Raw genomic sequence first — 144,179 nt, forward strand, 5'->3', positions numbered from 1 at the left:
TCCCTCCTGCTGGTAGCCCAAACCTAAACTGAGCATCAAGTTTCATTCTTCTTCTATCAATTACTAATATTTTATAAGATATTTTAGTTACTTGCATACAATAACATAAGCTATTCTAGAATACACAAAGTATATTTCTGTGGAGAGAATAAGAATAAAGCCCATTTTCAAGTAGTAAATATCCCAGATATTCCATATACCCTCCAAATGTAGAAGTTTATAAGATGTATGTGTTTGTTTTGTTATAATGGCAGTAAGAATCACAGGGGCCTCTAATAGTAAACTGGTATTTTGGTAGAAAGTTGTAATTGAGCTGCAATGAAGTACTATTTGCAACACATGATTTGCAACTGGATATCCATATCTTAAATAATAAAATTGGGCCCCTGCCTCACACCATACACAAAATTTAACTCAAATGGGTTATAGGCTTAAATATAACGTTTAAAACCATAAAACTCTTGGAAAAAATATAGCAATAAATATTCATGACCTTGGGATAGACAATAATTTATTAGAGAAGTCCTCAAAATCATGGCAATAAAATTATAAATTGAACTTTATCAAAATTAAAATCTTTTAACTTTCCAACAACATTATCAAGATAATAAAAATTATCTACCGAGTGGTAAAAATATTTGATAATCATATCTGATAAAGGATTTATACCCATAATATATAAACTCCTATATATTCCTAAACTCCATGAGGTAAAGATAATAATTCAATTTCCAAATGGATTGTTGTCAAAGGATTTGAATGACTATTTCTCCAAAAAAGACATACAAATGACCAATAAGTACATCAAAGTATGCTCAAAAGCATATACAATAGAAAAATGCAAATCAAAACCACAATGAAGTAGCATTTCATACTCACTAAAGGGTTATCTTAAGAGAGAAACATACTATGCATGTTGACAAGAATGTGGAAATCTGAAATATTTGCTGGTGTGAGTGTACATTGATGCAACCATTTTGGAAAACAGTTGTATAATTTCTCAAAAATGTTAAGCATAGACTTAGAAATTCCATTCCTGGGTATCTACCCAAGAGAAATAGAAACATATGTCCTCATACAGACTTGCACACAAATATTCATAGCAGCATTATAAATAACAGCCACAAAGTGGAAACATTCCAATATTCATCAAATGATGAATGAATAATCAAAATATGGTATATCCATACAGTGGAATAGTATTCAGCAGTGAAACAAATGAAGTGCTGATAAACGCTGTAACAAGAATTGCCCTCAAAAACATGCTAGGTGGAAGAAGCCAATCACAAAAGATAATATATTATTGCATTAATAAATTTATATAAAAGCTCCAGAATAGACAAATCTCAGAGACAGAGAGTAGATTAGTAGCTATTTAGAGCTTAGGGGAAAGAGGAACAAGGCGTGAATGCTAATGGTATGAGGATTCCTTTGAGGATGATAACAAATGTTTAAAATTTGAGTATTATGGTGGTTGGACAACTCTTACAAAATGCTAGTAAATATTAAATTGTACACTTAAAATAGATGAATTTTTGGTATATATATTTTAACCCAAGAATGTTTCTTAAAAATAAAATATTGTTATCCCTATTTTGATACATTGTAAAATTCGTTTCTCTCCTTCTTTATATATTTGTTCCTGATCCCTTGCTTTTCTTAGTTTATCTTTGTTCCCACCAAATGACTCAGTACAGATAGAAATATCAACTTCTTTTATTAGACTTTTGGCATTTGTACACACAAAAAAAATACCACACAGGGAAATATCATCACAATTAAAAAACATAAAGGGGCTGACCACAGTGGCCCATGCCTGTAATGCTAGCACTTTGGGAGATCAAGGTGGGAAGATCTCTTGAGCTCAGGAGGTTGAGGCTGCAGTGAGCCGTGACTGTGCTCCTGTACCCCAGCCTGGATGACAAAGAAAGGCCCTATTTCAAATAAATAAATAAAAACTATAAGAGATTATACAATGATAACTACATAAAACATAAGGTAATCTCCTTCTTTCTGAAAGATTTTTGTTTGTTCTACTCCTTTGTACTACCCACACCACCACCACCACCAGCATGCATGCATTTATAGATGAACTCCAAGGAAGAATGTCCATCAGTTATTAGACACATTTAAAATGGTTTGTAGGAAACCTTAAAAAATACAGACAAAAATATGAAGCTGTAAGAAGCTAATCAATTTCACTTCCTGGGAGAGCACATGAAATCAAGTTGTACTCCTCTTCTGAGAGAATGCAATTCTCTCAAACTGAAAGACAGAGGTAATGTGTGCAATATGATAATTTAAATTCTACTCCAGCACAGTAAAATTTAAATTTTACTCCAGTTAAAATCCAAATTAATGCCTCCCACCCAAGTCTCCAGTTAACATCTCATTTTTCTGCCTTACAATTCTGCTATAGTTCATCTGATGGAATATATTTACACGTTAAAATAGAAATGAAAGAAACCCCATGGATTCTCTTTAAAAACAAAAAAAAGTTTTGTTTTAACGCATCAGTGTTTTCCATCTTATTTCTTGCTTTCCACTGGAAATTTTTGCCCTGAGAAATTTTGACAAGCAAAGTTGGATGGAGCTTACTAGCTTACATTATTTTTTAATAAAATTAAAACAGACAACTTTGTAGGAATCACAGATTTTGAAAATTATTATGACAAATAGTTATAATTTACTAAATTAACATATTTCACCTACAGGCATATTGAAGAAACAGAATATTTGATAAATTATAATTGCTCTTATTCTCTTTCATGAAGAACAAAATTTATAAAATTTCTAAGATTAATACAAGTTTATAAATTTAGGTTATTTTACTCCAGAAACTCTGTGTGCATATGTGTGTGTTTTAAAGTGTATGAACGTGTATTTTGCTCAAGGTTTACATAGTGAAGACCTTAAAAGGACAGGAATAGGGAGAAATCTTACTTATTACTCATATTTTTGTGGAGATTTGGAAAGGTACCCAAGGTCCATACTGATCTGATTTGCTGGAGAACCTTCATAGTGATATTCTAGAGGGAATAATTAGGACTCCAATAAATGTATGGTACATTCAGGATGGGAGAAAACTGCTTGAAGAAAACTTGTTGATTAGTGGAATTGAAGTTTTACTCAAGAGGGCGGTGGAGGATTGAAAAGGGGGTGCAGATTCCAAGGAGGGAAAAAAAGGAACACAGTCCTCAACATAGATAATTTGGACTAGGAAATGGAGAGAACCTTTGAAAAGACACTTGCAAAGGATTTAACATTCTTCTGAATTTTTCCCTGGCCTTTGCTAATAGCATATATTTACCCTGTAGTTGCAAGAAGGCTTTTCTCACCACATTGTTTTGCTAGCCAGATATCAAACTTCTAGTTTAAAAAGTGTGTGATGTTAAGGAAAATTTAGAAACTATTTAAGTAAGGGGTTAAACTCTTCTCAGACTACTCTGGGCTGTATGGAATTGGCAATATATTTTCAGTAGGAGCCATACTTTATTCATTTGGGAAGCAGGCAACTGTGTGGACTAAATATAATCGAAATAATTGAGACTCTCCCCAACCCCAAATCACCTTCCCTGAACTTTACTTGAAGCAGATCCTCCTGGAAAGGGAGAGATGTACACATTCATTGCTCATATAATGAAACATTAAGTCTTCTTGATGTCAAGTAATTCCCAGCTGATCTGTTTCTAAATGTCAGACAATTTATCTGAAATTTCCCTATTTCCAATGTCACACCCTCTAAATTGTTCTCCCCAGAGATGGAAGAGTATCAAAGTGATATCTCTGAAAATGCATATTTAATAATATAGTGTCCTAGCTTTAAAAATTCTTCATGGTTTATAATGACCACAGAGGAAAATCCAAATTATTTTGTTGAATATCCAAGGCTTTCAAGAGTCTTAACTCTTCCTTTTCTCTCATTATTTCTTTATCTTCTCCTTCAGGAAAAATCTCCTTTGGTCCATCACTCCCCCGTCTTCTTAGGATACTGTAATTACTCATAGCAGCATCTGTATGTTGTTGACTTTATTTGTGTTTCTCCTCTGCTAGCTTATGACCTTCAAGAGAGCAAAAATTATATCTTCTACCTCTATATTCTCAATACATGGCTTGTAAACTAACAGAGTAATTAACAAACAGTATTTTTTAACAAACAATATTTTATTGAATTAATTGACACGTGATCTTTCCTACGCCCCTCTTTTGTTAGTTATAAAACACCTTCCCCTGTAAGACAGCTGTTCAGGTCCAGGTGATTTCCTCTTTCTCCCTTTTTAGTTAGTTGGGGTCATCTGAAGGGACTCTGATCAGTTGGTGGTGAGTGGACGTATTAGGTTCAATTGTAGATAGAAATCATGTTCCTAAAAGCGGAAACCCTTCACTTTCTGTTTCCACTTGCTGCAGGTTAGAAAGCAGATAAGATGCTGGTGACCCAGATTTGACTTTAATGAGGAGTCATCACTCTGGAAAAGGTAAAACAGATAGAAGGAAACTAGATCCTTCGAAAACTTCATGGACTAATTTCCCCTGCTCTTCTTGGATTGCTTACATGCCTCTGGACATAAGGGAGAAATCTTTTTTAGTAAAGGTTAGCCTATTCTCTAACTAGTATGTCTGGGAGTGCATTGGATAAAATGCCTGTGTTGCTTCTTTTGTGTGATTGCACAGGAGTTCATTTGATTTACTGATTTTAATTATTTACAACAACCTCTCTGCATCTTTCTCATCAAGACAACTTCCCCAGGATTGATCTTTAACACATACAAGTATTTAATTTGGGAGGTAAGGAAAAAAATATTTTCTCTCTTTGGAGTTTTTGTCATAGTTCTTACTTTTCTAATATTAAACAAACAAAAAAAATCCTTCAGCTAACATCTTGGTAAGTGACTAGGGACTAAATGGTTCTACAACAATCTTTAGGTACACCATACACACATATTTTCTAAAATCTTTACTCACATGCTTTTTAGCAAAATATCCTCACAACGTCACTACAGTGAAGATCTAGCATAACTATATCTATAGATAAAATTATATAAACTCTATGTAACAGGCTTCTTGAATTAATGAACATTTTCAGTTATCTTCATAGGCATGATGACTAATGCTGAATTTTTAATGATGGTAAGCTACTTTCTAGGAGACTTTGGGGGATCTGCACCACCATTTGAGCTGCAAAAGAACACTTTTACACTGTTGGTGGGACTGTAAACTAGTTCAATCATTGTGGAAGACAGTTTGGTGATTCCTCAAGGCTCTAGAACTAGAAATAGCATTTGACCCAGTCATCCATTACTGGGTATATGCCCAAAGGATTATAAATCATGCTGCTATCAAGATACATGCACACGTATGTTTATTGCAGCACTATTCACAATAGCAAAGACTTGGAACCAACCCAAATGTCTATCAGTGATAGACTGGATTAAGAAAATGTGGCACATATACACCATGGAATACCATGCAGCCATAAAAAAGGATGAGTTCATGTCCTTTGTAGGGACATGGATGCAGCTGGAAGCCATCACTCTCAGCAAACTATTGCAAGAACAGAAAACCAGACACTACATGTTCTCACTCACAGGTGGGAATTGAACAATGAGATCACTTGGACACAGGAAGGGGAACATCACACACCAGGGCCTGTTATGGGGTGGGGGGAGCGGGGAGGGATAGCATTAGGAGATATACCTAATGTAAATGACGAGTTAATGGGTGCAGCACACCAACATGGTACATGTATACACATGTAACAAACCTGCACGTTGTGCAGATGTACCCTAGAACATAAAGTATAATTTTAAAAAAAGTCACTTATACCTGTGTATGCTAGTTAGGGGGTTGTATAACACTCTAAGAAAAAGTACTTACTCTTTTAGAGTCAGTTAAAATCACTGACTCTGGAGTCAGAGAATTTATACTTAAGTTGTGGGCTGCCACGTGCTAATTGTATAGTCTTGGGAAAGTTACTTCTGTGTTTTATAGTATTTCCTCATTTATTAAATAGAATTAATGATAGTAAATATGCCATTGGGTTCTTGTGAGGAATAAATGTTTTAATACAAATAAATCTCTTAAAGCAGTGCGTTAAAAGTAGTCACTATGAAAAAAGGCAATAAGTAAAGAGTACTCAACAAATGTTAGCTAATTATAATCATGTAATTTAATTAACTGTTGCACAAACCGATGAAATTCAATAATGCAAAGAAGTTGTATCTACGAAAATTAAGTTGAATGCTTTAGAATCACCCCAGAATCATAAATGACCCACATCCACACTGATACATACACACTCACACACACACGCACACACCCCAAATCCACGCATACAAAATTAAGCCTGGTCAGGGAAATACAAAAGTTAGGGGAAGAAATTCATGATATTCCATATGGATTCTGCATTCAAATTGTTTTGCAACTAATCTTAAATAGCCCCAAAGGAACACATAATTAATGCTTATTTCTTAATTTATTTTTATTTTGTAGAGACGGGGGCGGGTGGTGTGGGGGTTCTCACTATGTTGCCCAGACTAGTCTCAAACTCCTGGTCTCAAGAAATCCTCCTACTTTGGCCTCCCAAAGTGCTGGGATCACAAGTGTAAGCCACCACACCCAGAAAATTAATGTTTTTTACACAAAAGAATCAGATTTCCAGTCTGCAGAGCCATACTCACAGACAAGGTCTTGGTCCCACTGCAAAGAAGCAATGAATAAATGCACATTAATATATTTTGAGTTATAGTAAAATAGTAGGTACAAGTAATCCCCCCTTATCCATGGTTTCACTCTCTGTGGTTTTAGTTATCCATGGAACTGTACAATGAGATATTTTGAGAGAGAGATCACATATCTAAAATTTTTATTACTGTATGTTGTTATAATAGTTCTATTTTATTATTAGTTGTTATTCTCTTACTGTGCCTAAATTATGAATTAAACTTTATCACAGGTATGTATGTATAGGAGAAAACATCGTATATGCAGAGTTCAGTACTATCTGAGATTTTAGGCATCCACTATGGGTCTTGGAATGTATCTCGCATGGATAATGGGGGACTACTGTATGTATATTTTCTTTAAAAAATTATCTCATTAATCAAAATAATTACCAGTCAAATGACCAACAGTGCTTCTATGTTGCCTTTCTCTTTTAAAATGAATTAACCCTATTCTCTTTACTCAATCAGTTCTCATTACCTTATCCTATGTCATTTCTGTTTTTATTTCCCCTAGGTTTAAAGGGAAGATATTCACTTTCCAAAATTTTGTTTAAAACATAAAATTTTTTTCTTTTCTACATTAGATAAATTATAATTTGAAGAAGATGGTAGCTCCTGAGATTGGGTAATGACAAAATTAAGAAAACAGCAAAAATCGAGTAGATGAATTCTGAATTTATTCAAGTATATAAATTGCCTAACTGACCACTCCAAATCTCTCCTACTTAGATATTAAAATTCTAATCTATTTAAATTCTATTCTTGGGGGAATGACAAAATAATTGAGAAAACTAAAGTCACATTTTAGTTTTCCTGACAATTGTAAGAATTGTCATTCATCATATTTATTATTTTAAATCAAATTTGCCCATTTGTTTAACATAGTAGTACTTGAAAAGGAATTTTCTTCTGTTTATATCAAAAAATTCTATGTTAAAATTAACTATGTAGAACTTGAGATTTAAAAATGAATATTTGAAAATTCAAATTATTATCACATTAGTATGTACACAGAAGTGTAAAATAAACTCTCCCATTTCAAAGACACTCTTTTTCTTGGTCATTATGTTAATTCATTTTTAGCTCCATTCCTGGCACATATTAAGTACTTTTAAAACATTTTTTATATAGATGAATGAATAAATAAATAAATAAATGGAGATGTGGTCACTGCCCTCAAGGAGATTACCATCTAGGAAAAAAGATACGTAAGTCCAAGCAAAAGACTACTGAATAAACAACTTAGGTCATAAATGCGAACTAAATAAAACCAAAATGTGCTAAAATATACACAATCAATGTTGAAATATTTTGTAATAAATAATGATGGGAGACTATGGAACTTTCTTCTGTGGAGTACTATACTGAAGAACAGAAGTTGTCAATAATTTATGACAATTGTGTTCCAATACAAATAAATGGCATGAGGCAGACATTGTACTCCATAGTAAAGTGGAGTGCATATATTCAATATTTTAATAATTTGAATTAAAATACCATGTTGTCATTAAAATATTGAAAATTCTAAATTAATATTAGCACCCGTGAATTTAATTTTTAAAAGAAATTTTGCATCGAATTAGATATCTAAATAATGAAACACACTTACCTAGTATTAGGAGGGTTATAGGAAAGGTTGACTTTAAATTTTTAGCACTTTACATTGCCTATTTTCATTACTGTTATTTGATTATGCAAATTCATAGGCTTTATCAATATAATTTTATTCTTTATTATTATTATTATTATTATACTTTAAGTTCTAGGGTACATGTGCACAACGTGCAGGTTTCTTACATATGTATACTTGTGCCATGTTGGTGTGCTGCACCCATCAACTCGTCAGCACCCATCAGCTCGTCATTTACATCAGGTATAACTCCCAATGCAATCCCTCCCCCCTCCACCCTCCCCATGATAGGCCCCAATGTGTGATGTTCCCCTTCCCAAGTCCAAGTGATCTCATTGTTCAGTTCCCACCTATGAGTGAGAACATGCGGGTGTTTGGTTTTCTGTTCTTGTGATAGTTTGCTAAGAATGATGGTTTCCAGCTACATCCATGTCCCTACAAAGGACACAAACTCATCCTTTTTTATGACTGCATAGTATTCCATGGTGTATATGTGCCACATTTTCTTAATCCAGTCTGTCACTGATGGACATTTGGGTTGATTCCAAGTCTTTGCTATTGTGAATAGTGCCGCAATAAACATACATGTGCATGTGTCTTTATAGCAGCATGATTTATAATCCTTTGGGTATATACCCAGTAATGGGATGGCTGGGTCATATGGTACATCTAGTTCTAGATCTTTGAGGAATCGCCATACTGTTTTCCATAATGGTTGAACTAGTTTACAATCCCACCAACAGTGTAAAAGTGTTCCTATTTCTCCACATCCTCTCCAGCACCTGTTGTTTCCTGACTTTGAATGATCGCCATTCTAACTGGTGTGAGAAGGGATCTCATTGTGGTTTTGATTTGCATTTCTCTGATGGCCAGTGATGATGAGCATTTTTTCATGTGTCTGTTGGCTGTATGAATGTCTTCTTTTGAGAAATGTCTGTTCATATCCTTTGCCCACTTTTGGATGGGGTTGTTTGTTTTTTTCTTGTAAATTTGTTTGAGTTCTTTGTAGGTTCTGGATATTAGCCCTTTGTCAGAGGAGTAGATTGCAAAAATTTTCTCCCATTCTGTAGGTTGCCTGTTCACACTGATGGTAGTTTCTTTTGCTGTACAGAAGTTCTTTAGTTTAATTAGATCCCAATTGTCAGTTTTGGCTTTCGCTGCCCTTGCTTTTGGTGGTTTAGACATGAAGACTTTGCCCATGCTTATGTCCTGAATGGTACTACCTAGATTTTCTTCTAGGATTTTTATGGTATTAGGTCTAACATTTAAGTCTCTATTCCATCTTGAATTAATTTTCGTATAAGGAGTAAGGAAAGGATCCAGTTTCAGCTTTCTACTTACGGCTAGCCAATTTTCCCAGCACCATTTATTAAATAGGGAATCCTTTCCCCATTTCTTGTTTCTCTCAGGTTTATCAAAGATCAGATGGCTGTAGATGTGTGGTATTATTTCTGAGGACTCTGTTCTGTTCCATTGGTCTATATCTCTGTTTTGGTACCAGTACCATGTTGTTTTGGTTACTGTAGCCTTGTAGTATAGTTTGAAGTCAGGTAGCGTGATGCCTCCAGCTTTGTTCTTTTGACTTAAGATTGTCTTGGAGATGCGGGCTCTTTTTTGGTTCCATATGAACTTTAAAGCAGTTTTTTCCAATTCTGTGAAGAAACTCATTGGTAGCTTGATGGGGATGGCATTGAATCTATAAATAACCTTGGGCAGTATGGCCATTTTCATGATATTGATTCTTCCTATCCATGAACATGGTATGTTCTTCCATTTGTTTGTGTCCTCTTTTATTTCACTGAGCAATGGTTTGTAGTTCTCCTTGAAGAGGTCCTTTACATCCCTTGTAAGTTGGGTTCCTAGGTATTTTATTCTCTTTGAAGCAATTGTGAATGGAAGTTCATTTATGGTTTGGCTCTCTGTCTGTTACTGGTGTATAAGAATGCTTGTGATTTTTGCACATTAATTTTGTATCCTGAGACTTTGCTGAAGTTGCTTATCAGCTTAAGGAGATTATGGGCTGAGACAATGGGGTTTTCTAAATATACAATCATGTCATCTGCAAACAGGGACAATTTGACTTCTTCTTTTCCTAACTGAATACCCTTGATTTCTTTCTCTTGCCTGATTGCCCTAGCCAGAACTTCCAACACTATGTTGAATAGGAGTGGTGAGAGAGGGCATCCTGTCTTGTCCCAGTTTTCAAAGGGAATTTTTCCAGTTTTTGCCCATTCAGCATGATATTGGCTATGGTTTTGTCATAAATAGCTCTTATTATTTTGAGGTACTTTCCATCAATACCGAATTTCTTGAGCGTTTTTAGCATGAAGGGCTGTTGAATTTTGTCAAAAGCCTTTTCTGCATCTATTGAGATAATCATGTGGTTCTTGTCTTTGGTTCTGTTTATATGCTGGATTATGGTTATTGATTTGCGAATGTTGAACAAGCCTTGCATCCCAGGGATGAAGCCCACTTGATCATGGTGGATAAGCTTTTTGATGTGCCGCTGGATTCGGTTTGCCAGTATTTTATTAAGGATTTTTGCCTCGATGTTCATCAGGGATATTGGTCTAAAATTCTCTTTTTTTGTTGTGTCTCTGCCAGGCTTTGGTATCAGGATGATGTTGGCCTCATAAAATGAGTTAGGGAGGATTCCCTCTTTTTCTATTGATTGGAATAGTTTCAGAAGGAATGGTACCAGCTCCTCCTTGTACCTCTGGTAGAATTTAGCTGTGAATCCATCTGGTCCTGGACTTTTTTTGGTTGGTAGGCTATTAAATATTGCCTCAATTTCAGAGCCTGCTATTGGTCTATTCAGGGATTCAGCTTCTACCTGGTTTAGTCTTGGAAGAGTGTAAGTGTCCAGGAAATTATCCATTTCTTCTAGATTTTGTAGTTTATTTGCGTAGAGGTGTTTATAGTATTCTCTGATGGTAGTTTGTATTTTTGTGGGGTCGGTGGTGATATCCCCTTTATCATTTTTTATTGCGTCGATTTGATTCTTCTCTCTTTTCTTCTTTATTAGTCTTGCTAGCGGTCTGTCAATTTTGTTGATCTTTTCAAAAAACCAACTCCTGGATTCATTGATTTTTTGGAGGGTTTTTTGTGTCTCTATCTCCTTCAGTTCTGCTCTGATCTTAGTTAATTCTAGCTTTCTGCTAGCTTTCGAATGTGTTTGCTCTTGCTTCTCTAGTTCTTTTAATTGTGATGTTATAGTGTCAATTTTAGATCTTTCCTGCTTTCTCTTGTGGGCATTTAGTGCTATAAATTTCCCTGTACATACTGCTTTAAAGGTGTCCCAGAGATTCTGGTATGTTGTATCTTTGTTCTCATTGGTTTCAAAGAACATCTTTATTTCTGCCTTCATTTCGTTATGTACCCAGTAGTCATTCAGGAGCAGGTTGTTCAGTTTCCATGTAGTTGAGCGATTTTGATTGAGTTTCTTAGTCCTGAGTTCTAGTTTGATTGCTCTGTGGTCTGAGAGACAGGTTGTTATAATTTCTGTTCTTGCACATTTGCTGAGGAGTGCTTTACTTTCAATTATGTGGTCAATTTTGGAATAAGTGCGATGTGGTGCTGAGAAGAATGTATATTCTGTTGATTTGTGGTGGAGAGTTCTATAGATGTCTATTAGGTCTGCTTGCTGCAGAGATGAGTTCAATTCCTGGATATCCTTGTTAACTTTCTGTCTCGTTGATCTGTCTAATGTTGACAGTGGAGTGTTGAAGTCTCCCATTATTATTGTATGGGAGTCTAAGTCTCTTTGTAAGTTTCTAAGAACTTGCTTTATGAATCTGGGTGCTCCTGTATTGGGTGCATAGATATTTAGGATAGTTAGCTCTTCCTGTTGAATTGATCCCTTTACCATTATGTAAGACAAAGCCTTCTTTGTCTCTTTAGATCTTTGATGGTTTAAAGTCTATTTTATCAGAGACTAGTATTGCAACCCCTGCTTTTTTTTGTTCTCCATTTGCTTGGTAAATCTTCCTCCATCCCTTTATTTTGAGCCTATGTATGTCTCTGCATGTGAGATTGGTCTCCTGAATACAGCAGACTGATGGGTCTTGACTGTTTATCCAGTTTGCCAGTCTGTGTCTTTTAATTGGAGCATTTAGTCCATTTACATTTAAGGTTAAGATTGTTATGTGTGAACTTGATCCTGCCATTATGACATTAACTGGTTATTTTGCTCATTAGTTGATGCAGTTTCTTCCTAGCCTCGATGGTCTTTACATTTTGGCATGTTTTTGCAATGGCTGGTACCAGTTGTTCCTTTCCATGTTTAGTGCTTCCTTCAGGGTCTCTTGTAAGGCAGGCCTGGTGGTGACAAAATCTCTAAGCATTTGCTTATCTGTAAAGGATTTTATTTCTCCTTCACTTATGAAACTTAGTTTGGCTGGATATGAAATTCTGGGTTTAAAATTCTTTTCTTTAAGAATGTTGAATATTGGCCCCCACTCTCTTCTGGCTTGTAGAGTTTCTGCCGAGAGATCTGCTGTTAGTCTGATGGGCTTCCCTTTGTGGGTAACCCGACCTTTCTCTCTGGCTGCCCTTAAGATTTTTTCCTTCATTTCAACTTTGGTGAATCTGGCAATTATGTGTCTTGGAGTTGCTCTTCTCGAGGAGTATCTTTGTGGCGTTCTCTGTATTTCCTGGGTTTGAATGTTGGCCTGCCCTACTAGGTTGGGGAAGTTCTCCTGGATGATATCCTGTAGAGTGTTTTCCAACTTGGTTCTATTTTCCCCCTAACTTTCAGGCACTCCAATCAGACATAGATTTGGTCTTTTTACATAATCCCATACTTCTTGCATGCTTTGTTCATTTCTTTTTCCTTTTTTTTCTTTTGGTTTCTCTTCTCGCTTCATTTCATTCATTTGATCCTCAATCTCTGATACTCTTTCTTCCAGTTGATCGAGTCGGTTACTGAAGCTTGTGCATTTGTCACGTATTTCTCATGTCATGGTTTTCATCTCTGTCTGTTCATTTATGGCCTTCTCTGCATTAATTACTCTAGCTATCAATTCTTCCACTTTTTTTTCAATATTTTTAGTTTCTTTGCGCTGGGTACGTAGTTCCTCCTTTAGCTCTGAGAAGTTTGATGGACTGAAGCCTTCTTCTCTCATCTCATCAAAGTCATTCTCCGTCCAGCTTTGATCCATTGCTGGTGATAAGCTGTGCTCCTTTGCCGGGGGAGATGTGCTCTTATTTTTTGAATTTCCAGCTTTTCTGCCCTGCTTTTTCCCCATCTTTGTGGTTTTATCTGCCTCTGGTCTTTGATGATGGTGATGTACTGATGGGGTTTTGGTGTAGGTGTCCCTCCTGTGTGATAGTTTTCCTTCTAACAGTCAGGACCCTCAGCTGTAGGTCTGTTGGAGATTGCTTGAGGTCCACTCCTGACCCTGTTTGCCTGGGTATTAGCAGCAGAGGCTGCAGAAGATAGAATATTTTGAACAGCGAGTGTACCTGTCTGATTCTTGCTTTGGAAACTTCCTCTCAGGGGTGTACTCCACCCTGTGAGGTGTGGGGTGTCAGACTGCCCCTAGTGTGGGCTGTCTCCCAGTTAGGCTATGCAGGGGTCAGGGACCCACTTGAACAGGCAGTCTGTCCCTTCTCAGATCTCAACCGCCTTGTTGGGAGATCCACTGCTCTCTTCAAAGCTGTCAGACAGAGTCATTTGCATCTGCAGAGGTTTCTGCTGCTTTTGTTGTTGTTTAGTTGTGCCCTGTCCCCAGAGGTGGAGTCTACAGAGACAGGCAGGTTTCCTTGAGCTGCTGTGAGCTCCACCCAGTTCGAGCTTCCCAGCGGCTTTGTTTACCTACTTAAGCCTCAGCAATGGCGGGCGCCCCTCCCTCAGCCTCGCTGCTGCCTTGCGGTTAGATCACAGACTGCTGTCCTAGCAATGAAGGAGGCTCCATCGGCGTGGGACCCTCCCGGCCAGGTGTGGGTTACAATCTCCTGGTGTGCCCGTTTGCTTCAAGTGCAGTATTGGGGTGGCTGTTACCCGATTTTCCAGGTGTTGTGTGTCTCAGTTCCCCTGGGTAGGAAAAGGGATTCCCTTCCCCCTTGCACTTCCCAGGTGAGGCGATGCCTCGCCCTGCTTCAGCTCTCGCTGGTCAGGCTGCAGCAGCTGCCCAGCACCGATTGTGTGGCACTCCTTAGTGAGATGAACCCAGTACCTCAGTTGAAAATGCAGAAATCACTGGTGTTCTCTGTTGCTCGCGCTGGGAGTTGGAGACTGGAGGTGTTCTATTGAGCCATCTTGCTCCGCCCCCTATAATTTTATTCTGAATTAGATTTTGCAGTGGCTATTTTGTCTTCAATTAATTTTGGATGATTTTCAGAGAAGAGGCTAGAAAAATGGTTTTAGCTTTTACAGTGTTGATGCACGCATCAACAATGTTCATTTCCCATGTGTTTCAAATGATAAAGGCACCCAAACAGACAATTACTTTCTCCTGCTTCATCAGATAGATCAAAACTTTTTATTATAGTTTATAGTTTTTTGAATCTTGGCAAAAGGCAGTAGACTGTATACTCTGGTTTTCTGTTTAACTGTTATCTAATAGGGAATAATACTGTTTTTAAAAGGTTATAGTTGTAATATGACTTGTAAAATGATAGACATCATAATTATTAGTTTGTAAACAAAAAGTTTCCACTTATGCTATTTATGATAAAGTCAAAACTGGTTCTCAAACATTTAAATTATACATTGCATATTTTTAAAAAGTTTTAATATGTGAGTTATTAATAGAAGGTGATAGTTACAGAGTTAATAACAACGTCATGTCAAAATTTACTTGGAAATTTTGTCTTTGATGGCAATTTAATTAGTCGAGGGATGAGAGTAGTAAGTTGCAAAAGAACTTCTTCTAAATCAATGGTGTGTGGGAGTATGGTTGATAAAATTCATACTTTTTTGACAAACTCAAAATGTCAAAAACAAAGCAAAGCAATTGTGCCAGATATATCTGTAAGAAGAAAAGTAGTTTTTTGAGGATGGTCTTTTAAAAATTAAGGTTTCAAGAGAAGCTGGGATAGTTTTTAAAAAGCTTTCCAACCAAAACTAAAGAAAGATGTTACACATGCACAAATAGAAGCATAATGATAATTGAATATTTTTTTCCTCTACTGTGTCAGGATTTACAAGTCCAACATAGTGAGTGTGAAAGTGGTGGCCAGAAAGATTTTTCTTTATGTTTGTTACTGAGCCTCTGCAGGCTTTATTACCACTACCTGAAACAATCTACTTTCTGGTAATAAAAGGTTTTCTTAAATTTACTTTTTTTTTTTCAAAATAGTAGTAAACAAGAGCAATTCTCAAAGTCTATTGATAATTTTAATACTAAGTAGTTGAATAAGTTCTCAATCAGAGATTCTAAACATATAATATATTCAAATATAAAGGTTATTTTTCTGATTCATACAATAAATGTATGATAAATGTCCCATCTGCTTTGTTAACTGAGTTGTATCAAGACACCCCCAATGAGATTGTTCATCAGCACTGGTTATTTGTCCATAGAAAATACTTTTGGGTCAATTGTAATAATATTTAAGACTGTAATTGTTACTTCTTTTTGGATAATCTTCAAGTAGATACCTTGTCCAAATGAGAATTCTCGTAATTGGCCTTGATTCATCCTCCCTCATTAGCTACATCTAAATATTCCTATTGACTTTACTTCATATTTTTCTGTGCTTAAACTCCATTTTAAAATTTCTGGTGTCTACTTCTACCTAATTCAATCCTTTCTCACAATCTTGCAAAGATTGTTTTTCCAGTAACTTCCTATCGCATCCCTTTTCCAGGTATGTCAGCCCATTCCATGCTTTGTCATCAGGGTAATAAAAAATTAATTTATCAGACTACTGTCCCACTAAAAATTCGGGCAGTTCTATAATAATGCATCAGGCTATGGTTTTAGAGGAAAAAATAATAAACTTAATGGCAATTTTGTAGGTATTTAAATTCCCAAAGCTGGTTTTAACACTAATATGTAAAAAGCTTATTACAATGAGAAAAAGGCTGAACCAACCAGAAGTGAGCTATTTTTTTTTTTTTTCCTGGACTCATCAGGGAACTAAGGTCACAAGGCAAAGTCACCTTGAAATGTGGAAAGACAAGGAAATCCATGGAGTTACAACTGAGGTCTAGTTTTCTGGTTAAAGCAGAAACCACTGAAGCAATACACAGAAAATGATATTTGAATGTAATTTTGATGAATTGCCCACAGCCTGGGTGTGGACTAGCATGACAGAAGCTTCTGGGAACCACAGGCTTAGGAAGTTCCAACATTTTTGTGGGTTTTGTCTCTAGGAACGCCAACGGTGTTTCATTGTAAAGATTTTTATTATTATTATTATGCTTTAAGTTCTAGGGTACATATGCACAATGTGCAGGGTTGTAACAAATATATACATGTGCCATGTTGGTGTGCTGCACCCATTAACTCATCATTTACATTAGGTATATCTCCTAATGCTATCCCTCTCCCCTACCCCCACCCCATAACAGGTCCTGGTGTGTGATGTTCCCCTTCCTGTGTCCAAGTGTTCTCATTGTTCAATTCCCACCAATGAGTGAGAACATGTGGTGTTTGGTTTTATGTCCTTGCGATAGTTTGCAGAGAATGATGGTTTCCAGCTGCATCCATGTCCCTACAAAGACATGAACTCATCATTTTTTATGACTGCATAGTATTCCATGGTGTATATGTGCCACATTTCCTTAATCCAGTCTATCATTGATGGACATTTGGGTTGGTTCCAAGTCTTTGCTATTGTGAATAGTGCCACAATAAACATACGTGTGCATGTGTCTTGATAGCAGCATGATTTATAATCCTTTGAGTGTATACCTAGTAATGGGGTGACTGGGTCAAATGATATTTCTAGTTCCAGATCCTTTAGGAATCGTTACACTGTCTTCCACAATGGTTGAACTAGTTTACAGTCCCACCAACAGTGTAAAAGTGTTCCTATTTCTCCACGTCCTCTCCAGCACCTGTTGTTTCCTGACTTTTTAATGATCGCCATTCTAACTGGTGTGAGATGGTATCTCATTGTGGTTTTGATTTGCATTTCTCTGATGGCCAGTGATGATGATCATTTTTTCATGTGTCTGTTGGTTGCATAAATGTCTTCTTTTGAGAAGTGTCTGTTCATATCCTTTGCCCACTTTTTGATAGAGTTGTTTTTTTCTTGTAAATTTGTTTGAGTTCTTTGTAGATTCTGGATGTTAGCCCTTTGTCAGATGAGTAGATTGCAAAAATTTTCTCCCATTCTGTAGGTTGCCTGTTCACTCTGATGGTAGTTTCTTTTGCTGTGCAGAAGCTCTTTAGTTTTATTAGATTCCATTTGTCAATTTTGGCTTTCGTTGCTGTTGCTTTTGGTGTTTTAGTCACGAAGTTCTTGCCCATGCCTATGTCCTGAATCGTATTGCCTAGGTTTTCTTCGAGGGTTCGTATGGTTTTAGGTCTAACATTTAATTCTTTAATCCATCTTGAATTAATTTTTGTATAAGGTGTAAGGAAGGAATCTAGTTTCAGCTTTCTAGTTATGGCTAGCCAGTTTTCTCAGCACCATTTATTAAATAGGGAATCCTTTCCCCATTTCTTGTTTTTGTCAGGTTTGTCAAAGATCAGATGGTTGTAGATGTGTGGTATTATTTCTGAGGGCTTTGTTCTGTTCCATTGGTCTATATCTCTGTTTTGGTACAAGTACCATGCTGTTTTGGTTACTGTAGCCTTGTAGTATATTTGAAGTCAGGTAGCTGATGCCTCCAGCTTTGTTCTTTTGGCTTAGGATTGTCTTGGCAATGCAGGCTCTTTTTTGGTTCCATATGAACTTTAAAGTAATTTTTTTCCAATTCTGTGAAGAAAGTCATTGGTAGCTTGATGGGGATGGCATTGAATCTGTAAATTACACTGGGCAGTATGGCCATTTTCATGATATTGATTCTTCCTATCTATGAGCATGGTATGTTCTTCCATTTGTTTGTGTCCTCTTTTATTTCACTGAGCAGTGGTTTGTAGTTCTCTTTGAAGAGGTCCTTTACATCCCTTGTAAGTTGGATTCCTAGGTATTTTATTCTCTTTGGAGCAATTGTGAATGGGAATTCATTCATGATTTGGCTCTCTGTTTGTCTGTTATTCGTGTATAAGAATGCTTGTGATTTTTGCACATTGATTTTTGCATCCTGAGACTTTGCTGACGTTGCTTATCAACTGAAGGAGATTTTGGGCTGAGACGATGGGGTTTTCTAAATACACAATCATGTCATCTGCCAGGGCAATCAGGCAGGAGAAAGAAATAAAGGGTATTCAATTAGGAAAAGAGGAAGTCAAGTTGTCCCTCTTTGCAGATCTCTGTAAAGATTTGAGAAAGATCCCCTAGTGGGTCTGTCAAAGGTTGGGGGAAAAGTTACCAAGTAAAATATGCCTACAACATTTCCCATAACAAAGGCCAACTGTCCCTAGGGAAGAAAAAGCAAACCAAAAACCCTATCAGAGCCTTGTTCCACCTGAGGTAAAGATATTTTCCTAATATCGTCCATCTATCACCTTCCCACCTCACCAAAGAGAAGAAGTTAAGAAACATTAGTGAAGGTACAACCCTGGGACACAGGTCCATTAAAAGACTGATTTTAATTATGAGACTATAGAGAGCATTATCTCTCTCGTATCTTACCACTCCATCAACAGGATTCAAGTATAACATTGGATTGCAGCTGGCAGAGTTGCAGGACATGTATTATATCTAAAAAGGGGAGCCCAAAGGCAACCAGTGGTGAAAAGAAAACTAAAGAAATTTAAAGCCTATGACACCTACAACTACAGCGAACATTAAAGGTAGCCCATGTCCTACCCAGATTAAAATAAATCCTCACACCAAAGGCATATTTATGTCAGTTACTGTCACCAGACAAATCATGTTTATTGTTCAACAGAAAAGTTACAAGCCTTGTTTAAAGAAAAATGAAAAAAAAAAAATGAACAAAATCTCCTAAAGAGATGAAGCCAAATCAGAACCAAAATTAGATATGACACCAATATTGGAACTATTAGAGAATTCAAGATAACCATACTTAATATGTTTAAAGTTTCAATAAAAGAGTAAACAACATGCAAAAAATCGTGGGTAATATAAGCAGATAAATAAAATTGTAAGAATGAATAAAAAGAAAATTCTAGAAATAAAAATATATAAAGATAAATGAATAATGCCTTTGAAGAGCTCATCAGTAAACTGGACATAAATGAAGAAATAATCAATGGGCTTGATGATAGCCCCATAGAGAGATTCCATGTTAAAATAAAAAGGGAAATAATAATTGGAAAAAGTGATTCAGAATATTCAATAGTTGTGGGACAATTTATAAATGTATAACATATGTATAATTGCATTACCAAAAGTAGAAGAAAAAGAGATCAGAATAAAGTAAATATTTGAAGTAATAATGGCTAAGTTTTCAAAATTAATGACAGATATCTAGCCACAGATCCTAGAGGCTCAGAGAACACAAAGAAGGATAAATAACAAAAATTTACATCTAAACATGTCATATGCAAACCACGGAAAGCTAACTATAAAGAGAAAATCTTGAAAAACAAAAACAAAAAACACCAGACCTTTTTAGACAAACAAAAACAGGTAATTTATTGCCAATGAGCCAGACCAAAGAAATGTTAAAGAAGTTCTTCAGGGAGAATAACAATGATACAGGTTAGAAACATTGTATGTATAAAGAACGGGGAAAGCATCAGAGAAGAAATAAATGAAGCTAAAACAGAATCTTTTATTTTATTATTTTTAATTGATATAAAAGAGAACTTCATTTACCATAATATTAAAGAAAATATATTTGATGACCATAGCATATAAGTAAGTGAAATAAATGAATGAGAGCAATGTCGCAAATGATAGAAGGAAAGGATTAGGATTAAGAATACTCTATTATAAAGTATTACATGTGAAGCAGCATAGTCTTGTTTGAGGGTGGACTTAGATTGGTTAAGGTACATTATAGCCTCTAGGGAAGTCACTAAAAATGTTTTTTAAAAAAATATAATTAATATTCTAAGAGAAGAGATGAAATAAAATTATATAAAATACTCGTTAAAACCTGAGAAGACAGAAAAAGAAAAAAAAAAAAAAAAAGAAACAAAGAACAAGTGCAATGAATAGCAGTTAAAAACTGGTCGATAATCATGACTTGAAATGCAAATGGTCTAAATACAGAAATTTACAAAAACAGATTGTCAGAGTGGATAAAAACTACCAGCAAATATTCTGTCTATAAGACATTACTTTAAATATAAAGGCTCAGATAGGTTAAAAGTAAAGGGATGGAGAAAGATATATCACACTAACAGTAATCAGAAGAAAGCTGTAGTAGTTATGTATAAATTTCAGACAAAGCAGGCTAGATAACAGAAAATTCATCAGAAAATTAATCAGATAATGAAGGTCATTATATAATTATAATGAGTCTATTCTCTAAGAAGACATAACAGTGCTTAATATGATTGCATCAAAGCTTTCTTAGCTTGATTCCTCATGTGTAAAATAGGAAACACAAAACATCCCTCAGAGAATTTTTAATATTAAAAATATGTAAACTGACCATTCATTTTATATATCTTAGTGTTTTTGGCATGGTGTACTTGACATTCACAATGTGTCATCACTTTTCTTTCTACTCTCAATTACTGCTACTCTTTCCCAAACTTGATTCCTGCAGCCATGCCAAATGCTAATGGTTTCGTGAATTGCCCCACACGTTCATATATGAACTTTTTCACATGTAATTTATTCTGCCATTAGACTCAACCTGTTCATCCTATGAAATCTTTACAATCTTGCAAGACATTGATACAGAATTAATTCCTAGGCTCTCACTGTTTTCATAGAGATTATAGTTAACTTTAATAGAACTTATTGCATTGCCTTGTGTGCCATTCCCTATATCCTTTTTCCCATTGTAATGAAAGTTCCTGATGTAGAGGTACTGTATGGTATTTTACCTTTTTGTCCTTTGCACTTTGCAAAACAACTTGCACAAGACAGTACTTACTAATGAAATAACGCTATATTCTCATGATTTCCTATTGACACAATGAGTTTACATTTGAGGCCTTTAGCATGGATTATTTTTCTTTAAATTGGATCTCTGTTTTCTCTCAAATGCTTATAAAGTCTTACTTACCATTCACGATCTTGTTCACTTTAACACTGGTATGCTTTCTTCTAAATGGTTTATAATTTTAGCATCTATATTTAGGTTTATGAGTCATTTTGCATTAACTTTTATGTTGAATGCATCAAGAAGAGGAGATTTATTTTTTCATCTACTCTTTATTCAGTTGTCCCAATACACCAATTGCTGAAAATGTTTTTTTCTCCATTGAATTACATTGTTGCCTGTCAAATATAATTCAATTGTATCTATGCAGAGCTATTTCTGGACTCTCCTTCATTTCATGCATCTATTTGTTTATCTTATGCCCATATCACAGATGTGGTTGGTGTAGCTTTATAATAAGTCTTGAAGTCCAGTGTTACAAATCCTCAAATTTCTTTATTTTTCAATAACGTTTGACTACTTTTTCTAGGTTTGTTATACTTCCATACAAATTTTAGCATTTGTTTTTCAGTAATGGCAGAAAAGCCTCCTCAGATATTGGTTGAAATTGCATGCCATCCTTGATTAAGTTGGGAATAATTGATATCTTTACAATATTTATTTAGGTCATCTCTTAATTTTTCTCAAGAAAGTCTTCCTATTTGCAGAGTAGAGGTCTCGCTCAACTTTTATTAGATATGGCCCTAAGTGTTATAGTTTTTTTTGTAATAAAATGAATGATACTGATTTTTAAATTTTATTTTGCAACTGTTTTTGCAAATTTGTAGAAATGCAACAGATTTTGTATTGATCCTAAATCTTGAGACCTCACTGAATTCACCTATTACATCTAGAATTTTTAATATAATGATATTTCCTAGATGTAAATAATTTGGTCATCTGCAGAAAAAAATACTTACATTTTTCCTCCCTTGTTACTTTTCCCTCTCTTTCCTCTTTGCTCCTTTGCTCACTCCCTTTCCTCCTTATTTTTACTTTAATGCAATAACTAGGACCTTTGAAAAGTACAATGTTGAATACAAATGGTGAAAAAGTGTACTACCTTTCCTTGTCTCCAATCTTAGTGGTGGTGAATGTCTAATATTTCATTATGTCTAATGAAATGTCTAATATGACATCAGTAAGTGTGATGTCAGCAGAAAGGTATTCACAGATTACTCAAATTTTCAAATTGAGGAAGAGTTTTATTTCTAGATCCTGAGAAGTTTTAATGGGTATTAGATTTTTGTCTAATGCTTTTTTGCATCTGATAAACAATAATGTGATTTATCTTTTTTATTTTTATGAACGTGATACATTATATTCATTGATTTCTGAATGTTAATATAACCTTGAATTCTTGGCATAAACTTCAGTTAACAATGATGTATTTTCTAATTACACATATGCTAGATTGCCTTGTATTTTCCCACTGGTAATTGGCTTTCTGATCAGTTGCTTTTTTTTTTCCCCTCTGTACTTCCTTTAAGGTAACATCTATTGACCTGTCTTTAAATTCACAGATTGTTTCTTTTTCAGTTTAATTCTCATGTTAATCCCATTTTGTATTGCAGATGATAAAATTTCTATATTCTAATAGTTTTATTTTCTCTGTTGAGATTCACCATCTGTTTATCCATACTGTCTATCTGTTTCTGTCAATTCTTGTACTTATTTAGATAGTTGTTTTAAAGTTCATGTTTGCAAGTTCCAATATGTAGTTTATCAGTGAGTTAGATGCTTTTGATTTTTTCCTTCATTGTGAAGTCCAGTTTTTTGCTTATTCACATACCTTATAATTCTTATACTGAATATCAGACATTGTGTGTAGAAGAACTAGGAAGGTCAGAGTACACTGTTGTTTAGTTGTGTTTCCCCAGAGTGTATGAACATTATTTATGCCTGTTGGTTAAAGTGAGAAAGTAATCATTTAAATTGTACAAGTTGTTGAATGACTGAAATCAACTGAGTTAAAAGTTTTAAGATTAAGTTCATTTCGGCCGGGTGCGGTGGCTTACACCTGTAATCCCAGCACTTTGGGAGACCGAAGCAGGTGGATCACCTGAGGTTGGGAGTTCGAGACCAGCCTGACCAACGTGGAGAAACTCTGTCTCTACTAAAAATGCAAATAAAACTAGCTGGGCATGGTGGTGCATGCCTGTAATCCCAGCTACTTGGGAGGCTGAGGCGGGAGAAGCACTTGAACCCAGGAGGAGGAGGTTGCAGTGAGCCGAGATCGCGTCATTGCATGCCAGCCTGGGCAACAGAGCGAGACTCTGTTAAAAAAAAAAGAAAAAAGAAAAAAAAAAACAACGAAGATTAAGCTCATTTCTGGCTAGTCCAGTCCAAGACATCCAGTTTTGTGGCTGTAGCTTGCTGCTGGGAGCTGCCACTGCTGTGGAGCAGTTACTCTGTTTTATCAGAATTTGAATGTGGTGTCTAGAGAGGTATTGCCATCACATTTACAGTTCCTGAAACGATTAGAGTAAGTGTGAGAGTTTTTAAAATATGTAAATTATATGTCTTTCAATCTCAGCATCATTGTCTTTATTACTTCTGTGAAACTGAAGAGGAGTGAGATCAGGAGAAGTGTTACACCAAAAAAAAAAAAAATTTGTATTACTGTCTACTTAACAGTTGTCAATATCTTGTCAGATCCCTTTTGAACTGGGTATAGTTTCTGGATTTTTTGGAAGTTTGTTTAGACCTAGACCTAGACCTAGCTGTTGAAGGAAGCTGATTGCCTATGAATGCTTCAGTGGAAACCCGTTCATCAAGTCTTTCTTGCATCTGCCACTAATAAATAACCCTATAGACTGGTATAGTTTTCAAATATTTTCCAGTTTTTTTTCCTGGTGTTACCATAGAGGTAAAGTTCTTCTTTATCCTTTTACACCAAAACTGGAAGTAGTTCTATGTAATATGTACATTTGGTTTGAGTGTTAATTTCTCAAATATGGCCTCTGAAGAGTCTATAGACCCTTATTATGTAGGAGAGTAAATATTCCTTTAGACCCAGTCATATTTTCAAGGTAGATATGCTCAACATATTTGCATTCCATAATTTATGAAGCTTTTCCACTAAAAAATAGTCCAAATAGTCTATTGTGGAAGAGCAAGCTTGGGTCCACTAACAAATAAAGATGAAGCAGATATAAATTAAAATCGGTTTATTAGCATGGTGTGCAGTTATGTGGACAGCAGGGTAAGAGAAGAAAAACTAGCTGTGAACCAAGGGAGAAAAAAAATAGTTGACACTCATATTTCAGTGGCATAACACTACTGTTCAAAGAACCAAGGAAGACTTCTTAAAGATTGGTGGATATATGGAAGTATGCCAGTGTTTTAGTGAGGAAATATATAACTACATGGGTGAGGGCATCTGCACTGTGGTGTAGAGGTCACCGAGCTAGATTTCAGATAACCTAAAGGTGTACAATATTGCTAGAATGCATTTTCAGAATTTAACATAGAGTGAATATTTTAAAATGTTTTTCAAATTAGAAAAAAGTAGTACATATTTGTAGTAACAGGATAAAATAGCACAAAAATAGCACAAGTTTTATTAAGTCAAAAATATTTACCTCTCATCCTCTGAGCTATTTAGTGTTAACAATTTTGTGGATATCTTTGAACACTTTTCTACCTGCTTATATGTACATAAACAAATATTTTATATATATTTAAACAGAAAAGTTCAACCTATTTCTTTCAACCAAAGTCTGAACATACTGCATACATTTCCTTGCAACATTAAATCATGGAAGTCTGTAAATTCAAAGATAGCTATAAGTTCTGCATGACTTTTATTATGAACTACTATGCTACTTATTTCCTCATTCTGACCGCCCCCCACACTGTCTCTCATTCTATCCACATAAACCTCCACTTCAGTACCCTTGTAACTCATATTAACAAATTGGTGGGTATCCATCTGTACTTTGCCTCATGCAGCTGAACCTTATATGAGCACATATTCTCACAGTATTTTAGATAGATAGATACAAGTGTGCAAAGTTTTTTTAATTTTATTTTATGTTTCTTTATAATGTCCTAATAACAATTACTCAGACCCTAGAACTTTCTTTGAACTGCACAATGGTCATCTCATTCAACAATACCTCATGGAAAACAATTCAGAATAAATTTTATATTATAATTTATATTTTTGATAGTCTCATATTACATAGTGTGACTCTATCATAATTTATTTAGCCATTCTCTTACTTAGTATGTAATCATTTTGTTGTTATCTATTTATAACTACAAATAATTCTGTGATAAAAATTTGGGGGTATATTTGTTTAGGTACTGGCACTTTTATTTCTATAGGATAGAAATCTAAAAGTGGGATTGCTAATAATGTATAAAGTTATTATAGTGGATGTTGTTAGATTTATTTTCCAAAGATCCATAACAATTTATAATTTTTACCCACAATGTGAATTGTCTTAAATCCCAACCAGCAGTAGGTACTATAATCCTTTTTTAACTTTTGTCATTTTGGTACATATAAAATAAGAGTTCACAGCTATTTTGTAGTGTGCTTTGCTGACAACTAGGAAGTTTGAGCATTTCTTAACATATCTGTTATTACGTGATTTTTTTTCCTTCTATAACTTAAGCATTTCAAAACATTTTATTCTTTTTCTGCCATCACTATATTTTTCTTGTCATTTTTTAGGAGTTCTTTGTATAGATAGCTAAGATCTCTTAATTGTAGATAAGATATTGTACATTTTTGCATACCTGAGTTTGTGGCCTATAAAACAACAACAAAAAGAAGCACTACATGTATGAATAGGTAGGACATATGAGTGCGCCTGAGACTGTCTCAGTTTGCTCCTGTCTAACCAGTGTATGTCCTGGATAATGCCCCTTTTTATTCTCAAAAGTTTTCTGGTATAAGCTATGTGGTTACCTTAGATATAAGTAACATTCGAAGGAACTAGAGATGTTCAAGCAAGAGAAAATAAAATTATTGCTTATATATATAATATATGTATGTGTTGACATAATAAACAGACACATACATACATATCTATATATACACACAAGCATATGGACACACACATATATCTATATACCTATTGTTTCTTTTACCATTATAGACCCAATGAATAGAACTAAGCCACTGTGTGGGAAACAAAGAATGATTCCTTACTCTAGGTAGAAAATACATACAATTCTTTCTTTGGGTCACTTTGGGAGATTAGTTCACTGTTTTAGGCCATCAATTTTACATTTATATTTGGTGGGACTAATATGATGGAATAAAGTCCCACAGAAATCCAGGATGACTTTTGAAGTCTACCTTTTATGATTCCACATGACTGGAATAATAGAAGCAACTTTGAAAATAATTAAAAGACATTTGGATATTCTGTAGAGTAAATGATGGGCATTACAGGCCCTGGAGTATATCAGGATTCTAATTCTGGCTAGGCTATTTACTTCCTATGTGGCCTTGGGAACATTACTAGGCTTCTCTAACTCTTGAATTTCTTCTTTTCTAAAATGATAATATAGTGGTTACTCCATATAGTAATTATAAGTTTTTTGTTGTTGTTGTTGTTTGTTTTTTGAGATGGGGTCTCACTCTGTTGCCCAAGCTGGAGTGCAGTGGCACAATCTCGGCTCACTGCAGCCTCTGTCTCCCTGCTTCAAGTGATTCTCATGCCTCAGCCTCCTGAGTAGCTGGGACTACAGGCATGTGCCACCATGCCTGGGTAAGTTTTTTTTGTATTTTTAGTAGAGACAGGGTTTTGCGATGTTGGCCAGGCTGGTCTCGAACTCCTATCCTCAGGTGATCCACCTGCCCCGGCCTCCCAAAGTGCTGGAATTATAGGCATGAGCCACTACCCCTGGCCAGTAATTGTAAGTTTTAAACAAGACTGTGAACATGAAGTATGTAGTATGCATCTTAATATTTTGTATGCAGTATCCATCCATTTGTTGCCAAAACACCAGGGGTTTGGTCTAAGTTTCGCTGCTTTCCACACAGAAAGCCAATTATGAGACAACGAGAATTCTCAGGGAACAAAGGCTTTATTTAATTGGTTGCCGAAGCTGAGGAGATACAAGATCAGTCTGAAATCCATTTCCCTGATCTACTACAACTGGGAGTTTATGTAGTGGGGGAGGAATATAACTATATGTAGGTAAACAGGAATTAGAGAAGGCTAAGGAAGAGGAGTTGGTCAACAGGAAGCAGGTGGTTGGATAGGCAATCATGATGAGTGAAGGATATGGTGTCTCATTGTCCAGATGCTGTGATCTGGTAAGTTTCGCTTCCTTGATACTATGTAGGGGACCTGAGGGTTGGTTTCCTGAGAAAGGAACTCAGATAAGACAAATGTAATTTTTTTAAGTTTTAAGACTGGGAGGGTAAATTTCTGCGTTCATTCCAAAGGAACCATAAACTTCAGTTCTATGGGATTATTGAGCCAGTTTCAAATTTATGAGGACTGCTCTTATTAATACCCTTAGCTGTGATGTATTAAGAGTACTTAGTAATGTTCTGCACTGGACAACAGGACTCTCTGTGGATCACTGTTGACATTTTGAACTTTGATCTCTTACAGCAGCCTGCTTCTTGTGGGGTCACACAGTAAGGTTAGTTAAAAGAAAGTCAAAAGACTATATTACTTAAAGTTTTCTTAGATATGGAAGCAAATAATTAAATGAGACACCAACAAACTCTCTTGTATAAAAACAACTTGGCTTCAATGCTTTCATATCCCATACTTGATTGTGTTTGAGGTCCTTCCTGAATAACATGAGCTTAGAGATACCTGTTGTATCATGTCCTCTTCACTATTTTAGAAAACAACAACAGTAACAACAACAAAAACTCAAGAAACAGGAATGTAAGCTCTACATTTTGTTAAAATAAAGACATCTCTTACTCATAATAATCAGATATAAAAAAAGTGCTGCCACAGGGGCAAGAATGATGCTGAGAAGGTCTTTTAGGGCTACAAATCTTGTATCCAACTGACTGAGCAGTTCTTACACCGAGAAGCAAAACAACAACCTTTTGTTTCAAGAAACACGTATGTGTTTCAGGCAGAAAGCTTTATATGATTTTTTTTTCCCCATGGGTACCAGGGAAGGAAGAGTAAGGGCATTGGAAATGTGGCATGGAAGGAGATCCTATGTTATATGTAGGACTATAGCTCTAAATCTCTTTTTAATGAGAATAAATAAAGCATCCTGGACATTCAGACAATCGTGTGTTAAAACCCAGGGAAAATTCTTGCTAGTTTGTAATATTACTTTAGTTCCTGTCTAATAAGAATGTGAAAAATGCTGATACTGAAAGATTTCTTTGCATTCAAAGACAAGTAATTATCAAAAAAGGACCCAGTGTAAATATACTACACAGAGCAAAGAAGGAAAAGACAAGATTGAAACATGTGCAAAAATAAATGGAAAAAGAAAACTCATGGAAAAATTTGTCGGTGATCCAATAAACTGTGATTAAATATACCAGTGTGAATGAGCACAACTCAGTGAAACCATCATAAATTCATGGCACAGAAACAAAAGCCTAGGGAGATATGGTGCCACCACAGGCATATAAATAGCATGAGAAAGAGGAGCCAGGAAATACTTAGAGGATAAAAATAAAATAATCCTAGAAAGGAAGTTAACATTGACAGTGACACAGTGACATATATGAAAATAAATATTATGGGAATATAATGACAGTCATAAAGGGCAAGATTGAAAAACAAGCAGAAAGGAATGGAAATGAGCAAATTTTAAAGGGTTTGAAATAAACTAGTATGTATGGAAGACAAATGATCCTGTATTAAATATAATTAGTGTCCCTGAAGAAATAAACTTAACAATTATAAGGGAAAATAAACATTTAACAGTGTATTTCAAGGAGAAATTTCACAAATAAAAGACTTGAATTCATAGGTTCAAATGATATATTGCGTCCTAGAGAAAAAACTCTTGCAGAATGATTGACAAGTCTGGTGATAATTTTGTCAAATATTAAGAAAATTATTTTTAGTACCCAGGCAAAGTGAGTGTAACACCAGTAGGGAAATAACAGTGCAAGCTATCCTTTTTAAAATATAAATTGCATGTAGGATGTGGAGTAATGTCCCTAAATTTCTCAGCAAAAATGCCTAAAAATGTTATGCACACCTAAATCACCATTCAACTATGAAAGATATATGTATATAGTTTTTACATGTGCAAGAATTAAAGGAATGGAATATCCATAGACTTTTTGAAGAAAAGTGTTCCTTGGCCAAAGAGGAGAAAATTGAATAAACAATGATGAAAGGACTGGTAGCCAGCCTTGAATTCATGTCCTGAAAGGGAGAGATGGAAACAAATATGTGAATTATTCTTATTGAACAAAATTTAAATGTCTTCTATGATGACAATGTAAAAATAATATAACTAATAAAGAAAGTGAGAGAAGGAGGAATTAGAAGAGGTATGATATATGAGTAGATTTTCTCCATTCTTTATAGCCAGAGATTAAAATATATAACTTACAATTGATTCATCAAATAGCCAAGCTATAAATATGCTTCGAGGTACAAAGTAAATACTGAAACAACTAAGAAAGAATAATACAAAATTGAATAGTGAAAAAGTGAGAAAAGAGGTGGGAAAAAGTGGAAATATGCAATTTTTATTATTGTTCACAATAAAAAGCCAATAAATATGCCAAACCATTCCTGGGCACCCACCCTCATTCTGCCCCTACTTCCTACCTATAATAAAACCCAAACCCAGCTTTGCTCCTGCCAGTCAGACCAGCTTGAACTTGTCTTACTCTCCCAAGAAAGTCCAATTGTATAAGTAAAAAATCTTTTCATACTATTTTGGTATATGCAGCACCATGGGTCCCAATATACTTTGAATATTTTTAAATATTTCTGAATATTGAACATTACTAACTATAACAATTACACAATTATGTTTTATTTTACGTATTAACTACTTCTTCAAGGGTTCATTCTTTTGTTCTTTGAATATTTACATTGCATCCATTGGTTTCCTTATATATTGTAGATTCTTCATTGTCTGTCTTTATTATTGAGAACTTAGAATGAATACTATTGACAGCTGGAGTAAGTGTCATCAGCATAAGTATAATTTCTTCCTACAGTAATGAATTCAGATTATAATAGTAGAAATCTTCATTCTGATTATTGAGAAGGAGAGGGTTGCATGATATTTTCTAATTGTCAGTTTTCTATAGGATGTTGAGGCAGTTTACTTTCTTGGTGCAGGCTGTTCATATACTGTTGTGTCCAGAATTAATCTGGGCGTCTGCCTGATTTTATCTCCAGCCCCAACAACTTGTTTGGCAAACTTCATGTCCATTTGCCACCTTACTGCCCAAGGGCAAAAGCTATTGGCAGCTGTGCTGAAATCTGATACAGCTGGTTTGCAGTTCTTTCACAGCAACCCTACTGACAAAATCAAAATCTGCTTGTGCTTTTGTATCCCGATCACTCTGTTCCTAAAGTGATTATAAGATTTTTGTTTAATAACTCACTATTTAGAAAGTCCTTTTGATCACTGAGTGGATTTAAATTCCTACTTTTTCATGGGTTTCTTTTAATTCTCTTCTATCTACCTTATATTTCCAGAAATCCTTCTGTGTTATACTTGCTAATGACTTATGTCTCAGCTCTTTATTAGGGCTATGGATGTGTTTGTACTTTTATTTTCCTTCTGTCAGTCCAATGAGATTTTTAGGAAAAAGAAGAGATAATTGCCTATCAGATTTCTTGAATTGTAAATTCTGACCTTTGCTCTTGTCTTGTTGTTTTCTCTCTTAAGTTTGCCTAGTCCTTATCTTTTCCTAGGCTCAACTTTTCTTAACGAGGCTCTATTTTTTTCAAGACATATTTCTATTTATTAGATTTTATGCAACGATGCTTTGGACATTTTTTCCTCTTATATACTTTTCATAATCTATAATACAATCTATCTGAGTCATGCCATAACATTTGTGTCCAAGTTTTGAATAACTGTCTTTCTCCCAGTTGACAAGATGCTTATCATTGAAATAAATTTGATCATAATCTTATGATATCTAAATATACTCAGTTGTTTGATAATTGATTTGACTTTCAAATTGAAGCAGTGTAGCAGAACAACAAAGTCATAGAACTGACTGTAGTGGTTTATATAACTATACTTTTTCTTCTAAAAATAATTATCAAATACAAAATTTTATTTACCTAACTCTTACACAATAAACATGTCTATTTTAATTCAACACATTTTTCTCCATTTTCACACATCCAAGATCCAGTCTAGAGGATGAAATATGATCTAGGTTCTTGTTAGAAGAGGAAGCAGAAGTGAAAGTATGAGTCAAGGTCAATCTCATAAGATGCTCCTGAATTAGGGATACCTGAGATGAAACAGGACACAAAGTAAGAGAGTAACTAAAATCAAGAAGCAAAGGGACTGCAGTATCTCAAATATAGACCTCAGAAAGCTCAACACACATATGAATAGACAGCTTGTGGACAGTTGGCAGTAGGTTAGCCCTTTTCATTAGGCATCAAAGACATACTGTTACTTTTATCGGAATAAAGGGACATTATTAAAACAAATAAAAACATATTACCTCTAAATCCCATAGGCTAATTGCATAAAAGCCACCTCAAAAAAATTGCTTAGGTCCCTAGAACTTTGTTGTGTTTTTCTTTTAGGGGACAATAAAAGTGATGGCAATAGTAGTCTTGAATCTCCATAGGCAATGGGAGGAAGAAATTAACAGGACTTGCGACTGTTATGATATGCATTTTTTTCATCTTTGCTCTTTTTACTTCTTCTCACAAATTTGTGCTCTGGAAAATATAAAACGCAAATTTACCATGCCTGTCTCACGTGGGCATGTTTGGATTAGTTTGAATTAGTTTGGATTAATTTGTTGGCCTTGATATTGGTGACTTGGGGATGGGTGATACCTTAGCTGAACAGGTGATTTATCAGCAATCTGATAAGACAATCTGTGCTTTAAATGCTTTCTGGGGGCCTTTGCAGCAACATGGATGCTGCTGGAGGCCATTATCCTAAGTGAATTAATGCAGAAACAGAAAACCAAATACTGCATGCTCTCTCTCGTAAGTGAGACTTAAACGTTGGGTCCACATGGACACAACAACCCACACTGGATACTACAAAAAGGGGTGAAGTAGGAAGGTAGATGTGGCCTAAAAAAACTACCTATTAGATACTAAGGTCACTTCCTGAGTAACTGGATCAATTGTACCCCAAACCTCAGTGTCACGCAATATACTAATGTAAAAAACATGCACATGTACCCCCTGAATCTAAAATCAAACTGGAAATTAAAAAAGAAACCACTCTTTGCTTAGATTTAGCTACTTTTGCAAAGATTTTATATAATATTATATGTGACTGAAAAAGCTTATTCTTGTTTATTTTATTTAATACATATTGTATATTTGAAAAATGTAGACATTATTAAGGAAAAAAATTTTACTTTTATTTAACCAGAAATCACCTTTATTACTATTTTGTGACTCTCCTCTCTTTGTTTTGTTAACTTCGTCTCATTCTGCCTCTGCTTCTTCCTTGTTCTAAGTGTACATTTACATTTATAGCACTGAGATCACACTGAATTGAGATGCCAATTTTAAATACATATAATTTTAATAATGTCATATCTATTCATTATATGAATTACTACAATTTACCTAGATGCTTTTATTGTTGGACTTTCAGAATGTTTCATATTTAATCATGAGTTTTTACATCATTGCTACATGCTATTCTATGTTGAAAGCCTAAGGATCTCACTATGGAGACATGCAAGATTGAACTATTTTAGGGCTCTTGATGCATGCTGTCAAATTTTACTGTAAACCTTGCACATTAATTTCTGCTTTCATCAATAAATTAAGATAGCACACATTTCCCAGAAATTATATCAAGGCAGCATATTTTCATTTTTTTCTCTTTGTAATATGGCTAGGAAAAAAGAACATCCATGATTTATTTTTTCAATTTTTTTGAATATTAGTGAAAATGAGTATTTCCTCATGTAGTCATTTATTTTTATTATATGTTAAATAATATCAAATATTTACACTAAAGTAAAAAGTTTTGGTTATCATTTTATAGAGACTTGATTTGCATATTGTGACATTTGCCTATTACTGCACTACTTTAAAAAGTCTCTTAAGTTTAATACAACTGGTAATCCTGTCACTGTATGTGTGCATATATACCCATATATATTTAATATTTAATATATATGGGTATATATGTATCTATACATCATATATACTATATATGTATATAATGCATGTATATATACATTATATATGCAATGTGCACATTATACAAGTACATATTATATATGTAATATATATGTTATATATGCATATATGTATATAAATATATGCTATATACTTATATATTACATATGTATATACTTATATATGTATATATGTAATATAGCTATATATTACATATGTAATATGTATATAACATATATAATATATACACCCATATGTATATACACATATATACACCTACATATATACATATGTATAATATGTGTGTATATATATAATGTGTGTGTTTCTGTTTCCTTCAGATTATTGTTTGTACTTAAATTTCTAGATTAAATTAATGGATAGAAATGAGAAATTTTTGGTAGTAAAATTTATATACTTTCTTGAAGATTTTTTTGCCTACCTCTAGTTTAGAAAATCTTTCCTCACGGAAAAATTATGTGCATCTACTTTTGTTTAATTTGTACATTTATGTTTTTTCATATTTCAATTTTTAATCCATCTGAACTTAAATGTTTTTAACAATGCTTTTTCCTATGTGAGTAATGAATTGTCCTCAAATCTTTTTATGGATCATTTCTACTGAGTTACGTTTTCACTTTTACCAAATACAGTATCTAGAACTTCGTAGATGCTCTAAACCTTAGAACATCTTTTGAATCTAAACCATTTTATTGATGTCTCTGTCTAGTACTAAGCCCTATGGAGGAAAGTTCTAGAAAATCACAGCCTTCTAGTGTCTTGGCTTCTCATCTACCTGATGACAACCAAGCTGAACACATCACTGTTCCACTGTAAGAATGCAAAACGGCACTGTGATACTTATTCTGAACATGATCTTCCCTTCTTCCACATTCCCTGGCAGCGTTGGTACCAGTAGCCTTGTATCTATTTTTAACTTCTCATTCCAGCCAAATAATCAAATACATTTTCAGGAGTTCTGGTATTTCCCCATCTACCAAATATTTGAACCCCTAACACAGATTTGAACGGATAACCAGTTAGTTGTTCTAAGAACACCACTCATTCTAGCATGGGCTTTCAAAATTACTTCATTTGCAACAATTTTGCTCCTGTAGTTATTCTCTTTTGTCTGCTGTTTTCTTTCTCTCTCTCCCCGATACTTCATTCTCATAATACTAGTAACATAACCAGTTGTTTCATAGTTATAAAAATAAAAAGCAAACAACAAAATAACCTATCCAACTCATATTTTATTGCAGCTATTGCTACATATTGGTACTCCATTTTTCTCATAAAACAACAAACAAAAAATATGAAAGTATGGATTATATTCACTGTTTTTTATAAGTCATCACTTAAAGTCTCTCCTCAGCTAATTCCATCTGGGACTCTGTCCAGCAACTCTCCTGAACTGCTAGTCAAGACATATCAGATTGTCATGGTTCTCTTACTGTCTTACTTGACTTCGGAGCAACGTTAATTATCATTGACAATTCCTCTTTAAGACACTTTATTTTATTTTTTACTTTTGAAACTTTTTAAATGTTTGTGGATATGTAGTATGTGAATGTATTTGGTGTATATGAGATATCTTGATATAGCCATAGCATGTGTAGGAATCAGATTAGGGTAAATGCGGTATCCATCCTCTCAAGCATTCATCATTTCTTCGTGTTATGAAGATTCTAATTGTACTCCTTCAGTTATTCTAAAAATGTACAACAAATTATTACTGACTATAGTCATCCTGTTGTACTATCAAATACTGAAACTTATTCATTGTACCCAACTATATTTTTGTACCCATTAATCTTTCTCATTTCCTCCCCCTTTCCAATGCACCCCTAAGGCTCTGGTAACCATCATTCTACTATCTCCATGAGTTTAGTTGTTTGAATGCTTAGCTCCTACAAATGAGTGAGAACGTGCAAAGTTTGTCCTTTTGTGCATGGCTTATTTCACTTAACAAAATGTTCTCCAGTTCAACCCATGTTGCAAATGACAGGATCTCATTTTTTGTTGTTGTTTTTTTGGCTGAATAGTACTCCATTGTGTATATGTAGATTTAGGGCTACAAGTACAGTTTTGTTACATGGAAATATTGTGTAGTAGTGAAGTCTGAGCCTTTGGTGTAGCCATCACCCGAATAGTGTAGCTTGTATCCACTAAATAATTTCTTATCCCTCACCCACCTCCCACCCTGCCACCCTCCAGTCTTTTATCCCACATTCTATATACCTCTGTACATTTCTTCTTGATTTCCTCCTACTCAGTATCCTCTCTCAATTTCTTCTAATGTCTCCTTTCTATTACTCGATCTCTAAATATGGAAATTCTCCAGGCTCTCTCCTTGGCCTCTTTTCTTCTACTACTCTGGTTATGATTGTTTAGTTATATGGTTTTACGCATGCTCCCAGCTATCCTTCTCTGTATCATGGTTCTGAAATATTTATATCCTGCCATAAATTCCTTGCAGAAGTCTGAACACATTTATTCAATAATTGCCTTCCTTGGTTGTCCCTGGAGCTGATTAATAGTTACCTTAAAGTTTGCATATTCTAAACAATATTCTTGTCTCTTCCTAACCAAGTTCTCTCTCTCTTTTTTTTTTTTTTTTTTTTTTTTGAGGCGGAGCCTTACTCTGTCACCTACGCTGAAGTGCAATGGCTTGATCTTGACTCACTGCAACCTCTGCTTCTTGGGTTCAAGTGATTCTCCTGCCTCAGCCTCCTGAGTAGCTGGGATTATAGGCATGCACCACCATGTCGGGCTAAGTTTTGTATTTTTAGTACAGACGGGATTTCACTGTGTTGGTCAGGCTAGTCTCGAACTCCTGACCTTGTGATCGATCCACTTCAGCCTCCCAAAGTGCTAGGATCACAGGCATGAACCACCACGCCTGACCAAGTTCTCTCATTTCTTAATCTGCACTGTCTCAGTAAGTGACACTACCTTCCACTTAGTTGTACCACCTGATTCCTTTCTTCTTCTTCCAACTTATGAAGAGCCAACCCATTAGAATTCTTGTTGACCTTACTGAACCATTTACTACACACGTTCTCTTTTTAAATGTAAATTAGATCTTTTTATTACCCTGGTACAACATTGCAGCTGATACTGAAAAAACTAACTAGGCAAATCTCAACTGTGGAACATTTTACAAATAAAAACAAATTTCTCTAGGAGTAAAGAAGAAAAAGAATAGGATAGCATGATTCACTGAACTTGCAAAAACTGTTTGCATAGTAATATAACTTAATTTTACTTTGTGTCTGTCTTTTACTTTTCTATTATCTTGCTTTAGACTTATTTGTATTGCTTTTTTCAGGATATTGATATCAATCTTCAGTACCTTGTGACTAAGAATATTTTTTGAAACAATTGCTAATCATATATTAATGTTCTTTCCCTTAGTAGTCAGGAAACAAACTTTTGATATATTACAATGTCTGTTTCCGAATTTATTAGTTGTAAGTAATATACAGTCACATAAACTGGCTTAATAATTTATAAACAAGCTTAATAATTTTCTTATTAGAGAATTATTATAAGAACATGGGAGTAGCTCAGAAAACAGAGTATTTTTGCAACTTTGCATCAAAGGTAGTTAAGCCTAGACATTAGATTGTACCAAAACCAAATAATTTTTCTGGCTTTTTTGCTATGCTAGGTCTAGGTGTAGGTCTCTCTCTCTCTCTCTCCCTCCCTCCTTCCCTCCCTCCCTCCCTCCCACACCTCTTGTTTTTGTTATGAAGATATGTGGATTTGCACCTCTGCTTTATAATGCACAGTTGCTTTATTTTTCCCTCCATCTCTGCAGACTGACTTTTCTTGCCTCCTGATGCAAAAGGCAGAAATCATTGTATAGACAATCTTGACAGCAGTTTCAAGCTATAAGGACCAAACAGACAGAAGCTAGTGTCTTTCAGTTCTGATTTCAATCTGAAGCAGAGGAGAATCTGTTTGGTTCTGCATGAATCAACTGTCCAACTCTTGAGTAATCAACCATGGCAAACAAAGTGGGATAATTGGCCTGTTGCCCACTTAGGAAGAGCAGGATCTGTGAGATAAGAGTTTGGGGCTGGCTAAGAGATAATAGGTAGCTCTAATTTATCCTAAACAAAATGCAACTGAAATAAAAGTACCTTGCATTTATCTAAAAATAAATGGTAACCAAATACACAAATACATTCAACAACATGAGACAAAAAACCAATTCAAATAAAAATAATAACAAAAGTAACAATTCCTAATTTCCAATGAGGAAAATTTAGCAGTATTTATCAAAATGTAAAAATACCATCCTTTGATAAATATTTATTTTGCAGGAAATTATCCTACAGATATATTTTTATTTGGACAAGTACCCATTTTATACATACTAATTAAAATATTGATGGAAGATAATTGGTGGGAAACAACCTAAATGTCATCAGTAAGCATCTCGTTCAATAACTTATAGTACAACCATAAAATTGTTTATTAAACAATCAGGAAAAATGATGAGGTAGAAGTATATGAATTGATGTGAAAATTTCTCTAAAGTATATATTATTAAGAGAAAAATGGGAAGAAAGCTCTATAAATATTATGGCTCCATTTCTTCAGAAAAAAATTCGCTCATATGAAATGAGTTCCTTGAAAGAGCTAGACAGTAGTGACATAATGATAAAATAGCCCCAACCACGTTAATGCTTTCAAAAAAGGTACATCAGATCTTTATTTTCTCTCACCTGGGTGAAAATATTTCGTGGATCTAAGAGCTTCTTCTGTCATTTTCTGATTGTTGTAAGCACAGTAGAAAATAATATTAACACTTCAAACTTAATTTTGATACCAAAACATAAAGCTCATGCCCACAGTGCAGAAGTGGGCATAGCCAGTGTTTATTCATTTTCCCTCCAGGAAGACAACTACAAATAGGTTCTTGATTTTCAACCCAAGTTTCTTTTCCTTCTGAACCCCAGCTTCACAATGTCCATGTTAGTCAAGTTCTTTAAGAACTTTTCTTGAACTCTCTTTACTTGCCCAGGTAAATAAAGGGTAAAGTGATGATGGTGGTATTGTGGCTTTTTTACTCCTATAGTTCTGTGAGCAGGAGTGTCGCAGCTCTGTTACACCAGCCGCCCACAGCTTGGCGAGCAGGAGCATTACAGCTCCTTCACTCTCGCAGCCCAGTGAGTTCCAGGTTCTTGTCCTGCAACCAAGAGGAATAACGTACATGAACATCAGAGAGGGGTAAGGCAGAGTAGGATTTATTGAGTGACAGAGAAGCTCTCAACAACAAGAGGGGACCTGAAAGTGGGTAGGAGTAGCCATCTGTGAGGCTAAGTTCAGGGTTTTTATGGGCTTAGAATGGGGGAGTGTGTGCTGACTGGTTTATGGGTGAGCTTGGAAAAGGCACTATTCAATTGGTTGAAAGGTATTATTGAGAAAGAACCAATTGAGAGAGAGTGGGTAAGTCGGAAATGGAAGTTCTCACTCCAGTCTGTGGATTCTATCTGGAACTGTTGGAAAACTGATAGCTTGGTTTTCAGGCTTTAGACTGTAGTTGGATTGAAGGTTGAGTTTTACCAGGGACTCATCCCTGTCTGCCTAGGAATTTGTCTGTCTCTTGTCACTATCAGTGGGGCAGTATGGAGAGATATTCTAATGCCTCTATTTAAATTAATTCTTTCTATTATACTGCCTTTTGACTTCTCCCTAAAACTCATGATATGACTATTGATTTTTATTAAATCACAAAATATTTCTTAGCCTCTTAGCATGATCAGTATATATGGTCTGCTCTATTTTTCTCAGTCTTCAATGCCTGTCTTACATAATACTTGTAAAAATTATAACAGTAAACATACACCACACAAGCACATACATTTACATCTTATACATAGATGAGATATTTCTGGGAGGATGATAAGGAAATTAGAATTAGTGTTTATCTCAGAAAGGTATGTGAAACTGGAGTATTCTTTATGTATTATTTTGATCTTTAAAAAATTTGCCAAGCACGATGGTACACACCTATAATTTCAATGCTTCAGAAGCCTGAGGTGAATCACTTTACTCTAGGAGTTCACAACCAGCCTGGGCAACATAGCAAGATCCCGTTTCAAGAAAAAAGAAAATAAAGCATTAATATTAACATACCCTTCTCAATTACAAATTAATTTAATTGTGCTAAATTATAGTTCAGTGTCCCAAACACTACAGTTGAATTAGTTTTCATACTCATCAATATAACCAGCTTGTGATTAAAAAATACCTTTAAAGGTACAATATAAATCTATAGATGAATTGCCGAAACATAAGCTATAAGGTCCTTTACACACACACACACACACACACACACACACATAAACATACACATGCATGGAATTCTGTTTGAGTTCTTTTGCTTAACAAAAGCCACAAATAGGGGTCTGATTGTTCTAACTAGCTAGGACCTCCAGTGCTATGACGAATAACAGTGCTGAAAGTGGGCATCCTTGTCATGTTCCAGATCTAAGAGAAGAGGCTTTCCATTTTTCCCCATTCATTGTGATGGGGTCAGTCATATATAGTTAGCTATGGGTCAGTCACAGATAGTCTTTTATTATGCTGAGGTATGTTCCTTCTATACATAGTTTTCTGAGGGTTTTCAATCATGAAGTGATATTAAAGGTGATCAAATGCTGTTTCAGCATCCATTAATATGGTCATATGGTTTTCTCCTTTGTTATGTAGATATGACATATCACATTGATTTATTTAATGCTGAACCATGCTTGCATCCAAGGGATAAATTCCACTTGGTAATAATGAGTGACATTTTTAATGTATTGTCAAATTTGGTTTGCTGGTATTTTGTTGGGAATTTTTACATCAATATTCATCAGAAATATTTGCCTGTAGTTTTCTTTTTTAAATGTGTCTTTATCTTGTTTTGGTATCAGGGTAATACTGGCATCATAAAATGAGTTTGGAAGTATTTCCTCCTGTATTTCTCAGAACAGGCTGAGTAGGATTGTTATTAGTTCTTCCTTAAATGTTTAGTAAAATTTAGCAGTGAAGCCATGTGGTTGGGGCTTTTCTTTGCTGGTAGACTGTTTACTGTGGCTTGGATCTTGTTACTGGTCTGTGCAGGTTTTGGATTTCATCATGGTCCAAACTTGGTAGGTTGTATGTGTCTAGGAACTAATCCATTTATGCTAGAGTTTCCGATATATTGGCAGATGATTGTTCGTAGTACCCACTAATGATCGCTTGAATTTCTGTCATATCAGTTGTAATGTCTCCTTTTTCATTTCTGAGTTTGTTTTTTTGGGTCTTCTCTCTCTTTTTATTTTACCTAATCTGGCTAAAGTTTTGCTCATTTTGTTTCTTTTCAAAAACTCAACCTTTTGTTTCATTGTTGTTTTCTACTGTTTTCTTCATTTCAAATTCATTTATTTCTGCTCTGATCCTTATCATTTCTTTTCTTCTCCTAACTTTGCATTTGTTTTGCTCTTGCTTTTTCTCATTCTTTAAGATACATCATTGGTTTATTTATTTGAAATTTTGCTTCTTTTTTTATGTAGGCCCTGATAGCTATAACTTTCTGTCTCAGTACTTCTTTCCCTGTATCCCACAGATTTTGATATGTTGTGTTTCCATTATCATTTGTTTCAAGAAGTTTTTAAAGTTCATTCTGACTTTCTTCATTGACCCACTGGTCATTCAGGAGCATACTGTTTAATATCCATGTGTTTGCATAGTTTCCAAAATTCCTCTTGTTATTAAATTCTAGTTTTATTTGTTTATGATCAGAGAAGATGTTTGATATTATTTCAATTGTTTTGAATGTTATAAGACTTTTTTTTTGACCTAATATATGTTCTATCCTTGATAATAATTTATGTGTTGAGGTGAAGAATGTGTATTCTACAGCCATTGGATAAAATGTTCTGAATGTATCTCTTAGGTCCATTTGTTCTATAGTGCAGATTAAGTTGGATGTTTCTTTGCTGATTTTCTGTTGGGGAGATGTGTCCAATGCTGCAAGTGGGATGTTGAGGTGTATAACTATTACCGTATTTGAGTCTGTCTCTTGCTTAGCTTTGATAATATTTGCTTTATATATCTAAGTCCTCAAGTTTTAGGTGCCTATACATTTAAAATCAATATATCCTCCTGCTGAATTGACCCCTTTATCATTATATAATGATAATCTTTGTTCTCTTTTGCAATTTTTTCTCTTGAAATCTGTTTTGTCTGTTAAAAATATAGCTACTCTGGCTCTTTTTTTATTGTTTCCATTGGCATGGAATATCTGTTTCCGTGCCTTTATTTTCAGTCAATATGTTTCGTTTTTTTTTTTTTTTTTTTGAGACGGAGTCTCGCTCTGTCGCCCAGGCTGGAGTGCAGTGGCGCGATCTCGGCTCACTGCAAGCTCCGCCTCCTGGGTTTACGCCATTCTCCTGCCTCAGCCTCCTGAGTAGCTGGGACTACAGGCGCCAGCCACCAGGCCCGGCTAATTTTTTGTATTTTTAGTAGAGACGGGGTTTCACCGTGTTAGCCAGGATGGTCTCGATCTCCTGACCTTGTGATCCGCCCGCCTCGGCCTCCCAAAGTGCTGGGATTACAGGCGTGAGCCACCGCGCCCGGCCAGTCAATATGTTTCTTAACAGGTTAAATATGTGTCTTGTAGACAACAGATTATTGTTCTTGTCTTTTCATCCATTCAGCTACTCTATGTCTTTGATGGAAAAGTCTAGCCCATTTACATTCAATGTTATTATTGATTGGTAGGGACTTACTTCCTCCATTTTGTTATTTATTTTCTGGCTGTTTTGTGGTCTTATCTTTCTTTTTTCATTCCTCCGTGTCTTCCTTTTAGAAAAGGTGATTTTCTATGGTGGTATGCTTTAATTTCTTGCTTTTTATTTTTTGTGTATACTTTGTATGTGTTTTGATTTGAGCTTACATGAGACTTATGAATACTATCTTATAGCCCATTATTTTAAACTGTTGACAACTTAACATTGATGGAATAAACAAACAAGCAAGCAAACACACACACAAAAATAAACAATAAAAACTCTACCCTTTAACTTCATTCTTCCATGGTTTCACATTTTGTTGTTTCTTTTTATGTCTTATTGTACTGTCTATGTCTTGAAAAGTTGCTGTAGCTATTATTTTTGATTGGTTCATCATTTAATCTTTTTACTTAAGACAAGAGTAGTTTACAAACTTCCATTGTATGTGCTGGTATCCTGTGATTTTATGTGTGCTTCCTCTTCTCAGTGTGTTCTGTTCCTTCAGATGATTTCTTATTGCTCACTTACATTCTTTAATTTCAGTTGCAATAATTCCCTAGCATTTCTTATAGGACAGGTTTGGTTTTGATGAAATTTCTCAGCTTTTTTTTTCTGGGAAGATCATTATTTCTTTTTCATAATTTAAGGATATTTTTACCAGATATACTACTATAGGTTAAAAGTTTTTTTCTTTCTTCACTTTAAATACGTCATGACACTCTCTCCTGGCCTGTAAAGTTTCCACTGAAAAGTCTGCAGCCAATTGTATGGAGCTCTATTGTATGTTATTTGTTTCTTTTCTCTTGCAGCTTTTAGGATCCTTTCTATGTCTTTGACCTTTGATAATTTGATTATTAAATGGCTTGAGGTAGTCTATTGGGGGAACCCACCCCCAATATTTCAACGTAGGTTCTTTCTATTTTCCCTAAGTTTTGGCCTGCTGAGACATAAAGAGAAAGGGCACAAAGAGAGGAATTTTACAGCTGAGCCTCTGGGGGTGACATCACATATTGGTAGGACCGTGATGCCTGCCTGAGCTGCAACACCGGCAGGTTTTTGTTAAGGACTTCAAAAGGGGAAGGGGTGTAAAAACAGGAAGTAGGTCACAAAGATCACATGCTTCTGAGGCCAATAAAGATCACAAGGCAAAGGGCAAAGCAAAGATCACAAGGCAAAGGGCAAAATCAAAAACTCCTGATAAGGGTCTATGTTCAGCTGTGCACATATTGTCTTGATAAACATCTTAAACAACAGAAAACAGGGTTTGAGAGCAGACAACCAGTCTGACCTCAAATTTTCCAGGGTGGGGTTTCTTTCCCACCCTAATAAGCCTGAGGGTACTGCAGGAGACCAAGGCGTATTTCAGTCCTTATTTCAACTGCATGAGGCAGACACTCCCAGGGTGGCTGTTCATAGACCTCCCCCCAGAAATGCATTCCTTTCCCAGGGTATTAATTATTAATATTCCTTGCTAGGACAAGAATTCAGTGATATCTTCCCTACTTGCACATCCATTTATAGGCTCTCTGCAAGAAGAAAAATATGGCTCTATTCTGCCCGACCCAGCAGGCAGTCAGACCTTATGGTTGTCTTCCTTTGTTCCCTCAAAATCACTGTTATTCTGTTCTTTTTCAAGGTGCACTGATTTCATAGTGTGTTTTTTTTACAATCAGTGTTTACAATAGTGGTCCTGAGGTGACGTACATTCTCAGTTTATCGAGATAACAGGATTAAGAGATTAAAGTAAAGACAGGCATAAGAAATTATAAGAGTATTATTTGGGAACTGATAAATGTCCATGAAATCTTCACAATTTATGTTCCTCTGTTGTGGCTCCAGCTCGTCCCTCCATTCAGGGTCCCTGACTTTCTGCAACAGTAGTCTTCTTTGGGTTTAATCTGCTTGCTACAACCTTGTACTTGAATGTTGATATCTTTCTCTAGGTTTGGGGAGTTCTCAGATATTATCTGTTTGTTAAACTTTCTACACTTATCTCTTTCTCTACCTCCTCTTTAAGGCTAATAACTCTTACATTTGCCATTTTGAGGCTATTTTCTATATTGTATAGTTGTGCCTCATTGTTTTTTATTCATTTTCTTTTGGTCTTCTCTGACTGTGTATTATCATATAGCCTGTCTTCAAGCTGACTTTTCCCTGATCAATTATGCTATTAAGGTACTCTGATGTATCTTAAGCATCTCAGTTGCATTTTCCACCTCTAGAACTTATGCTTGATTCTATTTAATTATTTTAATCTCTTTGTTAAATTTAGCCAGTAGAATTCTGTATTATCTTGAATTTCTTTGAGTTTTCTCAATACAGCTATTTTGAATTCTCATATATCTGTTTCCCCAGGATCGGTTCCTGGTGCTTCATTTAGCTTATTTGCTGAGGTCATATTTTCTTAGATGGGGTTGATGCTTGTAGATGTTTATTGGTGTTAGGGCATTGAAGAGTTAGGAATTTATTGTAGTCTTTACAGTCTGGGCTTCTTTGTGCCTATCCTTGTTGAGAAGGCTTTCCAGGTATTTGAATGGACTTGTGCCCCAAGCTCAACAACACTAGATTTTCAGACTCTTAGAGGTACCGACTTGGTGGGAAGAAATCTATGGGCTATCTGGAATAAACTCTTTCTTTTATCTTACTGTGTCTCAAACAAATGGAGTTTCTCTCTATGCTGAGCCACCTGGGACTAGGACGGTGCCCTATTTTACTGTGACTGGGCTGACATCCAATATGCAAGACAAAGTCCTCTTTACTGTTCACTCTAGTCTCCTTAAGTGGAAGGAAGTGGTTATATAGGGAATTTGTTATATAGGGAATCACTGCCTGGAGTTGGGGGAAGGATGGTGAAAGCACTCTCTTAGCCACACCAGCTGGTATCTCCCTAGGTCACATGCCACCCTAGTCTACTGGCTCTAATTGTACCCTAGCACTAGGAGTTGCAGTTCTTGTGTCTGAGAATGTCTTTCAAGTTTATCTAGGACCCCAGAGCACTTTGGACCATGGCGGCAAGGCCTACTGAGAAACTCAAATTCCGACTGCTGGGTAGCTGATTCTCTTCTGGCTATGGCTGGTCCAACTGCTCCCTCCAAGCACAGGTACTGGCTCAGCCTAGCATGGCTTTATTCTCCTCTATGACAGGGCAGCACCGAGTTCAGTGTAAAGTCCCCCCCAGTCACTACATAATATGGTTCCCTGATATGGTTTGTCTCTGTTATCTTGAATTCCTGTGTGTTGTGTGAGGGACCCACTGGGAGGTAATTGAATCATGGGGTCAAGTCTTTCCTGTGCTGTTTTCATGATAGCGAGTAAGTCTCACGAGATCTGATGGTTGTAAAAAGAGGATTCCCTTGCATAAGCTCTCTCTTTTGTCTGCTGACATCCATGTAAGACATGACTTGCTCTTCCTTGCCTTCTGCCATTATTGTGAGGCTTCCTGAGCCATATGGTACTGTAAGTCCAATTAAACCTCTTTGTTTTTCAAATTACGCAGTCTCAGGTATATCTTCATGAGCAGTGTGAAAACAGGCTAATACACTTGCCCTTCCCAAAGTGCACAGACTCTCTGTGCTGCCCTGCTGCTTCTGGGGAATGGGGAAGCAGTGGTGTCAGTGATTCAAGACAATCTCTCCTACCCTCTTCAATACCTCTTTCAATGATATGAAGTTAAAACCAGGTACTGTGATGCTTACCTGATTTTTGGTTCTTGTGACGGTGTTTTTCTGTGTGCACATAGTTGTTGAAATGGGGTGTCCCAGTGGGGGAAATGAAGGTGTAGGCTTCTATTCTGCCATCTTGTTCCACCCCCTCAGCCTTCCTGTTTCTTGCTCTTTCTCTCCTTTTTTTTATTGGGCTAATTACAAAATCTTGTTTTCATGTGTTACTCATGTACTTTAAAAAATATTCCAGAGTTTTCCTGTCCATAATCATACTGTGAGTCAACCTTGGGCACAGATACCAAAATTGAAAAGTCTTTGAGGTGGAATGCATAGAAATAGATTTTAGGATTCTGAGGAGTTTGCCTAAGGGCTGTCTAGGGGGAGGTGGGTATTGAGGGAGAGGCTAAGAAAATGAGATTCTTGGCCCCCACTCCATTTCAGCCAGAACGCCCAGTTTTTATGTTTATTAAAGTGCCACATGAGATGTTACTTAAAAATAAACCATGGAGGTGGTGCTGCAGTTAGAAACAATGCTTTGAAATTCACTAACCCAAAATAAGGATGGTGTTGGTCTCCACTTTGCTTTTCTCTGACCACTCCTGGGGGCCAGGTTTATTTCTTGGCTTTTCACCTGAAGGTGGAAATCAATGCAGTGAATGCACTCCAAGGAAAGCACCTAAGATGGTGAAGGTACTGAAAACTAGAGAGGTTAGTTAGTAAAGCCAGGCTTGGAGAACTGAATTATTTGAAGGGCTCTCAGGTGAGTAGATTGGTTCTTCATAGCACTGGGGTCAGGACTAAAACCCTGGGTAAATGGAGAGTTCAGCGTTGTCCAAAGATAAAATGGGTTGCCTTGGGAAGTAGTAGGATTTCCATAACTGGAGACGTGTAGGCAGAAACTCTTTGTCTATGATGTTTGTGGCAGATATTTCAACAACAGATGAAGGTTTGACTACAGAACCTCCAAGGATCTCTAAACACAAATATTGTTTAGTTCCTATGATTCAGAATATATATTGGACACTGAAAATATGTAAATGATTGAAAGCTACATTTTTTCCACTCTCAGTGAAAAAGCAAATAAGACAAACAAACAAGAAAACTTTTAAATTTTAAATATTGCTCTGAGGACAAGAGAACATGGTGATGTGATAAAGAGTAACTGGAAGTGGGGACATTTTTAGATAGGAATTCAAGGAAGTACCCTCTGAAGAGATATCTGAGGCCTGAGGATGAGAAGGAGCCATTTATGCAAAAATATTCTGGGCAGAGAGAACAGAACATAGTAATAGCACTAGAAAGCTGTTGCAGAATTTAAAACAGGACAATTCTGTGATCTGATTTAGGATTTACAATGATTTTTTTAAAAAAAGAATAACATGCCAAAACCAAACAATATTTATTCCAGATATGCAAAATGGGTTCAACATTTGAAAGTCCATTAGTGTAATAAACCACATCAAGAGGCTAAAAGGAGGAAATTATATGATCATATCAATTGATGCAGAAAAGGGAATTACAAAATTCAGCAACCATTCTCAATAAAAACTCTAAGCACACTATGAATAGAGGGAGCTTCTTCATCTTTATAAGGAATATCTACAAAAAAATCCTAACAGTGAACATCATACTTACTATTGAGAAACTGAATATTTGGCCATATCTTAATATGAGCCAAGTAAGTCCTATTTTACTACCGCTACTTAATAGCATACTGGAAGTCCTAGCAAGTTCAATAACACTAGAAAGGGAAATAAATACAAGGTATACAGATTTCAAAGAAGGACGAAATCTGTCTTTGCTGGCAAATGACATGATTGTCTATGTAGAAAATTCCAAAGAATGAAACAAAAAAGTGAAACAAACCCCTCCTGAAACAAATCTGTGAGTATAGTGAGGTCACAGGATACATAGTTATTATATGAAAGGCAATTGTTCTACTTTATAGCAATGAACAGTGGTAGTTTGATATATAAAATTTATAATAACGATTCATAATTGCACATAAAAATGAACTAATTAGGTACAAATAAAAGTATGTATAGAATCTATATGTGGAAAACTATAAAATTCTAAAGAAATTGAAGGAAATATAAATAAATGGAGAGATATTTTGTGTTCATGGATTGGAAAACTCAATATTGTAATATAATTTTTTGCAACTTGATTTATAGATGCACACACCCTCAATCAAACTTCTGTAAGCTATTTCATAATACTGAAAAAAGGAATCTAAGTTTATATGGAAAGATAAAAGATCTAAAATAGGTATACTAAAATATGGAAAAGCAATAAAGTTGGAAAACTCAACCCAATTTCAAGACTTGCTATACAGCTAAAATAATCAAGGCTGTATGGGATTGGAAAAATAATAGAGACATAAACAAATGGAACAGAATAAAGAGCCTAGAAATAGATTACAAATATAGTCAATAAATCTTCAACAAGGAAGCAAAGACAATTAAATTTAGAAAGAATAGTTTTTTCAACAAATGATACTAAAACTGTTGGATATCCATATGAAAATGTATCTAAGTACAAATTTAATATATTGTACATAAATGAACTCAAAATGGATCATTGATTAGTGTACAACTCAAAGTTCTAATACTTCTAGAAGAAAACATAGGAGAAAATATAGGTGACAGGGTTTGGCAATGAGTTTTTATTTTTATTTTCATTTAATTAATTAATAGGTTTATTTATTTGTTTTAGAGACAAGGTCTCTCTCTGTCACCCTGGCTGGAGTGCAGTTCTCACAATTATAGCTCATTGTACCTCAAATTCCTGAGTTCAAGTGATCCTCTTGTCTCAGCCTCCCTGGCATTTAGGACTATAGGTGCAACACCATGCCTGGATTGGCAATGAGTTTTCAAATACAAAACCAAAAAGTATGATCCATAAAAGAAAAAATTGAAAAGTACACATTATGAAAATGTTGACCATTGTGACATACCTTGCTAAAATATCTTTATATTGTATATAATGTATTAAGTTATTGTCCAATATCTTTCTTTAGATACACATCTAAAAATTTCCTTCAATTTTCAATCTGGAAAGCGGCAGTGGCACTTGTATACATTTCTGTATTAGCTGAGGCTGCCATGACAAAACCCTAGTCTGGGTGGTTTAAAACAGAAAATAATTTTCTCACAGTCTGGAGGCTGGGAAGTGCATAATCAAGGTACTAGCTTTTTGGGCTCTGGTGAAGGCTCTCTTCTTGGCTCATAGAGGGCTGCCTTCTCTATGTATTCTCACAGGGTAGAGAGCTCTGGTATCTCTTTCTCTCTTATAAGGGCACTAATGCTATCAAATTAGGGCTCCTCCCTGATGGCTTCATTTAAACATAATTACTTCCTGAAAACACTGTCTCCAAATACAGTACAGTCACGTTGAAGGTTAAAGCTTTAACATACGAATTTTGGGGGTCACGAATCAGCCCATAGCAATTTCCATTTGATCTTTTATAATAATACTTATTTGCATTTTTTAGACAACAAGCTTTGAGCTTTGCAAAAAAGCACACTAAAACCACACACTTAGAATTTTTGGCTGTGGCTCAAAGGACATTAGCATTCTGATTCAGCATAGGAGCGCGGGTGTCTTTCGGAACATATTTGTTGTGAGCCATATTTTTTTGTACATCGTGTTACATATTCTTGGGGATAATTCTCCTCCATGAAACCCAAACCAGTTTGTAATAGGAACTTACTAGATTGATAGTCAATGCAGTTTGAACCAACAGAAGGAACAAAGAAAAATTACACTCTAAATTCAGAAAAAAAATTGATAACACATATTTTCACCACAACTATCCTTCTTCCCTGAGAATTTTATATCATGATGTTAAATTTGTTTAGATTCTCACAGTTAAATAAGAGTCATGTGCTTTTTTTTATCAGAACAAAATATTGACTGTTCTAACACAAAAAAATAATATGGGATATTTAGGAAAGTATTTATATGATTTAGGGTCACACAAATTTTTTCTAATGACTTTGGTTAATACTTCCTGTTACTTTAGAAATATATAAGTAATAGACTTCTAGCTAAATGGCCATTTCACCACAAGGACATGGCTATCTAATTTTCAAAATTTAAATAATTAAATAGGCATACATATATCTAAATTAATTCTGGGACCTCTTATATTTCAATCCTACTGCAATATTGAATTCAGAGAAATACTATATACAACCTAGAAGTAAAATATATACTTTTGTCTCCCCAAGTCCATGTAAGGAAAACTTATAGCCTACAGCGTGCATTTATTGGATCCTCTTGCATTCTCTCTGCAAGTGTCCTGCAGCCTTAAACTCTTTCAAATTATCTCACTCTCTAATTCTTACTCTGACCTCTATACCAAACACTCACCTGTATTTAGCTCCCTTGTCTATTCAGTCGGTCTTTTCCAATTCTCATTCTCTCTTAGGTACCTGTTATCCACACTCCTTCAGTTATATGCATTCATCTCTCTCATATCTTTGATGTCATGTGAGCATTGGAGAGGAGCTGGAATCCCTGACAGCAGTGATGCATGAGGACCTGGGGAGGTGGGATGAATGGCTCTCAGTCCCTGCATTTGGATAAGAGAGGCTGCATACTATTGGGAGACTTGGCATAGGTAGTCTTTTTTTTTCACTCCTAGCAGTGTCTGAGTTCATCGGTTTATTTTTTACCCCCCACAGTATTAAATATGCTCTCCACTACTGTATGATTTTTCAGTACTCAGGAAACACTACAACCTGTGTGACAGCTAAGCATTCAGCAAACATTAGCACTTTTTGAATGGTCTATTAAATCACCAGGTAAAATGCACATAAATTTTAATTAAGAATATTTTCACCATAGTAGTCTACATTAAATAAAAATTCCTTGTTCCGTTCCAAGATGACAACTTGTTGAAATCTTCAGGTTCCAACCAACCTCACACCTTAAAAGTATAAATAGTTCTTGAAAATATCTGGGTCACCTGATGACAACAACACGAGCATAAAGAAAATACAAAATAATAAAGAAGCTCTGGGAGACTGCTATATAGAGATTCGGCTGCTTTTTGTTCCCTGATTATTGAAATGAGACTCTTGCATTTGCTGTTGCTTGATCCAGACTGTGTTCAGAAGCCACTCTCCTGTGATTAATGTTATTCATCACATTTTTGAAATCTATGCAAAAAATGCTTCTTATTGTTTTAATACCATATATTTTAAACTGAAATTTATTTTAATCAACCAAGTATGAACAGCACTAAATATTTTTATCCTAGCATTATGTATAATAAATTAAAAAACAAATGGCTTATATGGTATTTATTGACACCTGTATAATTAATTGAAACAGGCTGACAAGTAGGTGGTGTTTCCTTTCCAAAAACCACCTACTACAAAGTCATGAATTGGCAAAATATTACTTAGCAATGTTTAAAATGCCTCAGACACATAATCTTTATGTTCTCCCAGCTGATGTACTGTGAAAGGAAAGTAAATCTCAAGACCCTCAAATCACTAAACCAAAAGGAAAAGTCAACCTGGGAACTGTGTCAGACAAACCTGCTTCCCATTATATTCCTAATTAAGATAGCTTAGCTATAAAGCTAAAAAAGCCACATATTTCTCTCACAATTTGCCCGCAAATAAATTCCTTGTGGGTATCAAGGTTTTTACCCTAAAACACTTCTGTTGAATTTCAGTCTGGCAATGTAAATTGATAGCTTATCCTCACAAGTGCAGGACAAAAGTACAAAACTCAAAGTCATCCCTCTGCTGACCTGAGAGGAATGGATATCTGATCATTTTCACTGCCCTATTGTTTATGTAAAAATGGAGATTCACTGAGCCAGACAAAGGCATCAGTGACATTTCCTCTACCCTGCTCTCACAGGTAAATTGTGTGTTTAGTAAAAGGCTAATCAAAGACTCAAAAGAATGCAACCATTTGTCTCTTACTTACTTATGACCTAGATGACACCTCCCTACCATCCCCCCAACCTCTGAGTTGTCCTGGCTCTCCACACCAAACCAATGTGTATATCTTATGTATATCGATTGATGTATATGTCTCTCTAAAATGTATAACACCACGCTGTACCCCAACCACCTTAGGCACACATCATCAGGACCGCTTGAGGCTGTGTCACAGGCACGTCCTTAACTTTTGCAAAGCAAACTTTCTAAATTGATTGAGAATTATCTCTGATATTTTTCGCTCACAATACTTAATAGCACTTCCAGTTTCTCTGGCATAAGGAGGTAATCTTTGTAAAGAAAATATAGGTATTTTTCTGGATACCCCTTGATTCTTAGGAAAAAATTGAGAAGATTAATAGCAATCAGATAGGTATAGTAGAAGTCAATGAAATGGTAGTAGAAGAATGGAACCAGTCAATTCTAAATTCAATCCTTTTAGACCCTATGATTCTTGGTATTATTGATAGAAATTAATCATCATGTAGAAGACAAAATGACAATACCTTTTGTCATTATTTCAAAGCTTTCACTGAAAATTTATCTGATATAGATAAGTGATAGATTTCAATCTGATAGTCCAAAGCCTAAATTCTATCTCCCAGAATTTTCCATGTCACTAACTTTAGAAGGTTAACTGTCCTTTAACTCTCCCTGAGGATTACAGATTTCTCCTCCTCACTTCTTACATATTTATGTATAAGTAGCTGTGGATTTTATATGGCTTTAAAAATCTTTGCCTCTTTTAGGCTTTTCTTAGGGTCCAATTTCTCTTAAGAGCAACAATATCTCTTCACTATAAAATCATAGTTGTATATTGACTCACACACATATGCATACAAACACACACACACATACACACATGAATTTATTGAGAAAAGAGTATTTTAAAAGGTATTTTAAGATTAGATGCACAAAGTTATGTATCTAAATTATCAGTGCTATACGGGACCTGTAACCATTTTTGTAACCCATTGTTTCTGTAGAAGGAATTCTGCAAAAAAATTTCCTTGTTTTATGTTTTTATAACAATGTCAATCTTTCTAATTCTTATAACTTAAAAACTCTGGATTGTGCTATAATCACATTCAATTTAAAATAATTTAAGCACATTATTTTTATTGAAACATGGTTTCTCAACCTTGGCACTATTCACATTTTAGGCTGGGAGATTCTTGTTATAGGAAGATGTCCTGTGCTTTGTAGGATGTTTTGCAGCATCCCTGGCTTTTACCCTGTAGATCCCAGGAGAATCCCTCAGTGGTAACAACCAAAAATGTTGCCTTACAATTGTCACTGCGGGGCAAAGTCACTCCTAGTTGGAAATCACTGCCTTATTTAAAATAAAGGAGTTAAAAATATTTGATTATTTGTCATAATTAATATGTGACATTATTAATAACAATGTCCACACTGGGTGGCCCACTCTGGATGTGTTCCAATAGAAATCAATACAACTGGTTTCCATTTAATAGATATTTCTCAATTTTAGTGAATTTTATAGAAATAAATGCAAAATCTAAAGCTCAATCAAATAATCTTCACCTTTGGATTAATATTTTGAGGGCATTTAAACCTCTCTATATGTATGCCTTTTTCCCTCTTTGTTTTATATATTAGGACATGATTTCATTATTGTCTCTGTATAGCTTACTGATGACATCTGCTGTTTTGCCCTCAGCACCTCACAGAAATTTCAAGGCAAATTAATGTCCAGATGGTTTTATCAGTACAAAAAACTTTTCTAGATATACAGCCTATTTTAGCATAGTATCTTATGTCCTAGAGGGAAAGTCAAGAGTAATTTAATGCCATTAGACAGAGTAAAACTTAGAAAATATGATCTATTTATTCTTTAAAATTCTCTTCTAGTTTTACATCTTCTTTGACTTCTGTATAATGCATCATCCCTTTGCAATTCTCTTCTCTAGTTAATATTGACTGCTGTGAATATTATATTATTTCTCATTATATTATTGTGAACATTATTCAAGCAAGTTTCTAAGCCAATTTGGTTTTATATAAAGAAGAAAGGTGAATCCATATTTAAGAAGCAGATACATGCAAATATATATTTACTAAATCTAAATTTAAAACTCTAAAATTATTGTTGTGCAAATAAATATTTTTATTAAGAATGTTAAGTTATGATAAAATAAACATAAAATTGCCATCTTAGCCACTTTAAGTATGTAGTTCAGTAGTATTATGTTCACACTGTTGTGCAACCAATCTCCAGAACTTTTTCATTATGCAAAACTGAAAGTCCATACCTATAAAACAACAACTCTCCATTTCCCCCTCCTCTCAGCTCCTAGCCAGGACCATTCTATCTTCTGTCTCTATGATTTTGATTACTCTAAGTACCTCATATATGTGGAAGCATACTGTATTTGTCTTTTTGCGACTGGGTCATCTTATTTAGCATAGTGTCCTCAGTGTTCATCTATGTTGTAGCTTGTGTCAGAATTTCCTCCTTTTTAAAGGCTGAATATCCCGTTTTAATGGTATACCACTTTTTTTTATTCATTCATCTGTGAATGGATATTTGGGATGCTTTCACCTTCGGATTTATTGTAAATAAACTTATGATCATGGTCTACAAATACTTCTTCAGGACCCTGCTTTTGATGCTTTTGGCTGTATACCCAGATGTTAAATTGCTGGATCATACTACATTAATTCATTTTAATATGAATTTTTCACATGTACTATTCTCTAGCCGACTTTCTAAAATAGTGTTACCTGGATGCTTACCACGTAAGCACTTACATATCCACATTATTCTTTAAATTGCTGCATAATACTCTACTTCATCTATTTACTGTGATTTATTTCCCCAATAACTCTTTGAGAGACATTTAGCTGTTTGTAATTTGTAAAATCGACAATGCTGCACTGAATATTCTCATACATGTCTCTTTGCACACATGTGAGAATATACAAATTTCTAAAAGTAGAATAACTGTTGACCCGGTTATTCTGTTTTTTCCTTGTAATAGACATTGACAAAAGATCCCTTAAAGAGGCACACTGATTTTACATTTTCACCCAGAGGATATGAGTGGAAAATTTTAAGACTTGTCTTTCCATTCCATTTTTGAATTTTGAGGAAGGTTTTTAAATTAATTTGCTGGGCAAAATATTATTTTAAATTTGCAAATAATAATTGCATATATTTATGGGGCACATAGTGATGTCTTGATACATATAATGAATAGTAATCTGACCAGGGTAATTTGCATATCCACCAACTCAAGCATTTATCATTTCTTTGGGAATGTTCAATGTTCTGTTTGAAACTATATAATATATTTGATAGCTATTTGAAACTATATAACATATTATTGTTAACTATAGTCATTCTACAATGGTATAGAAGAGTAGAACTTATTCCTCTATTGAGCCAAATTTTGTATCCTTTAACAAATCCCTTCCTATTTCCCGATTTCCCTACATTTTCCAGCTCTACCCAAAGCAGTCTACAGATTCAACACAATCTCTCTAAAAATCGCAATGACATTCTTCACACACACGCAAACATCTAAAAATGTGTTGGAACCACAAAAGACCCCAAAGAGCCAAAACAGTCTTGAACAAAAAAGAACAAAGCTGAAGGCATCAATCATACTACTAGACTTCAAAATATACCACAAAGCTGTAGTAACCAAAACAGTATGATACTGGCATAAAAAGCAGATACATGGACCAATGAAGGAGACTACAGAAGCCAGAAATTAATACACATATCTGCAGCCAACTGATATTTGAGAAGGCACCAAAAATACTAATTGGAGAAAGGAAGTCTCTTCAGCAAATGATGGTGGGAAAACTGGGTATCCATAGCAGAAGAATGAAACTAGACCTCTACCTCCCATGCTATGCAAAAGTCAACTCAAAATGAATCAAAGACCTAAATGTAAGATTTGAAACTATAAAATTACTGTAATAAAACATAGGGGAAACATTTCTGGACATTGGTCTGGGAAAATTTTTATGAATTCCACCTCAAAAGCACAAACAATGAAAGCAAAAATAAACAATTGGGACCCTATCAAACTATAAACCTTATGCACAGCAAAGGAAACAACAGAATGATAGATGACCTACAGAATAGGAGAAAATATTTGCAAACTATCCAATGGGGGTTACTATCCAGAATATATAAGAAACTCAAGCACCTCAACAGCAAAAATCCAAACATTCCCCTGATTAAAAAAATGGTCAAATAATGTGAATAAACATTTCTCAGCAAAAGATACACAAATATCCAACAAATATATGAAAAATTGCACAACATCCTAATCATCAAGGAAATGGAAGTCAAAACCACCATGAGTTAACATCTCACCCCAGTTAGGGTGGCTACTATGAAAAAGAGAAAAAACAGCAAATGCTGGTGAGGATACAGAGTAGGGGAACTCATAGACTTCTGATGAGAATGCAAGCGAGTACAACTATGGAGAACAGGATGGAGGTTCCTCAAAAAGGTGAAAATATTAATAGAACTACTGTATAATTCAGAAATCTCACTTCCGGGTATTTATCCAAAGGAGAATAAATCAGTATATTGAAGAGATACCTGTACCCTCATATTTCTGGCAGCACTATTCACAATAGCCAAGATATGGAATCAACATAGGTGTCCAAAAACAGATAAATGAATAAAGAAAATGTGACTTATATACACCATAAAATCTTATTCAGTCTTATGAAAGAATAAAATTCTGTCATTTGTGGCAACGTAGATGGAACTGGAGGACATTTTGTTAAGTGAATTAAGCCAGGAATGGAAAGTTAAAATACCACATGTTCTCACTCATATATATAAGCTAAAAACAGTTGATCTCACTGAAGGAAAAAGTATAACAAATAAATATTTTTGTTTCAGTAATATTTCAAATATTTTTCTAATTACATGTGTTCATTTTATAAAGATGAATAACTGTAGTATATTTAATAAAATAAAAATTATCCATAAATCAACACAGAAATAACTAACTGCAATCATAATGACTGTTGAGCTCACTGTAAAAATAAAATTTCTATATGCACACATTCATACACACACACACATATATATGTATATATATACACACACACACGCAGAGTACTTTGAGGCCATATGTATAAAAGGTACTCATAAACCAGTGAAAAATATATGTTTTACTTTACCTCTGTAATCTTGGTTTTTCTCTGTGAGAGAGATATTTATTGGAAGTGTGTCATGTTCCTCTTGGAAATGATATAGCAAATCTCTAATTTTACTATAGCATTTTTTGATTATTCTAAAAATAAAATATTCTGGTATGTTTGCGAAGGAGATACAAAACCATACCTAAACATCATATAAAAATGCTTTAAAAAGGGAACAATCATTGTGTTTCTAAACAAATGAGTAGTGAATACTGTTCAGTGTCCACCTACCACCTCAGAATCACTATCCCTTATCCTGTAATTAGATCTGTGAAAACTGGAAAAAGTACACTAAAGATAAGTAAATAAATAAGTTGTGTCAGTTGTATGTTTCACACAGCAATTTATTTGGTTACTTATTATTTTTGCTTGTTTGATTGGCTTGGTAATTAAAAATGAAACATATATGCAGATTTTCTGAATTTTCTGAATAAGTATTTGTAATACTTATGAAAAATCTACCTGGAAAAGCGGTGGCTGCATAAATTGTTAATCATGAGTTCTTTGGACAGAAGCATTTCTTTTTCTGTCATGATCAGAATGACTTATGAGTTTCTGCATAGTGTAGGCTCAAGGAGAAGGTATGTGCCTCATCAGTGTGACTGAGTTATGGCAGGAACCATTTAGAAAGCAATGCTGCTGCAGATGTAGGAACTGCTTTAGTGATGTATGTATATAATCTTTATATCTCCAATGACTTCTCTCCCCTGGCACAAGTTAGTGTTTATACCATTTTTTGATTTTATGCTGACAATTCATGTCTTTTCTTAGTATGCAAACTGATAGATTTTGCTTTTAAAAAGAATAAAGTGCATTCAAAAAACTCTACTTTCAATTTTGCTGTGTGTGGTTTAAGTTACCAAGCATTGTTTGTCTTACTGAATGTTCAGCACTATTGCAGTTATATATTAAAATGATTTAGCTGAGTATGTTGCAGTTAAACTGGCATTTTGTGGAGAGTACTGTACCCCTCTGATGTTTAATTCAGTTTTAACAGTTTAATGGGACAACATTGTTTATGCTATAGAATGATTCACTCAGGACATTAAAGTGCAATGAGAAAATTACTACCTCTAGTAAAATTTATGACAATGTGGTGTCTAGAAATGCTTGATAAACCCCAAAGAGAATTATTTCTTACTTGGTAGATAACTATAGTATATACTTGTAAATTTTTCAAAAGTAAATTCACAAGTAACTAAAATTACAGGATCTTTATGAAATTATATTTGCATATAATGAAACAAACAACAATAGAGGTACTTGTTTGGTTCTAAATTAATCATTGTCATTTATAGATAAAATAACTAGAAATAGTTATTGATAGTTTTTGATAGTAGATTAGAATACTTTTGTATCACTCCTAATTTTTACTTTCTTTTTCTTGTAAGGATATTCAACTATAAAAATAAAACTTATAAAAATAGAAAATCTAAAAAGGAGAAATTAGAATGAAGGTAAAGCATGCTATATTTTTTTAATTTTTAACGTTTAATATTTGTGAGTACATAGAAGGTATATATATTTATAGGTTACATGAGCTATTTTGATACAGGCATGCAATGCATAAAAATGACAACAGAGTAAATGGGATATTTATCACCCCGACCATTTATCTTTTGTGTTACAAACAATTGAATTATACTCTTACATTATTTAAAAATGTACAGTTAAATTATGGTTGATTATAGTCATGGTCTTATTCATCCTTTTTAATGAAATTTTTATGTCCACTAACCATCCCCAACTGTCCCCACACCCCCACAACCCTTTCCAGCTGGTAACCATCCTGCTAATCTTTATCTGTATGAGTTTAGTTGTTTTAATTTTTAGCTCCCACAAATAAGTGAGAACAGGCAAAGTATTTCTTTCTGTTCCTGGGTCATTTTGCTTAATATAAAGATCTCCAGTTCCATCCATGTTGTTGCAATTGACAGGATCTCATTCTTTTTTTATGGATGAATAGTACTCCACCGTGTATATGTACCACATTTTCTTTACCCATTCATCAGTTGCTGAACACTTAGTTTGCTTCCAAATCTTGGTTATTGTGAATAGTGCTGCAATAAACATGGGAGTGCAGATACCTCTTGGATATACTGATTTCCTTTCTTCTGTGTATATATCTAGAACGTGGGATTGCTGGATCAAATGGTAGCTCTACTTTTAGTTTTCTGAGGACCCTCCAAACCACAGCCTCCATACTGGTTATAGTAATTTACATTGCCATGAACAGGGTACAAGGATTCACCTTTCACCACATCTGCAAGCATTTTTACTTCCTGTCTTTTGGATAAAAGCCGTTTTAACTGGGGTGAGATGATTTGTCATTGTATTTTGATTTGCATTTCTCTGCTGAATAAAGATGTTGAGTACCTTTTCAGGTGCTACTTTGCTATTTGTATGTCTTTTTTGAGAAATGTCTACTCAGATTTTTTGCACATTTTTCAATCAGATTATTAGACTTTATCCTATAAAATTGTCCAAGACCCTTATATATACTGGTTATTAATCCCTTGACAGAAGAGTCATTTGCAAATATTTTCTCCCATTCTCTGGGTTGTCTCCACACTTTGTTGATTGCTTTCTTTGCTGTGTAGAACCTTTTAAACTTGATTTGATCCTATTTTTCCATGTTTGCTTTCAATGCCTGTGCTTGTTGGGTAATCCTCAACAAATCTTTGCCACTGCAATGCCCTGGAAAGTTTTCCCAATGTTTTCTTGATGTAGTTTCATAGTTTGAGGTCTTAGATTTAAGTCTTTAATCCATTTTGATTTGAATTTTGTACATGGTGAGATATAAGGGCCTAGTTTCATCTTTCTGCATATGAATATCAAAGTGTTCCCAGCACCATTTACTGAAGAGAATTATCTTTTCCCTAGTGTATGTTCTTGGCACTTTTGTCAAACTGTTGGTTTTTGGACTTATTTCTGGGTTCACTATTTTGTTCCACTGGTGTATGTGTCTATTTTTATATCAGTACTATGTCGTCTTGGTTACTATAGCCCTATGGCTAATTTGAAGTAAATTAATATGATTCATACAGTTCTTTCTGCTGAGGATAGCTTTGGCTATCCTCTATCTTTTGTGCTTCCATATAAATTTTAGGATTTAAAAAATTACTGTGAAGAATGTCATTGAGATTCTTCATAGAGATTGCATTAAATTTGTAGATTGATTTGGGTAAAATGGACATTTTAACAGTATGATTCTTCCAATCGATGAACATGAAATAACTTTAAAATTTTTTGTGTCCTCTTCAATTTCATGTGCGAATATTTTTTAATTTTCCTTTTAGAGATATTTTACTTCTTTGAATACATTAATTCCTAGATTTTAAGTTTTATTTGTAACTATTGTAAATGGGATTATTTCTTGATTTCTTTTTCAGATCATTTGCTGTTGGCATGTAGAAATGCTACTGATGTTTGTATATTGATTTTGTATCCTGCAACTTTACTGTGTTTGTTTGTCAGTTGTAATAGGTTTTGTTGGAGTCTTTATGTTTTTCCAAACATAAGATAATCTCATCTACAAACAACAATTATTTGACTTCCTTTTCAATTTGGATGCCCTTTATTTCTTTCTCTTGTCTGATTGCTTGAGCTAGGACTTCCAGTACTGTGTTCAATAACAGTGATGAAAGTGAGTATCCCTGCCTTGTTCCAGGTCTCAGAGGAAAAGCTTTCCATTTTTCCCCATTCAGTATGATAACTATCTATGGGTTTGTTACATATGTCTTTTCATATGTTGAGGTATGTTCCATGTATACCAAGCTTTTGAGGGTTTTTTTTATCATGAAGACCTGTTGAATTTTATAAAGTTCTTTTACAGCATCAATAGAAATGACTATATAGTTTGTATCCTTTATTCTGTTGATATGATGTATCACACTGATTGATTTGCATATGTTGAACCATCCTTGAATCCCTGTAATAAATTTCAACTGATCATGATGATGATCTTTTTAAATGTGTTGCTGAATTTGCTTTGCTAGTATTTTATTGAGGACTTTTGCATTAATATTCTTTAGACATATTGGCCTGTAGTTTTGTTGTTTTAATGTGTCTTTTTCTGGCTTTGGTGTCAGGCTAAGACTGGCCTTGTAGAAGTATTTTCTCTTACTCTACATTTTTGCAATAGTTAGGGTAGCACTGGTATGAATTCTTCCTTAGATGTTTGGTAGAATTCAACAGTGAAGCCATCAGGACCAGGGCTTTTCTTTGCTTGGATACTTTTTATTATAGTTTTAGTCTTATTACTTGTTAATCTGTTCAGATTTTGGATTTGTTCATGGTTCAATCTTGGCAGGTTGTATGTTTCTAGGAATTTATCCATTACTTCTTGATCTTCCAATTTATTGGCATGTATTTGCCCACAGTAGTATGTGATGATCCTTTGGATTTCAGTGATATCAGTTATAACATCTGCTTTTTCATCTCTGATTTTATTTATTTGGGTCTTCTCCCCTTTTTCCTGTTAGTCTGGCTAAAAGTTTTTCATTTTTTTGATCTTTTCAGCACAAAATCAATGTTATGCTTTAATGATCTTTTGTATTATTTTATTCAATTCAGTTTTATTTATTTATGCTCTGATCTCTATTATCTATTTTCTTCTCCACATTTTAGGCTTGGTCTGTTCTTGTTTTTCTAGTTCTTTTCGATGCATCATTATATTATTCATTTATGTTTTTCTTCTTTTTTGATTTAGGCATTTAAAGCTATAAATTTCCCTCTTAGTACTGCTTTCACTGTATCCCAGAGGTTTTAGTATGTTGTGTTTCCATTATCATTTATTTCAAGAAACTTTTCAACTTTCTTTTTAATTTCTTTATTGACTCACTGATCATTCAGGAGCATAATATTTAATTTTCATGTGTTTTTATAGTTTCTAAAATTTCTTTTATTATTGATTTCTAGTTTTATTCCATTGTGGTCAGAGAAGATTCTTGATATTATTTCAATTGTTTTGAATGTTTTAAGACTCATCTTGTAACCTAGTACACAGTCTAATTTTGAGAATAGTTCATTTGCTTAAGAGAAGAATGTGTACTCTACAATCATTGGATAAAAAAAATATGTATATAGCTATTAGGTTCGTTTGTTCCAAAGCACAGATTAAGTCAGATGTTTGTATTTGATTTTCTGTCTGGAAGATCTGAAAAATCCTGAAGGTGGGATGTTGAAATTTCCAGCTATTACTCCATTGTTGTCTACATCTTTCTTTAGTTTTAGTAATATTTGCTTTATATACCTGGAGACTCTATTATCTGGTGTGTGTATATTTACAATTGTAGTATTCCCTTGATGAATTCATCTCTTTATCATTATATAGTGTCCTTCTTTGTCTCTTCTTGTAGTTTTTATCTTGAAATCTATTTTGTTTGATATAAATATAGCTACTCCCCCTCTTTATTGGTTTCCATTGGTATTGAATATCTCTTTCTCTTTTTATTTTCAATCTGCAGGTATCTTAATAGGTGAAGTGTATTTCTTGCACTTCACAATGCAGTGTTGCACAATGATGCAACAGATGATTGGGCCTTTTTTTTTTTCCATTCATTCAGCTACACTATGTCTTTTGATTGGAGAGTTTAGTCTATTTACCTTCAATGTTGTTATTGATTGGTAGAGACTTACTCCTTCCATTTTGTTATTGGTTTTCTGGTTGTTACGTGGTTGTCTTCTTTCCTCCCTTTCTATCTCCCTTTTAGTGAAGGTGATTTTCTCTAGTGATATGCTTTATTTCTTACTTTTTATTCTTTGTGTGTTCATTGTAGGTTTTTTGATTTGATGTTACCGTAGGGCTTGCAAATACTTTCTCATAAACCATTATTTTAAACTGATAACAACTTAACACTGATTGCACATACAAACAAGCAATCAAAAATAACACTATATAAAAACTCTAACCCTTAACCTCATCACCCCACTTTTAAACTTTTTATTGTTTTTATTTTTATTTTGTTATACTGTCTGTGTCTTGAAAAGTTGTAGTTACTGTTTTTGATTGGCTTATCATTTACTCTTTCTACTTAAAGTAAGAGTAGTTTACACAACACAGTTACACTGTTATAATAGTCTGTGTTTTTCTGTGTACATAATATTCTGTGTTTTTCTGTATACTTACTATTACCAGTGAGTTTTGTACCTTCAGATGATTTCTTATTGTTCATTAACGTCCTTTTCTTTCTGACTAAAGTATGCTCTTTAGCATATCTTGTAGGATAGACTTGATGTTTGATAAGTTCATGTTTTCCTGGATAGTGTTGGTATTTGTAGATGTTCTTCAGTGTCTGGGCACTGAAGAGTTAGGTATTTATTTTAGTCTTCACAGTCTGGGCTTGTTGGACATCCTTGGGAAGGTTTCTCAGGTATTCAAAAGGACTTGAATGTTATAATCTAAGCCATGTCTACACTAGGGAGCACCAGAATCCCAGTAACAGTTTGTTTCTTGCAGACTTGTAGAGTTACCACTTTAGTGGTCTTACATGAGAGCTTAAAAAATTATCCAGATTACCAGGCAGAGACTTGTGTTTTTTTTTTTTTCCTTACTGTCTTCCAAACACGTGGACTCTTTGTCTTTGCTGAGCTGTCTGGAGTTAGGAGGGCATGACAGCAAACACCCTTGTGGCCACCGCCATTAGGACTGTTCTTCGTCAAACCTGAAGCCAGCACAGCATTGGGTCTCTCCCAAGGCCCACTGTAACTACCACCTGGCTACCACCTATGTTCTCTTGAGGCCCTAAAGCTCTACAGTCAGCTTATGGTGAAGCCAGTCAGGCTTGTGTTCTTTTCTTCAAGACAGCAAGTTCTCTCAGACTCTGGACTGGTTTAGAGACTTCATATAGAAGCCATAGGCTGGAGTCAAATTCTTAGAAGTCTGCCTGGGGTTCTATTGTTCTGTGATTGAGTTTGCACTCAAACTATGAGACTCAGTCCTTCCCACTGTTTCCTCTCCTTTCCACAGGCAGAGGATCTCACCCTGTGGCCACCACCACCAAAGGCCCTTGGGGAGTACCAGGTTACCACTGACATTCACTTCAGGCCTAATGGCTCTTCAGTCAGCTTGTGGTGAATGCTGTCAGGCCTGGGACTCACCCTTCAAGGCAGTGAACTCCCCTTTGGCCCAGGCCTGGTCCAGAAATGCTGTCCAAGAACCAAGGCCTAGAATTGAGGAACCCAGGAGTCCACTTGGTACTCTACCCACCTGTTGCTGAGCTGGTTTCTAAGGTACAATACAAAGTCTCTTTTATTTTCACCTCTGCTTTTCTCAAACCAAGGGAGTCTCTCACCATAGCAACCAAAGCTAGGAATGTATTGGGTCTCACTTGGTGTCAGCGTGACTCAGAATCTCACCAAAGGACCATGGCATACTACCTAGGTATTATTGCTGGCTATTTAGTGCCAAAGGGCTCTTTATTCAGCAAGTGATGGATCCTGCCCAGACTGGGTCCTTTCTTTCAAGGCAGCAGATTCCCTTCTAGTCTAAGGTGTGTCTGGAAATGTCATCCCGGAACTAGGGCCTGGAACACAGGACACATGACTTTGATCAGTGCCCTATCCTACTGTGGCTGAGCTGGTATCCAAGATGAAAGACAAAGCCCTCTTTTCTTTCCCCCGTCCTTTCCTCAAGCAGAAGGAAGGTGTCTCTTTTGGAGCTATGATCTGAGCTGTCTGAGGCTTGGGGAGGGGTGGGACAGTCACTCTCTTACCCTGGCTAGTGTCTCCGTAAGTTGCGTGCCCCCCAATTTCACTGGTTCTGAGCACAGCTCGGCACTCAGACTTGCATAGGAGTTGCAGTCCTTGTGGCCTAGACTGCCTTTCAAATATATATAGGGTCACAGAGCGCTTTAGCCCATGGTTGTGAGGCTCGCTGGAACTCGAGTTCCAACTGCTGGGATGGGCTATTTCTCTCTTGATAGGGCCCATTTAAATGCTCCTTCCATGGGTAAACATTGGCTGAATTTACCCAAGTTTTGTCTTCTGCAGTGACAGGGAAGCACTGAGTTCAATGCAAAGTCTCACAATCACTACACTCACCCTCTCCAAAGCACATAGATTTTCTATCCACACCCAGAGACTGCTGCCAGAGAATTAAGGAGGGGTGGCTTTGACAATTTAAGACTGTCTTTCTTAGGCTCTTAAGAGAAGATTGAAAAACAGAGAAAAACAAATTTAAAAATCTAGAAAGTTTATGTGATACATAGAGATATGATGAAAAAAATGACTACTATGTATGAAAGTATACTATATTTGTTAGGACATTTATAAAATCAATAAAACATAAAGAAAGGACTCCATGAACCTCAGGTGAATCTTTAACTACAAAACCAAATAATTTAAAATAAAGTTGTAATGCATGGGCTAATATCAGATTCATATAAGTTCATGGAGCCTCTTGGAACTATTTTTTATTATCATGCCTAGTATTTTTTATAGAATTCTTCACATTGTATATTAAAATTGTAGAGGCCCTGAATGATGTTATGTTCTTCATTCATTTAAAATGATTTGATTTTCTCCTGGAGGATGGAAAGGTTACTTGCAGATTACTCTGATCCAGTTGAGAGTGGGCTTCAGGCTTCCTTAGGGTTAGTCTGTTTCTTGTTTGTTCTTCCTCCCAGGAATAATTTACAACTAGGGCATGGCTATTTCAAGATTTCAGTTGAAATTCCAGGATTTTAAACAAAATCTCTCTGCTTCTTGAGTCATAGATTGACTTTTGTCACCCGACCTCCATGAAACTGTCAAATCTCTGCTTAGACCTTCAGCTTCCTGCATTTTGCTTTTTTTTATTTATTTCTTTTTTTAGTATTAAGTTTATTGCATTAGAAGCTTAGGGTTTGGCAAATACTTAGAGGAGGAGAAATTGAATAATTTCAGGTTCACATCTATGATTCTCTCTTCTTCAGGATTTGGCATTTCTGTTCGAGTTTTTGCCTCCAAAACCCAGTGAAATTCCCACAAGCACCTGGATGTCAGGACACTGGTATTCTCTTCACAGCACAAGAAATTTGCTGATATCCTGGAGGAAATGTGGCCAAACATCAATGTGCTTCTCTTTCCTGTCAGATGTTGGTCCCTCAAATAAACAAATGGATTATTGTTTTTAATCCATGTTTTAGATTTATACTAGTTGGGACTGTTAATCTGATACAAGCTTTTCTGGTGAGAACAAAGAACCAGTGATTTTAACAACTGGAATATATTCCATATCCCTATACTGGCACCAGCATGGGATAGGCTTCTAAAACTGCTCAATCTCTGTGAAGGCTATTCTTCCAAAAACCCTGTTTAATTATAATCTCTGAGTACAATATTTAAGGCAGATATTCTTAGTATGTAGAATAAGGGATTGTCAGATTGTCTAACCTAGAAAATTTCCACAGTGAAAAGGAAGAAGAGTCAGCTAGTATAAGTTTGCTTCTTCTTCTTTTTTTTTTTTTTTTCTTTTTCACCTTTCCTTTCTTCCTGCTTTAAATAGTAAGAGGAGCTTTCTATGTATGGCTAGCTAGTTTTCCCAGCACCATTTATTAAATAGGGAATCCTTTCCCCATTTCTTGTTTTTGTCAGGTTTGTCAAAGATCAGATGGTTGTAGATATGTGGTATTATTTCTGAAGGCTCTGTTCTGTTCAATTGGTCTATATCTCTTTTGGTACCAGTACCATGCTGTTTTGGTTACTGTAGCCTTGTAGTATAGTTTGAAGTCAGGTAGCATGATGCCTCCAGCTTTGTTCTTTTGACTTAGGATTGTCTTGGCAATGCGGGCTCTTTTTTGGTTCCATATGAACTTTAAAGCAGTTTTTTCCAATTCTGTGAAGAAAGTCATTGGTAGCTTGATGGGGATGGCATTGAATCTGTAAATTACCTTGGGCAGTATGGCCATTTTCGTGATATTGATTCTTCCTATCCATGAGCATGGTCTGTTTTTCCATTTGTTTGTGTCCTCTTTGATTTCACTGAGCAGTGGTTTGTAGTTCTCCTTGAAGAGGTCCTTTATATCCCTTGTAAGTTGGATTCCTAGGTATTTTATTTTCTTTGAAGCAATTGTGAATGGGAGTTCACTCATGATTTGGCTCTCTGTTTGTCTGTTATTGCTTGTGATTTTCGCATGTTGATTTTGTATCCTGAGACTTTGCTGAAGTTGCTTATCAGCCTAAGGAGATTTTGGGCTGAGATGATGGGGTTTTTGAAATATACAATCATGTCATCTGCAAACAGGGACAATTTGACTTCCTTTTTTCCTAATTGAATACCCTTTATTTCTTTCTACTGCCTGATTGCCCTAGCCAGAACTTCCAACACTATGTTGAATAGGAGTGGTGAGAGAGGGCATCCCTGTCTTGTGCCAGTTTTCAAAGGGAATGCTTCCAGTTTTTGCCCATTCAGTATGATATTGGCTGTGGGTTTGTCATAAATAGCTCTTATTATTTTGAGATACGTCCCATAAATACCTAATTTATTGAGAGTTTTTAGCATGAAGGACAGTTGAATTTTCAAAGGCCTTTTCTGCATCTTTTGAGATAATCATGTAGAAAGCTGAAACTGGATCCCTTCCTTACACCTTATACAAAAATTAATTCAAGATGTATTAAAGACTTAAATGTTAGACCTAAAACCATACACACCCTAGAAGAAAACCTAGGCAATACCATTCAGGGCATAGGCATGGGCAAGGACTTCATGTCTAAAACACCAAAAGCAATGGCAACCAAAGCCAAAATTGACAAATGGAATCTAATTAAACTAACGAGTTTCTGCACAGCAAAAGAAACTACCATCAGAGTGAACAGGCAACCTACAGAATGGGAAATTATTTTTGCAATCTACTCATCTGACAAAGGGCTTATATCCAGAATCTACAAAGAACTCAAACAAATTTACAAGAAAAAAACAAACAACCCCATCAAAAACTGGGGAAAGGATATGAACAGACACTTCTCAAAAGAAGACATTTATGCAGCCAATAGACACATGAAAAAATGCTCCTCATCACTGGCCATCAGAGAATTGCAAATCAAAACCACAATGGGATACCATCTCACCAGTTAGAATGGCGATCATTAAAAAGTCAGGAAACAGCAGGTGCTGGAGAGGATGTGGAGGAATAGGACCACTTTTACACTATTGGTGGTACTGTAAACTAGTTCAACCGTTGTGGAAGGCAGAGTGGTGATTCCTCAAGGATCTAGAAATAGAAATACCATTTGACCCAGCCATCCCATTACTGGGTATATACCCAAAGGATTATAAATCATGCTGCTTTCAAGACACATGCACTCGTATGTTTATTGTGACACTATTCACAATAGCAAAGACTTGGAACCAACTCAAATGTCCATCAATGACAGACTGGATTAAGAAAATGTGGCACATATACACTATGGAATACTATGCAGCCATGAAAAAGGATGAGTTCATGTCCTTTATAGGGACATGGATGAAGCTGGAAACCATCATTCTCAGCAAACTATCGCAAGGACAAAAAACAAACACCACATGTTCTCACTCATAGGTGGGAATTGGACAATGAAAACACTTGGACACAGGAAGGGGAACATCTCACACCAGGGTCTGTTGTGAGGTGTGGGGAGGGGAGAGGGATAGCACTAGGAGACATACCTAATGTAAATGACAAGTTAATGGGTGCAGAACACCAATATGGCACATATATGCATATGTAACAAACCTGAACATTGTGCACATGTACCCTAGAACTTTAATAAAATAAAGTAAAACAAAATAAATAAATAAATAGTAAGATGAATACCAGAGCTATAGCCTCTCTCTTTACTTTCTTCACATTTTGAGGGTAAACCTAAGATCTTAGTCTTGGACTCTGATAGCCACGATCAGTTGATATAAATGTCAGCATATGCCTACCTTCTGACATTTTGTAGTTTGGGAAAATAAAACCCTGAGTTATTTAAAGTTCTATACAATTAACTCTTTTCCTTATAGAGAACCTTTCCAGTATCATATCTACAGTCTCATTTCCATATGAAGTAGAAAGCACGACACAATAGTCTTTTTTTCTCATAGTACCATCAAATCTGCACTTAATTAAATTGAATGTCAATAAAATATATACTTATTTCATTCGTACACCAAAATTAGGGAAAAGACAAAGTAGACTAGATATAATTTACACTTGTGGGATTGGGAACATGGTCCAGCATTTTTTCAAAACCATGTCTCTACTTGCTTAAATAATAGAGCCATTAGAATAAGAGTGGGCAATAGATCAAGGCCAAGGGTTATTTAGAGTTGTGATTTCTTTGGAATCTGTGTTCTAAATAGAAGGATATATAACTGAAATTTCAAGCAGTGCTAATCCATTTACACTAGGATGCTCTATAACTTCAATTGTTTGCTGAAGTTCCAATGCTATTTATAGGCCCACATAAAACCCAGACCATTTTATAGATATTAAGACTTGTCCAGGCTTATATGTAAATCCCTAGGTTTGTGTGTCCGTCTTTCAGATGAGTATTGTCTTTATTACTTTTCCTCTGGAGTTTAAGTTTGCTAATCACATAATTACTTTTTTCCTCAAGAGCTTTTTACTAAAATGCACAGAAATATTTATATATTTTTATGACAAAGGCATGTAGCAAATAGTATTTTTCTCTATGATTAAGCAATTTTGAAAATTCTATGTCAACACATAATTATTTTATCTAATGTCTATGAAAGCAAACAAACTTCTGAGGATGCAAGAAGGGTAGCAGAAAGACAGAAAAAGGAGAGGAATGGAGTGGATAAAGGAAAAAACCGAAAACAATGAAGAAGAAAGACAAGGAGAAGGGAAGGAATGGTACTATTTTTTTCTGTGTTTAGTTTTTACCAGGTACTGGAATAATGTCACTGTGTTTATAGAAACATTTAATCTCCTCGAGAACTCTATGTAATAGGTCCTAATTATGATAAGCATTTTAACATGAGAAGAATCAAAATTTAGTGAGTTAAAGAGATTTATTCATGATCATACAAGCAGTGTGGAATAGAAGAGGGGCTTAATTCAAGATGCCTATCTTAGGAACCAATGCACTAGTAAAATATAGATCATGTTGTCTCAGGTCTTTTCTTGCTACCTAAGGCCAAGAGGTAGAATAGTACTGTGAGAGATACATAGAAATGATTTCCCTCTTCCACAGTTCTTCAATTCATTCTCTTACTGACTTCCTAGGAATCAATGCACTGTTGCCTGTAAACGTTACTGTCTGAAGTTTTACTGGGATTTTCTACCCAAAAGATATGGAAATTAAGAGAATAATTTCAAGACCCTTCTTATTTGAAATGTGCCTATAAGCCCCAAAATTCAATTCCTCGATGACTAGAGGATGCCTTTCCTCCAACTAATTTGTGAACACTGTGTTTGTGAAATAGGTATATTTCAGATCAGGTATATTTGAATATATATACCTGAAATAGTTATATTTCAGGTCACAAATCCAATGTACAGCATGCTCCTTTAGCAAATCTGATGCTTCTTCAAAATGTCTACTTCGAATGTAAAATGAATTCTTAGAGTTGGAAAGGAAGATAATTAAGTTAGTATCACTCTTGGCCATCTGTGAAACACATCCTTAATTATAACTACCTGCTTCACACCCTGTCCAGTTCTACCACTCACAGCTTCCACTTACGTTAGCAACCTACACAGATATGTGTCCAAAGATCTAACACAGAATTCTGGCGCTCTGTGTTACTCTATTGCCATTCACTGCTACTTTCCCTTCTCCACTGGTAAATGACCATGTGCCTCCAGCCTGTGTGGAGGCTGAGGTTACTGCTGTTCAGCAATGACTCCTACAGTTGCACCCACACAATGAGTTACAACTGCAAGAGCAGATGTAGTAGGGAGAAAAGTGGGAGGTCTCTGTATTTGGTTTCTTCCTGACAACCAAGAAGCTAAATAGATGATTGTTGGATAAATGGTGATTTACAACTTTGACAGCTCTCCGCCAGATTAAGGGAGGAAAATCTATTATACTCTCTAATTCTAGGCCTTAACATTAAGAAACTCAACATATTTCTTTTTGATCAAGAATATTGTGATACATAAGAATGCCATTAGCATATCCATTGCACTTTTTGCCTTTAACACTAACCTATAAAGGAATTTTATATAACCAATATGCTGGCCAGAACTCTTTTGTAATGAACTTTACACAAAATTCAAGAATTTTCAGTCAAAAGTTCTTATGTCCGTCTCCCACCCAGCAGAAGAACTGAACAACATCTGAAAATATACACACACATTGAAGATTATGCTATTAGTTAAGAAATGTTATTCTCTTTTCACACTCAGAAGAGTTGGTTGTGAAAATCTAGTTAGTAGCATAGATTTTATTCTTTACACAAGTATTTGCTGCTTGAGAGTTATGATCACCTCACACACATAGTCCAAAAACTCCTATGACCAAAGGCACACATGACTGATCAAATAATCTACATAATCCCCAATTAGAGGTAAAATCAAGCCTTTACCAATGTCACGAAGTTGTGTTTGAAATGGCACATGCTTTGTTGATGGTAGAGAGGCATCTGATTTTGGTGATGGTTTTCACATAATGCAAGGAAGGCCATATGTCCCTCGAGGTAGCTTGCTTGACATCATGACCTGAATATTCTAGAATTTTCACAATACTTTTTAGAAGGCAGTGGAAGGGCTTAAAAGCCTATAGTAAGATTTTTCTATACACATTTTCCTAAACAGACTTATGAAGAACCAATATATGTTAATCAAGACTTTACCATAATTGTAATTACAGATAAACACAGTAGACTATCTGACGAAAAAAGAAATGCAAGCCTGACTTTACTAGGAATATTACGGTCAAATAAAAGACAGTGCAGTCCCACTAGGGTAGATCAAATTTTAGGACCCAATTCTTTGTCTCTCCTTGTATCTGCATCTTTACCATGTGGCTTTCCAAATCCTGACACTAGATGTACTTCTCCACCTCTTGATTTTGAGCTTGGCCATGTAATTTGTTTTGATAATGAAGTGTTAGCAAAATATGACTGAAGCAGAATAGGGAAATGTGCTTATACATTTGAACTGGACATTTTGTGCTCTGTCCACCATGAGAACCACTGAACCCAGGAAGCCCACTAGTATCAGAAGAATCGAGGCATGCAGAATAGACTAAACCATATATGTAGCTGGGAGTTAAACCTAGTTAAACCTTGCTGGTATCAGAAGACTTACCCTGGCTGACTTGCAGACACATGAATAAGAATAAATGATTATTTCAAGTCATTGAGTTTTGGGGTGTTATGGCATACAACTTTACTGTGGCCATAGCTAACAACTGTAGAAGTTGCTCCCAGGAAATTAGGTGTGCTTCAAGGAAAACTTAAAATATGATTTTGACCAAGGTTTCAAGTGGAAAGAAAACTACAATAATTGGCCAGAAGAACAAAGAGAAAACTACTATAGGATGCTAGAAAAATTGTAACTTACAATATGTAGTAATGAAACATTTAATACAACGATTGCCTGCAACTGGAAAAAAGATGATATATGTCATAAACATGTAGAGGTACTACAAGGAAAAGATGGAATCAGAAAAGAAATAGCCAATTTGCAAACAATATTTAGGAGTAGCAGAGACAGTTCAGAATTGCAGAGTTGCTAAATGAAACTGTTTTTCACCAAATTAAAGATGTAGCCATTAAAATAGAGCCTCAAGGAAAAGGTCTAATTCAGAGGATTGCCATTAAAAGTCATCTCAGGAAAAATATTCAAGGAAGGGTGCTGTCATCAAACCTTTCATTAAAACTTCTAAAATAATTAACATGCCTTGTAGATCATGTCTCTAAAAACTAACTAGCTTGCTCTTCAACAGGGGATAAGTGTTGCTAGAATGATAAAAGTAGTATTTTTATCAAAATATGATATATCTAAAATACATATAGTTGAATCTAGAGAGAGAGGCATTTGGGAAGAATTATGGACATTGATTTTGGTAAATAGAGTAGATCTCAAAATACATAGAAAACTCATAACCTTGTAAAATAAAGTTCCGTTAGCAAAAAGCACTGCCATCTAGACTAGTAGAGATTGAGAGTTCTACTAAAGACTTCTGACTTTTTAATGATTGCCATTCTAACTGGTATGAGATGGTATCTCATTGTGGTTTTGATTTGCATTTCTCTGATGGCCAGTGATGATGAGCATTTATTCATGTGTCTGTTGGCTGTATGAATGTCTTCTTTTGAGAAATGTCTGTTCATATCCTTTGCCCACTTTTTGATGGGGTTGTTTGTTTTTTTCTTGTAAATTTGTTTGAGTTCTTTGTAGGTTCTGGATATTAGCCCTTTGTCAGATGAGTAGATAGAGAGGATGTGGAGAAATAGGAACACTTTTACACTGTTGGTGGGATTGTAAACTAGTTCAACCATTATGGAAAACAGTATGGCGATTCCTCAAGGATCTAGAACTAGAAGTACCATATGACCCAGCCATCCCATTACTGGGTATATACCCAAAGGATTATAAATCATGCTGCTATAAAGACACATGCACACGTATGTTTATTGCAGCACTATTCACAATAGCTAAGACTTGGAATCAATCCGAATGTCCATCAGTGACAGACTGGATTAAGAAAATGTGGCACATATACACCATGGAATACTATGCAGCCATAAAAAAGGATGAGTTTGTGTCCTTTGTAGGGACATGGATGCAGCTGGAAACCATCATTCTCAGCAAACTATCCCAAGAACAGAAAACCAAACACCGCATGTTCTCACTCATAGGTGGGAACTGAACAATGAGATCACTTGGACTCGGGAAGAGGAACATCATACACCGGGGCCTATCATGGGGAGGGGGGAGGGGGGAGGGATTGCATTGGGAGTTATACCTGATGTAAATGACGAGTTGATGGGTGCTGACGAGTTGATGGGTGCAGCACACCAACATGGCACAGGTATACATATGTAACAAACCTGCACGTTGTGCACATGTACCCTAGAATTTAAAATATAATAATAATAAAAAAATTAATTAATTAAATAAAAAAGACTCCTTAGTCTCCAGATTTCTACAAGTAGTTAACTGGTTGCCAGAAAAAGATGTATGTACCAATTCCCTCTTTATCATTGTCCAAGGTGTATGATGAAAAAGAAATGAACTCCCAGAAGGCAGAGGATGAGAACAATGATCTATGGACATACTCCTAAATTTTAAGTCAAGGAATATTTCCTACCCCCAGATAATGCCAAGTGGGATTTTAGAATTACTATGAACTAGAGACCGCTAAATACCTCCTATTCTCCCCTTTTTAAATGAAATAAGTTATTGTTGTTATGTTGTCTCTTTTTCACATTATATGACAGATTATTTGACTTTTGAGTTCATAGGTCTGTAGACCCAGAGACACTGCATCTAGAGTTCAACTAGATCATGAGATCCTGGGCTGTGAGCCTGATATCATTATGTGGTTGAAACTTTTGCAGGTCTTATGATGAGGAAAGGACAAAAAAATTAGATATTTGCAGGAAGACATGATCTTTAGCTTCTAAATATATAGCTAAGAATGAAATCATAGCATAGTGCTTAAGAGTGTACCGAAAAACTGAACCAGGATTTTAATCACTTACTAATTCTTGGTTGTACTTTATATTTAAAATGGTAGTAATAACATGTAACTATTAGTTATATGTTATAATATGTATATAGTGTACTATATGCAAAGCCCCAATACACCAGTGATTCAGTATATTGTGATCCCTATTATTCTCAAATGAATTGCTGGTTTTAATTCATTTTATGCCTACCTTTGGCATATTAAAAGAACTGCATTTTCATTGATGTGATAGTCATGAGATACACATGGTTTTAAAAGCTGATAAAAATTTCCAACTATAATTATTTTCTTAGGTATAATTCTATTATTAACACAAAATTCAAGCTGTTAGAATGTCCTATTTTTAATGACAATAATGATCTACTTGTATAGCTATGCTAGCAATATCTACTAATTCCAACTGTAAATTCTGGATATTAAGCTTTTGTATTACTAACTACAAGAAAAGCATATTATTAATGGTTAGGAGAAGGCATATTTAGTAAAAAGATTACAGGCCCAAATTTCTCTTTGAAATATTTATTGGAAATACCCATTCTTTAAGAATTTCCATTTGTAAAGCAGGTACAGTAGTTAGTTTTGCAATAATCATTTTGGTTTTCTATTTTTAATTTTTAGAAATAACCATTCAACCACTCTTTTGTATAACAAATGCTGTAACAGCACTTATAATGTCCTATTCATCACTCTATTGTAATTATTAAAATGACAGTCCAATTTAGCCAACTTTGGAGCATTTCTTTCAGAGGCATATCACAAATTTTAAAGGGTGCCTGCTCCTTACTTTTACTACACACACACACACACACACACAGCCACGCACAGCCACACAGACATTCAAGGTTGAGGAGAAGAGCAAGTCCATGTCAGAAACCCTGAATATATGTAATATGGAACTGGTGTTATTAACTTTTGTAGGTAAATAAGAAATTTGTGTTACATCTCTTACTAAAAGAAGCAAAAATAGATTTATATAGGCTAATATTACTGAGCAAATATAACAAACACAAGAACCTTGTAATGGACTATCTCTTCCTAAGATCCCTGTTTACAGGTTTGGAAGTGCTCTGGTTTTGGAAGCCTTGTTATCAGCTATTCCTATCCAGACTGTGACAAGAATCCTTGAATTCCTGTCTATTGATAATTGGTGGGCAATTAGACTTGTTCCAAATTCCCTCTTGCAGCTTTATGTGTAAGGAGACTTGCATCAAATGGTAAAGACTAATAATAGTCCAGAAAAATGTTTATTTGGCAGTAACTACAGGAATGCACAAAGGCTAGCCTGTTGGAGAGTAGTCTTATGTTTCATCTTGTCTGTTTTACTCAGAAGATCTCATCTATAATCCTTTCATTGGGAGCAAGAAATAGTAACCATTAGGACAAAGGTAGCCTTTGGCCCAATTGCTATTTCTCAGCCTGTGGTAACTATGGAAGTTATCTCCCATCCTGAATTCCTACTTGATCCTGAGAAGTAAAGAATATTCTGACTTGTGTCATGTAAATAGTAGTGGTGTGTTACTTCAGTTCATTACGAATTACGTCCCACATATCAGCAATCTCCAATCATTTTGGCAGCAGGGACCGGTTTTGTGGAAGACAATTTTTTCACAGATGGCAGAGGGGTTGGTTTCTGGATGAAATTCTTCTACCTTGGACCACCAGGCACTAGATTCTCATAAGGAGTGCAACCTAGATTATTCACATATTAGTTCACAATAGGGTTAGCCCTCCTATGAGAATCGAATGCTACCGCTGATCTGAGAGGAGGCAGGGCTCAGGTGGTAATGCTTGGGCACTGCTTACTTCCTGTTGTGCAACACAGTTCCTAACAGGCTATGGACTGGTACTGGCCTTTGGCCCAGGGTTTGGGGACCCCGCTATATATAACAGATAGGACAAATCACCAACACATACACTTTTTGAATATATCCTAGGCTTGGCGCAGTGGCTCATGCCTGTAATCCCAGCACTTCGGGAGGCTGAGGCAGGTGGATCACCTGAGGTCAGGAGTTCAAGACCAGCCTGCCCAACATTGTGAAACCTGTCTCTACTAAAAATACAAAAATTATCTGGGCATGGTGCCGGGCACCTGTAATCCCAGCTACTCAGAAGACTGTGGCATGAGAATCTCTTGAACTTGGGAAGTGGAGGGTGCAGTGAGCCGAGATTACACCATTGCACTCCAGCCTGGGTGACAAGAGCAAGACTCCGTCAAAAACAGAAAATATATATATATATATTCTATGCAGTTTATAGTGAGTACTTCTGTATTTTTGGCATGTTTTATTTTCTTTCAGATAAGGCCTCTGGTTTCTTATTTGTGTTTTTATTTATGGAAAGGAACTGCTACTATTCATATTTTGATACATAATTATCGTTAATTATCAGTTATTTTCCTTCCCTGTTTCTTAGGCCCATCACTACTCAAAGAATTTCTGTCACCATCAATACAATTGTAGCACATGGTACATATAAATTATTTCACACTCTTCTTTAAACTTGCTTTGTGACAAAGCTTTACTCAAGAGTGGGAAAATAAGATGAAAAACCCTTAGCTCAAAAACTGTCAAATTGTAAGTAATTATTCAACCAGGAAATTCTAGAATGCATGGAGTCTTGTGCTAGTGGATAAATGAGCTTCTTTGGAGCTCTGACTTCACATAAATTGCTCTGTCTCAGCACTCTGTTTTTTTAAGGGAACTAGTTGGTCCGTTTGACCCCCAGAGACAACCTAGTAGGCAGCCAGCATGAGGTTTTAATAACACATGAATTAATTAATAAGACCTCTCTAGTTAGCAGAAGTGTTGGATTTAGAGGCATTTAATAAGATTAGACTTTCAAACATTATTTGGTGCATTAATTCAAATATGCAAATTAGCATAGCCTAGAGACCCAGGAAGGAAAAAAAAGTGAGGGCAGTTAGGAATAAAATTAAATTTTGGAAAGATATTTAAAAAAATACACTTACAACGTGAAATTGAGAAGTGGTATTAGAATTCTTCAGCTAACTAAAACTTCCACTATCAGTATGTGAGATCACTAAGGTAAGTAGATTGGTAAATTTTCAGGCAGGCATATATTTAAAATTGGAAATTACTGTCTTTTTCCAGGCATTAAATTTGAGTCTACCAAAGTCCTCTCTTGTAATTGCTGCCAATAATGCAGCATCTGTATTCTTAAAAGATTAAAAATAGTACTGCTTTCTATGAATTACAATTAAAGATTTTTACTGTATAAGTTGTTTGGTATTTCAGGTTCATCATGCTAATACCTACATATTTATTCCTGCTACCTCCAATAGTTCGCTGATAATCCAGATTCAGACCAGTGGAGAAACCATGGAAGGAAAAAGCAGATTTTTACTCTGAGTAAGCAACACCATTAAAATCAAGTTTGCAAATAGAAATTCAATATAATTGAAAGTCTTTCTGGCCAAGCACTTCAAAAATGTAATCTTTAGTGCATTTATCAGGTAGCATGCATTTTTAAAAACTGTAGTTAGTAAATTAAAGCTAAAATAAAATTTTAAAAGAGCCTGTTTCCACTATGTTGTAAATGGAAGTTATTATAATTCAATATTAGATATGAATCAGTTAATTCTACCTCAGCCAAAGCTCTGATATTTTGGAGAACAGCAGATGTTACCCTTTCTAGTACCCCATTAATATACCTAGTCAGTTTTCCACTACTATCCCTCGGGCAGAGAATAAAGGCATATTTTCCTTTCTGTTCCTTAAGCAAACCCACTTGCTCCCTGAAGCACAAGATTTAATTATCCTTATTGCATTATATTTGCTTGAATAGCTACAGAAATTATTAATGGGCATAACATTTTCTGATCTTTTTCATGAAATTCAGCTATGATATTTATGCTGATTTAATTACCTCTAGTACATTAATTATTCTAGCAGTAAGAAATAAGGACTTAGGATTTATAACAAGTGTAATTTGTTTCTGTTGATCACTATGATGTGTTATAGCTTAGATATAGAATTCATGTATGTATATATGTGTCTGGAAAGAAGGGAGAGGAGACATACTACATTAACTAGCTGACTAGCTGTTTATGGAAATATTTATCAAGAAAACACCCTGGATCTCATAGTGGGTGCTAGATCAAATACTAAATGACTGTATAGCCTTAGGGAAATAATTTAAATTCTGTATCTCAAATTCCATCAATTGCAAAGAGGAAATAATTATAATCTTTATGTTATTTGGGGATTTTTAAGTATTAAATAGATTAATGCGCATAAAGCACCAAAAGCAATATCCAGCACATCATATGTTGCACATAGTGTCATTTGCTCTTATTGTTTTTAGTATTATTATTAAAGATAAGGAGAATAGATAGACTTTGAAAAACATATAATGAATTTGTTTTCAGTCACTTTGAGTGCTAAATAGAAACTCACTTCCACACAGACCTCATATAATTCATATGCTTAAAAACTCCAGAAGCCATGAGCATTAAGAGGAGGAAATCAGAAAACTGATAAAATACAAAATATCACAAATAACATCCAGCAAAAACAATGCTAAGCAGACTCAGAAACGTAATAATGTGAAATATTGAATTTAACAGACACAGAGTTGAAGACAAGTCCCTCTTAAATAAATAAATGGAGGGATTAAAAATATGAGCAAAGACAATAGATGATAAAAGTGGCCAAACATATTCAAAACAGAATAAAACATAAATTCCAGAAATGAAAACTGTATTTATTAAAGTAAAAAAATACTTAAGCATGTTAATTTGCAGATATTTATTCTATCAAAACATGAAGATATTATTTTTTATCAAATATATTTCATAGTTTAAATGAAAGTTAAGCATGCATTAATTTTCAGAGTTGCATACAAATATAGCAGTATAAAACACCACACTATTATCTCACAGGGTCTATGGGTGAAGATTCTAGTTATGGTTTATCTGGGTCCTCTGCAAGGCTGCAATTAAAATGTTGGTCAGGACAGGGTTCTCATCTGGAGGCTTCACGGGGACTGTATTAGTCCGTTTTCATGCTGTTGATAAAGACATACAAGAGACTAGGTAATTTATAAAGAAAAGAGGTTTAATGGACTCACACTTCCACATGGTTGGGGAGGCCTCACAATCATGGTGGAAGGCAAAAGGCACCTCTTACGTGGCGGCAGGCAACAGAGAATGAAAGACAAGCAAAAGAGGAAACCCCTTATAAAGCCATCAGATCTCGTGAGACTTCTTCACTACCATGGAGAAACACAGTATGGGGGAAACTGCCCTCATGATTCAATTATCTCCTACCATGTCTCTCCATAACACGTGGAAATTATGGGAGATGCAATTCAAGATGAGATTTGGGTGGAGACACAACCAAACCATATCAAGGAATAAATTTACTTTCAAGTTCATTAAGGTCATTGTAGAAATTATTTCCTTGCGGTGGTAAGAGTCCCTGGCTTCTTGCTAGCTGGTGTCATAGGCCATCCTCAACTTCTTGCCTTAAAGACCTCCCAACATCATCATTTATTTTATCAAGCCAGTAAGGTGAGAGAGAGATCAGAGTGAGCCTGCAAACAGGATGAAATCTCATATTGTATAATATAATGTAGTCACGAAAGTGACATTTTTACACTTGTGTCATATTCTGTTGGTTAGAGGCAAGTCACAGTCCTCACCCACACTCAAAGGGAGGGAATTATACAAGGACATAAGTACCAGAATGCAGACATTGTGAAGAAAAGGACTATCAGTGCCGCCACGAACATCATAATGAAATATTTGATATAGTAAAAACTGGTCTTCAATTATTAGATTGATGGACTCTGAATAAAACAAGTAGAACAATATGTCTCTAAAGCAAAGGCCTACAAATACCTTTGCTGAAAGTGCTTTGTCAAAATTGCTGATATAACAATAGTTGAGAGAAGGCATTTTTCTCTAGATTAGTTTTCACTTTATCGATTATAAGGTTAGACTTTGGAAAATGACTATCAAAATCATTATATTTTATACTTTCATGTGTCAGTACATATCCATCTCACTGTTTGTTTCATATTGGGCAAACTGACTGATCATTTTTTGTGAATTGGCTTATCAAATTATATATTTTTCAGATATGATTTCCAGTATATTCATTTACATATTTACTTGAAGTCCCTAGTTTCCTTGAGTTAATCAATTATTTCAGTATCTTGCAGACTCAACTTCAAAAGAATGGAAACATTTAAATTTTCCATGTCACATAAATGTGTAGAGATTTTGAAAAGAGTTTAAAAGCATAATCTTTCAGTGAAAATCTATTCTTAAAATTGTATTAATTAAGAGATATAAGAAACAAAGTTTTTCATTTAAAACATTTTGGCTTCCTCTGTCCTAACAGTGAATGCTAGTAATTCACCTCTGCAAAGAAAGTAGCAAAATATAAAATGAGTATTAATATACAAAAGATTTACATTAATTCTAATGATTCAGGTATCATAGACAAATATACTTTTTAAATTGTTTGCAGTGACCTGAGATCCGGCCACTGCACTCCAGCAAGGGGGACAGAGTGAGACTCCGTCTCAAAAAAAAAAAAAAAAAAAAAGTATTGAATAAATCAAACATTCACAATTTCAATTGCTGTGTATAAAAATATTTTTAAAGGTATATGTAGTGGTGGCCTCTAATTTAATCTATTTCAAACATTTCTTATGACAGCCTGTAATTATATCCTTCATATGTTAGAAATTAGAGACAAAGTATGCACTATAAATTTGAAAAGCACTTTTAAAAATGAAAAAGTACAAAAATAGAAAATGGCCTAAATTTCAAAATGTAATAGGTTTATCTCTATGTCTGATTAAATGTGTTCCTTTCAGTACTTGGCATTATCTATAATGATAGTCTTCTCCAGAGGTTAAACACCTTAGCTTTATATGGGCACAGTTGTAAAGATTTAAGATGTAAACTTGGAAAAGGTCTATTTATTGACAGGAAGTATCTGCCCTTTATTTTCTGATACACAAGGGCATCAGAATATTATGATAATTATAGAATAGAGATTGCTGCACAGGTTTGATTTATTGGGCTGCAAAAAATATATCTATTCTCTCAAAAATCAGTGCTGATGCATGTATTGTATAATTTCATGTAGCTGCATCTGCCTGACCCATCTCCTACCTAATCATATGTTGAATGGAAAGGAGGCTGAAGCACTGACAGGGTATCAAGTGGTATCTTCTGGTGACAGAAGAAAATGAATAGGCACACCAGTATTTAATGATATGCCTAGAAGCAATTTTCTGCCACTGAAAAAGTTAAAACTAAGGGGAAAAATGTATTCCTTCTGTCCTGATAGGAAGCTCACTGAAATTAATAAAAGTTTCAGAAACAAAGAAAAAAACTGTTCAATGTTTCCATTCCAGAATTGTTATGCTCTGAGAAGTTTTAGAGGAGTTTTAACATGATTGGAGAAAAACATTCTGTCCAAGTGATTTCCAAAGGTTGATATTTAGGAAAGTGATTTTCAAAGTTCAAAGAAGTCATATTAAGGGATGCTTTAAAGTTTTATTTGAACAAATTTCAAGGCTAAACATTTTGAAAACAATTGACTAAAGGGCAGCTATTTCAAAGACTTGAAACAACTCTCTGATAATAAGGAATTATAACATTTCCCTTCATTATTAATATACAACCCTTGGAAAAATAATGTTGCCTAGTTGTGTCTTTACATTTTTATACTGTGTAGGAATTAATGAGACTCAGGATTTTAAAGTAAAGGAAAATAATAATATGAGGTTGCATAGTAGAGTGAACTGAAAGGAGTATTTGTGTAGGATAAAGGAGATATGGAATTTTATTTACATAAGTGTGAACTGTGTCACTGTCATTCAGAAAAATCAGTTATTCCATTTGTGCACAAGTCTCCTAATCTGTAAAACACATATATGAAAATAAATAATCTATTCTAGGATAAAAATAAAATTGGTTTTGAGTCAATGAATTCCAAAATATTTGTTTCCTGTTGTCAAAGATTTTCGGTAAATTTTTACCAAATCATATACATTCGAAGACTTAGGACATTTAAGTTATATACTTGGTACACTTATTTGATATAACTTCAATGTTTATATTGTAACTCTTAACAGTTTGTGTTAACAGATTAAACATTTTTTATGAGCTTTGTATATATTCTAAAAAATGACTAACTCTGTAGCAGAAAGCAACACTTGTACACAGATTGTGATCTCTAAATGGTATTTCAAAAAGAGAGGGAAAAAAAGGAGTCAGAGCTCAGGGAAAAGGCTGAGTTCAGATCTGGAACAGAAAATGTAAAAGATGATCCTGAAACATATTGTCATATAAGAAATCTAGAAAACTATAAAAATACATGATTGCCAAAAAAAAAAAAAAAAAAAAAAAAAAAAGGAACCTATGTGAACAGGCTCCCATTGCTCAGATATGGGACAATTTGACCAACATAACAAAAAATAGCATATTTTAAAAATTTAATGTTTATCAAATATTTTTAAGTCATAATGATACTTTAAAAGACTCTGGGCTAGTGCAGTGGCTCACTCTTGTAATCCCCACAGTTTGGGAAGGGGAGGTGGGCAGATCAGTTGAGTCCAGGAATTTGAGACTAGCCTGGGCAACATGGCAGAATCCTGGCTCTCCAAAAAAAAAAAAAAATACAAAAATTAGCTGGGTGTGGTGGCACATGCCTATATTCCCCGTTGCTGGGGGCTGAAGTGGTAGGGGGCAGAGGTGGATTGCTTGAGCCCAGGAAGCCAAGGCTGCAGTAAGCCATAATTGTGACAGAGTGAGATCTTGTCACAAACAAACAAACAAACAAAATAAATAAATAACAAAATAAAATAAAAGTAAATTAAAATATGCTAATTATTCAGTGTTGAAGAATACTAGTAAATCAGTTCATTATTTTGAAACCTGATAAACAAAGTGAAAAATAAGCAAGAATAATCAATGAGAGTGAGATTTTTTTTTATGCAAAAGCTCCAGGTAATTGAAGAAGGAGTGGTAGAATTCAAATATAAATAGTCTGCAATACCTAATTAGTTCATTGGATCAAAGTAGTGATCATTAATCATCACCTGTGAAGCACCTGCCTCCTCAAAATCTTACTGGAATTTAATCTAAACTTAATGTTTATTTGTTTATTTTATAGGAAATGTAGAGGGTAGAGGTGTATGTGTAAGTATACCACAGGAATGCAGTGAGCAAAATCCAGATGGAGAAATATTCCATAGGACTAAATACCTGTTTCCCTCAACAAATATGTAGTGAGAAGGAAAATAAAGATATTGAGGAAATATGAGACATGTCAACAGATCATAAAATGTGGACTTTATTTGACTTCTGATTCAAACAAACTAAAATAGAAACATGACATTTATGAGAAACAATTGGAAATTTGACCACTGATAAGGTATTTAAAGATAATAAGAAATCAACTTTTTCTTGTAAAAGTAATAATGTTTTTAAAACTATCATTGAGAGATTTAGTGAAATATTTATGGATGGAATAACATGGTATCTGAGATTTGCTTCATAATGATATGGATTTGGAAAATGGGTGAGTTCACAAGTCTCATGAATTGATAATTGTTGAAACTGTATGATGGGTACATGGAGGTTCATTTTATATGATGTCTACTTTAATGTGTCAAGTTGGTCCTTAGTAACGTTTTAACTATATATATATATACACACACACATGTTTTTACTCAGTAGCCCATTACGCCAAAGTGCAGCCCCTGACATAAATCTATATCTACATATATATGTACATACACACACACACGTATATATACACATATATACTGTATATATAAATATATGTACATACACACACACACACACTTTGTCTGTATTTTTATTGCAACTTGGATCCTAGAAAACAGCTTAATTTTGTCAAGGTTTATTTTATGAAAAATGCCTCTTTAAAATATATAAGAACAAATTAGTAAACTCCTCCTCTAGATATTTTTTTAAATTGTTAGTTCAGATGAACAGAAATGTACTATATTCCCTTAGACTTCTAAATTTATAGGAAGATATTAAAGAGTCCACATGTGACACATTTAAATTCTATACTTAAAATTAGTTTGTTGTCAGTTACAAATTTATACTCCTTTTTATTATTTACATTTTTATTTTAAGCTTTTATCTATATTTATTTACATTACCCACTCTTATTCTTTCATTTTAAAATTAATATATGGAAAAGTATGAAAATATTAGGATCTTGGTATATCACTACCAAAGGCAAACTTGTTTATTAAGTTTTTACACTCACTCAAATTCTGTCTGATACCCTGAACTTCATAGTAATCTAAAGCAATGTTTATAGTTCATGAGATCTAGATCTTATAGTATTTCTGTGATATTTAAGACAACCATTGTTGGTTATAAAATGTCAAGAACCACATTATTGTGTATTTAAGAAAAAATAAATATAAACATAGTCATACTTCGTATGTCTCTATATTCATGGATTATATATAGTCTGGAGTTGCTTTTTGTGCTTCTTTATCTAGTTTCCTAAACTAGAATCTTAGGTTATTAATTTTAGATCTTTCTGCTTTTCAAATATATGCTCAATGCTATGCTTTTCCCTCCCAGGACTGCTTTAGTTGAGTTTTTCAAAATTTAATTAGTTGTACTTTTATTTTTTACTTAGTTAAAATATTTATAAACTTATCTGGGGACTTCTTTGACTCATGGGTTATTTAGAAGTGTGTTGTTTAATATCCAAATTGTTGAGAATTTTTATCTATCTTTCTATTATTGATGTCTAAATTAATTCCACTGTGGCAGAGAATATAATTTCTATTGTTTTAAAATCGTTAAGATATATTATACAGAATGGAATACAGTCTATCTTGGTGAACATTCAATGTAAGCTTGAGAATATTTATTGTGCTGTTGACTAGAGAAATCTATAGATGTAATTTAGATCAAGTTTATCGTTGTTCAGGTCATATATGTTCATCCTTATTTTTTGATTAATTGATCTATAACTACTGACAGAGGACTGTTGATGTCTCTGATTGTAATATTGGATTTTTGGTATTTGGTTACATGAGTAAGTTCTTTAGTGGTGATTTGTGAGATTTTGGTGCACTCATCACCAGTTTACACTGCAGCATATTTGTAGTCTTTTATCCTTCGCCCCCTCCCACTTTTCCCCAAGTCCCCACCTTCCATTGTATCATTATTATCCCTTAGCATCCTCACAGCTTAGTTCCCACATATCAGTGACAACATATAATGTTTGGTTTTCCATTCCTGGGTTATTTAATTTAGAATAATAGTCTCCCATCTCTTCCAGGTCTCTGCAAATGCTGTTAATTCATTCCTTTTTATGACTGAGTAGTATTCCATTGTATATCTAGACCACAGTTGCTTTATCCACTCACTGATTGATAGACATTTGTGTTGGTTCTATGATTTTGCAATTGTGAATTGTGCTGCTATAAATATGAGTTTGCAAGTATATTTTTCATATAATCACTTCTTTACCTCTGGGTAGATACTTAGTGGGATTGCTGGATCAAATGGTAGTTCTACTTTTAGTTCTTTAAGGAATCTCCACACTGTTTTCCATCATGGCTGTACTAGTTTACATTCCCATCAGCAGTGTAGAAGTGTTCCCTGATCACTGCATCCATGCCAACATCTACTGTTTTTTTTTTATATTTTTTTATTATGGCCATTCTTGCAGGAGTAAAGTGGTAGCACGTTATGGTTTTGATTTGCATCTCCCTGATCACTAGTGATGTTGAGCATTTTTTTAATATGTTTGCTGGACATTTGTCTATCTTCTTTTGAGAATTCTCTACTCATGTCCTTAGCCCACTTTTTGATGTATTTTTATTGCAACTTTTGCATTTTATTGCAACTATTTCATTTTTGATGTTATTTGCTTTTTTCTTATTTGTTTGAGTTTATTGTGAATCTGGATATTAGTCCTTTGTCAAATGTATAGGTTGTGAAGATTTTCCACCACTCTGTGGGTCATCTGTTTACTCTGCTGACTGTTCCTTTTGCCATGCAAAATCTGTATAGTTTAATTCAGTCCCAACAATTTTTCTTTGCTTTATTGCATTTGCTTTTGTGTTCTTGGTCATGAAAATCTTGTCTAAGTCAATTTCTAGTAGGGTTTTTCCAATGTTATCTCCTAGAATTTTTATAGTTTTAGGCCTTAGATTTAAGTCTTTAATCCATCTTGAGTTGAGTTTTGTATATGGTAATAGATGAAGATCCAGTTTCAATCTCCTGCATGTGGCTAGCTAATTATCCTAGCACCATTTGTTTAATAGGGTGTCTTTTCTCACTTTTATGTTTTTGTTTGCTTTGTCGAAGATCAGTTCGCTTTAAGTATTGGAGTTTATTTCTGGATTCTCTATTCTGTTCCATTGGTCAATGTGCCTATTTTTATATCAGTACCATGCTGTTAGGGTGACTATGGCCTTACAGTATAGTTTGAAATCAGGTAGTATGAGGCTTCCTGATTTATTCTTTTTGCTTAGTCTTGCTTTGGCTATGCAGGCTCTTTTCCGGTTCCATCTAAATTTTAGAGTTTTAAAAAATTCTGTTTAGAATTATGGTGGTTTTTTGCTGGGGATTGCATTGAATTTTTAGATAGCTTTTGGTAGTATGATCATTTTCACAATATTGATTCTACTCATCCATTTCTTTGTGTCATCTATGATTTCTTTCAGCAGTGTTTTGTAGTTTTCCTTGTAGAGGTCTGTGGACTCATTAATTATGTATATTCCTGTTTTGTTTTTCAGCTATTGGAAAAAGAGGTTGAGTTCTTGATTTCATACTGAGCTTGGTCACTGTTGGTGTACAGAAGAGCTACTAATTGTTTTACATTACTCTTGCATTCCAGAAACTTTGCTGAATTCTTTTATCAGTTCTAGGAACTTTCTGGAGGAATCTATAGGGTTTTCAAGGTAAGCAGTCATATTGTCAGCAAACAGTGACAGTTTGACTTCCTCTTTATGAATTTGGGTGCCCTTTATTTCTTTCTTTTGTCTGTTTGCTCTGGCTAGGACTTCAGTACTCAGCGTAGAGGAGTGGTGAGAGTGGGCATCCTATCTTGTTCCAGTTCTCAGAGGGAATGCTTTCAACTTTTCCCCATTCGGTATTATGTTGGCTGTGGGTTTTTCATAGGTGGTTTTGGTTACATTGAGATATGTCCCTTGTATGCCAATTTTGCTGAGAGTTTTAATCATAAAGGGATGCTGGATTTTGTTGAATGCATTTTCTGCATCTATTGAGATGATCGTGTGATTTTTGTTTTTAATTCTGTTTGTGTGGTGTATCACATCTGCTGACTTGTATATGTTGAATGAGCCCTGCATCCCTGGTATGAAAACCACTTTATCATGGTAGATTATCTGTTTGATATGTTGTTGGATTCAGTTAGGTAGTATTTTGTTAAGGATTTCAGCATCTATGTTCATCAAGGATATCAGCCTATAGTTTTCTTTTTTGGTTATGTCCTTTCCTGGTTTTGGTATTAGAGTGATGCTGGCTTCATAGAATGAATCAAAGAGTGTTCCTTCTTTCTCTATCTTTTGGAACAGTGTCAAAAAGATTGGTACCAGTTTTTCTTTGAATGTCTGGTAGAATTCTGCTGTAAATTCATCTGGTCAGTGGTGACAGTTGTCTCCTGTTTCTTTACTTAATGAGGCTATTTGCATCTTCTCTCTTCTTTTCTTCGTTAATCTTGCTAGTGGTCTATCAATTTTATTTATCTTTTCAAAGAAACAGATTTTGTTCCATTATCTTTTGTATTTTTGTTTCTTTGTTTGTTTCAATTTTATTTAGTTCTGCTCTGATCTTGGTTATTTATTTTCTTCTGCTGGGTTTGTGTTTGTTTTGTTCTTGCTTCTCTAGTTCCTTGAGATATGACCTTAGAATTTCAGTTTGTGCTCTGTCTTGTTGATGTAGACATTTAGGATTATGAACTTTCCTTTTAGCACTGCCTTTGCCATAAACCAGAGGTTTTGATAGGTTGTGTCGGTGTTGTCATTCAGTTTGAAGAATTTTTTAATTTCCCTCTTTATTTCACTTTTGACTCATTGCTCATTCAGGAACAGGTTATTTAATTTTCACGTATTTGCATGGTTTGAAGTTTCCTTTCAGAGTTGATTTCCAGTTTTATTCTGCTGTGATCTGAGAGAGTGCTTTGTATAATTTCAATTTTCTTAAATTTACAGAGGCTTGTTTTGTCTCCTATCATATTGTCTGTCTTGGAGAAAGTTCCATGCTCTGTTGAATAGAATGTGTATTCTGTGGTTATTGGATGAAATGTTCTGTGTATATCTGTTAAGTCCGTTTGTTCCAAGGTATAGTTTAAATCTACAGTTTCTTTGTTGACTTCCTGTCTTGATGACCTGTGTAGTGCTGTCAGTGGAGTACTGAAGTCCCCTACTATTATTGTGTTGCTGTCTATCTCATTTCTTAGGCCTATTAGTAATTGTTTTAAAAATGTGGGAGCTCCATTGGTAGGTGCATTTATATTTAGGATTGTGATATTTTCCTGTTGGACAGGGCTTTTTACCATCTTATAATGACCTTATTTTTCTCTTTTAACCTCTGTTGCTTTAAAGTTTGTTTTCTTTGATATAAGAATAGCAATCTCTGCTCACTTTTTATGTCCATTTGCATGAAACACCTTTTCCTACCCCCTTACTTTTGGTTTCTGTGAGTCCTTATGTGTTAGGTGAGTCTCCTGAAGGCAGCAGATAGTTGGTTGGTGAGTTCTTATTCATTCTGTGGTTCTGTAACATTTAAGTGAAGCATTTAGGCCATTTACATTCAATGTTAGTATTGAGATGTGAGGTGCCTTTGCATTCATCGTGCTATTTGTTGGCAGTGTACTTTGGTTTATATGTTTTTTGTTATTGCTTTTTAACCTATATTTTTGTTTTATAGGTCCTGTGTGATCTATGCTTTGAAGATGTTTTGTTCCGATGTGTTTCTAGGATTTGTTTCAAGATTTAGAGCACTCTGTAGAAGTTCTTGTAACAGTAGTTTGGTAGTGGCAAGTTCTCTCAGCATTTGTTTGTCTGAAAAAGACCGTATCTTATATGATGCTTAGTTTTGCTGGATACAAAAATTATTGGCTGATATTTGTTTTGTTTGAGGAGGCTGAAAATAGGGCTCCAATCCCTTCTAGCTCATAGGGTTTCCGCTGAGAAATCTGCTGTTAATCTCATAGTTTTTCCTTTATAGGTTACCTGGTGCTTCTGTCTCACAGCTCTTAAGATTCTTTCCTTTGTCTTAACTGGATAACCTGATGACAATGTGTCAAGGTGATGATCTTTTTTTGTGATGAATTTCCCAGGTGTTCTTTGTGCTTCTTGTATTTGGCTGTCTACATCTCTAGCAAGGCTGGGGAAGTTTTCCTCCATTATTCTCCCAAATATGTTTTCCAAGCTTTTAGAATTCTCTTCTTCTTCAGGAACAGTGAATATTCTTAGGTTTGGTCATTTAACATAATCCCAGACATCTTGGAGACTTTGGTCATATTTTCTTATTCTTTTTTTTTTTTTTCTTCATCTTTGTTGGATCGGGTTAATTTGAAGACCTTGTCTTTGAGCTCATTTTTTTTCTTTGACTTGTTCAATTCTATTGCTGAGACTTTCCAGAACATTTTGCATTTCTGTGAGTGTGTCCATTATTTCCTGAAGTTTTCATAGTTTCTTATTTACGGTATCTATTTCCTTGATTATTTCTCCTTGCACTTTTTATATCATTTTTTGGACTTCCTTGCATTGGACTTCACCTTTCTCTGGTGTCTCCCTGATTAGTTTAATAACTAACTTCCTGGGTTCTTTTTCAGGTAAATCAAGAATCTCATCTTGGTTTGTATCCATTGTTGGTGAACTAGTGTGATTTTGGGGGAGTGTTGACAAGCCTTGTTTTGTCATATTACCAGGGTTGATTTTCTGGTTCCTTCCCATTTGGGCAGCCTGTGTCAGAGAGAAGGTCTAGGGCCGAAGGCTGTTGTTTAGATTCTTTTGTCACACAGGGTGTTTCCTTGATGTAATACTCTCCCCCTTTTCCTATGGATGTGGCTTCCTGTGAGCTAAACTGCAGTGATGTTGTCTGTCTTCTGGTTTTAGCCACCCAGCAAGTCTACCCAGCTCTGGGCTGATACTGGGGGTTGTCTGCACAGAATCCTGTGATATGAAATATCTATGGTTCTCTCAGTCATGGATACCAGCACCTCTTCTGGTGGATGTGGCAGGGGGGTGCAATGGATTCCTTGAGCGTTCTTCGCCTTAGAGAGACTGAGCTATCTGTTGTCTCTCCTCATAAGGACTCTAATGCTATAATGAGGACCTCATCCTTATGACCTCATTTAAACTTAATTTCATCCTTATATATTCTACCTCTAAATATAGTCACATTGCAGGCTGAGGCTTTAGCATATGAATTTGGGGGGACACAATTCAGTTCATATCAATTATTATCATTCATTTCACTAACCCATATACAATAACTACCCAATACATTTTTTCTAGTATTAATGTATTTTCATTACTTTAAACAAATTTTTTAAAAATTTCTATTAAGAATATGAAAAGTAAAATATTTTATTTTACCTTCATTTGTTTCTTCTCTAATAGTCTTCTTTTCTTTATGTAGATTGACATTTTAGCCTATATTATTTTTCTTCTGCCTGAAGATCTAAATTTCATGCAGAGCAGGTCAGCTGACAATGAATGTCCTGAGTTTTTTGTTAGTTTGAGCAAGTCTTTATTTCTTTTTTTTACTTCTGGAGGGTGATTTCACTTAATATAGAATTCCAGGATAGCAAGGGGTTTTTTTAAATTTGTTTGTGTTTGTTTTTGTTTTGTTTTGTTTTTCATTCCAGTCCTTTTGCCCAAGTTTATTTTCTTGCGGCTTTCTGAGGAGACAACCACCATAATCCTTGCTCCTTGTTTATCTCTTGCTTCCTTCATAATTTTCTCTTTGTTTTTGGTGTTCTGAAGTTTAAATATTATACGCTGACGTGGTTTCTGTTTGTTTTCTTGTGTGTCATGCTAAGTGTTCTCTGAGCTTCCATGATCTATGTTTCAGTTACTGCCATTAATTTTAATAGATGCTTACTGATTATTTCTTAAAATATTTTTTCTACCTCATTCTTTCTTTTATCTCATTCTATTATTCTAATTATTGATGCATTACAACTTTTTAAATTGTCCCACACCTTTTTTATTTCATTCTCTTTGCACTTGAGTTTGGGAAGTTTTTGATTATTTTATTAATTGACTTCATTTTTAGAGCTTATTTAGAGTTACAGCAAAATTTAGAAGAAAGCACAGGGTCCCCATATGTCCCTTGCCCCCACATGAGTACAACCTTCACTTCTATGAACGTTCCATCAGAGTGGAACATTTGTTATGACTGATGAACCTGCATTGACACGTCATTATCATCCAAAGTTCATAGTTTACATTAGGGTTCACTTTTGCTGATTTGGAAGTTTTTATTGACCTGTCTTCAAGCTCATCAATTCCTCATCTGTGTCATCTACTGATGAGCCATCAAAGGCATTCTTCATCTCTGTTACAGTGCTACTTTTTTCATTTATAACATTTACTCTTGATTCCTGTCAAATTTCTCACCTTTCTACTGATACGACCCATCTTTTTATTATATGTTTTCTACTTTTTCGTTACTGCTTTTAGCATATTAATCATTGTTATTTAAAATCATCTATCTGATAATTCACGTATTTGTGTCAGATATGATTCTAGTTCTCATGATTGTCTTTTTTCAGACTTTTTTTTTTTTGGTTTTTTGTTATATATTTTAATTTTTGGTTGTAAGCCAGATAGGCTATGATGAATAATAGCAACTGAAGTAAATGGGCCTTCAGTGTGAGGATTTATGTTAATCTGGCTAGGAGTTGGGTTGTGTTCAATGCTTGTTGTAGCTGTAAGTGCCCAAGGCTTCAACTTCTGGGTGTCCTTGTTTTTTATCTCCCTTTAACTCTGGGACTTCTTTATATACTGCTACTGAGAGAACATGTACATCTTGCAGCTCTTTCAGTTATAATCTACTGAAACAACCTTAAGGTAGTGAGAGAGTAACAGTGAGAGGGGGTGACATTCCAAAATCCAATTAAATTTTAGTCTTCTGGTAGACCCAGGTGCCTGGGCTACAGCCTCTTCACAAGTGTTCCTGTCTTTCACCTTTACTCATATCCCAGATGCAACCAATGTTCCCAGTGTGTTTCTTTGAAATGCTCAACCATGTTGACTATTTTTCCCCCTTAGGTAAGATAATAGGCTAGAGGGCACCATAATTGGTAGGAATCCTTTTCCTGGTTGAGGCAAGATTTTAAAATTGTGCTCTGACAATTACTTCAAGGACAGCAGACCTTAGTTATGGAGAACATTCTAAAAATGTTTTACAAAGTTATACTCCTCTCCTGATTCCAAGGGCACTGAGAATTTTTCTTGGATCCTCTCTAAGAACTTGATCGTTCTTGGAGTACAAATATGAAAATGTTGCCCTCCTAATCTTGAGGCCACCAGAATGTCTTTACTCTCATGCTAGTGCACACTCAGTATCCAGAAATTAATCAAAATTATAATTTAAGTGTTCCTAACAGCTTGTACCTCCAGCTGTTTCTGCTCCAGGTAAATAGATTTCATCTGTGATTCTCTGGATTCACCTTTCCAGATTTCAGGGTGATGATTTGCTCTGAGACTTCAGTTCTTTAATGGGTCCAACAAATGTCACTGAATTTCAATTTGTCCAGGTTTTCTGTTGTTTTTGTAAGGATGAGAATGACTACTTCCAAGTTCTTTATATTTTGAAACTGAAAGTCTACTATGCTTCATTTTAATGTGTTTATTGTAATTTAAATGTGTAAGCATTTCTATCTCAATCAGTTTTAGTTCTAGAATATCTAAGCAGTACTGAATATGCTGTAGCAATTTAATTTTTGCAGCAGATAATTTGGGGCATGCATCTGCTAACATTTGAATGGAATGTTAAATAGAACTTTAGGTAAAAATATTCAAGGGTATTTACTGAATGTTTTAAAGTCTTCCACAAATATTATAAATATGTATGCAAAAACATGTTTGGTTTTGTGCTTTAAACACACTTTTTTGATATATGCTATAACAATTAACTGTCATTTATGAATGCAAATTTATTAAATATTTGAAGACTTCCCTATTGCTGATTTTGCTGAAGTTTTATTATCCCTATTACGTGTAAAATCTAAGTGAATTTGGTTTGAAATGCTAGTAATCTAAATCATCAGAGGTGTTTTGAAGTTTACTGGCTCTGCTACTTTGAAGACAGCATCTAGATGTCCAGTTAATATTTTCGGAATTGACCACAAAGAAAAGACAGCTTATTTTCTTCTCATTTTAAAGGTTTTGCTTACATTAAAAAATAAATTTTATGTGAAAAAGGAAAATAAATCATTGTGACACCATAACTGAATCTGTAGCAAATTCTATTCATGCTGCTACTGTGAAAGCTGGAAACCAACTAGAATGAATTAGAGGTGCTGATTCTAAAGATTTCACAAGTAAATGGAAGCCAAAAATAGTGCTAGAATCAGACACAAACCAATAGAATTATAGTAGCATCCCAAAATGTTGATGTTTAATATTGCAACAAATGTCTTAAGCTTTATTAATGATTTGAAAATTTATCCATATAGATAGTATACATAATCCAATGCACACAATATATTTCTTAAAAAGAAATAATAATAAAGGATGTGGAATAATTGCATTATAAGGCAATACTTTTCCTGCTGTTATATATTACCTTATCTACGTTTCAGTTTCATTTTCCTATGAATTTAGTTCAGAGATATGGTAATTCAAATATAATTTTTAAAATGATCCTAGTTTAAAATTCAATCCACTTATGTCAGTGTATTACATACTATGAATGATATGTTTCCAGAACAATTCAGAACCCAAAACAGCTAGGTTTCTTTAGCCTAAATTACTAATTTGTTCATAAAATGAAATCAAATGCAATAACCTTAAGAAAAAAATTTAGTGAAAACTTAATTACTATTTTAAAATAACAAATATTAAATTAGTGAAATACTAAATCAACCAAAGGTGAAACCTCTAGCCATTTGTTACTTTGACAGAAAGTTTACAATTTTTGGATTATCTCAGTTTTAATGCCACAGAATTTTTGTAGAGAAGCACATGTGCCTTAATTTATGACCTGAGTTGTATATATGCTTCAGAAAAGATTGTTCACACAGAAGAAAAAAAAAAAAAAACACCAAAGGGAAAAGGCACAAAAAGTTTTTTGTGTGGTGGTAAACTAGAAAATTATGATTAAGTTGATGCATATATATTGCTTGTTTCCATCTAAGAACTCAGATGCATAAGCTTCTTTTCACCAAGACCAACCCTTCATCATTTTCAAACTTGACAATGAGAGTCTCCCCAAAGAAACAAGAAGAGTCTTGTTTGCCCAGCGTTAGAATTATGTTTGACTGGTGTTATTTCTCAAAGCCATATCTTAATTTGTTTCCTGGGCTTCACTGGAAATTTCTTGATGCATCTCAGCATTCATGTTTGCAGTCTTGAAAGTGAATCTTTGCAGAATAAGAAGATTGTAGAGGACTTTAAAAAATAGTTTCAAAATAAAAATATATGAGAGATTAAAAACGATAAAGAAAAAATATTCACAAATTTGACTCAACACAATATGTAAGGTCTTTGGGAAACAATAATTTCATGTTTTATATGGGTTCATGCTCATTCAAAACTTACATTCAAATCATTTTAATTTAAGACAAAGTTTGGTAGCACTTCAATAAGGTACAGAGATATGATAGAAGTGGGGTTATTGCTCTCTGAACTTATTGTTAATACCTTATATGAAGAAGTGGCATTGGAGTCCTGACTTCAAAATTTTACGCAGTTAGGGGTAAAGGAAATCATTTAGAGTCTGTGAACAATAGTACAGAGAATGAAAATGCAAATATATATATATTTTATATATATATATGTACATATATATATATATATACACTCCATAATAAAGAATAGCTCACTTTTGTTTCAGTGGAGGAGACATGGTCACTAGAATTTGGAGATGAAACTTGGATATGGTCAGTTTATTGAGGCATGGCTTCAGATTTTAAAACATTATTTTGAAAGCAATTCTGGCATGAGAACAATAAAGAGGCAATTACAGTTGTCTATGCACCAGAAAAATACTTGTTGGAAATATAAATTTTAAAACTGGAACATTGTGACAGATAGGTTAGAGAATTAATAATATTTGGTACCTGGTTAAAATAAAAATGAAACTGGGAAAAGAAAAGAGTCAGAGACTGACTTCCAAATTGGATACCAGGGGTTATCTTTATATAAAAATGGGGGCAAAGAAAGCAGATTTACATGGGAATTATTGTTTGTTTTGGATATCCTGTCCTTCAGATACTGCTGTCTATCAGTCTTGCATTTGTCATGTTAATTTGCTGGTATTACAGATGTTAAATTGACTCTCAAACACACTCAAGTCCAAAAATCTGTGGTTCACTAGCAGATTTTTAAACTTAATAACTTTGTCTGCAATAACAGCTGTTTTTCTATAATACACTCTTCTTTTTCCAAACATAAGTTTGATAGGTAGGTAGTACCTTATATAGCAATCATTCCTAACATTTTTGGCATCAGGGACTAGTTTTATGGAAGAAAATTTTTCCACAGACTGGGAGGTGGGGGGATGGTTTTGGGATGAAATTGTTCCACCTCAGATAATCAGGCATTAGATTCTCGTAAGGAGCGTGCAACCTAGATCCCCCACATGCACAGTTCACAATAGGGTTTGCATTCTTATGAGAATCTAATGACACTGCTGATCTGAGAGGAGGTGGAGTTCAGGAGGTAATGCTAGCTCACCTTCCACTCCCTTCCTGCTGTGTGGTATGGTTCCTAACAGGCCACGGACTGGTACCAGTCCTTGTTCAAAGTGTTATATGTAATAATGTTTTAATAGGCAGAGTAGTATAAATGAGGATAAATTTGTATAAGTCTGGAAGATAATTGAATCCTGCCCATAAGCCACAGATATCAAAGACTTTTGCTAAGTTAACTACATAAATATGACCCACAACTCACCTTACTAACACTGTGAAAACAAAATAAGATCTGTTACACCTATTTGGAGGCCACAGATATGAAAACAGTGTGATACGATAGCATGGATTGGGAAGCGCAGTATTGACCTATTTGCACTCTACTGAGCTTGATTGCCCTTTACTTGTATGACAATTGAATTCCTGAGAAGCTATAGATAATCACACTGTAGATATTTAGTGTGTGGGCCAAAGGTACATGTGATAATAAAGACAGAAAGTTTAACCTCCTCCACCATGTGATTCTTTCTTGATACAACAGGGCTGATGCATATTTTAGCCACTTCAGGAAAGAGGTTTGAACATAGTCTCATTATATTTGTATCACAGAAGCTGGCCCTGGTAAATGGGACTCACTAGAAACAGAGGAGAGTCTAAATAAAGGATACCTGCTGGGACTACCTGTCACCCACCTAGCTTCCTTTTTGTTTCAAAAACCTGGGTTTCTTAACCGGAAGTTTGGCATCACCTCCAATATGGCGAACACAAATCTTTGACTTTAGGAACATGAAAGGAAGAAAACTCACCAGACTTACTGTTTATTTCTAGGGGTTACTTAATAATCTGTTTTGCCTTATTTTCCCAAGTATAAAAAAGATTACTGCTTAGAGAAGAATCGTGATGATCTTTCTACTCATAGATCACTTTACATAGTAGTAAAAAGCTTAGGCTTTGGTACCAGACAAACTTGAATATGGATCCTTGATCTGATGCTAGTTAAGAGGCATTCAATTTTGGGTATGATTTTTAAATTAACTAGACCTCAGCTCACTTGTCTGCAAAAGAGGAATAATAAAAACAATATAAAGATAATACCTTATGGGTTGCTCTGTAGAATAAATAGGATAATTCATACAAGCAATTGGAACATAGACTGGCACATAGTAAAGAATTATTGAATATCAATATTATAACTCATAGAGCATTGAATTTTATTCCCAATTGGAAGAGCTATCAAAAGGCTTAAAAATTCAACACCATTCTCAATCTCTCTCTTCTTATTGTAATTCAGTCTTCTATTTATTTTGTGTGACAAACTACCTCATAACTTACTAACTTAAAACACATTAATAGTTATCATCTGTCACAGTTTTGTTGGTTGACTGCACTCAGCTAGGTGGTTCTCTTCTGGAGTATTTCATATGGTGGCAGTCAGAAATTAACTGGGGCTGAGTCTACTGCTTGACTAGGCTAAATGTCCAAGATGGCTCACTCAGATGGTTTGCATTTGATGCTGGCTATTGGCTGGAAGTCAGATGCTCCATGTGGCCAACACATGGCCTCTTTGTGTAGCTAGGACTTCTCAGAAGGCAGCTGAGTTCCAAAGGAGAATGTCTGAAGAATATTTTAACAAAAAGAAGTAGAAAATTGCAGATAAACTCAGATTTCTTAGAACTGATACAGTATCTCTTTGGTCATATACTATTAGCCAAGACAGTTATGAGTCTTGGCCACATTCAAAGGTATGGAGAAATAGACTCTACCTTTTTGGTAGGGTGGGAAGACCACATTGTAGAAAAGCATGTGGGATGGGAAATGTTATTGTGGTTATTTTTGGAAAATGCAGTAAGGTATAGAATACTCCCTTACCAGGACAATTTACATCCCTCTCTTAAGTAAAATATATTCACCTTCTCCCTTGACCTTATGAAAATCTCATCATTATGGCATCAAATCTACAAGGGCAGGATCTTAGCATTTAAACCAGGTCAATGTGCAGATTTGTTGAGTGCTGCTCTTCAAGTAGTTCCTCTTGATCTAAAGAACTATGTAAAACAAGATATGCTATTTAACCCTTATAGACTCAATGCTTAATGTTTTTTACACATAAGATATCTACAGTATATCCTTCTGTTCAAAAAGGAGCATGGAAGAGGAGGCTGATTGTCACTAATCCACAGCAGTTCTGGAATCCGGCATGGCACATGTCACCACTTATTTGATTAGAACCTCTTGCTGCCTAGCAGCAGTGCTCAAGATATCTTGACTTTGTCCAATGAGTTACTCTTTTTCCATATGAAATAGCCCATGTTTGCAGTGAAAACATGCGGGCCTACAGACCTCTTTTTATAATGAACATCTCTGTCCTATTCAGCCTAAGTTGATATAATTCCTTTTAAAACTCTGTAGGTTTCTTATATACCAAAGTAGAAGTAATTCCATTAGGCAGAATACACATCTATATTTTTCTCAAACCAACCTCCTTTCTACCTTGACCTGGCTATAATCCTGTGTGGGACAATATCCTTAAGGTTCTTAGAAACATTTTTTCTAGTTCAAGGTTAGGCATCACCTTAAATATTTGAAGTCTCTACAAATAACCTAAAATCCATATCCTTGATGGTAATTTTAACCTGGGGCCACATAGTACTGCCATCCCCCAACATTTGATGGATCTGAGTTCATCTCTTATTTTGAGAACTTTTTGCTGTTTGGATTCACTGGGGATGAGAAGCTTCTATTTCATATTTTCTCAAAATTCTGCTCAAAATCAGAATAGTCCCTTCTTTAACTCTCTTTATAAATTATCATATGAAGCTAAAACAAATCAAGTAGTGAAAATGTATTTCACTAGAACTTTAAATTTATTAAGTACATATTATTTTTTTAATGTTACCACAAACAACAATTGTACTAACCTTCCCACCAGTATATAACATTAGTCATCTTTTTCTTATTATCCTATAGCAATTTCCCCACTGTTATTTTCACCCCCTGAACATTTTTCTTGTGGTCCTTCAGGCTCTGCTTTTATATGACTGCATAACATTCCATGGTACGTATATAGGTTTTCTTTATTCAGTCCAACACTGACTGGCATCTAGGTTGATTCTATGTCTTCACTATTGTAAATAGTACTGTGGTGAACATACAATTGCCTGTGTCTTTTTGATAAATCAATTTATACCCCTTTGAGTATATACACAGTAATGGAGTTACTAGGTTGAAGGGTAAACCTGTTTTAAGTTCTCTGAGAAATCTCCAAACTGCTTTCCACAGAGGCCAAACTAATTTAAATTCCCACCAGCAGTCTATAAGAGTTCCCTTTTATCTGCAATCTTGCCAACATCTGCTATTTTCTGACTTTTTCGTAATAGCCATTCTGAATGGTGTGAGATAGTTTCTCATTATGGTTTTGAAGTGCTATCCTGTAATAATTAGTTATGTTGAGCATTTTTTCATATGCTTGTTGGCTGAATGTATATCTTTTTTTGAAAAGTGTCTGTTCGTGTCCTTTACCCACATTTTATTGCTTGTTTCTTGCTTATTGATTCATGTAAGTTCCTTATAGATTCTGGATATTAGGCCTTTGTTGGATGCATAGTTTGCAAATGCTTTTTCCCATTCTGTGGGTTGTCTGTTTATTCTGTTAATAGTTTCTTTCACTGTGCAGAAGATCTTTAGTTTAAGTAGGTCCACTTGTCTACTTTTATTTTTGTTGCAATTGCTTTTAGAGACTTCATCATGAGATCTTTGCCAAGGCCTATGTCTAGAATGGTTTTCCCTAGGTTTTCTTCTAGGATTTTTATAGTTTGAGATCTTAAATTTAAGTTTTCAATCCTTCCTGAGTTTATTTTTGTATACAATAACATGAAGGGGTCTAGTTTTAATCTTCTGCACAGAGTCAGCTAGTTATTCTAGCACCATTTATTGAATAGGGAGTCGTTTCTCCATTGCTTGTTTTTGTCAGTCTTGTTTAAAATCAGACAGTCGTAGGTGTGCTGCTTTATTTCTAGGATCTCCATTCCATTTCACTGGTCTATGCTTCTCTTTTTGTACCAGTACCATGCTGTTTTGGTCACTGGAGCCCTGTAGCATAGTTTGAAGTCGGGTAGCATGATGCCTCCACGTTTGTTCTTTTTACTTAGGATCGCATTGACTATTTAGGCTCTTTTTTTGGTTTTGCGTGAATTTTAACTCTTTTCCCATTTGCCCCAAGAATATTTGCTGCCAGTGCTAGTAGCTGAAACATTTACCCCAGATAATTTTGCCACAAAAACATCTCATTTTTAAAATTATTTTTGCATTACTCTAGTATATAGACTTTGGAAACAAAAGACATCATTCTACTTATAGCATTCTGTTTTTAGTAGTGGTATTTTCATTTACAAAATATAGTAATTCTTGATCACTGAAAATGTCAAACCCTAGAAAATGTAGCATTCCTATGCTTGATGTTAGCATCATTCTCAAACAGTTGTTGGCCGAAGATTCACTTGATGCATCCAATTTTTCCAAAGTAGATGATTCTGATGATTCAGATTCTGCTGTTAGTTCTGTTTAGAAATAACTCCAAGACAGTTTTCATATTTTATTTTAACTTGAAAATTAGATTTGCTTCAACCTCAAAGAGCTTGTTTATGTGAAATTAAATGAGCATTGGCAACGAGCTACACTTTTTTTCTAAATGAGAAAAGGGTTAAAAAGTTTTTCCAGGTTCTGTAAAGAATGTCTTTGCCCGTTTGATAAAAATAGAATTGAATCTATAAATTGCTTTGGGCAATATGGCTATTTTAACAATATTGTTTCTTCCTATCCATGAGCATGGAATACTTTTCCATTTTTTTGTGTCATCTCTGGTTTCTTTCAGGAGTGTTTTGTAATTCTCATTGTAGAAAATTTTCATCTTCCTGGTTGGTTGTATTCCTAGATATTTATTCTTTTTGTGGCTACTGTGAATGGAATTGAGTCCCTAATCTGGCTCTCAGCTTAGATGTTATCGGTGTATAGAAACGCTACTGATTTAGGAGGCATTGATTTTGAATCCTGAAACTTTACTAAAGTTGTTTATTAGTTCTAGGAGCCTTTGGGTACAGACAGTGAGGTTTTCTAGATATAGAATCATATTGTCTGTGGAGAGAGAGAGTTTGACTTGCTCTCTTCCTATTTGAATGCCTTTTATTTCTTTCTCTTGCCTGATTGCTCTGGCTAGGACTTCCAGGACTTCTGCATAGGATTAGTGAGAGTGGGCATTCTTGTCTTATTCTGGTTGTCAAGGCGAATGCTTCCAGTTATTGCCCATTCATTTGTCTGTGGTTTTGTCATAGATAGCTCTTATTATTTTGAGGTAGTTCCTATGACACCTAGTTTGTGGAGGGTTTTTAATATGAAGGAATGCTGAATTTTATCAAAACCCTTTTCTGTGTCTATTGAGATGATCACATGGCATTTGTTTTTAGTTTTGTTTATGTGGTGAATCACATTTATTAATTTCCATATGTTGAATCAACTTTGCATGTCAGGAATAAACACTACTTGATCATGGTGGATTAGCTTTTTAATGTGTTACTAGATTAGATTTGCTAGTATTTTGTTGAGGATTTTGCATATATCATTAGTGATATTGGCCTAAACTTTTCTTTTTTTTTTCATTTCTTGTGTCTCTGCCAGGTTTTGGCGTCAGAATAATGCTGGCCTTATAGACTGAGTTAGGAGTCCCTTCTCCTCAAGTTTTTGGAATACTTTTAGCATGATTGGTAGCAGTTCTTCTTTATTGTGTGGTTGAATTCAGCTGTGAATCCATCTGGACCAGGGCTTTTTCTGGTTGGTAGGCTTTTAATTACTGATTTAATTTTGGAACTTACTGTTGGTCTGTTTATGAATCCAATTTCTTCCTGGTTCAATCATCAGGGGTTGTATGTTTCCAGAAATTTATCCATTTTTTCTATATTTTCTAGTTTGTATGCATAAAGGTGTTTATAATAGACTCTGAGGCTTTTTTGTATTCCTGAGGTCAGTGGCAATGTCCCCTTTGTCATTTCTTATTGTGTTTATTTGAATCTTCTCTCTTTTTTTTTTTCTTCTTTATTAATCAGGTAGTAGCCTACCAATCTTATTTATTCTTTCAAAAAACAAAGTTCGGGTTTTGTGGATCATTTGTATGAATTTTTCCATCTCAATTTTGTTCAGTTCAGCTCTGATTTTGGTTATTTCACTTCTACTAGATTTGGGGTTGCCTTGCTCTTGTTTTTCTAGTTCCTGTAGGTGTAATGTTAGGTTGTTTGAGATCTTTCTAATTTCCTCATGTAGGATTTTAGCACAATAAACTTCCTCTTATCAGTACTTAAGCTGTGTGTCAGAGGTTCTGGTATATTATACCTTTATTTTTCATTAATTTCAGTGATTTTCTTATTTTTGCCTTAATTTCCTTCTTTATGCAAAAGTCACTTAGGAGAAAGTTGTTTAATTTCCATGTAATTGTATGGTTTTGAGAGATCTTCCTGGTATTGATTTGTTTTTATTGTGTTGTGGTCTGAAAATAGGTTGATATGATTTTGCTATTTTTGGGGACCATAAGAATTGCCTTATGGTCAAATGTGTCATTTATTAGAGTGTATGCAGTGTGCAGATGTGAAGAACGTATACTCTGTTGTTGTTGGGTGGAATATTCTGTATATGTCAGGTTCATTTGGTCAAGTGTCACGTTTAGGTCCTGAGTATCTTTGTTAGTTTTCTGCATCAATGATCTTATGCTGGAAGTCGGTTGTTGAAGCCCCCACTATTATTGAAACAGGATAAGTTTCCTTATCCCCCTCACAGAACATGTGACAGGGGTATGGCTTGTTTCTTCTGTGCCTCACTACTTAAACTTCTAGGGCGTGCAGAGGTTGTGGGGAACATTTTTGAGCTCTGACCACACGATAGCATCTGGGGTGAGTGTTTACAGCTCCTGAGGCCCAAGTGGGCATGTGTTAGTGTGCTCTTTCAGCTTTGCAGTCTGCAGGCGACTTGTGTCAATCAGCTCAGTTAGACCCTCTGCCTTAATGAAAAGACGGAGAGCTTTGTGTCCCAGGTTCTTACCCCCGTGTACTCAAAAAATCGGATCACACATGGGCTTGGAGAAGAGTGCAAGGTTTTATTGAGTGGTTGAGGTAGCTCTCAGTGAGATGGATAGGGAATCAGAAGGGGGATGGAGTGGGAGGGTGGTCTTCCTCTAAAGTTGGACTGCCTAGTGATCAAACTCTCCTCTGACTGCCCACAGCTAAATTCCCCTTGGTGTCCGCATTGTTCCACCATTGCTGGTCTCCTGATGTCTGCTGGTGTGTTCTTCTGCTCCTCTCAGCTTCCAGTCACTTGTGTGTGTGCCTGCTACAGTCTTGGGTTTTATGAACACAGGATGGGGGATGTGGTGGACCAAAGGCAACTTTTTGGGCATGAAGAAAGAAATGCCTGTTTTCATTTAGGTCCATGGGCACAGGCCTGAGGGTTGAGCCCTTGCCAGGGACCCAGCCCTTCTCTACTTAGCACTTCCTTGCCCCCCTCTCATATCATTGTGTGGTTATCTAAATCTCTTTGTAGGTCTCCAACAATGTGTTTTATGAATCTGGGTACTCCAATGTTGGGTGCACATATATTTAGGATAATTAAGTCTTCTTGTTGAATTGAACCATTATTCATTATGTAATGACCTTCTTTGTCCTTTTTGATCATTGTTGGTTTAAAGTCTGTTTTGTCTGAAATAAGAATGGCAACCTTACTCTCGTTTGTTTTCCATTTCTTAATAAATCTCCATTACTTTACTTCGAGCCTGTGGATTTCTTTACATGTGAGTTGGGTCTCTTGAAGATAGCATTCAGCTGGGTTTTGCTTCTTTATCCAACTTACCACTCTGGGTCTTTTAAATAGGGCGTTTAACCCATTTACATTCAAGGTTAATATTGATATGTGAGGATTTGATCCTGTTATGTTGTGAGCTGGTTGTTGTGTAAACTTAATTGTATAGTTGCTTGATGGTGTCTGTGAGCTATATATTTAAATGTGTTTTTGTGATGGTTGGTAATGATCTTTTGTTTCCATATTTAACACTCCCTTAAGGACCTCTTGTGGGGCAGGTCTAGAGGTAACAAATTTCCTTAGCATTTGCTTGTCTAAAAAAGAAATTTATTTCTTCTTTACTTATGAAGCTTAGGTTGGTGGGATATGAAATTTTTGGTTGGAATTTCTTTTCTTTAAGGATACTGAATACAGGCCCTGAGTCTGTTCTGGGTCGTAGGGCTTTTGCTAAAAGACTTGCTATTAGCTTGATGGGATTCCCTTTGTATATGACCTTACCTTTCTCTATAGTTAGCATTAAGATTTTTTCTTTTATGTTGACTTTGGCGAATCTTATGACTATGTGTCTTGGGAATATAGTATCTTTCAGGGATATATTCTGCATCTCTTGAATTTACATGTTGACCTGTCTAGCCATGTTTGGGAATTTTTCATGGGAAATATCCTCAAATATGTTTTCCAAGTTGCTTGCTCTCTCTCTGTTTCAGGAATGCCAGTAAGTCACAAGTTTGTCCTCTTTACATAAGCTCATATTTCTCAGAGGTTTTGTTTATTTTTAAAAATCCTCTTATATTTTTGTCTGCCTGCATTGATTCTAAGGAGCAGTATTCAAGCTCTGAGATACTTTCTTCAGCTTAGTCTACTGTGTTATTAATGCTTCCAGTTGCATTCTGAAATTCCTGTAGCAAATTTTTGTATTTCCACAAGTTTAGTTTGGTTCTTTTTAAAAATGGCTATGTCATCTTTCAACTCTTGGTCTGTTTTACTGTGGTCCTTGGATTGAGTTTGACTTCTACTCTATCTCTATGAGCTTCCTTGCTATCTAGATTCTGAATTCTGTGTCTGTCATTTCAGCCATTTCAGTCTAGTTAATAACCTTTGCTGGGTAGCTAGTATGATTGTTTTGAGGTAAGAAGACACTCTGACTTTTAGAGTTGCCAAAGTTCTTGCACTGGGTCTTTCTCATCTCTGTGTGCTGATATTCTTTTAATCTCTGAAGTTGCTGTCTTTTGGCTATGGCTTTTTGCTTTCATGTTTTTTGTTGCCCTTGAGGATTTGACTGTGGTATAAAATGGGTTTAGTCAATTGACTTTGTTTCTTGATGGTTTCAGGAAACCAAGTCTCAACTTAGTACTTCTGGGCTGTGTGCCCTAACCCTGTGGAGGTGAGACCAGGCCTGTGGCTTTGTTCTCTTCCTCCTCCTGATTAAGCACTTGTTGCTCTGGAGAGTCTGAGTCATTCCCAGTATACCGGCAACCACACTTTGATGGCGGCTGCCCTAAAAAGGGCTCTGGTGGGGTAGTGGTGGGCCTCCACACATGTGTACTCCAGTGGGGCAGTGGAGAAAGACTGTGGGCAGGTGTCCACTGGTGGGGTCCATCTGCAAAAGTGCGCTGACAGGTAGGAAGGGTCTGCTTGTGAAAGAGCTATGGTAGTGGCTGCTGGCAAGCTGACGTAAAACTACAAGTAGGTGTGGCCAAGCAGGGACCCTGAGAAAAGCTGGCAGACAGAGTGGTGCACAGATCAGACTGTTCCTGTCCCATGGGCAAGAGAGCCTTGCTCTGTCCATGTCCACTAGCTAACTAATGTGAAAACTGCCTGGAGGAGTATACCAATCCTTGGGAGACGGATGTCCATGGCCATGCTCCAGTGCAGCCATTCCTACACAAAACCTTCTGGGCTTCATGCAGGCTAGATTTTGGTCTCTGCTGAATCTCTGAGTAGTTTTCCCTGCCAACTCAAATGGGGGTGACAAGGTCTCCTCCAGCTAGGATCCCAGAGGTCCATGCTGAAAGTGGGTCACCCAATGCCGATTTCACTCACCCTTTCCCTAGGTGGCTCTTGGAGCCAGAAAAAGTCCTGATGCTCAGCAACCCCTTGCAGGTTTCTTAGCTTCCTCCCCTTTTAGCCTGGGGTCTGTTGCCTTCCTCTGTCCTCTGTAAATGTTTTCTTTCTGAATAACTATTTGGAGTTTGCCTGTTTACTTGTTGGTCTGTTCTCTCTTGGTGGGAGAAGGTCTTCCTGGCTGCATCTACTCAGCCATCTTAGCTCTCTCCAATAACCTCATTCTTTGTTCATTTTCTCCTTCTTATCCTCCTCCTCTCTGTGTACCTTTGCTGCCTCCTCCTTTCCCATCTTGTTCTCACATAACAGCTTTGCCAAAAGCTACAATTTAGGAATGTCTGGGTAGGAGGTTCTAGACATCAGGGATAAATACTATTTTCTACCCTGCCTCTCCAGATATATTTTATTATGTGCGGCACATCTCAACATAGTTTTACTTTTTGATATTTGCATGACTTAGGGGAAATAGGTCATTTCTTTGCTTGGTCTTTGAGTACATTCAGTAGTAAATGAGGCAAAATAGTGTTCCATATGTTCCCTGTCAGATTGTTCACATCATTAGTGTATTGCATAATGGTTTGGGACCAAAAGTCAAGTTATAATTAACATGCTATTTTGATTCCTTTACTTCTTTCTGTGTATTCCTCTGTTTGAGTCCTCTTGGGATATTGTGTGAGAGCCAAGTCAGGACTCAGGTTAATGTGGATTTCTAGTGAAAGGCCATGTAAGATCTTATGAATACCATATGAATATAATTCACATAACATAAAAAATTAGCATGAGACACAAAGAAAGGGAACAATCTCTGTATTAGACAAAATCATGGCTGTTTGAAACAATGTTCCTGTAAGAAATATGAAAACTTAAAAATTTCAACTTATGTCTTTAATAAAATTGGAAAGGATATTTAATGGGATTAAATAGATTAAAAGCAGTCATAAAAATGTATACAAATTATTGTAAAATGAAAACATGATTGACTACTTTTTGTTTAAAAAGCACAATGGAAGGAGTAAATATAAGATAGGGCATTAAAAAGACACATTTTTTGAAATAGAAGACATGGTTATGAAATCGATGACTCATAGATCAAAACATATAAGACAGCAGATCTTAGATATATATTTAATATTTTTACATATTAAGTGAGCATCTATTATAATTTTATGTAAAGCAGTATCCTAATTATTTGGAACATAACACTAAACATAGTAGACACTGTTCATTTTTTGCAAGAGATGAGAGTCAAGCAAATGAGACAGAAAATTAAGTAATTACAGTAAAGCATGATAAATTATCTGATCAAGGAAGTACAGGTTGCTAAGGGAGTGAATAACGATTATTTTAAAGTACTCATAATAAGGTCAGAAAGTTTATCAGAGCAAGTGATATTTAAAACGAGATCTGAAACATGAATAATAGGTAAAAATGATAGTAATGTGGAAGAGGAAACCGGAGGAAATACCATATATAGCACCCAATTATAACCATACAGACGTATAGAAAAAGAACACACCATATTCAAATAAATCAGAGAACTATGTTGATGACATTTGGTTCTTCTTTCACCTCTGTGATTCATCGAGTTAAGCTAAGGCAGATACTTGCAAACTCTGGGTGAAGCCTCAAGCTGAGAACCAGCCTGTAGCATGGCCCAGCATGCCTTGAGACTTACATTCTTTAGTAGGACTGCACCAGAGTTGAATACATTCAGCAGAGTGTTCTTAGATTTCATAGGACTTACCCATGGCACTGTTATAGTTTATTGCCATTTCTTTCTTTTAACTGTCAGTCTCATAATCCTGGATCTATGGGCACCCTTTATTCATTTGATTAAACTCAAAACAATTGCTTCCCAAAATATGCTTTAAATTTTAAATTTTCTGTTAGATATATTTACATCAAATCTATAATCTTTGTTCTTGAACACTATATTTTCCATTTTTTTCTCTGCCAAATATAGTAATAATGTTTATTGAATATATCAGGCACCATTTCTACCATCTTATATTTAATAAATAATAACCCTATAAGTAGGTTTTTAAGTTATTAACACTTTACAAATAAGAAAAGTAAGCAGGGAGCATGACGTACTTGCTTAAAGTCATCATTGCTAGAATATGGTGGGGCTAGATTTCAAGTATTTTAGTCTGACTGCAGAGCCACATTCTTAATCATTATATTAAAATATGTACCTTATTATAGAAAACTATTTTTTACAGTAGTCTCATATTTGCTGATTTAAGAAATGTAGTGGAAGAAGAAAAATAAGATAAATGGAAATTAGCGATAAAAGATTCAAGCAGAAAATAATTTCTCTGAGCTTAAGAGAGAAGCGCAACTTCAGCTTGAAATTTCTCAACAAATGTCACACAAAACTTATACTGTGTGGTTCATAAGAATATGAATGTGTATATAAGTGTGTGTCTGTGTGTGTGTGGGTGTGTGTGGGTGTGTGTGTCCTTTAAGAATCTAGACCAACGCATACAAATTTTATTTTGAAAAGTAGACTGACAATAGAATTTTTTATAACTTTTAAATTTGATAAATAAATGTAGTGAGGCAATGACTGGAGATCTTAATGTCATCATAAGGATTGATAATTTTAGACACAGAAAAGGCTTTAATCTTTAGTGAGATACATACGTCATCCAAGAGTTTAGATGATGTACCGCCAAGATACTCTTCATCAAAATGTTTCAGGAGAAAGAGCTTAAAAAGTGGGAGCTAACTAGTGGAAGTTCAATGTCTTTGTGATGGTAGAAGTATGGTGAATGAGAGTAATTGAAAGGCAAAAATATTCAACAAATATTTTTAGAGCACCAGGCAGGATCTTGGGACTCATCAGTGATAAAAGCATAAAATATTTTTTCATGTAGAGTTCTCATTTTGGGGGGAACATAGATAATAATAAGCATTGAAAATAAGAACCATATGTAGTATGTTGAGTGATGATAAATGCTATGGAAAGAATCAAAGAAGGAAAGAAGAATTTAGTGCTGGGCATGGAAGAGGACAGATCTCAACTGCAACTTGTATGTTCAGGTCAGATCTCATTAAGAAACAGGCATTTGGGCAAATACATAAAGGGGTGAAGGAATTCACCATATGGAACAAAGAGGGGTACCACCATTGCAAAGATACTTATGAGGGATTGTGGCTGATGGGTTTGAGAAAGGGATGGAGTATCTGGTCAGAGTAAAGTAAGAGAGAAGTCTAGGGTAAGAGTAGTGGGGTGGAGTGGGGGTACAAATCAAAAAAGGTCTTTAAGGCTTCATAAAGGTCGGCATTTTGTTTCAAAAGAATTGGGGAGCTATGCCATGGTTGAAGAGGACACAGAATATAATACAAAATACTTTTTAGAACTATTATAGCTTTCATGAAGAAAATACACACTATAGTGGGGGCAAATGTTGAGCTGTGATACCCAGAGACCAGCAACAGCAGTAGGAAGTCAATGGAACTCCTAGTCCCGAGGAAAAGATATTATAGGAGTCTCGGGACCTGAATCCAAGAAGGAGAGGCAGTCCCAGTGAGGCTGTTCTGTGGTAATAGAGGGACTCAGAATAAGGAGGCATGGGAAAAACATACTTAAACATTTTTCTGCTCCTTTCCATTGATCTCCTCCCATGACCTCAGTAGCCAGTGCATCAAGAGGCCATCTTCAGAGGAGTTCTTACTTGTCCTTTTTTCTGTTAATTCTAACATCCAAATTATCCTAAGATTGATTTTCTTTATTGCCTTTCTTATTATGCAAGGATTTTTTTCCTTTGAAAATGCAAATTAACAAATAAAAACTGCAGAGAAAATAAGAAAATTGTATATTCTAATAATTGACCCAAAACTGTCATCCCAGAAAATTTTAAAGGTAATGCTCATTATCTTTAGACACAGAGTGGAAAAAACAAGGGTTGCAAATGAATCTGATGTGGAGGGACAGACTGACAGTAACCAGCCATATCTACCAAATAGCTATAAATGTACTTTATATGTTACAATGAGAAATCTAAACCAATTACTACAAGTATCATGACTGCACTTCAACTTAGTAAGAGATTGGAACATCATTAAGTAATACTGCCTTCATAAAAAATAATTCCTAAAATATAGAAGATGAACAATAATTTATTCATTAAAAATAATATTTACATGCAGATACTGCAATTTGATTAAAAGCTATCCATGACTACTTTGGTTATTAAAAGAGCAGAAACTAGAAGTTGCTTTTCTATAAATGTTTAATTATATTTACAACTGTTCTGTTGTAGATAATTGTTGCAAATAACAATTAGATCTAGTTGGTTAATAATGTTGCTAACATTTTCTATATTGTTACTTAATTTATTTCCCAAATAGTCTATGAATTATCAAGAGAGACAGATTAAAATATTCAAACATCACTTTGGATTTCCCATTTTGCTTAATTTTATTCCATATGTTTCAAAGCTCAGTACATAGACACAGACACATTTATAACTGTTATACCTTCCTTGTAAGTTGGCCCTTTTTTCAATTGTAGAAAGTCTCACTTTAAATCTGGTAATATTCCTTTTCTCGAAGTCTATATTAGTTGATATTAATAAAGCCATGGCAGCTTTTGATCCTTCCTCCCTGTATGTATTTTTTAAAATCTTTTTACTTTCAAGCATTAGACATCTTTAATGTCCATCTCTTACATACAGGGTATAGTTGGATCTTGCTAAGAATCAAGGTCTTTGAGTAGAAGATTTTAGTTGGTTCTCAGTCATGTTTGCATTCATGTTTATTGTGTTACTACAATAATTGCTTTCTATTTGTCACATCCTTTTTGTTGTTCATAATTTTCCTGTGTGTTTTTTCCTTCTTGTTTGAACTGATTATTTTATTTTAATTCCTGTACAAGCTTTTAAACTACATGTATTTGCATTCATTTTTGAGTAGTTGATCTAGGCACAATTAGAATATGCATTATTAATTTATCACTGTCTTCTTAGAGTCCTTGAATATATCTTTAATTGGAAATTTCAAGACTTTTTGTGATAATTCCAATATTATGGTTATCCTGATTTGTTTCTGCTGATACTACATTTTATTAAAATGCAAAGTTTCCTCTCTCCTATCCTGAAGAAAATGCTAATTAACAAAAAAATTAAATGAGAAGCTGAAAATAAAATAAAATAAATCACATATATTTTTAAAGAGTTAACCTAATGTTGCCAGTCCAGATAGCTTTAAAGGCAATTCTCATCATTATTTTTAAAAATCCCTAAAATAATCTAGGTTTTTCAAAGTATAGGGAATTGTGGAAACTTTATAATTCTAGTGGGCCATATATTTATGATTCAAAACAATGAAGTCACCAAATAAAACTTTTAGTATTCTAAAATTAGAAAATTTAGCCATATTTCCATATCATAACAAATAATAATTAGCAGTTACCATCACAATTCATGGTAAAACTTGACAGTCAACTTGTTCTGGAATAACCCGAGGTGCTTGATATCATCATTTTTACTTACTAATGTTGCTATCATCCTATCTAATGCAATAATGAAATAAATATTTTTAAAATTAAAATAATATTTGAAAAGTTACAGTAAAATCCTCCTTATTTGTGTAAAGGTCTAATAATATGATTATCTTCTGGATAAATCCAGCAAATGAACTGTAATATTATTATCCCAAGTAAGCGTTCAGTAAGATTATAACTTAGAAATGGACATATTTCATTGAAGAGTTAACTAACCAAAACATTATTTTGTTTGTTTCAAGAAATGGGTGTCTCGCTGTATCTCAAAGTGATCCTCCTACCTCAGTCTCCCAAAGTGCTGGGATTGCAGACATGAGCCACTATGCCCAGTCCCAAATTGTGCCAGCTTATGCACATTCCAAATAACGTTCTAATGGAGAATATGGTTTTCTTTCGTACTCTTGGGAACCTGATTCTATTTATTACTATCTGCCCTTTCACATCACATTCGGCAGTTTATAAATGTATAGAAGAGGCTGCTATCATTTTAAGTTAGAAGGTTTTAAAAACTCATCCTGAATATCATCATTTTTATGACATATATTTTTCTATGTTATAAAAATATATTTGAGATACAACATATGTTAAAAGAAACAAAAAAAAAAGCTGTAGAAGAATGCACCTGTCATCATTTACTAAACCTTCCATTTAACACAGCTTTTTGTGATATAAATCTAAAGATAGAAACCATAGAGGAAAGTAATCATTGAAAACAAAACAATGAAGTATTTTAAAAAGTAAAATACAGAAACCACTATTGCTAGAGAAAGATTTGGAGTCATCTTCATGAAGGTGTTAGAGTAATCTGTAAGAATTTATAAAGCTGGAATAAAGGGGAAAATGTTCATTGAATCAATTTTTTAAATTATACAGTAGGAGACCGGAAAAAACAAAAACACCTTTCTATAGAGACAAAAAAGAGGCAGTTCAAGAAAATACAAGGGAAACAGCATCATAGAACACAAGAGATTACAGTTTTAGTAGAAAAATGTGTTCAAATGATTTAAAAGCTAAGCGAATTTCAAAATTCTGGAAGTTTCCAGAATTAGTGATTGAAAAGTCACTGATAACATGTGATTATATGATATGTCTGAAGATGTTTACATAGTAAGTAAAATTAATTATGAATTACATAAATCAACCCAATTAAACATATTATTAAATGTTATGTTATTTTTAATTCAACAATGTTTGATGAGCATTTTTTCAGTGGCTCTTGATAAGACAAGTAAAACCATGAATTGCATATGTCATTTTAGAAAAGGAAAAAACAAGATCAACACCAAGATGTGAATTTTCATTACGTTGTTAACTTACAATAATAACTATCTTTACTTTCTTTTGTAAAATGAAGTTCTATGTGCTTTCTCATTCTCCAAGAAGCATTTAAAGAAATATAGAATGGTTGCAAAAACATATTAAACATTTTGAAGAACTCTATAAGTACAAAGTACGCTCTGTGTTTATAATTGTTGTCATGTAGGAGTGAAATAGATAATTCCGAATTCTCTCAAATCTGTCAGTGGGAGATTTTTCTAGTTCTCATACTAAAATGCTATATTAAACTTAAAGTATTATGTAAATTTGAAATAAATTAAATGAAACTGGTAAATTCAGAGTTTTAAAAAATAACCACAGAAGAAAATAAAATTGGCCTTTGTACTATCCTCCATTTTCATGCTATGGCTCGTAAATTTTCTTGCTCTATAGAAGACATGATAAATAATATGTCATTGTACTTTTTCCTCTAAATTACTTAAAAATAACTGTCTTGGAAAAAGCTAAGGTCATTGACTGGACTGGAGGTATAGGTAGCTAAGTAAAATTGGATAAGAACTAGTTGATATTTCTATTATCAAAGAAATGAGTCATTTATTTACTGTACTTATCTATGCTAATTAGTCTTTAGGACAATGTAGGTTACCACAGTGGAGAAATTATGTTAGTTTCTCTAAGCTTCAAGATCCTATCAGTAATATGAGAATTATCTAAGTTACAGTCTTGTAATACTGTATTCATGTAACTAGTGACTAAAACAATTCTTGGCAAAGAATTGATATTCAATAAATGAGAGCTTCTGACATTTTTATTATTATATTTTATTGATCATAAATTAAAAATTGCTACTAGGTTATAACATTTAGTTTAATAAAAGCATCTATGTCCAAAAACTTACAAACATTGCTGCTAAGGTAAGGAGTGATGACGTTTTTACTCCCTGGAAATCAGCTTCTCCATTCTTTGAGACTAAATGTTCATTACTATCTACCCTTTCACATCACACTCAGAGATATACAAGTATATTGTAGGATACTGCTATAATTTTAATTTAGAAGATTTTAAAATCTTATCCTGATATTGTTGTTTTGAAATATGATTGCATATAAAGCTATGACTCCTTTTTACTGGCTGAGTTTGCTGTCTTGCAGGGTCAAACAACACACATTACATTTTTAGAAAATATTTAAATAGCCAGCAATATGTTTCATCTTTCCAAACTGAAATGAAGTTGTATCACAACATTAATAAGGTCAATCTCATGTTTATTTTAGAAAAAATAAAAATAAGATTTGTTGACAGATTGATGGTTTTTATATCACACATAAATGTAACCAATAGATTCATTAAAAATAATTTTTAAATAGTAAATTAATGGAAAAAGAAATTCAGTTTGTTTAATTTGGCCAAAGAATTTACTTAATTATTTGTTTGTTCAAGTAATTTTTGATATATGAAATCACAATCATTGTTTCAGGAATTAATTTGCATTTTTCTCATATAGGAATGTATTCATGTGTATATTTTATATTTTTCATTTTTTCTATAATACATTCTTCATACTCTAGATTATTTTCCATAAATTTTAGCCCAGACAGTTGTTTGTAAAGCAAGATATTTTCAAACTACTTATCCTGGTGTTATAGTAATTCTAGTGTCTTAATATCGATTGCTTATACACAAGATGAAAGAGGTTATTTTCAGGGTGTCATTGTTTTAGTGGCCTTGTTTAAACTGCTCAGCAAAAAAAGCCAATCTGAGTTTCTGTTTACTGCATTATAAATTGCCTGTGTGTTGTATATTGGCATTAGGAACAGACTGAAAAATGGATACTATAAGGTGGAACTTCTTGAAAGTGTAAATTTCTGAGGTCCTAGAACATCACATACCCCAGAGAGATCTATTTTGCCTTGGAATGTAGTTTAAGAACTCTGTTCATAATATTGTAGGAATTTCTTCTGCCAAACACTTGTATGAAGAAAAAGAAAAATCCGTTTGGATTGTTTAGGAAATTCAGATGGGAAATTGAATTTTGAGATACAAATGATACAGTTAACCTTTAAAGAAGTTTTAAAGTATATAACATAAAACAAATTTTTACAAAAATAGAGAAAAAATATTAAAACTTACTTTGTTCTACATTATAAAATGTGACTGAAGCTTGCTGCAAAACAGGAATAGGATTATTTTCCTCTTGTTAGTATATTGATACATATCTTTAATATGTCTTATATTTTTGTGTCTCTGGCTTTCAATTTTCTTCCTTTCAGAATATATTTCGCTCAAATTTATTAAATGTTACTCCCTTTTGGAAAGAAGTTGAGTGATTCAATTGACTATGTTGAAGTTAACCTAGAGAGAGTTATGAATAAAATATTGATCTAAAAATTGTTTTACTGTGAAAAGAAACATTTTATAAAGTATTTTACATAAGCCATACCCAGTGTATTATTTCTTGATTAAAGCTTTAATATATCTAGCATTGATTTAATACAACCTTTTAGTATTGATGGCAAAGAACATAGTTTTCACACTAAAGCATTTTATTTCTATTATCTTGCTTGTTCTTTCCTGGTTCAAACAAGATTGTCTCGAGAAACACTATTATTGTCCCAATTTTACATATTGAGAGGGTGAGCCAAAAACTGCAAGTAACTGATCCAAGCTCATTCAAGTCTATGTTGTAATTCTTTATTAGTTATGCAACTTTGACAGGAAGCTCCTGTTTCTTTACCTACAAGGAACATAAGTAATATGCATTTAGTTTAGAATGATGATGGTGAGATGCTCCCAAAGCTGAATCTACATCCTGTATATGTTTGTTAGTTGTGCTGTTTTGTTGGACCCCAATGTTTCTGGGGTCCCTTAGCATCAACTAAAATGATTAAGAAAATAAAATGTTTTACTGATAAAGCAATTCTTATTTCTGTGTATTCATTGAGATGAAACTGTAACTTCTGCCCTAGAAGTAATGACAGCAACATTATATTAAGGATTATTAAGGATGGAAAATGTCTGAAGGAAGAAAGAAACTGAGAAGTCTCTCTCATTTAAATCTCTCCTGGTAAAATAGTCATCTGTTGCTTTCCTGCCTGGTATCTGTTTAGCTTTCTAAAAACAGCACTCTGAATTTTTGTGTGGGAAATTACCCTTAATCCCATTACATCTAGTGAGAGAGTTTGTCCATGCTGTTTCAGCTAAGGAATAGGCATGAGACCCGAGCTGCAACAAACAGACTTAATTTGCTGGGAATTTGAACTTTGAGCAAAGCTAAAGTGAAAAGACTGAGGAAGGTTGAAACTTATTCATCTACATTAATTGATGGTGCCCTGAAGAGACTTACCTTGGTTCCCATACCTAGTCCACCAAATAATTCTCAGTTTGTTTTTTGACAAGTTATAAAGATTTCTGATATGGGTTGGATTTGTGTCCTTGCTCAAATCTCTTGTCATATTGGAAGAGTGGCCTGGTGGGAGGTAATTGGATCATAGGGGTGGATTTTTCCCTTATTGGTATTGTGATAGTGAGTGAATTCTCATGAGATCTGATGGTTTAAAAGCATGTGGCACTTCCACGTTTACTCTTTCTCTCTCCTGCTCCACCATGGTAAGATGTGTTTGCTTCTACTTCTACTTCCGCCATAATCATAGGTTTCCTGAGGCCTCCCAGCCATGCTGCCTGTATAGCCTGCAGAACTGTGAGTCAATTAAACCTCTTTTCTTTATGAATTACCCAGTCTCATGTAGTACTTTATAGCAGGGTGAGAACAAACTAATACAGACATGGTACTGGGAGTTGGGCTTTGCAATAAAGATACTTGAAAATATGGAAGAAACTTTGGAACTGGGTAATGGACAGAGGTTAGAATAGTGTAGAGAGCTCAGAAGAAGGCAGGAAGATGTGAGAAAGTATAGAATTTCCCAGAGATTTGCTGAATGGTTTTGACCAAAATGCTGATGGTGATATGGACAATGAAGTCCAGGCTGAGGTCGTCTCAGATGGAGATGAGGAACTTATTGGGAACTGGAGTAACAGTCACTCTTGCTATGCTTTAGCAAAGAGACTGGTGGCATTTTTCCCCTGCCCTAGGCATCTGTGAAACTTTGAACTTCAGAGAAATGATTTAAGGTATCTGGCAGAAGAAATTTCTAAGCAACTAAGCACTCAGGATGTGACTTAGCTTATTCTGAAAGTGTTCAGTCATATGTGTTCACAAAGAGATGGTCCGAAATTAAAACATATATTTAAAAGGGAATCAGAACACAAAAGTTTGGAAATTGGCAGCCTGACCATGCAGTAGAAAAGAAAATCCAATTTTCTGAAAGGGCATTCAAGGCTGGAGAAATTTGCATAAATAAAGAGGAGCTGAATGTTAATAGCAAAGACATTTGGCAAAATGTCTCCAGGGTGTTTCAGAGACCTTTGTGGCAGCCCGTCCCATCACAGGCCTAGAGACCTAGGAGAGAAAAATGGCTTTCTGGGCAGAGCTCAGGGACCTACTGCTCTTTGCAGTCTCAGGACATAGCACCCTGTATCCCAGCTGCTCCAGCTTTAGCCATAGCTAAAAGGGGACAAGGCAAAGCTCAGGCCATTGCTTCAGAGGGTGCAAGCCCCAAGCCTTGGTAGCTTCCATGTGGTGTTGGGCCTGCATGTGTGCAGAAGGCAAGAGTTAAGGTTTGGCAACCTCCATGTAGATTTCAGAGGATGTATGGAAAGGCCTGGATGTCCAGGCAGAAGTCTGCTGCAGGAGCAGAGCCCTCATGGAGAACCTCTATGAGGCCAGTGGAGAAGAGAAATGTGGAATTGTGGGTCAATTAAACCTCTTTTCCAGTCTCAGGTAGTTCTTTATAGCAGTGTGGGAACAAACTAATACACACTCCATTTAGATTTTTGATCTTTTCAATACATCCCCTTTCTGATTAGATTAGCTTTTACAAATTTCAGTTGTTTAAGAAAATAATGTCTTAAAATGTTAAATTCTAACCCACATTTCCCTTCTCCACTGGCCTCACAGTGGTAAACATGTCTCTGGTAAACATGTCTTACCATGGCAGAGCAAGAGAGAGACAGAGTGAAGGGGGTGTGCCACACACTTTTAAACCATCAGATCTCATGATAACTTACTATCACAAGAACTGCAAGGGAGTTCTGGGGCACTGCCTAGTGGAGCTGTGAGAAGAGAGCTATTATCCTCCTGATCCCAGAATGGCAGATCCACCAACAGTTTAAACCATGTGCCTAGAAAAGCAGCAGGCACTCAATGCCAGCCCATGAAAAGCTGCAGGTGCTGTACCCTGCAGACCCACAGTGGTGGAGTTGCCAAGGCCTTGGGAGCCCACCCTTTGCATGAGTGTGCTCTGGCTGTGAGACATGGAGTCAAAGGAGTTTTGGTGTTTTTTTTTTTTTTTTTTAGCTTTAAGATTTAATGACTGCCCTGCTGGGGTTTGGACTTGTATGGGGCTTGTAGCCGCTTTGTTTTGGCCCATTTCTCCCATTTCAAATGGGAACATTTACCCAATGTCTGTACTCCCATTATATCTTGGAAGTAACTAACTTGTTTTTGATTTTACAGGCTCATAGGCAGAAGGGACTAACCTTGTCTCAGATGAGACATTGAATTGTAAACTTTTGAATTAATGCTGAAATGAGTTAGGATTGGGGGACTGTTGAGAAGAGATAATTGTATTTTGCAATGTAAGAGAACACGAGATTTGGGAGGGGCCAGAGGCAGAATAATATGGTTTGAATTTGTGTCCCCGCACAAATCTCATATCGAATTAAAGGGGGGGCCTGGTGGGAGGTGATTGCATCATGGTGGTGGATTTCTCCCTTGCAGTTCTTGTGATAGTGGGTTATCATGAGATCTGATGGTTTAAAAGTGTGTGGCACACCCCCCTTCACTCTGTCTCTCTCTTGCTCTGCCATGGTAAAACATATTTACTTACCCTTCACCTTCTGCCATGATTTTAAGTTTCCTGAGGCCTCCCAGCATTGCTTCCTGTAGAGTCTGTAGAACTGTGAGTCAACTAAACCTCTTTTCTTTATAAATTATCCAGTCTTGTGTAGTTCTTTATAGCAGTTTGGAAACAAACTAATACACATTCCATTTAGATGTTTGAGCTATCCACTATCTTTTAAATACATCATCTTTCTGATTAGGTTAGCTTTTATCAATTTCAATTGTTTGAGTAAAGAAAATACTGTCTTAAAATGATAAATTGCTAAACTTTTTACTACCCCCACCCCATAAATGACTCCTCAGTTCCATTCTTTCATCACAACACTAGAGAGGGAGTAGAAGTATGAAAGATATGTGTTAAGGAAGTCTAGGTGAAAAAAGATTAAGCAGAAAATCTGCCCCTTTTGTCCCTCATACATTTTTAAATGAATGGATGTGAAGGGAGGGTGACAAGTTTTGCAGTAATCTCCTCTACTGTGTAAGACTGATCTTACCGAAAGGAGGGGTACATAACACAGTTAGAGGGAAAGGTCGAAGAAAGAAGGCACTTTTATTTCTCCAACTATCTGTTTTGGACTTTGGCAACTGAGTGAACTATGACAAACTAGGATAAGTACATTTGAATAAAATTCTGTCCTGTGGTGTGATTATCCAGGCTGAATGCCTTCATTTAACTTCTCTGAGACTACCCTGAACTTCAGTGGCTCCAGAGAGACACATAAAGTATCATAGTTCCTTTGTGTGCTGTGTAGAAAGATGTGATTCTGTGATCAACAGTGCAGGGGACTCATTCAGGATAGAGTGTGAGTAGAAGTCACAGCCAAATCTCAGGGGATCTGAAGCACTACCATCGATGAAATGAGACTAAGCCAATATATAGGGACTCCTGGAGCTGATCTAGTGAAGAGTAAACAATTCCCAAATATCAAAGAAGTGAACAGTTAGTAGGAAGAATTCATGTCAATGTCACCAAGGTCAGAAGGAGCAGTTGTTCTCTCAGCAGAAACTAATCCTAGTTAGCCACTTGGAAGCAGAGATCAAAAAGAAGCCAGAAGGCTGTGACTAATGGGACTGTATCCTTTTCTGAGACCTTAAGAGCATACGAATCTTTTCCATATCTCTGTAAATCATCTTGGGGAGGATAACAGAGAGGGATCAGAAAAAGAGAGATTAATTATTTAATAATTTCAAATGAAAGAGGCGATAATATCATAAAGTGGCTAATTTAGCACTTGTTCTTTTTCTTCTTTTTAATCTGTTAGATCATTTGTAGCTACAAAGCAAGAGAGGAAGTGACCAATACTGACTTAGACAACACAGGTTTATTTTTATCTGTATAACAAGAATCAAAGAGGTGGGTAATCCCAGACATAGCACAGAGATCAAGATGATAATTTGGGGCCCATATTCCTCTTATCTTTTTTTATTTTCCATCCATAGTACATCAGCGAAGTCTTTCCTCCTGGTTGTAATACAGCTACAACAACTCCAACCATCACATTCTAAACACATTCAGAAACAGAAAGAAGAAAGCAGGGGACAAAGAAACATATTGAGAGGTGGGTGACAAGGACAAAGGGTGTGATAAAGACAGTCTTTCTTATGTACCTTTCTCTTTTTATTAAGATAAATAGTTTTACTTCAGAAACTTCAAGTCGATTTTTCCTCTTTTATATTGTCTACTCCAAGTTGGAAGTGCAGTAGGAATAGAAACATATGGTATTTTCAGCCTTCATGGTCAGTGAAGGCTCTGCTAGCACGGAGTAAGCGTACCTGCTGCATTCATATTGTCATAAAATCCTTACTGGTCTACTCTCTCCATTAAATCAGGTAATCAAGACTTGATAGTAAGGCTCTGGGGAGTAATGTTCTACTGTGGAAAAAACCTAAAGTTTTACTTAGAAGTCAATGGATTAAGTCCTCTCTATGTAATGTGCAAGGCATGTGACATTGCATGTCATGTAAGCTTTCTAAGTAGTCTCATGTTAATTTGCAAAATGAGGTAATCAGCATCACATGCATCACTTGAAAGAGATAATGCATTTTATTGTTTTTATATTGAAAATTTTGTATGGGGTGACTTTCATTTTTTATTTTATTCATTCATTTATTCAATAAATGTTTAAGAACTACAGTTTGCCAGGCACTGATATAGGTTCTGGGGATACCTCAGTGACAAAATAAAGTCACTGCTGGCATGGAACTTAGTTTCCAAGTGGGGGTTATGGCAGAAGATGGGCAATAAAGAGTAAACATATTATCTGATATTAAATTAAAATGTAAGCTTCACGAGAGCAGGGACTTTTGTCTGCTTTTCTCAGTGATTAGAACAGCATCTCATACATAGCAAGCACTTAGTAAATCAATGGTGATAAATGTTACAAAAAATGTAACAGTGTAAGGTGATACAGAATGACAAGTGGGTACTGATTAAGTTGGGGTGATTGATTTCATCCTCTTCAATTAGATGATATTTCAATGAAGACTTGATAGCATTAAGGATATCTGGGAGAAAAACATTCTGGGAGAGGGAATAGCATGCACAGATTTTCAAGGAAGCGAGACTGCTTGGCACATTGGAGGAACAATAAGAAACCCAAGGGGAGGGGAATGGTAGGAGATGAAACCAAAGTGGTAGATAGGGGCCAGATAAGTTAGGGCTTTGAGAAGGGTAGGAAGGGCTTGAATTTCACTACCGGCAATGATGAAGATGGGATGCCACAAGAGATGTGTCATGATACAACACGTAAAAATATCATTCTGGGTTGTTTATTTAGCGAAGACTGTGGAAGGTCAAGCAATGCTGTAATTACAATTGTTGTCACACTATTAATATTATTTTATGATTAACATTTTTGCTTTCCTTATTGAGAAATATTATTCTTTGAAAAAATAAGTCACTCTTTCTGCTCTGGGCCTATTAATTCAAAGGAAGAAAACATAAATTTTTAACCATATCAAAAGCTTTTTCTTTCAATAACCTCAGTTAATAGGAAGCGAAGAAGTCACTTTGCCTTAAATGAATTTTATTCCCAGAACCCTTGTTAAATGAAGTATTACCGAATATTGCTTTTGAAATAAAATTATGCTATAAACCTGGGGTGAGGGCAAAATTTTATTACCAACAGAACAAATATTTTATAACAGTGGTTGCATGAGCATATGAAAACATTTTCAGACAAAAAACTCTATTTACTAAATCACATAAAAATCTTTAAACTGCTTTTCAGAAGGGCTATTCAGAAAAGACTATGCAGTATAAAAGGTATCTAGTTTATTTATTTTATGATCATCTAAAGTCAAAGGTAAAAATTAATTTCTGGTTACCCTTTTAGTTCTCTACTATGATAATAGGATGTCATGAACCCTTCATTCTATAAAACACTAGAAAAGAAAACAATATTCCAAGTATTTACTAAAGAAGAAGCAGAGACAAATGTGACTACTTCTTAACAACTGTTACATAAATTTTAATGTAAAAACTGTAGGACTAACAAAAATCACACCAAAATTAAAATGGCTTTATTTGTATATTTTATTATAATATTTAGTTACAGGATTTGTTTTGTTATTTAAAATGGTATGGGAGCTACATTGGGAACATGCTGTACGAGGGAACAATTTTTTTTTTTAATTTGAGATTTTTAATTGATAGCTATTCATGGAGATTACAGTAATAAAATATATGTTTCTTCTGACTCAACTATGAACTTTTGATGACATTTTTCCCCACTTACCTGTAGGGGACATATTCCAAGACCCTCAGTGGATTCCTGAAACCATGTATAGTACTGAAACCAAAGCCTATTTATCCTATTTTTGTAAAATCTGATGACCCAGGTGGCCAATAAGTGACTAACATGCAGGTGGCATACATGGCATGGATACTTTAGACAAAGGGATGACTCATATCATGTGCAGGAGAAGGATGGCATGAGATTTCATCACACTACTAAGAACAGTGCACAATTGAAAAAATTATAAATCATTTATTTCTGCAACTTTTCATGTATTAATAATATTTCTGGACTGCCATTGACTGCATGTAACTAAAACTACAGAAAACTACTTCCTTTAGATAAGGAAGTACTACTGTACTTATTTTAAGAGAGTGGTGCTGATAATAGAAGTCGTGTTTTTGTGAAATGATTAAATAGAATTTGTTACATGGCTAGGTATATTTCACTAATACTTTCCAGGTGCTGATTTTCAACTGGAGATGATATCAAATAATGAGCTGTTTTTATGCTTATAAGCATCTTCTGTTAAAATGCTAGTAATCCTATAACTTCTTATAAATGTGTTTAATCAGATTCCCTTATAACAATGTTTTCAGGAACACTCTGAAGATGGTGATTTGCAGTTGGAAAAAGGGGAGCAGGGAAGAAATAAACTGAAAACTTGCTACGGTCTGAATGTTTGCGTCTCTCCAACATTCATATGTTGAGATCTAATCCCCAATGCATTGGTATGAAGAGGTGGGGTCTTGGGGAACTGACTAGGTAATAAGTGACCAACCCCCATGAATAAGATAACTGCCCTTATAAAAGAGCACCTAGAGAGCTGCCTTGCTCTTCTGCCATGTGAGGTCACATAGATGGTGGCATTTATAAGAAATGGGCCCCCACCAGACACTGAGAATCTGCTAGTGCCTGATCTTGGGATTCTCAGCTTCCATAACTGTGAGCATAAATTATATAGTTTATAAATTATCAGTTTTGTTTCAGCAGTCCAAATGGATTAAGACAGGGTTGGTTTTTTGTTGTGGGTGAAAATATCTGAAAACCTGTTTGTTACATGCAGATTCAAAGACTAGAAAAAATAAACTGTCTTTTAAATTACTATTTGGGCTCTTGAGAGCGAATAAAAATGTATCAAAAACAGATATAGAAAATGCAAAAATTGTGATGCTCTGGCTTCCTCGAGGGGTTGAATTCCATCTCATTGACCTGGGAATTGGGTTGTTTAAGCATCCATATGAAACAGGAGAGGGATCTCGGGCCATGGGGGAGGTAAGTATTTGAGGAGCTGAAAATGGCATTCCTTCTTAAAGCCACAAAAAGATTAAGTTCTACACGAATAGAAAAATAAGTACATTCCCTAGCCACCACTCCCCCCCAAAAAAATCATCTTCAGAAGATTTTGAATAGAGAATACTTTTCTATGAGGATTCTTACCCATAGGCTACATTTCAAATACGTTAGGATTGAGATTTTCATTATAAATGTTGTCTTAAATCACCAGAAGAATAGTTCCAAAAATTATCAGCTATTATGTCAGTATTTATTTTTACTAGTTCTCTCTAGAGCTTTTTTTCTGTAAGTTCTTTTATATGTTACCTTATAGTATCCATTTATCTTAAATTTTTACCCAGTTGTCGTCTCTGCTACACAGGACCACTATATATCATGTTTTATCAAATATTTTCATCCACTTATTTAGACACATACTAGAAAATTATCTGCCATGAGTAAAAGTAAGCATGATTATAACAAGAGAAATACAGAAGCAATGATTATTTTTCAAGCAATTTGTATATTAAAACCATGAAGAAAAAAATGTAAAAATTCAGATCTGGACAAAAGTAAAATGGAATGTCTAAAAAGTATTTATAAAAAATATTATTGTTACAAACTCAGTGGGTCGTTAAGCAACATATTAAATACAACTAATAAACTGATCTGAGGTTATTTACTAGGATGCAGTTTAGAGAAATAGAGGTGAAAAGTAAGTGAGAAATTAAGAGTTGTGGAAGATAGGTTGACAAGGTCCAAACACCATCTCAGAGGAAGGTAATAGAATGGATGAAGGTAAAAGAATAGATGAACTATGTATGTTGGCAAAGAGGCTGATAATTTTCTGGAGTTAATAAAAAGCAAGTGTTTTCGCAGTCAACAGAGGAAATATATAGCAGAAAAAGTAAAAAGTAAAACCATCTTATAAAATTTTACTGAAATGTAGAATACAAAAATGAAAAACAGTCCTAATAAGGAACATAATACTTACAAATTAATTGGTTGCAAATACACCAACAGCAAAAAAAAAAAAAAAAAAAAAAAAAAAAAAAAAAAAAAGGAAAAAAAAAACAGTCCAGAAGACAAAATAACAAATTCAAAATGCTAAAACTGCAGATAAATTAACTGTCAACCTAGACTCCTGCACTCAGTTCAATTGTCATTTAAGATTAATAGTCAAACAAACATATTTCTATTCAATAAAGACTTAGTGAGGCTACCACTCACACAGCATCCCTGAAAACTATGACTCAGAGAGAACGAAATTGAATTCAAAAGGAAGAAATGATATGCAAGCAGGAAAGTTGAGCAAATAAATTAGTAAACCTGAAACTACAATAAGAAAAAGTGAAAATAGTGATTCACATTAATATGTGAAAACAAGGTTATATAAAATAATTGTTTGAAAAGTCACAAGATGATAATTTTACTTGAAGTTCTATAAATTGTTTATAGTACTTAACTTAAAAATTTTAATGTCAAAGGTACAAATTCGAAATTTAATGCTATTCAAAAAGACAAATTAATGGAGTGTGTAACATTCAAAACAGTAAAAGAGGAGTAGGAAATAAAACATATGAGCAACCAAAATTAAAAGGAAGAAATAAATTAAAAACAATTAAAAGTATAATAAATTTCAAAAAATAAGCTAAGAATAAACGCACACACATACTTGCTTTATTACATTTCACAGATATTGCAATTTTTACAAATTAAAGGTTTGTGGCAACCTTGAATTGAACGTCTATTGGTGCCATTTTTCAACAGCTTGTGCTCCCTACAAAAATGTCTCTCTGGGTCACATTTTTCTAATTGTGCCAATATTTCAAACTTTTTTATTAGTATCATACTTGTTGTGGTGTTTTGTAATCAGTAATCTTTGATGTTGCTATTGTATTTGTTTTGAGGCTCCATGAACAAGCTGTCATATAAGACAGCAAACTTAGTCCGTAAACGCGTGTGTTCTGACTGCTCCTTTTATGACGTTTTCCCCCGTCTCTCTCCCTTCCCCTCTCCTTGGGTCCCCTCATTCCCTGAGACACAATATTACTGAAATTAGGACAATTAATAACCCCACATAGGCCTTTAAGTGTTCAAGTAAAAGGCAGAATCTCAACTTTCTCACTTAAATCAAAAGCTAGAAATGATTAAACTTAGTGAGGAAGGCATGTTGAAAGCTGAGACAGGCCGAAAGCTAGACCTCTTTCACCAAACAACCACGTTGTGAATGCAAAGGAAAAGGTCTTGAAGAAAATGAAAAGTGTTACTCCAGTGAACACGTGAATGATAAGAAAGCTCAACAGCCTTATTGTTGACATGGAGAAAGTTTTAGTAGTCTGGATAGATCATACCAGCTACAACATTCCCTTAAAACAAAGCCTAATCCAGAGGAAGGCCGTAACTCGTCAGTTCTGTGAAGGTTGAGAGTGGTGAGGAAACTGCAGAAGGAAGGTTTGAAGCTAGCAGTATTTGGTTCATGAGGTTTAAGAAAAGAAGCCATCTCCATATCACAAAAATGCTAGGTGAAGAAGCAAGTGCTAATGGAGAATCTTCAGCAAGTTATACAGAGACCTCTCTAAGATCATTGATGAAGATGGCTACACTAAACAATAGATTACCAAGGTAGACAAAACAGCTTGGAAGAAGATACCATCTAGAATTTTCGTAACTAGAGAGGAGAAACCAATCCTTTTCAAATCTTTTGAATCCTTGCTTCACAACTTCAACAGACAGGCTATCTCTCTTGTTCAAGGAGCTATTTGACCTAGTGATTTTAAGTTGAAGCCGATTCTCCTTAACCATTCTGAAAACTCTGAGGTCCTTAAGAATTATAGTACATCTACTCTGTCTATGTTCTATAAATGAAGCAACAAAGCCTGAAGGACAACACATCTCTTTACAGTATGGTTTACCAAATAGTTTAATCTCACTGTTGAGACCTACTGCTGAAAAAACAGATTATTTTCAAAATAATGTGGTTCATTGACAATGTACCTCACCATGCAAGAGCTTGGATGAAGATATCCAAGAAGGTACATGTTTTTATGCCTGCTAATGCAACATCCATTCTGCAGCCCATGGATCAAGAAGTAATTTTGACTTTCAAGTCTTATTATTTTTAGAAATATATTTCATAAGACTATAGCTGCCACAGACAGTCATTCCTATGATGAATATGGGAAAAATCTTATTCAACTGAAAATTTCCTAGAAAAGATTCACCTTTCTACATGCCATTAAGAACATTTTTGATTCAAGGGGAAAAGTCAGAATATCAATATTAACAGAATTTTGAAAGAAGTTGATTCCAACTCTCATAAGCAACTTTGAGGGGTTCAGAACTTCTCACTATAGATTTGGTAGAAATAGCAAGAGAACAAGAATTAGAAGTAAATCCTGAAGATGTGATTGAACTACTGCAGTCTCATTATAAAACGTCAGTGAATGAGGATTTGCCTCTTTTGGATGAGAAAAGAAAGTGGTTTCTTGAAATGGAATCTATTCCGATTTGCATTCTGTAAACATTGTTGAAATAACAACAAAAGATTTATCAACTAAATTCCATGAATTTGATAAAGCAGCAGCAAGGTTTGAGAAGATTGACTCCAATTTTGAAGGAAGTTTTGCTATGGGGAAAATGCTCTCAAACCACTTGGTGTGCTACAGAAAAATCTTTTGTGAAAGGAATAATCAATTAATGTATCAAACTATCACTGTCTTATTTTAAACAATTGCAAAACCTGCTTAACCTTCAGCAACCACTAGCCTGGTAAGTCAACAGCCATCAATATTAAGATAAGACCCTTCACCAGCAAAAAGATTATGACTTGGTGAAGGCTTAGGTAATTGTGAGCACTTTTATTTGGCAATAAAGTATTTTTAAATCAAGGTATATACATGGTGATATGGATTAGCTGTGTCCTCACCCAAATCTCATTTTGAATTGTAGCTCCCACAATTCCCATGTTTTGTGGGAGGGACCTGGTGGGAGGTAATTGAATCATGGGGGCAAGTCTTTCCCGTGCTGTTCTCATGATAGTGAATAAGTCTCATGAGATCTGATGGTTTTACAAGGGTACGATTCTCTGCACAAATTCTCTCTTGTCTACCGCCATGTAAGATGTGCTTTTTGCCTTCCACCATGATTGTGAGACCTCCCCAGCCATGTGGAACTGTGAATCAATTTTTCTTTATAAATTTCCCAGTCTCAGGTATGTCTTTAACAGAAGCATGAAAACAGACTAATATATATGGTTTTAAAACATATTATTGCACACAATACACTACAGTATAGTATAAACATAACTTTTTTATGTACTGGGAAACCAAAAAATTTGTGTGACTCATTATGATATTTGCTTTATTGCAGTAGGCTAGAACTAAACTTAAAACTTCCTATGTTACTTATATATGGGAAATTATTAGAAACTATAATTGGACTACACTTATATGTGATAGATCTCTCAGATTTGATTTTTCAAAATAGTTGGCAGTTAAGGGACTTAAAAATGATATATCATGCAAACCGGAACATGATGAATACTTATATAGGTAAAATAATATGACTATCAATCTAGATATAAGGACAAAAGAAAACAAAAACTAAGCTCACATTACTACAAAGAATGTATAGTGGACTGTATTTTCCAAAAATGGCTGCAAGAATGTCTGTCTTCTTTTTTTTTTATTATTATACTTTAAGTTCTAGGGTACATGTGCACAATATGCAGGTTTGTTACATGTTACATATGTACACATGTGCCATGTTGGTGTGCTGCACCCTTTAACTCATCATTTACATTAGGTATATCTTTGCTAAGGCACTAGGCAATGGCAATGAGGGTTATTTTCCTGCCCACTGAATCTCAGCAGAGCTTTGTGCCTACCTTGATGAATGAAATGTGGTAGAATGGAAGCTGCATCAGTGGTCAGGAAAGGTGACATGGATTTTCCTTGGTGCTCTTTTTCTTGATACAGATTCCACTGGAATCCAGTCAGTGTGCTGTTAGGAAATCAAAACCAAAGGGAAGTTTCACATGAAGAGCAATCAAGTCATTTAGCCCTCAGCTTGATGACCACCCTACTGACTGCTGACCATATGAGTGTGCCATCATAAAAGCAAATCCAACAGTTCTCAACTGAGCCTCAGTTGAGGATGCATGTGATAGAAACAAGTCTCTCCCATAGAGATCTTTCAAAACTGCATGTTGGTAAGCCAAACAAATAATTATTGTTGTTTTATGCTGCTAAGTTTTAGGAATGATATGTTTTCTATTTAGCACTATATAACAAGAGCAGAGAGTGACTTCATAATAATAGAAAATTCAATAGGAATATGCAATAAATTGAATATTTGATAATAATATATATTCAAAATGTATGGAAAAAATTGGAGAATCAGAAGAAAACATTTGTAAAATATTTTAATAATATGTATATATGTATATATGCTTATATATTTGTTGTAGATCATCTAAACAGGTATTGGAAAAAATATAGACTATTTAACAAATATATTTAACAAATTGTACATAGTACACATATACAGTATCCTGTTTCCATTTATTAAAAATACATGTTCAAGCATTTAAGAATCATAAATATATTGTAACTGAGGAATCTCAATGGATATTAAAAATATAATGAAATATCATTAATTCCATTCATAATAAGCAAAGTTTACAATGTAATAAAATATTAAATCTTAAATGTTAGACCTAATACCATAAAAATCCTAGAGGAAAACCTAGGTAGTACCATTCAGGACATAGGCATGGGCAAAGACTTCATGTCTAAAACACCAAAAGCAACGGCAGCAAAAGCCAAAATTGACATATGGGATCTCATTAAACTAAAGAGCTTCTGCACAGCAAAAGAAACTACCATCAGAGTGAACAGGCAACCTACAGAATGGGAGAAAATTTTTGCAATCTACTCATCTGACAAAGGGCTAATATCCAGAACCTACAAAGAACTCAAACAAATTTACAAGAAAAAAACAACCCCATCAAAAAGTGGGCAAAGGATATGAACAGACATTTCTCAAAAGAAGACATTCATACAGCCAACAGACACATGAAAAAATGCTCATCATCACTGGCCATCAGAGAAATGCAAATCAAAACCACAATGAGATACCATCTCACACCAGTTAGAATGGCGATCATTAAAAAGTCAGGAAATATTAAATCAATAACATAAATGCAACCTAAATTCATTTATATCATAAATTTAAAAAAAAGAAACAAGGCTGCAAAATAATGATATGTTAAAGAAATAATTAAAATAGAAATTAGCAATATATTTAATGCTAAAAAAGAAAACATTACATATTAAATAGTATATGATGTAATAAGGCAATATTTAATGCTAAAAATTATAGCTTTCAGTACATATTAAGAGGAATAAAAGTCACAATTCAATAATCTAAGTATTCCCATATAAATACTTCATAAATGAACAAGGAACATAAACAAGTAGAAGAAAGGGAATAATTAATATGAGTATACTATGTGAAATAAAAAACAAAGAAATATTTTATTAGTTTCTGAAGCTGTTTAAAAATCTTTGTTAAGGATTTTTTTTTCAAATAAAATCAAGGAAAACTTAATATTAGAAATAAAAGGTTAGTTCAAAAGGGATTAAAATATGAAAATGTTTATGAAAATATATTTAGAAAAATTAGACACTATAGATAACTTTAGAGAGAAAAACATGATTTTTTTTTGAGGAGTAATAAACATTTACTGTAGACCTACAGCCAGTAAAGTATTTAAAATCTGTACTAAAGTTACATCAGGCACAACTGTCTTTTCTCTTATTCCATGACAATAATCTAATCTATACAGTGTCTCATCATTTGATATGCCTTGAATAGACTTAATAGAGAAATTAAGTAAGAAAAAGTGGAGATGGAATAATGAATCTCAATCCTACTTGTGAATATGAGTACAAAAGCTGTCTAAAAACTATCTAAATAAGGAAAATAGCCTTCTTTTAAGGCAGGGTTGCTACAAAAGGCCTATAGTTTTACTGTTATTTGTGAAATTCCAACAACTAAACAAGTAGCTAAGAAATGGTAATAAAAAGAGAACTAAAATCACCTAGAGCTTAAGGATGAGCTTGCTGTCAAAAAACAAAACAAATAAACAAACAAACAAAAAACAACTAGAGCAAAAAAGACACCTAAGAGAGGAACATAAACAAGAATGACCACAAATTTATCATCAGAACCTATTCAAGACATAAGATATTAGGGTAACATATTCAAAGTGAGCAAAGGATTAATATTCAGAATACAGTGAAGACCTCGCAAAGAAGTAAAAGACAACCAACACAAAATTAGCAAATAATATAAAATGATGATTTACAGAGAAATAAATCCAAAAGGCAAATAACTGTGAGAATATTTAATTTTAGTACTAATGAGAGAACATATTAAACAACAGTATATCAAGCTGAGTCACACCTATTAAAGCAATATCACCAAGTGCTTGTGAGGATATGAGGAAACAGGTAATTTTATGAGTGGTTGGAGTGTAAAGTGAGGCAACAACTTGAGGGGGCAATTGACAAAATACCTAATAATGTAAACGTGTGTACACAAAGCCCAGAAAGTGTACTCCTAGATATACATTCTAGAATACACTTCATATATAAAGCTATATTTATCTTGGAGAAAACTTCACATAATGTACACTAAATAGTATTGGAAGTTCTGGCCAGGGCAATCAGGCAAGAAAAAGAAATAAAGGGTATTCAAATAGGAAAAAAGGAAGTCAAGTTGTCTCTGTTTGCAGTTGACATGCTTGTATACTCAGAAAACCTCATTGTCTCAGCCCCAAATCTCCTTCAGCTGATAAACAACTTCAGCAAAGTCTCAAGATAAAAAAATCTATCTGCAAAAATCACAAACATTACTATACACCAACAACAGACAGAGAGTCAAATCAAGAGTGAACTCCCATTCACAATTACTACAAAGAGAATAAGATACCTAAGAATACAACTTACAAAAAATGTGAAGGACCTCTTCAAGGAGAACTACAAACCACTGCTCAAGGAAATAAGAGAAGACACAAACACATGGAAAAATATTCCATGCTCATAGATAGGAATAATCAATATCATGAACATGTCCATACTGCCCAAAGTAATTTATAGATTCAGTGCTATCACCATCAACCTATCATTGACTTTCTTCACAAAATTAGAAAAAAACTAATTTAAATTTCATATGAAAGCCAAAAAGAGCCCATATAACCGAGACAATCTTAAGCAAAAAGAACAAAGCTAGAAGCATTATGCTACCTGACTTCAAACTATACTACAAGGCTACAGTGACCAAAACAGCATGGTACTGATACTAAAACAGATATATAGACCAATGGAACAGAACAGAGGCCTCAGAAATAACACCACACATCTACAACCACCTGATCTTTGACAAACCTGATAAAAACAAGCAATGGAGAAAGGATCACCTATTCCATAAATGGTGTTGGGAAAACTGGCTAGCCATACGTAGAAAACTGAAACTGGACCCCTTCTTACACCTTATACAAAAATTAACTCAAGATGGAATAGAGACTTAAACATAAGATCTAAAACCATAAAAATCCCTAGAAGAAAACCTAGGCAATACCATTCAGGACATAGGCATGGGCAAAGACTTCATGACTAAAACACAAAAAGCAATGACAACAAAAGCCAAAATAGACAAATGGGTTCTAAATAAACTAAAGAGCTCTGCACAGCATAAGAAACTATCATCAGGTGAACAGGTTACCAACAGAACGGGAGAAAATTTTTGCATCTATCCATCTGACAAAGGGCTAATACCCAGAATCTACAAGTAACATACAAATTTACAAGAAGAAAACAAACGATCCCACCAAGAAGTGGGCAAAGGATATGAACAGACACTTCTCAAAAGAAGACATTTATACAGTCAACAAACATATGAAAAAAAGCTCATCATCACTAGTCAACAGAGAAATGCAAATCAAAATCACAATGAGATACCATCTCATGCCAGTTAGAATGGTAATCATTAAAAACGTCAGGAAACAACAGATGCTGGAGAGGATTTGGAGAAATAGGAACGCTTTACACTGTTGGTGGGAATGTAAATTAGTTCAACTATTGTGGAAGACAGTGTGGAGTTCCTCAAGGATCTAGAACCAGAAATATAATTTGACCCAGCAATCCCATTACTGGGTGTATACACAAAGGAATATAAATCATTCTACTATAAAGACACATGCACACGTATGATTATTGCAGGACTATTCACAATAGCAGAGACTTGGAAACAACCTAAATGCCCATCAATGATAGACTGGATAAAGAAAATGTGGCACATATACACTATGGAATACTATACAGCCTTAAAAAATGGATGAGTTCATGTCTTTTGCAGGGACATGGATGAAGCTGGAAACCCAAATTATCATCAAACTAACATAGGAACAGAAAACCAAACACTGCATGTTCTCATTCATAAGTGGGAGTTGAACAAGGGGAACACATGGACACAGGGAGGGGAACATTACACACCAGAGCTTGTCCAGGGTGGGAGCCATGGGGAGGGATAGCATTAGGAGAAATACCTAATGTAGATGATGGGTTGATGGATGCAGCAAACCATCATGGCACGTGTATACCGATGTAATAAACCTGCATGTTCTGCACATGTATCCCAGAACTTAAAATATGTATATAAAAGTACACTGAAATAGTTTTTCATAGCAATGTCAAGAAAATTTAAAATTAGGGGAAAAACATATATTTCAGTATGATAAATGTATTTAGAACAAAGGAAAGCAAATGCTCTGTTTTCTTTATGTATTGTAGTGGTTAGGATGGATAAGATACATCTTTAAGTATTATCATGGGAAAAGAATCTCAAAAACAGTTTTTTTTTGGTTTTTTCTTTTCTTTTTTCTTTTCTTTTTTTTTTTTTTTTGAGAGGGAGTCTCACTCTGTCACCAGGCTGAAGTGCAGTGGCGTGATCTTGGCTCACTACAACCTCTACTTCCCTGGTTCAAGCTATTCTCTTGCCTCAGCCTCCTGAATAGCTGGGACTACAGGCATGTGCCACCATGCCCAGCTAAATTTTGTATTTTCACTAGTGATGGAGTTTCATCATGTTAGCCAAGATGGTCTGGATCTCTTGACCTCGTGATCCACCTACTTCAGCATCCCAAAGTGCTGGGATTACAGACATGAGCCACTACGCCCGGAAAAAAAAATAAAATAAAATAAAAAAATAAATTAATAAAACAAATTGTCAGTTGCTGTAGTATTACATAATTTATGTAATGTTTAGCAACATGCACATCAATGGAATATAATATTTATTCTTCCAAATCCAGTATAAATACAGAAATATGAGAGAATAATGACATACATTTTGGAGTCATGTGTAGGTTTTTGTGTAGCATAGCAAAGTGTCCTCAGTCAGTTAATAGTGTGACCTATGGCTAAGCATCAAATCAGAGATAGATTCTACCTGGAAATCAAATCTAATTAACAAAGAATTGTTCATTTTTCCACCAGCTGATCAACCAGAGTTGTTAATAAATATAGCAGAATTTTATTATGTTATATTGGTAGAAGAAACTAAAATTATGTGACACAATATGTCACTGAAACACATATAATTTTTAAGTTTATGATAACATTCATACATTATAAGATTAATATCTAGAGACAATCTAATATTAGAGAAGACAATTTGAATTATGTATGAACCTACAGGGAGTATAATTTTCTTACAAGTAAATTAATTATATTAAAACTGTAGATATTAATCAAATTTTTTAATTTTCTGGGATCAAATGTTCATAGCTTAAAATATAACCAAAACAACTAACATTTCTTTAATAAATATTAATAGTGCCCATTTTACATAGCACTATTTTTGGTACAAAATGATTTTGTACAGTTCTGAAATAAAGATCTGGAAATTTGGGGGATAACTGACATCCTCAAATCCTATGTCCAGAGCTCCACACTTCTACCTTGCATGAGTGAAAGCTTATACATTTCTTAGATAGCATTTAAGAGTTGTAACATACAGAACCTTTTTACCACGTCTTTACTGCTTTCCTTAGCTAGATGTGTGGCCAATTCCCTCACTGTCTTCCAGTCTTTGCTTTTCAAGAAGGCTTACTCAAACTACTTTATTGTATTTTCAGTTACAACTCTTTCCTACCACATTCTGATCTCTCCTGTCTTGCTCTGTTTGTTTTATCCCCCAAAGCACTTAGGATTTTCTAATATGATTTATAATTTACTTATTATGTATTTTTTGCTTACTATTTATTATACTCTAACACAAAGTAAGTTTTGAAATGGCTTTGACTATTCGTTCACTGCTGGGTGTACCTAGTACTAACCAATAAACATTTGCCACATTAATGAATGATAAAGTACACTATAAATGTTATAATAAATTACAAGGAGAAATTTATTATTTTAAAGCATCCTTATCACTTTTTAATTTTCCATTAGTGAGATAATTTAATAAGAATAAATATTTGCTTAGCATGGTCTGAGGTAGAAGGACTGCTTGATTTTTCTTAGAAAGTTATTAGGTTAGAGATATTTTTCTATCTCTAAAGGATCACTTCCATGACACCTCTCAGTTACATAAACTTAAGATCTGCAAGCAGCCACTGAACTGGGAGAGAGATATGACAAAATATTTTCTGTGAATAAAAATGTTACAACTCTAGGTAAAAAGGAAACCTGAAGAGAAATTTAAATTTTTTTAAATTAAAAAAAAGAAAAAAATTCTTATCAAGGTTTGTGGAAAGCGGTAAAATCAGTGTCAAGAGAAAAAAAAATATGGTATTCATGCATATAATAGAAAAGGATAAAGATCCATAATTAATCATCTAAGCTGCTACCTTAGGAAAATAGAAAATAAGAGTAAATTAAATCCAATGTAAACACAAGAAAGGAAACGATAAAAATTAGAGTAGAAATAAATAAAATTTAAAACATAAAGTCAGTAGGAAAAAATCAGTAAAACCACAAACTGCTTCTTTGAAAAGATCAACAAAATTGATATACCTCTAGCCAGGCTAACTATGAATAAAAGAGATAGGATACACATTCATATCAGAAATAAAACAGGAAACATTATTGTACGTCCCATAGACATTACAAGGTTAATCAAGGAACACTATTAACATCTCTATCTGCACAAATTCAATAATTAGGTCAATGAGACAAATGCTTTGAAAGACACAAAATCTGCCAAAATTCACACAAGAAGAAATAAACTATTTGTAGGTCCATGTATTTTTAAAAATTGAATCTATAACTGGTAACCTTCAAAACAGAATGCATCAGGCCTAGATGGGTTCACTGGTGAATTCTACCAAATATTTATGGAAGAAATTATACCAATTTCTATAATCTCCTTTAGAAGATAGAAGCAGACAAAACACTTCCAAACTCATTTTATGAGGCCAAACTTACTCTAATATCAAAACCAGACAAGGACGTTATAAGAAAAACACAGATCAATATCACTTATGAACATAGATGCAAAAATCTCAAACAAAATATTAGCAACTCAAATTCAACAATATGTGAAAAGAATTATACAGCACTACTGTGTGGTATTTATATCAGGTATGCAAGGCTGGGTCAACATTCAGAAATCAATTAATGTAAGCCCTAACATCAGCAGGCTAAGGAAGAAAAATCACAGGATCATATAAATAAATGAAGAAAAAGCATTTGACAAAATAACAACATTTATGATAAAAACTCTCAGTTAACTTGGAATAGAGGTGACCATCCTCAACTTGATACAAATTATATGCAAAAATACCTGCAGCTAACATGGTACCGAATGTGAGAAACTCAATGTTTTTCACCTAAGATGGCAAGGATATCTCCTCTCACTGCTGGTTTTTCACATCTTACTAAAATTCCCCGCTAGCTAATGCAATAAGATGAGAAAAAAGAGATATACCTATCGGAAAGGAAGAAATTAAACTGTCTTTGTTCTCAGATAATATGGGCATCTATGTAGAAAATCTGAAAGGATGGACAAAGAAACTCCTAGAACTAATGAGCAACTATAGCAATGTTGCAGGACACAAGATTCATGTGCAAAATTCAATGCCTTTTCTATATACAAGCAATGCACAAGTGAAATTTTAAATTAAAAACACAATGCTGTTTAAATTAGGACCACAAAAATGAAACACTTAGCTATAAATTTAACAAAATATGTACAAGATCTATATGAGGAAAACTATAAGCTCTGATGAAAGAAATCAAAGATGAACTAAATAAATGGATATCCCTTGTTCATAGACAGGAAGACTCAATGTTGACAAGATGTTAGTTCTCAGTCTGATCTATAGATTCAATGCAATCTTAATCAAAATCCTAGTAAGTTATTTATGGAGATTGGAAAACTAATTCTAAAATTTATATGGGAAGGCAAAAGACACAGAATAACTTACACAACATTAAAGAAGAAAATCAAGGGAAGAGGACTGATGCTATCCACCTTGAAGACTCACTATAAAGCTACATTAATCAGTGGTCTATTGGCGAAAGAATAGACCAAAAGATTAATGAAACAGAATAGAAACACCAGATATAGATCCACATGAATATAGTTTACCAATCTTTGACAAAAGAGCAAAGGCAATACAATAAAGACAAGGTAGACTTTTCAACAACTGGTGCTGTAACATCTGGACATCCATATGCAAGGAAAATAAATCCCATTGCAGACCTTAGACCCTTCACAAAAATTAACCCAAGCTGGATCACAAATCTAAATATAATATGCAAAGTCATAAAATTCCTAGAAGAAAACTCTAGAAGAACTTGTGCTTGTATTTGGTGATGACTTTTCAAAACATACCAAAGTACAGTATAAAAAAAAATTTAACTGGACTTCATTAAAATTACAAAATTCTGCTCTGTGAAAGACTCTGTCAAGAGAGTGTAAAGACAAGCCACAGAGTAGGAGAAAATATTTGCAAAGATATTTGATAAAATATTGTTTTTCAAAAAATACAAATAATTATTAAAATTCAACAATAAGAAAACAAACAACCTGATTAAGAAATGGGCCAAAGACCTTAACAGACATTTCACCAAGAAGATATACAGATGACAAATAAGCATCTTAAAAGATGTTCCACATCTCATGTTATCAGAGAAATGCAAATTAAAATAAAATAACAATGGGATGTGACTGTTGTGACACAATAACAATATATACTTTTTCTCTGCTTCAGGCTTCTAAAACCCTCAAAAGTTCCTGCGTGACAACATAAAAGAGGCATCGTTTCTTATTTATAATAAGCCCCTTTTAGTCATACCTAAGTTTATTCTAGTAAGTCTGCTCTTGGAGCATAGGAGCTGGTTGTGGGAAGAACCAACCACAAGACAAGAGGGTTGAAACTTTCAGCCCCATCCACCTCTGGAGAGGGGTGAGTAGTTGGACATTGAGTAAAACTAACAATGGCCAAGAATTTAATCAATCATGCCTATATAACGAAACATCCATTAAAATCCTAAACAAATGGGTTAACATTGTTTCTGCATTGGTGGCCGCATGGAAGTATTGGGACAGTGCCATCTCTGGACACAGCATGAGAGCTCCATGCCCCTTCATCATACCTTGTTCTATGTACCTCTTCATCTGACTGTACATATGTACCCTTTATGATATTCTTTATAATAAACCAGTTAATGTAAGTAAAGTGTTTCCTTGGATTGTATGAGCTGTTATAGAAAATTATCAAATTTGAGGAGAAAGTTTTAGGGAACCCAACGGTAGTCAAGTCATACAGAAATGTGGGTAACCCATGACCAACTACTTGCAATTGGAATCTGAAGTTGGAGGTGGTTCTGTGGAACTAAGCCCTTATCCTATAGTTAGTGCTAGAATTAAATTGAGTTGATGTTCACAGATAATTTGTAAATTGCAACGTGTGGAAAATCTACATATTTGATGTCAGATATGTTGTAAGTACAGAACATCACTACAACAAATGTTGGCAAGGATGTGAAGCAACAGGAACTCTCACTCACTGCTGATGAGAATGCAAAATGGTACAGCTACTTTGAAGGACACTTAATGGTTCTTACAAAACCAAACATTCTCATGCCATACTATCCAACAATCGTTTTCCTTGGTATTTAACTAAAGGAGTGGACAACTTATGTCTACACAGAAACCTGTAGAGGAATGTTTACAGAAGCTTTATTCATAGTTGCCCAAACACGGAAGCAACCAAGATGCCCTTCTATAGGTTAGTGGATAAATAAACTTTGGTATATCCAGGAAATTAAATATTATTCAGTGCAAAAAGAAATGAGCTATCAAACTATGCGGAGAAAATGGAGAAACTTAACTGCATTTTACTAAGTGAAAGAAGCCAATGTGAAAAGGCTGCATACTGTGTGATTGCAATTATATGACATTTGGGAAAAGGCAAAACTATGGAGAGAGTAAAAAGATCAGTTATTTTCAGAGTTGGGTTGGGAGGGAGGGATGATGCATGGAATACAGAGAATTTCAGGTCAGTGAAACTACTAATATACTAAGGTGTAGTATTAATGTATAGTACCATATACTAATATGGTAGACATGCATCATTATATAATACATTTGTCCAAACCCATAGAATGTACAACACCAATAGTAAACCCTAATATAAACTATGGATTCTGGGTGGTAATGATGTATTAATGTAGGTTCATCATATGTAACAAATATACCACTCTCATTGGGCATGCTGATGATTGATGAGGCTATGCAAGAGCCAGGGGATAGGTAGTATGCAGGGATTCTCTGTACCTTCTGCTCAATTTTGCTGTGAACCTAATACTTATCTTTTAAAAAGTCTACTTTTAAAAAGTTACTGCTCTTGCACATCCTGCACATGTACCCCGAAACTTAAAAATAATGAATATAATAAGAAAAAGAAGTTACTGCTCTTAATACTACCTCATCTTCCAAAAGAGTTAAAAATATCTGCCTAGGACCTGTGAACCCAAAAGTATCTGAGACAGATCTCAATCAATTTAGAAAGTTTATTTTGCCAATGTTAAGGACACACCTCTGACGTAACCTCAGGAGGTTCTGATGACATGTACCCAAGGTTCCTTGGGCACAGCTTGGTTTTATACATTTTACACAGACATGAAACATCAATCAATATGTGTAAGATGTACATTGGTTTGGTCAGGAAAAGTGGGACAACTTGAAGTGGGGAAGGGGCTTCCAGGTCATAGGTAGATAAGAGACAAAAGGTTGCATTCTTTTGAGTTTCTGATTAGCCTTTCACTGAATACATGATTTACATGTGAGAGAAGAGTAAAGGAATAGTCACTTATGCTTTAGTCTGGCTTAGTGAAATAATAGGGCAGAGGAAGCAGTCAGATATGCATTTGTCTCAGGTCAACAGAGGAATGACTTGGAATTCTGTCTGTCCTTTAGGAATTTACTTGTGGGCAAATTGTGAGGTAGATATGTAGCTTTTATTTATATATATATATGTAATGTATATGTAATACATATATATACACACACATATATATATGTAAATCTTTATAGTTATATCATTTTTTTTTGACACAGAGTCTCGCTTTGTCACCCAGGCTGGAGTGCAGGGGTGCGATCTTGGCTTACTGCAACCTCCACCTCTGGGTTCAAGTGATTCTGCTGCCTCAGCCTCCTGAGTTGCTGGGACTACAGGCACATGCCACCACGCCTGGCTAATTTTTGTATTTTTAGTAGAGATGGGTTTTCACCATGTTGGCCAGGATAGTCTCGATCTCCAGACCTGATCCACCAGCCTTGGCCTCCTAAAGTGCTGGGATTACAGTTGTGAGCCACCGCACCTGGCAGCTATCTTATTTAAAAATAAAATAGGAGGCAGGTTTACCTGACACAGTTCTTAGTTTGAATTTTCGCTTTCGCTTTGTGATTTGGGGGTCCTTTATTTTCTTTTCACAGAGCTTACTGGGAGAAACGAGTTGGAGTTAACTTCCTTAATGAGGTTTGACATTATTAGAAACTCTCCGATGGGTGGGCTGATCAGGAATAAAGTCCTGGAACTTTGAAATGAAAACTTGTCTTGGGTATAATAGGAATCAATTAGGACCAAACTTTACACTCAAGTAGTTGTATGTGAGTAGGTTAAGTGGATGAAAACAAGGGAAGTAGCGTTGAGTCTTGTATTGCTCGTGATTGAATTTCTGACCTCCTTTTGGCCTGGTTCCATTCAAATAGTGAGTGATATTTCAATTTCAAATTACTCTAAAGACCTATTAACTTAGGGGATCAATTAGATAGCCATTCTTGGTTAAATTTAAGACAGAAATTCTACAACCTGCATGGAGCCTCAGGCCAACAAGTCCAAAAACTTAGTAGTGGGGAGGGATGCACTGAATTGTTTGAAATAATTTTTCACAGCAAAGTTCCTGTGAGAAAAGAAACAGCAGCTAAAAATGCTTTGTTCTACTGTTCTCTCTTTGCCATGAATTTGTAAAGAGGATTAGATGCTTTGGATTTTTATAAGAATAAAAATGGGATGAGGGGCTCACAGAGAAAGCAACTGGATGTTCTGTTCATATGAGCAGGAGAAGGCCCACAATTTCATGTAAGTATTAAAAAGAGAGGTGGCTTAATTATTCCCAAAACTAGTAAGTGGAAGCCTACCAGTAATACCAGAATTGCCTACATTCGTGTGTGTGCTTCTGTTACCAGAAACAGGTTGTGATCCAGACCCCAGGATAGAGTTCTTGGTTCTTGCCCAAGAAAGAATTCAGGGTGAGTTCATAAAGTGAAAGCAAGTTTGTTAAGAAAGTAAAGCAATAAAAGAATGGCTACTCTATAGGCAGAGCAGCCCCAAGACTGTTGGTTGCCCTTTTTTATGGTTATTTCTTGATTATAGGCTAAACAAGGGATGTATTCATGAGTTTTCCAGGAACAGAATGAGCTATTTCCAGAACTGAGAGTTTCTCTCCTTTTTAGACCATATAGGGTAACTTCGTGATGTTGCCATGGCATTTATAAACTGTCATAACGCTGGTGGAAATGTCTTTTAACATGCTAATGCAGCATAATTAGTGAGGATGATCAGAGGTCACTCTCACCACCTTGGTTTTGGTGGGTTTTGGCCAGCTTCTTCACTGCAACCTGCTTTATCAGCAAGATCTTGACAACCTGTATCTTTTGCCGACCTCCTGTCTCACCCTGTGACTTAGAATGTCTAACCTCCTGGGAATGCAGCCCAGTAGGTCTCAGCCTTATTTTATCCAGCCTCTATACAAGATGGAGTTGCCCTGGTTTAAATGCCTCTGATACTTCCTCTTTATTTAAAGACATAAATCTAAATAATTATTACATTTCTCAATACAAAGTGGAAAAATGGAAGTTATTTCAGAGATATGTTTGTATAACACATTAGCAGACTACTTGGAAACATATGTGAGCATTTAGCCTTTGATGGCTAAAATTTTACCCCATCTTTGATTTTATTTTGGAGATTTTTACTTGGAAACATGGTTTAGAAGTCATGAAAACTGGATTTTTCTTTGTTACTCTCTCTGAACTTTAGTTACTATCCCAGAACTGCCAAGAGATTGTATAACCTTATGTTTATGAAAGTGTTCAAAACCTCTCTTTCATTTTGAGCAGAGTATTTTTCATAACACTTTGTGTAAGAAAGCTGATGGCTAGGGTATTGAAATGAAAACAAAGGCCTGGAGTGGTGTCTCATGCCTGTAATTCCAGAACTTTGGGAGGCTGAGGCGGGCAAATTACTTGAGGTCAGGAGTTTGAGACCAGCCTGGCCAACATGGTGAAACCCCGTCTCTACAAAAAATACAAAAATTAGCTAGGCCCTATGGTGGTGCACACCTGTAACCCCAGATACTTGGGAGGCTTAGGCAGGAGAATCGCTTGAACCCAGGAGGCGGAGCTTTCAGGGAGCCAAGATTATGCCATTACACTCCAGCCTGGGCAAAGAAGTGAGACTCCTTCTCAAAAAAAAAAAAAAAAAAAAAAAAAAAAGAAACAAGAAAGTTCAAAAATAAAATGTTATTTTTTAATGTGAGTTTTTAAAATCTTCTCTATCTTTTTCTCTTTCTTTCTTTTTTTTTTTTTTTTTTTTTTTCCACCTGAATGACAATCTTGGATGGTGGAATAGGGGGATTTGTCAGTGAAATGTCATCCATAAGATGATGGGTTGTCAATATCTCAACTCATATTTTCTCAAATATTTTTATTCATTTTATTTTCTTGTTTGTCTACTCTTACCAGAATTTTCTAATTGTAGACATTTGAGGAACAAATATCAAATGCATATGAAAAATGAAAACTCAAAAAAAAACATACTAGACACACTTTCAACCAGTTATCCACCCACCTTATATTACTTACAGTGCAGAACACTCAATTACAAATGCAACTCTCCAATTCCACAGCACAGAAAATGAGACTATGTATATCATTACCGGCCCCAGTAGAGATAATAAGAGCATATGCACAGCTACAACTATCCATTGAGATAATGAGATTATAAATACTATACTCCTACTGCTTCCAGGTATAATGAGAAGCTACAGTTTTATGATCATATTTCTGTAATCATCCTTGAAACCAGGAGA

Source organism: Macaca fascicularis, chromosome 7 (assembly GCF_037993035.2).
Source record: "Macaca fascicularis isolate 582-1 chromosome 7, T2T-MFA8v1.1".
Classification (NCBI taxonomy): Eukaryota; Metazoa; Chordata; class Mammalia; order Primates; family Cercopithecidae; genus Macaca; species Macaca fascicularis.